General features: G+C 39.8%; 1 protein-coding gene across 3 annotated transcripts; it reads left to right on the forward strand.

The window, feature by feature from the left end:
* The first annotated feature begins 21,620 nt into the window (after window positions 1-21,620).
* Window positions 21,621-75,141, forward strand: LOC132824902 (ras association domain-containing protein 9-like). 3 transcript variants are annotated; one of them, XR_009645724.1, is made up of 3 exons: window positions 21,621-21,704; window positions 69,828-71,205; window positions 72,633-75,141. XR_009645724.1 is itself a non-coding variant. In XM_060839752.1 (2 exons), exon 2 carries the CDS (start codon window positions 69,871-69,873, stop codon window positions 71,098-71,100), a length of 1,230 nt encoding a protein of 409 aa, XP_060695735.1. In that variant the 5' UTR covers window positions 69,572-69,656; window positions 69,828-69,870; the 3' UTR covers window positions 71,101-71,878. The 3 variants fall into 3 exon arrangements, 1 of the variants encoding a protein (XP_060695735.1); XR_009645723.1 differs by lacking the exon at window positions 21,621-21,704 and adding an exon at window positions 69,572-69,656; XM_060839752.1 differs by lacking the exons at window positions 21,621-21,704; window positions 72,633-75,141 and adding an exon at window positions 69,572-69,656 and having other exon boundaries at window positions 69,828-71,878.
* Window positions 75,142-144,179: the final 69,038 nt, after the last annotated feature.

A 144,179-nucleotide genomic window follows, 5' to 3' on the forward strand; every position in this document is an offset into this window, starting at 1 on the left:
ATGTTGCAATGAAGGACTCATAGAGTCATACCTTTGGTCCAACTTGTCCAATGCTGACCAAGTTTCCCTTGAAGGAGAAGGTGGAAAGTACAGGAGGAGTTCTGCAGAAGGCCTTCTGGGCACACACTTAGAAAACAGTGGGAGCAGAGGGCCATAGGTGTCAATGCTAGGGGTCAAGCACCAAGGATCTGAATATAAAATTGCAAAAAGTCTAACAACCATATCAGTGGTCAAAGTCAAGAAATGTATAATTAAAATGCCAAATCCTACCAACTGTGTCGTTAGACTCAAATGCTGCTCAAATCATCACATCCCATATATATAATCTATTAGTCAGATCTCGTATATTACACTCAACATTTAAACCCAACCTCACGTGCATGATAAGGGACTGAAGGCAGCAAGGAATGGGTTCCATTGCCAAATCAGCCTTCAAAGTATTTGAATAAACATGTAGAATGAATGATTGGATGATAATGGCAGGCTTGCTTGAAAGCCATAACACAAGCAGCAGTGGAAGCTCAAGTTGCTGCTACCAATAACATCCTGGTTTGTGGCATGCAGACTCAGGCTGCTGCCATTGTGACTCACAATTTCAGTGCTCAAAAATGTTTCCAATTTCCCACAGTGGCCTGGCAACCTGAGGAAGGCAGAGGATGAGATTTTAGGGGTTCCTGCATTAATTTTTATATCAATTGGAGTGCCAGTGGACTGGAGGACAGCTAACGAAATATTATCATTCAGAATGGGTGGTAGGGGCAAGCCAAGAACCTAAAGGCCAGTAATCTAACATCATTGGTAGGGAAGCCATACTACAAACAATTCTGACAACAGACTTAACCTCCACTTGGAGAGGCATGGAGTAATCAAGAACAGTCAGCATGGCTTTTTCAGGAGAAGCTCGTGTCCAACAAATTTGATTGACTTTTTTGAGAGTGTGACTAGATAAAACATATTTAATCATGTCTTTTCAGTAAGGCTTTTAACAAGGTATCCAATGATAGACCAGTTAAGAAGCTAACCGCCCATAGGATCCAAGGAAATTTGCAAATTATATTCAAAACTGTCTTACTGGCAGGAAGTAGAGGGTGATGATTGAAATACGTTTTGTTATTGTAGGTCTGTGTCTGATGGTCCACCATGGGGTTCGGTGCTGGGTGTCTTGCTATTTGTTGTGTACATTAATAGTGATCTAGACATAATTGTAGAGATATGATCAGTAAGTTCACAGATGACACAAATAATTAGTGGTGTGATACACATTGAGGGGGGTGGCTTTAGACGACAGGATGATATAGATGGGCAGGTTAGATGAGATGAACAGTGTCAAATGAAATTTAATCCTGAAAAGTCTAAGGTGAACAAAAGTGTACAAAACAATTTTAATATATTAATTGAGAATTTCTTTCAAGATTAAGTCACCATCTGGCATAGGACTTGATAATTATAAAAGAGAGTATTTTGTCTTTAAATGCAATCAAGTGTAACAGATTGCAAATTAAGCTTGTTATTTCATTCTAATAATTTCTGAGATTTTCAAAACAATTCTTAATGCTTCATTGAATAAATCCAGTTGTGTTAGTCCTATCTGTGTATGACATTAATTGTAGCTTCTATTAAAGAGTTTTTGGGTGGATTGTTAAGCCTGGAACAATTTAATGTGAATCAGTGTCAAGCACTATCATCTGAATTGCAGTTAACTCAAATGTAAAATGGGAACTCTCAGTTAAAATTTCTATTCTCATTCTAAATAACCTATAATACCAATTTAATATTCCAAGGAGTCCATGCACCATGGGTGCCCAATTAAGTTTAGACATCATAGAGTCAGAGAGTCATAGAGCTGTAAAGCATGGAAACAAACCCTTCCGTCAGCTTGTCCACGATGACCAGCTATGATAAATTAATGTAGTCGCATTTGCCAGCATTTGGCCCATATCCTTCGAAATCATTCCTAATCATATACCCATCCAGGTGCCTTTTAAATTTTGTAATTGTACCAACCTCCACCTCTTCCTCTGGCAGCTCATTCCATACACTAACCACCCTCTGCCCCTTAAGCCCTTTTTAAATCTTTTCCCTCTCACCTTAAACGCCTTCTCTGCCTTCAGATTAATTTATGCTTAATTCGAAGTGTTCAATAGATGGTGTATGATTTGTGGAGGTATTGAAAATATAGTAGTCTTTAACAGCTTTAGAAGTGGTGAACAGCCAGAAAAGATAATATTTTCTGTTCTGTTTTGAAGAGTAGCTACTCGCATAGACCCGCTTACTGTTTTCAAATATCTTCCATATAAGCTGCAGTAGAGACTTCAGAAAAATAATCTATTTGTCCTGATGAAGACTTTCTTTTATTTTTCTGGGAAACATGCTGCTCATCCAGACAGAGAGAATGTAGTCATTAGTTAACAAGTGCCCAGACCTCTGCAGCAGTCTCAAGGTCCACTGCCAACACTGCACCACAAAGATTGACATCCTGGCCAACACCAAAGCCTCCTACAAAGCCTCCTACAAAGCCAACTGCATTGGATGAGTCACATTACCCAGATGGATGACAGTTGCTTATCAAGATCTGATTGTAGGGAGAGCTGACCACTTTTAAATGGAACAGAAGTGTCCGAAAGGAACACTTTGAAGATCCTCAGAAGAAGTTCTTCTCCATTAGCCACACCAGCCATTACAACTAGCAAGTGCAGTCCACGGTGTGGGTGGCACGGTGGCGCAGTGGTTAGCACTGCTGCCTCACAGCGCCAGAGACCTGGGTTCAATTCCCACCTCAGGCGACTGACTGTGTGGAGTTTGCATGTTCTCCCTGTGTTCTGTGTGGGTTTCCTCCGGGTGTTCCGGTTTCTTCCCACAGTCCAAAGATGTGCGGGTCAGGTGAATTGGCAATGCTAACTTGCCCATAGTGTTAGGTAAGGGGTAAATGTAGGGGTATGGGTGGGTTGCGCTTCGGCGGGTCGGTGTGGACTTGTTGGGCCGAAGGGCCTGTTTCCACATTGTAAGTCATCTAATCTAAAAATATATCATGATACCTGGATATGCAATATCTGTAATGCTGCAGACACCTTTCAGATTGACAATGAGCAAGCATCAAATGGAAAAGGAGGAGAAGAATAAATCTAATTGTACCCAGTGACTATCCTCCACTTCCACCTGTTGTGAGAGAATCCGTCAGCCACAGAATTGTCTGACTAACTAGCAGCTAGCCTAAAACCACCAAGTACAATCTTCCTAAAATCTTTTTCCACCAACCAGCACCAAGACAGAGTTGAGAGTGTGTTGCTGGAAAAGCACAGTAGGTCAGGCAGCATCCAAGGAGCAGGAAAATCGATGTTTCAGGCTAGAACCCTTCATCAGGAAGTCCATTTTGGGCTCCGGTCAAAAATGTGAATTTTCCTGCTCCTCGGATGTTGCCTGACTTATGGTGCTTTTCCAGCAACCCACTCTCAACTCTGATCTCCAGCATCTACAGACCTCACTGTCTCCAACACCAAGAGAGAGGCAATGTTTTTCATATATAGGAGTGCAACAAGTGTTAACTGGTTAAAAGTATATCATGCCAACACAGAACACTGGTAAGTTACTATTGTTTGTTAAGCCAAGGTCACTTGAACTTTCAGGTTCTGGGATTGCTAACTTACATTAAGAGTTCCATCACTCAGTGACTGTCCAAATTCCATCAATGAGCTATGCTGGTTCATTTAAAATATGCCAAAACAGGTTGGAGAATCATCCATAGCCTGATTCAGGTGTGTTGAATAACTTAATGATGCATGTCACTATTAAATATTTCTCAATGTAAAATGAATTCTTCTCAGTTTGCTCAGGATTGACTTGATTCCCACTCATCCGCTCCACCCTCCCTACTGATCTATCACAATTACCCCCCCAACCTGCATCCACCCATCACTTTTCCACCTACCTTTCTCCCACTCCCACTCTCACTCTCCTATTTATTTCTCAGCCCCCATCAACCCCCCAACATTCCTGATGAAGAGTTAATGTAGAAACATCGACTCTCCTGCTCCTCGGAATGCTGCCTGACCTGCTGGGTTTTTCCAGCACCAAGCTTTTTGATTCTAATTCCAACCATCTCTAGCCAAACAAACCTTGCAGCTAATGTAACATCCAGAGTTTCCTGTACTCCTCCCCTGTCTAATGTAGGTGATTAGTAGTTGGTCACCCCAGAAGAAGTAGGATAGCTGCTAGAAAGATTTATAAAAGTGGTGAGAAATCATTAAAATCACAGTTATGGTTAAAATTGAATCAGAATTCAGTCATCACAATACAGCACCCAAAACTCAAGAGGTACCATTGCCAAGTTAGTTGAAAGAAAAGGATCGTAATATTGTTACAATGAAACAAATGATTTATTTATTATATTGTTCTTTTGCTTATATTTTCATTATTCCTCTGTGACAGGTCTGGTCATCAAGTCACTTTAATTTAGATGCCAGTGAGTCTGGCCTTGTGGATAAAGTAAAAGCAAAGGCAGGTTTTATTCTCCACCAAGTAAATTGTAAGATGGCCAAATAATTCCAATACGTCGTTTCCTCCCACAGTCCAAAGATGTGCGGGTCAGGTGAATTGGCCAAGCTAAATTGCCCGTAGTGATAGGTAAGGGGTAAATGTAGGGGTATGGGTGGGTTGCGCTTCGGCGGGTCGGTGTGGACTTGTTGGGCCGAAGGGCCTGTTTCCACACTGTAAGTCTAAGTCTAAGTCTAAGTCTAAGTCTAAGTCTGAAGGGTTATTATTGTTCATTTTGAAATGCAGACTGGATTCATCATCAATTCAGTCAACAGGACGCATTTCAGAATAACACTATTCTAACTCTATGCATAATTCACTTTGAAACAAAACAATATCAATGATACAAAAAGGACATTTCAATTTGATGATTGGGTTGAACTTATTATTATTTCCAGGAAAACAAAATAGAAAATGTGACATTTAAGCACCGCTGGTAGAATTAAAGAGACAGAAATCAACAAGGTCTAAGACATGGAATACTCATTGTAACCCTACTGAAAATTATTATTTGAACATTATTTAATGTATTCACTGTTACAAATGTAGATTTAATCTTTAAAAACTCTGTGAGTTCAGCAGCTAATAATTCTCTAACAATTATGTTAATCTGCATATATTTTTGCTTTGTAATATAACTAAAGAAATTTGGTACTTCAGTTTGGATCTTGATTAAAAACTCAGGACTCTGTGACGTGGAATTACCAACAGTGAAATAAGATTGCAGGTTACCTTAGGTTCTCAAGTAGTCTGGCTGAAATTCAATTTCAGATAGATTAATAATCACAGATTCCCTATCTAAATTATACTCATGATACTCATAACATGAAAGCACCATATGTAAAGAAGTTTTCAATGATTGTAATGGTTTATAAGATAAGGCAATAGTTTATGTTTTGGTGTTTATGTTAAGTATTGACCAGTGTGACTCAAGAAGTCCTCATTAGAATACTGAAAAAGATAACAGTGGGCTAAGAAGGTGTACAATTTGTTGGCCTCAGTTTTTAGGCCCTTTTCTTGGTCAGCTGAGCTGTATGTTTTTGCTTGCCTCTTTCAATGCCCTTCAAAATCATCTGTTTCCAGAGTTCACAGCCAGCAGCGACTATCTCTCAGTTGTCAGCTCATATTTTCATATCTCACTTGGAAGTGTCCTTGTATCTAAGGTTTGGGCACCCGGGAGGGGTGTGTCTGAGAGACCACTTCATTGTACAGCAGGTTTTCAGCCTTCATTATTCTGATGAGCATGACTGCATGAGCCAACGCAGACATTGTTGACTTCACAATGAGTGTATGCTAAATTGGTGGCCTTGCCCTGCCAAGAGATGCCAAGGAATATGTCCGATTGGAATTTGTTCAGCCTATTCTCCTGCCTGGCATGTATGGCTAGCACTCATCACTGTAGAAGAGTTCACTAAGGATGCAAGTTTGGTAGACTTGCAGTTTGGTGTTTCCTCAGTCAGCTTGCTGTTGTTCTAAACTTGGACATAACAAGTTGCAGTTATTGTGACGTATGTGTTGATCTTACATCAAGTACAGATTGTTGGTGATTAGGAAGCCTAGATACGTGAAGTTATCAAAGGCCTCCAACTTCATGTTGTCAATGCTGATCCATGGTGATTTGGCACATTCTGCATTATGACATTTGGAGTCCTAATGCTGATGGTCAAACTCAGTCTCTATATAGGTGTGAGGGAATCTGTCCACTTGCCTCTGAAAATGCTCCTCCAATAATAAAATGCTAGTCTGACATAGTCAGCAGACAATAGCTCTCCTATGAGAACTTGACACACCTTTACTGTGGATCTTAGACAAGTAAGATTAAACAGCTTTCCATCAGCTCTGGTATGTAAATCGACACCCTCTGTAGATGAATTGAATACTTTCAAGAAACAGGTATTTACACACAAATGGGTGTGCCTGTTTCTCACTTCATAGGAGGCAGTAATTAAATACCATTTTTAAAAACTGCCCCCCTTTTAGAGAAGCATTGCACCCCAACCATCCTTACTAACTTGGATCTACCTGCCGATCTTTAGGCTTCTCTTAACCTTCCGATACTTGCACTTGGCTTCTTGGTGAAACAACCAGTCAACTCGGTATTCCACATGCTTTGTACTTTTGCCCCCAGCTCACATTAACTGTATCACCAGTCACTACGCAATTATTTTGTGGACCCCTGAAAAGTCTCTCCAGGATTGGGAATGACAGCCCTGGGGAACAGAGTATGAGAATATGAGATCTCCAGGGACAGAAACCTAAGGGATGAAAGTTTGGAATTTGCAACAATTGCAAAGCCTGCATATATAGAGCTCAACAGAAGAAATTGACTCATTAAAATAACAAAAGTGCTCAGCACACCACAATACTAAGTAGAAATGAAGAAGAGGGCTGCCCACAGAGATTTAGTGAGCTCTCTGGCGTCACTTTCGCAGAGTACAATATTAATTTCATTCTGGTGCCACCTGATATTCAGGAATAGGGAAATCATCAAACAGACTTAACAATCATTCAGCTTTAAAAATTCTCATAAATAACAAGCTAGGAAGTTAAAAAGCACCAATTCTAATTAACTTCTAACCATTTTACAGACAGCAAAATAAAGATTGGGAATTCACATGAGATCAATATAGAAACTCAAATATCATGAACAAACTTGAATCCATTGCTGTCACAGACCAATCCTGCCTGAAGCATTTTTTAAAGCTTTCAAATGTTTCTACAAGAACAAAATCTGATTTATCATGAACAATCTGATGTCAGGATTCTTCATTAAATATACCTTATGGATTTTTTTTGCTTAAGTCATTTTGACTTATAAATTACATGTTAAACTGAATGTGAATCATAATAGTTAACTGGAAAGCATCAAATCACAATTTGGTCTAAGTAGGACACACTTTGCGTGATAGGTACAAATTTTAGAATGTGTGTGTGTGGGATTTCATGCTTCAGGCAATGATGTGGTTACCTAACTAAATTAGCAAACCATTCAAATTATCTAATAGTTAAAGGGAGATTTCTTTAAAAATCTAGTCGATGCTGTTTTTTATCCCTCCAGTGATGGCAAAAAGTATTTTATACTTTCATGTTAGCAATTGCACAACAGAGTAAATTTTCAACCACATATTTTGATAACTTAATTAATATTGTCAGGTATGTCTATGGGATTCCAATCATTGTAATGAAATGAGCAGTTACATTTGAGGTTTTTTCTTAAATTAGATATATTCCTCAAATTCAGCATCATCGACCACTCTAATAAACATATCCCATTCTCTATGATGTGGAGAATCTCTTGAATGTGCCTCAACTTGTCCAATATCGAGGCAATGGTGCTGAATCACATGTCAAGCAGAGAATGTTCATCGCCGTAATCTAAATTATTGGACATGACATTTTAATTCATAGGGTTACCTAATTTTTGATCCATAGAAAAGTGAATGATTTTGGCAATAAGGCACATATGGAATTTATTGAATATTAAACAAAAACAATTAGCGGCATCAAAGACAAACAGTAAATTGCAAAACTGAATTGCCCCTGGAAGTATTAAAAGCAATAAAAATCAGTCCCTTTCTTTAGTTCGAATGACATTGTCTAGCATTGGGAAAAAAAAGCTGGTATGACAAATCTTGCTCACTCTTGGTGTTGAATGAACTTGCCAGTATCCTTTTATCCCTTTGTGCTCTGAAGAAGGATCACTGAACTTGAAATGCTTATTCTGATTTCTCATTACAGATGCTGCCAAACCTGATGAGCTTCTCCAGCAATTTTTGTCTTTATTTCAGATTTCCAGCATCTACAGTTCTGCTTTATTATCTCTTTTAAAAATCTACTCTGATAAGAAATCTGGTACTGCCAACCCTATTACTACAATCTTCCAATTCAGTCTGGATTTTCTGTTGTTACTTCATTGACTTTCTGTAGTCTATGTGGAATGTGGATGAACCATCAGGCTGAGGTGCTAACCCAACTGGGAAACTCAAGCTGCTTTGACTGGATTCAATTAGGTAGTTTTTAAACATGTATTGGGTTTCAGCTTCATTTGGTGATTTCATGTGGACCTGTGTCTCTAGACCTAAGCAATAAGGATGCTGCTTTATCTGAGAGGATTATTCTATGTCTGTACCATGTATTGGTAGATTGTACTGCCTACTTTGTCCCTTTAAATGTGATCAATAACCTTCTTCGGTTTCTTTTTATTCTTCATCTACTAAATGTGAAAACATGGTGTCTTATCTTCCAAACAGTTCAGTGTCACCTAACTGGATAATAGCTGGTTCAGTTTTGGAGTTAACTCATTTTTTTTACACCATCCTCAGTATAGCTTCAGCCTCCACTGCCTTTACTCCCTGACGCACCTGTATTGCTATCCTCCTCCCAACAGTGATAAAATGCTTCAACATATTGATGGGACAAAACCTATTGCTTTTCTGGCCATCCAGGTTATAAATTAGATAAGCTACCAATTCTTTTACTATGCCATGTGGAACATTGAATCATGCTTTAAATTGTTTAACTTGGAAAAGCAGTGATAAGAACACCTCAACCCAGTTGAAATATTTGGGATTTGGGGACACATTTGTATTGTTTCATGGTTGTTTGTGATGCTTGAGGGTGTGCTTGCACTCTGTTGCAGGCTTGTAAGAGCCACTCCTGGAATGCAGCTATATAGTTTAACATCAACAAATTGTCCTTCAATCCTAAAATAAAATTCTTTAATCAACCTCTGAAGTACTGTTATCTCATGATCATGATCATAAAACAAACTCAAAAAAACTAAAACATGTAGACTCTCTTGGGAAATCTTGTTTGTCAAACAAAGAAATTTAAGTCATTTGTCTCAGTCATGACAATATTCATGATTATATATGCAATCATTATTTTGAAAGTTGGATATTATGTTTCAAAAGTTTCTTGCGTCTGTTGGTTGTAAGCTGAAGACTTTAACTGTAATATACCCATAATTTCCTAAAAAGGTTTAGGCATTAAGTTAGATCATTGATCTGACTAGACCTATGTTGGCAATCCATTTGAATGAATAACTGAATTACCTTCTCTAGCACTAATTTAGTAGTGATTTTTCTTGAGGTTATGACCTCTGGAAATTGATTAGCATGTCTTTGATTGTAATGTCACATTGGTGCTCTGCTTTCATTTTGCTAAATTTCCACATAATCTATTAATACCCTACTAAAGGTTTCTCAAAAAAATGTGAGTTAAAGGTGCCTATTTGGTGCATGATGTAGTTTTCTCACAATCTGACACTGCCAATATAAAGGAATGATTTTGTACTCCGTGCACCGACCATTTGTTAAAGCTTTGGCATTCATAGCATCTCAGGAAGGAAAGTCATTATTTTCCCCAGCAAAAGAATTTGAGTGGCCTCTGTATCACCAAGTATGACTATAGGTTTCCTTGCCTCATTTAACAATAATTCCCTGTAACTCTCAGGCTTGCTTGCTTTCCCTGCATTCTCAACAGTATTTATACCTGCTCCCACAGCTGCAGTCAGAACAACTTGATCTGTTGTACTCTTAGGAGAAAATGAGGACTACAGATGCAGGAGATCAGAGCTGAAAAATGTGTTGCTGGAAAAGCGCAGCAGGTCGGGCAGCATCCAAGGAGCAGGAGAATCGACGTTTCAGGCATAAACCTTCTTCAGGAAGAAGGCTTATGCCTGAAACATCGATTCTCCTGCTCCTTGGATGCTGCCTGACCTGCTGCACTTTTCCAGCAACACATTTTTCAGCTCTGTTGTACTCTTAATCAGGGAACCTTGCTCTGCATGGATCTTATTTATCTTGATAAATCTTTCGGCAATCAGCACAAATATGTCCCACCTTGTGACAATGGAAACACTTAGGCCTTTGGACATAATTTCTACCCTTAATACGTTCTTTTCTGGCCTGAAGAAGAGATCCTGAGATATTCCCAATTCTCTCTTCTCATCCCTGGGTATTTACCTTCCTTTATTCTTTCCAGCTACCATCCTTCTAGGATTTGTGTTGGTGACAGAAATAAACATTGAATTTATAGGACAGCTCATAATTGTCAAACATCTCAGCTCTCCATCTTGTCATAATCTCTGGTTTTCTATGTGAGTTCTTACTAATGGAGGGAGTCATGGAAACCAAGAAAATGGAGGCAGGACTAGGCCATTCAGCCCTTTGAGCCTGCTCTGCCATTCAGTATTATTATGGCTGATCACCCACTTCAGTGCTCTGTTTCCACTTTCTCCCCATTACATTTGATCCCTTGATCCCTAAGAATTATATCTGTCAAGTTTTTAATTCTTACAACTGAATTATTTACTTAAATGTCTCATGCATAGTCAAATTCATTTTCCTATTTCTTTTCCTTTTCAAGCTGCTTCAACTACAATTCTGGTTCGTATTGTTCTTCTAACTTCAAATGTCATACTACCAACTCAATTATGTCTGCCTCCTCCCCTTTACTTCTAACTTTAATCCTAATCTACTGCCAATTGCATTGGTTAATCTTGATTACTCAGTGCAAATCATTCAGGGATGAATCTTCCATCCCCAGAACCATCTTAACACATGCCAAATCCATCTTGATATAATAATGCACAAGAACTCTGGTGTATTTCCTTTCATTTCTTTTTCAGTTATTAGTCCCTACTTTCAACTAAACAATGTACTTATTGGCTATACCGATTCAAGCCTTCACTTTAACATTCCGAATCCAGGCTGAAGGAATACCCTGTAGCTCTAATCCCATCAATCTGAGGGCCACAACAGAAAATAAAAGTAGTTTTTTTTCAGTTGGTGTTATGGCAATGTAAATACCATATCTATATCAAGGTTTAGGCAATAATATTTATCAGCCAGGTTTCTGAATACAGGTAAACAGTTGTTGGCTCATTTTTAAAAAATATCAATTTAATAAAGATGTAGTAACTGGTAATTGCATAGTATAGTATAAACATAATGTAAATGGGTCCAGCTCTAGACATCCCCAAATACATACATACTCACTTTTCAAGGTTAAAAATCACACAACACCAGGTTATCGTCCAATATGTTTACTTGGACGTACAAGCTTTCAGAGTGCCGTTCCTTCGTCAGGTGGAACTGCAGATGCTGGAGATCAGAGTCGAGAGTGTGGTGCTGAAAAAGTACAGCTGGTCAGGCAGCATCGGAGGAGCAGGAGAATCGACGTTTCGAGCATAAGCCCTTCATCAGGAATGAGGCTTCATTGCTAAAGAAGAGCTTATGCTCGAAACGTCGATTCTCTTGTTCCTCGGATGCTGCCTGGTCAGCTGTACTTTTCCAACACCATAAGCTCAACCATAATCCTATGTATCCCAACACAATCACTTTGTATTCTTAAATACTAGAGAATTCTTGTATTTAGGTTTATAGGTTTAACTCAACTGTTCCTTTCAATTCACTGTTTTGAGAGCCTGATAACCTCTTAGCATCTTACAGTCATGGAGATGTACAGTACAGAAACAGACCCTCTGATCCAACTCGTCCATGTCAACCACATATCCTAAATTAATCTAGTACCATTTCCAAGCTTTTGGTCCTTATGCCTCTAAACTCTTCCTATTTGCATACCCATCCAGATGCCTTTTAGATGTTATAATTGTACCAGCCTCCACCATTTCCTCATCCCATTCATGCACTACCCTCAGCGTGAAAAAATTTCCATTAGGTTACCTTTTAAATCTTTCCTCTTTCACCCTGAACCTTTGCCCTCTATTTTTGGACTCCCCACACCCAGTGAAAAGACCTTGTCTATTTACCTTATCCATGTCCCTCATGATTTTATGAAGTTTTACAAGTTCACCCTACAGCCTCCGACGCCCAAGCAAAAATAGCCCCAGCCTATTCAGCTTCTCCTTATAGCTCAAATCTTCCAAACTTGGCAACATCCTTATAAATCTTTTCTGAACCCTTTCAAGTTTCACAACATCCTTCCTACAGGAGGGAGACGAGAATTGTACGCAGTATTGCAAAAGTGGCCTAAACAATGTCCTGTACAGCCGCAACATCTTCTAACTCCTACTTTCAATGCTCTGACTAGTAAAGGCAAGCATACCAAATGCCTTCTTCATTATCCTATCTACCTGTGACTCCACTTTCAAGGAACTATGAACCTGCACTCCAAGGTCTCTTTGTTCATCAACATACCCCAGTACCTTACCATTAAGTGTAGAATCCTGCCCTGATTTGCCTTTCCAAAATGCAGCACTTCATGTTTATCTAAATTAAACTCCATCTGTTATTCCTTGGCCCATTGGCCCATCTGGTCAAGATCCCACTGTACTCTAAGGTAGCCTTCTTCACTATCCACTATACTTCTAATTTTGGTGTCATCTGCAAACCTACTAACCATACCTCCTGTGTTTACATCCAAATCATTTATATAAATGATGAAAAGTAGTGGACCCAGCACTGATCCTTGTGGCACCCATGTGGTTACAGGCCTCCAGTCTGAAAAGCAAACCTCTACCACCACTCTCTGTCTTCTACCTTTGAGCCAGTTCTGTATCCTAATGGTTGGTTCTCCCTGTATTCCATAAGACCATAAGACCATTAGACGTAGAGGCAGAAATTAGGCCATTTGGCCCATCATGTCTGCTCCACCATTCGATCATGGCTGTTAGGCTTTTCAATTCCATTTCCCACTTTCTCCCCGCAACCTTTAATCCCTTTGGCTATCAAGAACCTATCTATCTCTATTTTTAATATACTCAATGACCTGGCCTCCACAGCCTTCCATGACAATGAATTCCACAGATTCACCACTCTCTTGGTAAAGACATTTCTTCTTATCTCTGTGCTAAAGGGTCTTCTCTTTATTCTAAGGCTGTGCCCTCGGGTCTTCGTCTCTCCTGCAAATGGAAACATCTACCCAACGTCCACTCTGTTCAGTATTCTGTAAGTTTTAATCAGATCATCCTCTCATCTTTTCTAAACTCCATTGAGTATAGTCCCAGAGTCCTCAAATGTTCCTCATTTGTTAAGACTTACATTCCTGGGATCATTCTCGTGAACATCCTCTGGACCTGCTCCAGGGCCAGTACATCTTCCTGAGATACGGGTCCCAAAATTGCTCAGAATACTTTAAAGGTGACCTGACCAGAGCTTTATAAAGCCTCAGAATTACATCACTGCTTTTATATTCCAGTTCTCTCATGATGAATGACAACATTGTATTTGCCTTCCTAACTACTGACTCAATGTAAGTTTATCTTAAGAGAAACCTGGACTCCCAAGTCTCTTTGCACTTCAGATTTATGAATTTTCTCCTCATTTGGAAAACAGTCAAAGCATTTATTCTTCCTACCAAAGTACATGACCTCACACTTTCCTATGTTGCATTTCATCTGCTTCTTCTTTGCCCATTCTCCTAACCTGTCTAAGTCTTTCTCCAGCCTCCCCACCTCCTCAATACTACCTGCCTCTCCATCTATCTTTGTATCATCTGCAAACTTAGCCAAAATGCTCTCAGTATCTTCATCCATATCATTAATGTATAAAGTGCAAAGTTGTGATCCCAACACCAACTCTTGTGGAACACCACTAGTCAGGACTTCCATCCTGAGAAGGGGCCTTTTATTCCCACTCTCTGCCTTCTGTAATACCTGGCCTCTAATACGATAGGCTGTTATCTTACTCAGTAGCCTCCTGTGTGGCACCTTATTAAAAGCATTCTGGATGTCCAGATGGATCACATCCATTGGCTCTCCATGGTCTAACCTGCTTGTTACCTCATCAAAGAATTTTAACAGATTGTTAGGCATGGCCTTCCATGTTTTCTAACCTTGCTAACCAGTCTATCTTGAGGAACCTTGTTGAACGCTTTACTGAAGTCCAAATAGATCACATCCACCGCTCTGCCCTCATCAATCCTCTTTGTTACTTATTCAAAAAACTCAATTAAGTTAGTAAGACACAATTTCCTATGCACAAAATCACGTTGACTATCCCTAATCAATCTTTACCTTTCCAAATATATGTAAAACCTGTTCCTCAGGATTCTCTCCAAGAATTTGAACACCACTGACGTCAGACTCACTGGTCTACAGTTGCCTAGCCTTTCCTTACCACCTTTCTTAAATATTGGCACAATGTTAGCCAACCTCCAGTCTCTGGCTCCTTACCTGTGGCTATTGATGATACAAATGTCTTAGTAAGGACCCCAGCAATCACTTCCCTAGCTTTCCATAGAGGTCTGGGATACACCTGATCAGGTCCTGGGGATTTTAGCCACCTTTATGAGTTTTAAGATGTCCAGCATCTCCTCTTCTGTAATATGAACATTTCTCCAGATATATGTTATTTATTTCCCCATGTTCTTTATCTTCCACATCTTTTTCCAGTAAACGCTGATGCAAACTATTCATTTAGTGTCTCCCCCATCTCCTGCAGTTCCACACATAGGTGACTCTGCTGATCTTTAAGGGGCCCTATTTTCTCCCTAGTTATCCTTTTGTCCTTAATATATTTGTAGAATCCCTTTGGATTCTCCTGAACACTATTTGCCAAAGCTTTTTCATGTCCCCCTTTTGGCCTCCTGATTTCCCTCTTGAGTATACTCCTACTGCCTTTATACTCTTCTAGGGATTCACTTTGCTGTCTAGATCTAAAAATATACTTCTTTTTTTTCTTGAACAAAACATCAATTCTCTTGTCATCCAGCATTCCCTACATCTACCAGCCTTGCCCTTCACCCCAACAGGAACATATGGTCTCTGGACTCTTATAATCTCATTTTAAAGACTTCAGTTTCCAGCCGTCCCTTTACTTGCAAACATCTGCCCTCAATCAATCTTGAAAGTTCTTGCCTAATACTGTCAACCTTAGCCTTCGTCCAATTTAGAACTTCTACTGTTAGATCTGGTCTATCCTTTTCCATCACTATTTTAAAACTAATAGAATTATGTCACTGGCCCCAAATTGCTCCCCCACTGATACATCAGTCACTTGTCCTGCCTTATTTCCTTAGAATAGATCAAATTTTGCACCTTCTCCGATAGGTACATCCACATACTGAATCAGAAAGTTTCCTTGAACACACTTTACAAATTTCTCTCCATCCAAGCCCTTAACACTGTGTCAGTCCCAGTATATGTTTGGCAAGTTAAATTCCCCTACCATAACCACCCTATTATTCTATCAGATAAAAACTGAGATCTCCTAACAAAATTTGTCTCTCAATTTCCTGCTGAACATTGGTTTCCTTCATTATTCAAACAACTGATCTCAAACTTACTTAGCTTCAAGTAATCCCTTCAGGGATCTAATCAAACACTTCTGCTCTGGAATTTTCAAACTAATATATTTATGGCCAAGTTACCTGTGTCCTAACTGCTCTGAGCTGGTTCTTTTCTCCAGAAGAAATTCTTCTTTCAAATAACCCCATGCAGGTCTTCAGAGAACTGCTAAAAAGCTTTTCAATCTCTGTGTTTTCCCAAGCTAAAATCAACCCTTGATTATTCGAAAGTAAAAGTAAGCTAATGCTTTTCAATATTTGCTCTTCAATCATAAAACTCTGACAATACAAACAAACGCACATTTTCATTCAGGGGTGCCCTAGTCCCCGATCTCTGGCACATACTGCTTTAAACTTAAGGCCCCATGGAGATTGACAAATCCTTTTTGATCTTTTCATGCACACAGAGCAAATTCCACATGCCAGCAGTTCAAAATCACAAACTGTACATCACAGAACCAAATGAAATAGTCCTCTGTGCTGCTGCTGGGAGGGAATTTATGAATTTGAAATACATCTGAAACATGCATTTTAACACATTGCTGGTAGGAGAGAGCAGAATGCTGATTAATGGTGATGATTGGGAGAATAGACTGCTTCAATCACAAAAGATCAACACATTTCTGAAAAGTAACTTCACCCTTCATCCCTCTGAGATCTTTTCCTGTGTATATTGCATTTTGATAACAACTGAACTCTCCCGATTTAAAAGACTTACAGTCCTTCATTCAGTGGCTTGCTATTAAATTGATTTCCTTGCCTGAGCCTTTTATGAGGTAGTGGAAGATTTTCAGATGTTCCTACAGCTGACACTTTGTGGAAAAACAGCAATTCAGCAAGTTGAAATCTTCTCAGATATTGGCAGATAGCAACATTGTAGATAGCATTTTAATTCCAGCATCCAATTTTGGGCCAAGATCATACAGATCTTTCATGTTAGTTGTCGTAACAATGGATCAGAACCCCAAACAACATACAGTCATACTGGACTTATGGACAAGACAGTTCTGAATATATAAACAACACTTGGAAGACTCCTAGACAGTGATGATAAAACAGGTAGATAAACATGCCAGGGCTCAAATGTTTCTGCCAAGACATTACAGTTACTGTTCCTACCAATACCAGCTGAATCTTTAATAGTCTCGTGGAGAAGCCAAGAAACTCAAGGAAGTGAATAATTTAATTGATATGCCACATTGGAAGAGAAAGCAAAGACCATGATAACATGATAAAGCAATACTACCACTGTGAAGGGGGACAAGCAGATAACAGATTTATCCCATGGCCAGACCTAAAGGATTAGGTATCAGTGGGAGTGGCTTGGATGGAGATGGATTGAGGCTCACATTGAATACCCTAATAGCTGATTAACCAGTGCAGAAATGCCAACAGATGTAGATTCCTTATTGTAGTGATTGAAACCAGGTTGACTCATTGACTACGGGTTTGTTGCTTTGGATTGTTAACCTAGGCCAATCTGGAGAGCCCTGGCTGACCAATATAATCAGGAGATTAGAATCTCCTCAGAGAAAAAAACCAGGGGATTTAGAATCTCCTCAGTTGAGGACAGACTCCAAGCTGGCTGGTCGCACAGCCAGTGTACTGTGGGGGAAGAGAGTTTCCTTGTCTGTTTTCTTAAAAAAATAAAACCAAGAGATTTAGAATCTCCTCAGTTCAGGGGACTAATTCTGAGCTGGCTGGCCACAGCCAGTGTAATGTGCACAAGTAAATAAAGGGTGACTTGATGAGGGGACACTGGCATTGGTGCAATTATTTCACTTATTAACTCACCAACAGTGAACAGATTTGAAAAGACTACTCACTGCAGTAAAAGGCTTATGGTGAGACAAACCAAGCTGCAGCTTCCTAGCTCTACATAATGTGGCTATGGGAATGACCCCTTCATAAGGCAATATCCCTAGAAAGGCTTGATATGAGGTTAACTACATGTTGGGCCACTAACTGTTAGAGCCCAGCAGCAGGAGCTCCCAGTTATGTGTGTCCTCTGGTCAGACAACTTCAAAAGGATCTTCAATAAAGTTCAATGCAGTGACCAGAGCTGACTCCTACTTCACACCTGGGCTAGAAAATTGCAAAGGTTTTGTATTCAAAGCAGCCTATATTACTCAGATAGTTTTACTCAAGGGATATTGGTAGGTTTCCTTGACTGTCTGTGCAAAGGATATCTCCACCGACATAACTCTGGACAGGTTTTGTCATGTTTTGTTATGCCTTGTTTGGGCTCCAAGCTCCCCCAGCCAGTGTTCAACTGCTGATGAAGCAAACAGAGGCTGAATTATTTAGGTGTGTAGTGTGCCTTGCCAAGTCCCTAGTACACAGTGACACTGGGAAATCTACTTAGAGCAACTGGAAATTCTCCTTCAGTAAATACAGTCAGCTGACCTAATGGTCAGTCTTACTAAGGCCTCAGGTGATCCATCAAAGACACATGTTGGCTCAAAGATGAATATCGACCAGGGCTATGAAGGAAGAAACAAGAGTTTCCCATTCCCACAAGAAAACATGAAATCATGAATTTCAAGGAGTGTGTGAACTCTGTCAAAAATGGTCCCAAACTTCAACACAGTAGCCATGATCCTGACAGAAAAAAAGGCTCAGAATGCCAGGTATTCCATTGGAAATTGTTCCTTCAACCATACCATCTAAAAAAATCACCTACATTTCCAGGAAATCAAATCCAATTCCAGAACTTAAAGAGACCAAGTCAGAACTTAAAAGATGATATTGGCCAGGGTTATCAGAATTTATTTGCGTGTTTGTTGCTTTATATATTAAAATCTATTTCTGCATTAGTGATGAAATGAGAATGCACTGCAGATAAAGAGCAAATAGAAACATCGCTCTAAGTGCTGGAAGTTAGTCATCATCAAAACGTGAACAGGACAAATGAATTTCAGCTCATCTACAAAGTCAAGAACCTTAAAAATAACTACTTAATTACGAACGTCAATGTAACATCCAACATAACTGAACCATATTTATTTAAATTTAACCTTTTTTTAGCTCACTTCTCATTTCTAATATTTGTATACATGTGTTGCAACATTATTCATTCTTCTGTTTAGTAACTAATGAACTCACTTTTTATTTGACTCAATTGGCTTCTTTTGAAACATAAATTCATTAAGTCTGGAAGAAAGATATCCACAAGGGAAGGGAATTCTTTTATATTATTCTTGTTGTGACCAAGGGTGGAGGGTGAATAAAGAAGTGGAGCCAGTCATTCCTTCTGACTCAGATACATAACAATTTGTGGTATCCATCTGGAATGGTAAAAAAATTGGGGTATCTCACCCATTATGTCTAATGTTCTGCTGGCATCCATTCCTTTTTGGCAGGTTATTTAAGATCTATATCTGCATAATGCCTCCATTTCATGGCTTTAGAACAAAGAACAGATATGTCTCACTGCTTTGTTCAATTACCAAAGGCTCACTTCTACATTTGAATTTTACAGCATCCTTGTGCTCTGTATCTTGTCAATGTTATTTCCCCATTTACAATATCTGTACTCACGTTAGTATCTCTGGGTTGGTAGAGGGAGAAACCCAATGTGAATAGGCACTCACCAATACTGTGTCTGTTATTGCCTGATTACACATCTCTGAAGCACCTTGGGTTATTCTGCTATGCTAACGCTGATATATAAATGTAAGTTGTTATTATTAATAGGCATGTATTATTATGACTTCAGAGATTTGCACAATAAATCCTAACCTCTGTGCCCATCTACCAGGTCAGAGTCAAAATCAATAATTGCCATTGTTTTCTCTTCACCTGGTGTTAAATTTGGGATTCTTACATTCTCTACTCCTGATGCTGTGCTGTTTTCTTCTTTTGTTTGGGGTATGCATTGACTTAATTGGCTACTGCAGTGTCCAGATCCTGCAACCACAGAGAGTGAGAATTCGTGCAATGCCTGGGATGCAAAGCGTCAATATGTTAACATACCTTGTAGGATGTGAAACAACTAACATGAGTGCTGTCTCAGGACTGTGCTCCTCGGAAAATGGATATAGCATTATGTCATATCCTAAAGAATATTGATTGACCATCATTCATTTTAAAAATATCTATCTTTTCCTCATTTCATCATGTTATAGCTTTGATACATAAAATTATTCTCTTATGGGATTCTTAAGACCATTTTATGCATTACCATTTCATGAAGTAATTTTATTTCATGTATTTTGTGGAATTGCTGATAAACTAGGGGAAACCATCAAATACATATTTTGGTGTAATTGCTAACTAATTTTACTAGTGGAGATTCATATACATGCTTGATGAAACCACAAGATATTTGAATCCTACAATTAGTACGCATTGTCAAACCTAAGCTTTTTTGCCAGGTGTTTGAAGGAAAGAATCTGTGCAGTTTGTTTTGGCTGGAAGCTGTTCAATACAGACTATAAAGGCATTCAAACTACTGCCAAATGTTGGTCACTTTCATTGGGGTCGGTGCCCCTGGTCACTAGTGAATGGGTTATGACTCTGGAAGGAAGCGAGGTAAAGGTAATTAAGTGGGAGCAGGGTCATTTGTGTTGAGGAATCTTCCCTCTTAATTTGGAAGCTGGGGATATTTCAGGCATATTAGACATATTGTGCTTTTTTTATTTATTTAGCGCCAAAGTGTCAGAGATGTACAGCACAGAAGCAGACCCTTCAGTCCAACTCATCCATGCTGACCGGGGACATGAGCATCACTGAAAAGGCAGCATTCATTGCCATCCCTAGTTGCCCTTGAGAAGGTGCTGATGATCTGCCTTCTTGAACCGCTGCAGTCTACCCAAAATGCCATTAGGGAGGGAATGCCAGGATTTTGACCCAGGCGATAGAATAGTCCAGGTTTTGAAATAACTGGGCTGGGACCTCGATATAATGAAGATGTGGATTCTTCTTTGCCTCCCCCAACCCTGGCTGAGGCCATGTATCCTTCAGACGGTAGGCCCAGCTATGAACTTCTGCACTGTGGAGTAATGTGCTATCTGCAATTCCGCTTCCCAATTCTTCCTCTCTCCCCTACCAGAATTAAACAAGAGTCCTGATCTCAGGTGAAGGGCTTTTGCCCGAAACATCGATTTCGCTGCTCCTTGGATGCTGCCTGAACTGCTGTGCTCTTCCAGCACCACTGATCCAGAATGTACGTGGGAAACAGGCCAGGAATCTGACTGCCGGTTGCACATATCTATCTTGGCTGTTCTCACCCAAAAGGCACACACAGATTAACTCCAGCAGAGGCCACTAGAGTGAGACTGGGGAATACAAACTCACCGCTACCAACTCGCCTTTCAATTTGGTTACCAACAACAAACACACGAGATTCGCTTTCCACAAGCTGACTTTCACTGGCACCAGAGTTTTAAAAATACATACAAATCTATCGCGAGCAATTATACACACGCAGATTAGGGAAGTGCAATGGAGTGCAGTATAATGCGGTTAAAATCAAGTCTTCCTCAAACACTCCAGAGTCATTGCTAAACGCTGGCTTCTCACTTTTAAATCGGAATGTGAGATTAATGTCCTTTAAACTGACAACTACACGATTACATTTTTTTTTGTTTTCGTTTGCATGTGGTCAATATTTGGCTTCGCAACGTACATTTCCTGAATCGATAAGGCGATTTGAAATGATGGACTTTCCTGCCGGACTCCGAGGATTTCTGGCCAAAACGTGAATGTTGTTTTTGAAACAGGTGGGAGGTTTTTTAGCCGTGGCATTGTGCCAAGCCACTCACTCGGCATCTCCGGCATCCGCAGGGTCACAATTAATGAGTAAACCATCGGTGCAATGGAATTTTTTTTTTCATTTGTAAGAGACTTTCCGGGAATCTTGGTCGCAGAAGTCAAGCGTTCTCCGTTGAAAGGAGTAACTAAAATTGGCCGAAATTAACAGGGTAAGATTATCGTGTGCACTGACGGCCAATTTATGTATCTGTGAGGCTATAGAGGAGCAGTTAAGCAATGGACACCTTTATGTTCTATTTTAAATGTCCAAAATGTGCAGGTCAGGTGAATTGGCCATGATAAATTGCCCATAGTGTTAGGTGCATTAGTCAGAGGGAAATGGGTCTGGGTGGGTTACTCTTCGGAGGTCGGTGTGGACTGGTTGGGCCGAAGGGCCTGTTTCCACACTGTAAGGAATCTAAAAAAGGATCGAAATTTCAGCCATCCGCGTTAAACACAGGTTATGCAGTCTAATGTAAAGTAAGACTTCAGTCTAGCTTGCTGTTTGCAAAAGTGTCAACAATCCTTTCTGTAGTGAATAACAGAGCTTTTTGTACAGATTTATACTCGACCTCTTATAGCACTGATTTGAACCTGTGCCTCTGTTCCAGAAGTAGAGTCACTACCACGGCGCCTGGACATACTGCAGCTAATCTCAGTTTTAACGGCAATCTCTACTTCTTGCGAAATTGGTTTGATAAAATGAGTGCATAAACTCAGAAATTGCTGACAAAATAACAGTGCGCACTTTATACTTTTTTTAAAAAAAGGCAATTTAGAGATAAGGTAAACTCATACGTCACGAGTTCGGAATCCCCAGAACTTACTGGGCACAGTTTTGCCAGAGCTGACAGAATGACCACCCCCGGCCCCGCGGCCTTATACAGTGACTCACCAAAGTTTTGCATCTGTGTTGTCAATACAAATTCAGCTCAGTCATTTGGGGCTCGTCGCCCCATGTCAAAGAATGGTGTTCGTGATATGATTTATTGTCCTGGCAGGCCGACCAGTCTGGAGTAAATAATGAGGCCATGGAGACTTGATCGTACAAGTAGTAACTTGTTCCCTGAGGCATTTTCTTAAGGTTTGTTTTAAAGGCCTTAGTGTTATTTCTGCTTTTTGTGTCGTTCATAATCTATTCTCTCATTCTCCCTCTATCCAATTTGAATTTAACCTCATTTCACTTCCCTGTTCCTGATCCATCTATTCATGTTCGAATTTCATTGAGGCCATAAGTCATTAGACCTAACATTCAGAAGCTTCTAGATACCCTATTAACATGAAGTGGGGTAAGGGTAAAAATATCTAAATCATGCTGCTGGAAGCTGGAGCCAAGGGCTTTCATCATAAGATGCATTGTTACAAAGTTAGAGAAGTGAAGGTACTCACACGATGCAGATGCAGAGGTAAATGTTCAATTTACTGAAATTACCAATATAAAATTGCCATACTCTAAGTAGACCAGAGGACTGCTCTCTCATGAGAGAGAGATGACTAGTGACCATTTAACCTGAGGGGAGAGATTGAGGAAGAGAGTCCTTCATGATGACCTGATTTGATTTGATTTATTGTAGTCACGTCTACCTAAGTACAGTGAAAAGCTTTGTTTGCAGGTAGTACAGGCAGATCATAGTAAGCAACGACATACAGAGCGTGGGGCTTAGACAGAATGAGGCATGCAGATTACACTGAACAGTAGATGCATGAAACAAGATCGACATGAGCAAGACATGAACAAGATCAACATTATTTGAAGTTAGAGAGTCCATTCATTAGTCCAACAATGAGGTGGAGATGCCAGTGTTCGACTGGGGTGGACAAAATTAAAAATCACACAAGACCAGGTTAAAGTCCAACAGGTTTATTTGGAAATACAAGTTTTTGGAGCGTTGCACCTTCATCAGGTATCTAGTGGAGCAGGATCATAGGACACAGAATTTATAGCAAAAGATCATCATGTTATACACGTGATGCAATATATTGAACAAACCTAGTTTGCTGTTAAGTCGTTCATCTTTTAGAATGGATTGCAGGTTTTGATTTATTAATATATAAATCCCAGAACTTCTTTCAAATCACATTCCTGAGATAAGTTTCTATATAAAAAAGTGACATCTCAGCTCAGACAATGCATTAAAGGTGTGAGGTTAGAACTTGAGTCAGACAGGTTCTATTTCCAAAGTAGGAATTTATAAAATATCACATGGATTGTCTGCCTGCAGATTGTGTGCTTTTTGAACAAAATAAAATAGTAGTAATAGTAGTAGTAGCTTTTTATTTGTCATTTCTACCATGTACAACTGATACAGTAAAAATAAGACAGCATTCCTCCAGGACCGAGGGTACTACATGGACATTACAAGCTACAGAATAGCACATGGCATAAAGTGCATAAGAAGTGCAAAAGGGGCAAATTACAGGATAATAGAAGAATAATAAATAATAGACATTTTTCTAGCAGCAATTCAAAGTCGTGCAAAGAATTTCAGATGGGAAAGAGTCCGATCATACTGTGTTAAGGAGCCTGATGGCTTGGGGGGAGAAACTATTACACAGTCTGGCTGTGGGAGATTGAATGCTCTGGTATCTTCCGCCAGATGGCAGGATGGAGAAGAGTTTGAAAGAGGGTGTGTGGGGTCTTCCACAATGCTCTTAGCCTTTCAGATGCAGTGTGTGGTGTAAATGTCTGTAATGGAGGGACGAGGGACCCTGATGGTCTTCTCAGTGGTCCTCACTATCCGTTGTAGGATCTTATGATCCAAGGCGGTGCAATTCTTGAATCAGGCAGTGATGCAGCAGCTCAGGATACTCTCATTAAACCCTCTGTAGAATGTGGTGAGGATTGGGGAGGGGAGGGAAGCTGTTGGGAGATGGGCTTTCCTCAGCCTGCACAGAAAGTAGAGAAGCTGCTCGGCTTTCTTGACTATGGAGCTCTCAAGTGTTCCCCGATGGATGAATGTACATCGCACAACAATTGCCAGACCGGGTTGTTCCCTCCCAGTCAGGAAACACCTAAGTGGTCAGGGACATTTGGCCTTGGATCTTCAGGTGACCATCCTCCAAGGTGCACTTCAGGATACGCAGCAAAGCAGAGTGGCTGAGTGGAGGCTAACAGACAAGTTTAGTACCCATGAGGATTGCCTCAACCAGGACCTTGGGTTCATGTAACACTGCAGGTGATCCCAATACACTATACACTCTCACACACAAGCACACACACACACACACTCTTACATACTCACACACTCATGCAGACCCTCTCTGATACACACGCTATCTTTCAGGAACACATAGACACACATCCCCACACTCACAATCATGTGCATATCCTCTCACAGGCATTTACTCCATCACACTCACACACACACTCTCTCTCTCTCTTTCTCTCTCTCTCCCTCCCTCTTCTCCGCGCTGCCCACATACACATATAAGTCTATGGGGTGAATTTGCATTTGCACAATTATATTTGCAGATAACTCTATTTTGTTCAAAAAGCACACAGTCTGTAGGCAATCAATCTATGTGACAGTTCATGAATTCCTACTTTGGAAATAGAACCAGTCAGACTCAAGATTGGAATACATATAGACTATAACCTCACAGCTTTTATGCTTAGTCTGAGCTGAGATGTCACTTTTTTTAAATAAAACCTTGTTATCTTGGGAATGTGACTTGAAAGAAGTTCTGGCATTTACATATTAATGAATCGAAACCTGTAACCCATTCAAAAAGATGAAAGACTTAACAGCAATCTAAGTTTGTCAATATCGCATCAGTTGTTTGACACTTTGATCTTTTGCTATAAATTCTGTCTCCTATGATCCTACTCCACTAGCCACCTGATGAAGGAGCAGCGCTCTGAAAGCTAGCACTTCCAAATGAACCTATTGGACTATAACCTGGTGTTGTATGATTTTAAACTTAATCCAAAACCAGCAGTGAAGAAGCTATTCTCAAACCTGTTGGTGCATGTGTTCAAGCTTCTGGATCTTCTGCCTGACTGTTGTAGGAGAGCATTATGAGGGTCTTTGATGTTGGCCCCTTTTCCATGACAATGAGAAGTAAATGGAGTCCATGGATGGAAGGTTGGCTTCTGTGATAATCTGGGCTGTGCACACAACCTTCTCTAGTTTCTTATGGTCCTGGGTCAAGGAGTTGCCAAACCAGACCCAAATAGTATGCACCCAAATACAATGCTTCCTATGGTACATCTGTAAACATTGGTGAGGGTCCTTATAGACATGCTGGATTTCCTAAGCCACCTCAGGAAGGAGAGGTGTTGTGCCTCAGCTGGTTTGGGAATTGAACCTACTGTGTTGGTTACATTTAGCAATTATTTTTGCAAAACAATGTTGCTGCATGAATTACCGAGATATCTTTCGTGCAACAACATTTCTTTGCACAAAACTGCTGATCGTAAAATAAGTTTGGGAACTCCCAGAAGCCATCTAAGAAATAGACACATCAGAACAATAAAACATCCATGTGTCTTATCTATTAAGAAAAAGAAAAATGTGAATGTTTTATTCTAGATAGGCAAAACAATCCATGTGTGTACTTGCACAAAAACTAACCATTGTAAAATAATAGTTTATCTTTGCTAATCAACAGATCATATTAACACTTGCTTTTTTTTCCAACACACATCTGCCTAATAAATATTTGCGCAGTTTTAGGAAAGAGTATTGACTTTCATTTGCCATATTTGAACATGTATTGCTGTGTTTGACCCTCAACTTAAAGTATTGTAGAGTGAAATAAATAGCAACTTAGACATCTAATACATTCAGCTTTTTCCAATAAATCAGAGCCATGGCTCAGTGCTGGCATGCTTGCTTCTCTATAGGAAGGCTGTTAAGTTTGAGGTGTGCTCTACACATTGCAGCACAGATTGAAATGCTGCTCCTTCACTACATCACTGAAGGAATATTGCATTGTTGGAGGTGTAATTTTTCAATGAGATATTAGGCTAAGGTTTGTGTTAAAGTAAACACAGTGGATAACGTGACACTATTGTGAAGGAAAGCTTCTTTCAAGTAATAATTCTTCCAAGTTTCCAGCCAATATTTATTACTCAGTCAGCAGCAGTAAAACAGATTCTCTGCTCATTACCATTTGTGTGATGTTGTTTGACACAACTGGCAGCTGCATTTATTGTATTTTGACAGTGACTACAACTCAAAAATATTTCATTATTTGTATACCTGCATTAACATATTGAATTTGTGAAAAATACTGCACAATTGTAAGTTTGGTTATTTTAAACCGAGTAGCTGCTTATTGCAATTAGTATAACGTTTTATACCTCTGGCTTGTTGTTTTCGTTTTTATTTTTGTTTTAGTCAGTCCAGTTAAACAAGCTGACTTGAGTACTTTCAGTTAAGCAGCTACTCTGCTTTTATGTGTATGTGTTTGCTGTTTAACATTTTTATTTTGGATTTTCAGCATCATTGCATGTATTTCTTTTTATATCTACATTTTTTGTCATATTTATTAATTTTGGGGATTGATGGCTGCTTGGCAGCATGGATTAGAAATATGGCTAAAAGATAGGAAACAGACGGTTGATATTGATGGGTATTTCTCAGATTGGAGATGAGTTAAATGTGGTGTTCCCTGGGGATCAGTATTGCGACCCTTGCTTTTTCTATAAATTATTTGGATATGGATGCTGAGGGCAAAATCTCTAAATTTGTAGATGACACGAAGCTAGCAATAGTGAATTGTGCTCAGGGACTTGGGACATATTGGCCATGCAGAATTTCAATGTAGAGAAATGCAAGGCAATGCATTTTGATAGAATAAATACCTAGAGACAATGCAGGCTTTGAGAGAAAGACCAGTAAAGAGTGACTGATGCAGAATCACATGTATGATTCCCTGAAATAATTGCTAAGAAGGCTTGCAGAATCCTTGGCTTTATAAATGGATGCATAGAGTATAAAAACAAGGAAGTGCTGCTATACCTCCACAAATCAATGGTACCTCCACATTTGGAGTACAATGTTTAGTTCTGGGCACCTTCACTTAAAGCTTTAGAGAGAATTCAAAGAAGATTATACTGGACAGATACAGAATGAGGGATTTTGGGTGCAAGGAAAGATAAATTAAGCTTATTCTTCTTGGAGTGGAGAAGATTAGCAGGTGACGTTTATTGAGGAATTCGATGTTATACACACTTTTGACAGTGTAATGAAAGATATTATGCTTATACAGTTGGTATGTCAATTTCAAGATTGTCAGCAAGAGAGCTAGGAGTGAGATGAGGAGAAAAGTCTGCACTCAGAATTGTTTGGAGTTGGAATGTGCTGCCAGGGTGAGTAGTGGAAGTAGATTCCATAGGAGGTCTCAAAACAGACCTGGATATACATTGAAAGTAATGAATTTAAAGAGCTATGGAAATAGGGCAGAATAATTGGACTAGCTAGGTCTTCCTTTCAGGAGCAATGGGTTGAATGGTATCCTTGTACTGTGTAATTCTATGATTTTAAGAATTTCCACTGTTAAAAAATTATTATCTTTGAATTAATTACAAGATTTAAGGGGAGAAATTTAGCTGGACACTATTTCTGTGTTCAGAAACAGTTTGGGGCGTGTGGTGAAAGCCATTTTGAATCCATCTGAAGCCAGACACAAAATGTATAGACAAGCCAACCAAACCCATGCTGCTTCTCATGGCATCTGCACTGTTTGAAGATATGAATACCAAGGAACTTGTCATTGTTGCCAGTGACCTGAAGGCAAGTTTATTTTTCCTCCAAAAATACTGTTAATACATCACAAAACATTTGAACTTAAATGCAACAGAGTCTGCAATGATGTTCGAATTGTCTTCAGACAGCATGTTCCACACAATTTATTTTCAATTGCCTTACTATTGACAACATAGATTCCATGTCAGCTATATGGCCCAAAAGCAAGATATTTCAAATTCAAAATTACCAAAAATGGAGCAGAAGTAATTTTTTCTCCATACACCATGTTCCATTCTGAGTAACTTCAATACATTTTCGATTATCTTGATTTTTCATAATGTACATTCTTTGTAAGGCCCTGAGCAAGGTGTTATACAGTTTCCAGCCTCTTGATGTACAACTGCTGGAAGACCTTAGACTATGACCTTCCCGTTTGTGCTTCTGTGGCAACACCCTTGAATTTTAAAGCTTCCCTCAGGACCTAGTCCTGAGCCTTGGAATGGACCAGCCTGCAACATTCAACAGAAGACAACTCTTTGCATTGGAAGACCAGTAGATTTCAGGCATACCTACAAGTAATTTTCACAAAATTAGTTGCCCTCTGGGTGTAGTTGATGTTTGCCTGTGCATCCCTGGGAACAGACTGTGGACCACCTAGTCCCGCATCACAGAAGTGCTTGAGATGAACATTGCAAAAAGCGTTATATCTATCTCCACATCTTTTTGACAAAGATACCTGTTTTAGATGACCACCAAAAAGCCTGAAAAATAGGCTTTACAAAAACTGTAACAGAAAAAATACAGACACAGAATAGATATGCAACACTGTGACCTAAAATTAGTCCTTTTTGCCACATGAAACTTAGTGCAATGAACCAATTTTGCCATTTAATAGGTTATTAAAATGGTCAGTAAAAGTCTATAATTTGATAAGGAGATGTACAATAGAGTTGTGATGGGTGGAATAATAGAGTGACATTGTGTGATGGTGTGATATGGGTGTTGTGGATGAATGGAATTCACAGCAATGAATACTGATGTTAAAAAAAACGAATTACTAGTGTAAGCCACTAATCCAAATAAGTGGAGGAGGTCTGGGTGCTTGTTCCAATGATAGGCAACTAATTTTAGCAACTAAATCAAAAACGGATATTAGGCAGCTCTTTATATAAGTAACCACCAGTTCTAGGTGGCCAGCAGAATGTTTGCATTAAAAAAAATAGACACAGAACAAGTATACAACATTACATTCCAAAATTAGTCATTCTAGCCATGTGGAAAGTGGGTGCAACAAGATCAATTTCTATCTCTGAAATGACTAAAATAGCAGATGTAAAATATAAGCCTGAAGCAGTGGCTCACATGTATAGCTTAGATACCAGTAATAAAATGGCCACATGGAACTTAGTGCAATGAACCAATTTTTGCCATTTAATAGGTTATTAAAATGGTCTGTAAAAGTCTATAATTTGATGAGGAGATATGAACATATGCAAAACGAACTCTGATATTTTGGGTGGACATTCTTTGTTTAGAATTGATTAATATCCATCTGAAGTGGTAGCCTGTCTTTTCTGCTTTTAATGTTGGTAGATTGAGCATTTTTGGGCTTATATTTCAGTAAATAGGTTTTGTTTTTATTTTAACTGTATGCCGCTCTCTACTTTCTCTTCATTTTCTGATGAGAATGAGAAAGATTAGAAAATAGGGAATGCTGTAAGTTTTTTCTAAATAGAGTTATATGTGGATGGACAGTCATGAAGGTGGTAAGACTATCAGCGTAATGCTAGGACAAGTTTAGCAAGTACACTTAGCAATTGCGTGTTGGAAAATTAAAATCAGAACTGCTTAGTGCAGGAAGCCATTCAGTCCGTCAGATCTGCACCAGCTGTCTGGTCAACATGATGGTGCCATTCTGCTGCCCTTACCTGTGACACTTCATGTTATTTCTGTTGATTAATCATATGATGTCCTCTTGAATACCTTGATTGATCTCCTCTTCTAGAAAGTGCATTCTTGATCTGAACCACTGGCTATGTGAAAAAGTGTTTTTTCGCAACATGTTTACTTCTTTTGCAATTCACTTTAAATCTGTGCCAGCTCATTCTTGATCCATTCATGAGCTGGAACAGTTTCTCCATGTCTATTTCTGTCTAAGCCACTTCATAATTTTGAAAACTTCAACCCAATCTCTGTCAGCCCCTGCCTCTCCAAGGAAAATAGTCTCATCTTCTCCAGACTATCTTTTTAAATGAACTTTCTCATCTCTGGAACAACCCCTACAATCCATATATGTCCTTCCTAAAGTCAGGCACTCAGAAATGTACACAATACTGTTATTGTGTACGTTGCTGTCAAACTGTTATTTTATAAATTCAACTTAACCTCCCTGTCCCTCTATTCAATGACACTATTAATAAATCATAAGATATTAGTATTTTATTAACTGCTGTTTGCACCTGTTCTGCCACCTTAAATGCCTTATGCACCCAGATCTCCCTGCTCCTACACATTTTTAGAGTAGTACCCTTGACTTTGTACTCTATCTTCATGTTTGTGCTTCTGCCAAAATGTAATACCTCACACTTTTGCACATTGAACTTCATCTGCCATCTGTCTATTCACCCATTTCATCTGCTATCAATGTCCATTTGATGTTCTATACTATTCTCCTCACATATATTAACCTTCCAAGTTATTTTTAATCACCCACAAAACTTTGAAATTGTCCCTTGCACTCCAAGATCTAGATTATTAGATAAATCATGAAATATAAGAGTCCCAATACTGACTCTAAACGGACCTCGCTATAAAGTTTGCGGCAGCTTGAAAAATAGCCATTCAGCATTACACTGCTTTGGAAGTCAGTTTTCTAATCCACTTTTACCACAGTGCCTGTTATTCCATGGATGCTAACGTTTTTTCATCTGTTGTATCAAACACCTTTTGGACATCTATCTATGCTACATGAACAGCATTATCTAGATCAACCCTGTATGTTCCCTGTTCCAATAACTCCAGTAAGTTAGTGAAACATGATTTTCCACTGGCAAAATGCATACTGAAAATTCTTAATTATTCCCAATGACCCTCCCCTAAGTCCCTCTTCCCTACCTTTTATCTTAGCCTGCTTGGCACACCCTCCTCATTCCTGAAGAAGGGCTTATGCCCAAAACGTTGATTCTCCTGCTCCTTTGATGCTGCCTGACCTGCTGCGCTTTTCCAGCAACTCATGTTTAAGTTCTGATCTCCAGCATCTGCAATCCTCACATACTTCCTAATTAACCCAATTTTTCTCCTTTTATCGAAATATTATTAGGTCAGATTCCCTACGGTGTGGAAACAGGCCATTTGGTCCAACAAGTCCACACCGAACCTCCGAAGAGTAACCCACCCAGACACATTTCCCTCTGACTAATGCACCGAATGCTATGGGCAATTTAGCATGGCTAATCCATGTGACTCACACATCTTTGGATTGTGGGAGGAAACCGGAGCACCCAGAGGAAACCCATGCAGACACAGGGAGAATGAGCAAACTCCATACAGATAGTCACCCAAGGCTGGAATTGAACCTGGGTGCCTGGTACTGTGAGGCTGCAGTGCTAACCACTGAGCCACCATGCCACTTCCTGAGCCGTGCCACCCCCCTACCTCCCCCCTCCAGAAATTCATTAGTTCTGGAAGTATCTGCATTCCCAAAGTTAATCTGTATTGTTGAGTTTTTCTTTACAAACCTTTTTTGAACAAGAGTGCAATATTTGCAGTTCTCCAGTTCACTGGCATTGTCGCCTTGTCCAACAAAGACAGAAGGATTATGGTTAGTGTAGCTGCAATGTTTTCTCTCACTTCCTTCAATATCCCTGGATGCATGTTATATCATCCTGGTTCCTTGTCAACTCTAAGTTCCAAAAGCTTATGTAAAACCTCCTAATCAATTGTGAACCCTTCTCGTGGCTGTGTTTTATCCTGTCACTATGTTCTTAGTAACGGTTGCTTCCTTGGTAAAGACAAGAGTAAAATAAATAAATACCTCATCAACATCCCTTCTTAGATCCTCATTTGCTCTATCCCTTCTTTTTAATGGCTTTTTACTTGGTATATATGAGACAACAGTTTGGGATTCCTCGTTAAATTAGCTGCCAGTTATTTTCACATTTCCTCTTTGCTTCACTTATTTGCTTTTTCATTTCCCTTCTGAAAATTTTGTACTGAGTTTCATTCTCAGTTGTATTTTCTCCCTCAAACATAACATAAACACACTTTCTCATCTTTATTATCTGGACTAAAACAAAAATTACTGGAGAAGCTCAGCAAGTCTGGCAGCATCTATGGAGAGAAAGCTGAATTAACTTTTCAGGTCCAATGACCCTTCTTCAGAACTGAAACAGTTTTTTTCAGCAATTTCTCTTTTTGTTTGTAATTTCCATTTTTTTTATTATTTGAACTATCTTTTGTTTGAGAGTAGCTTATTGTTTACTAACCTTTGTCTTTCCACTAACCTTTATCTCTAGTCTATCCGGTTCAGCTCCTTCTTGCCCCATCGAAGTTGGTTGTCCCTCAGTTAATTGCGTTTTGTCTATTATCCTTTTCCACTATAATTGTACACCCTATAATATATACAATAAATATATTATATGTTCCTCCACTGACTCTTGATCTATTTGTCCTATTTTATTTCCAATGGCCAGTTGTAGAAGTGCCTCCTTTTTGTTGAACTGGACACCTATTGGTGAAGGAAACTTTACTGAACGTAACATCAGAATGCTTATCCCTCTCTGACCTTAGTACTTTGACTTTCTTAGTCATTTTCAGGTAATTAAAGTTCCTCATTTTAACTATTCAACAATGCTGGTACCTTACTATAATTTCCTTACAGATTTGTTTGTTGAATACACTCAATAATGTAATTACATCCTCCTTGTTCCTTAGCTTTAGCTAAATTGATTGTGTCCTTGAACCTTCTGAAACATACTTTTTTGTACAGTAATGGAACATTCTCCTCAAATATCTTCAATTTCTATCTTTCCCGCACATTCTGTAACCAGAAAAATGCAATATCCACTCCTGCCCTTCCTTCAACTAAGTCTATTATTGCCACATCATAATTCCATATGGAAATCTGTGCCTGTAATTCACCAGTTTTATTTATTATACTCTGTGTAGTAACTACACAGAGACCTATTACAAAAAGTGTAACCATGATTTAGAATGTTTTAATATCTCCAATCAGTTACTCCTGAGCCAGATATCTGTTCTCCATGCTTGTGCTACTTATCTGTCCCAGTATTTTGTGCACCTGGTTTTACTCACTCATGCAGAGAAAATTTATTAGGATGTTGTCAGGGTTGGTGAATTGCAGTTATGAGGAGAGATTGGAGATGTTGGGGTTGTTTTTCTTGAAACAGAGAAGAGTGAGGTTTGAAATGAGTGAGGTATACAAAATAACAAGTAGATATGGAGTAGACAGGAGGAGCCTGCTTCTTTTGGCAGTTAGTTCAAAAACCAGCAGTCACAGATTCAAGTGGCAGAAGGATTAGAGGGGACGTGAGGAAATACCTTTTTAAGTAAAGGATGGTGGCTATCTGGAATTCACTACCTAAGTTGGTTGTGGAGGCAGAGATTCTGAAACTGTATTTTTTTTTAAGTACCAGTAATTTGCATCTTTAAATGCTGTAAGCTGCAGGGCAATGGCCCATCTGAAGGAAGAAAGGACTAAAATGACACCTGGTTGTCTTTGTATTGGCATGGAGAAGATGGGCTAAATGGCCCCCTTCTGTTCTCTATCATTTCAATGGTTCCTTTGCAATCAATCTCTGCTGTTTATGTAAAGTTACTCTCCCCTCTTCCCCACCCCCCACCCCAATATTTTCTCCCAAAAAGATGCTTTGTTCGTCAAGTTTGTAAAGATACAATAATTTTCAATTGGAAATGTTTTGTATGGAAATTGCACTTAAAGTAAACTTTTCTCCATGTGCATGCTCTGTTCTGAATATGAATGCCAAATGCAAACCACTTTGAATTGTATATCATGCTAATTAATTGACCTCTATACAAGGGTCAGTACTTAGCGTATGAAGGGTATCTTATCCTTGCTGTGTATTACCAGGTTGGGTAAGGTGAGTTTTGATCATTTTAATTTGAAAACTTTGCTGTGGGCATCAGTTGAGAGTTTCCCTGGCTGCTTTCTCTGAGGCTATTCTAGTTTGTTTCCCAAATTAATTCTGTGGATCAATTTGATTAGTTGAACAGATTGGGAATTAATTTCATACTATGTTGGCAGTCTTCTGGTAACTCCAGGTAAAATATTACATACTGGTCATAAATCTTTTAACAAATCAAAAGCAGCAACAAAGCAGGATGCATATTTTTGAAATCTATAACCTTATTAATCTCTCACAGTGTTACATGACAGGAGTCAAAGCTTCAGTGAAGTCTTCTGTGGAGTTAAGGTACAGACTAGGTGATAAGAAAACTGTGTATGTGGAAGTTTGTTTAGTCAGGTGTCATCTGCTTATTTTATTCCATCATGTCACGTCCCATTCTGTGAAAGTGTGCTAATACTCCAGTCCACTACCTGGGACATTACAAAAGTTAGAGATTGATTCAAAGTACTCAATTCCTCCTTTTACCTGAGGGATGGACTAGGGTTAACTGAAAACGCTAACTAGGTATCTGTACTTAACAAGAATGTGCTATTTAGGAGATAGGGGAAGCACTAAATGAATATATTTTGTCAGTATACACACTGCAAAAAGACAGTGTTGTCAAGGAGAATACTGAGAAACAGACTACTAGACCAGATAGGTTGAGGTTCAAAGGAGGGGGCGTTAGAAATCCTGGAAAGTGTGAAAATAGATACATCCACTGGACCAGATGGGATTTATCCTAGGATTCTCTGGGAAAGCCTGGGGGGAGATTGCCAAGCTTTTGGCTTAGATCTTTGTCACCTTTGCTTACAGGAGTAGTACCAGAAGATGAGTGGATGGCAAATGTTGTTCCCTTGTTAAAGAAGGAGAGTAGAGAAAACCCTGGTAATTATAGAACAGTGAGCCTTACTTCGGTTTTGGGTAAAATGATGGAAAAGGTTATAAGAGAGAGGATTTATAATCATCTTGATGGAAATAAATTGATTAGGGATAGTCAACACAGTTTTGTGAAGAGTAGGTCATGCCTCACAAATGTTATTGAGTTCTTTGAGAAGGTGATCAAACAGGTGGATGAGGGTAGAGTGGTTGATGTGGCGTATATGGATTTCAGTAAGGCATTTGATAAGGTTCCCCATGATGGGCTATTATACAAAATACAGAGACATGGAACTGAGGGTTATTTAGTGATTTGGATCAGAAATTGGTTAGCTGAGAGAATACAGAGGGTGGTGTTTGATGGGAAATGTTCATCCTGGAGTTCAATTACTAGAGGTGTACTGCAAAGGTCATATTTGGGTCTCCGGCTGTTTATCATTTTTATAAACGACCTGGGATGAGGGCGTAGAAGGATGGGTTAGTAAATTTATGGAAGACACTAAGGTTGGTACAGTTGTGGATAGTGCCGAAGGATGTTGTAGGTTACAGAGGGACATATATAGGTTGCAGAGCTAGGCTGAGAGGTGCATATGGAGTTGAATGCAGAAAAGTGTGAGGTGATGCACTTTAGAAGGAGTAATAGGAATAGAGAGTACTGGGCAAATGGTAAGATTATTGGCAGAATAGATGAGCAGAGAGATCTCAGTGTCCATGTACATAGATCCCTGAAAGTTGCCACACAGTTTGATAGGGCTGTTAAGAAGGCATACAGTGTGTTAGTTTTTATTGGTAGAGGGACTGAGTTTTGGAACCATGAGGTCATGCTGCAACTGCACAAAACTCTGGTGCAGCTGCACTTAGAGAATTGCGTACAGCTCTGGTCACCGCATTATAGGAAGGATGTAGAAGTTTTGAAAAGGGTTCAGAGGAGATTTACTAGGATATTGCCTGGTATGGAGGCAAGGTCTTATGAGGAAAGTTTGAGGTGTTAGGTTCTTTTCCTGAGGTCTCACACACAATATGAGATTCATGCCCACCAATTTCTGCAAACAGTTAAAATTTATTAAAGCTTGTACAAGCCAGGTGACCCCCTTTGATCCTCTTCACAGGTGTGCAAAGTTGAGTCAAAGAGGCCCTGAACAAAGAAAACACATCCCCATTATGCAGGTCATTTGGTCATGCTTACAGATACTCTAGCCATTTCCCCACAGTCATTGAAGACAACTCCCAGTTACTCACAGGTATAACAGTAGGATGAGATCATCTTCTGAGATAATGCTAATGCCCTAATCCTGGGGAATTGTTATGCAGATGTTTTCCTGACTCAGTAATTCCCCAAGACAATGTAGGTATGACCTACCTAGCTTTGGGGGATCACTAGAAAGTGTTTCTAAATGGAAGAGATTGAACAATAGCTTGATTTGAAAATAGCAGGAGAGTAGTAGCAAATGACTGTCTAAATGGAGTGGGGAGTCACCCACATTCTTGCATGAGTGTTGTCTCCACCCAAAGACAGTGACGTTTAATCCTTTAATGTTACATTAATGTCCAGAGAGATATTCCCATTTAATCTTTTAACATTAGAGAGGAACTTGAGGCTATTTTCATTAGAGAGAAGAAGGTTAAAAGGTGACTTAATTGAGACACATAAGATAATCAGAGGGTTAGATCGGGTGGACAGTGAGTGCCTTGTTCCTAGGATGGTGATGGTTAGCATGAGGGGGCATATTTTCAAATTGAGAGGTAATAGAAATAAGACAAACATCAGAGATAATATCTTTACTCAGAGAGTAGTAGGGGCATGGAACGCCTTGCCTGAAACAGTTGTAGACTGCCAACTTTATGGGCATTTAAATAGTCATTGGATAAGCACATGGATGACAATGGAATAGTGTAGGTTAGGTGGGCTTCAGATTGGTTTCACAGGTTGGTACAACATTGAGGGCTGAAGGGCCTGTACTGTGCTGTAATGTTTTCTGTTCTATATTCTTTCCTGGTTCCCAAATGCCTGCAGAGTTAGTTTAGAGTCTCCCCAATAACACTAGCAAAGCGCCTTACAAGGAACTCAGTCTCTGTCCTGTTCAGGTGCAACCCATTGGCTTGTGCATTTGCTGTCTTTGCCTGAGCTAGGTACAGCATGCCAGGAATTTGATGCCTTCCTCCTGTACGATCTTTCCAGCCACTAACTCATCTGTCTTATCCTCCAATTTCCCTACTCACTTACACATGGCGCTGGAGTATTTCGGAGATTGCTACTTTTGAAGTGCTGCTTGCTAATTTTTTACATAGCTTCCTAAGTTTTATTGCAGGACCACATCGCCCAATCAGTGTACACTGTTGATATCAATGCGGACTGTGACCTAAGGATGATCACTCTTACCCCAAAAGAATGGCCGTTCTGTGACATCCTTGATCCTGCACCAGGCAGGCAACATACCATCCTTAAATTATTTTTGTGGCCTCAGAAATGCTTGTCTATTCTCCTAACTAATGAATCACCCATCACTACTCCTCTTTCACTCTTCCTCCTTCCCTCCTGGCCTACTTGTAGTCCCATGGTCCTGGCACTAGTTGCAGTCTTATGAAGAACTATCAACTGCAGCAGTAATCCAGGCAACTCCCAGCCTCCTGGATGCATCACAGTGATTCCAGCTACTGCTCAAGTTTATGCAGTCAGTAACACTTTCTGTACTTTAATTAGGTAGGAAATCAAGGGTTGTGGGGATAAGAGAGGAAGTTAGAGTCCAGGATTATCAAATCAGCCATTATCTCATTGAATAGTGAACCAGACTTGATAGGTTAAATGGCTTACTTCAGTCCCTCGATCCTATGGTCTGTCTTGTGGTCATCTCGGTTATGTGAAGTATCCACGATTCTCCAGGTGTCATAGGATTCAAATTCAACATGGCTGAGCTGCTCTGTTACAACTTAAGCTTACTTTAGCATTTTAAAATATAAACATATAACTAAAGATTAATGACCTTACAGTTCTCCCTTTATGTCATTGTTGATATTTTCTCTTATCAAATTTCACATGTAACTTTTCATAGCATGGTTTCCTGGAGGTTAACAAAGACAGAAAAAGCCAAAGTAAAAGATTACCTCCCTCCTTTTCTCACACTGAACACCTTGACTAACCCAGCTTTTCGTGATCCCATTGTCGGCAGAAGATTTACAGTCATATCTTTGGTCTGTGCTTCCCTCATAACCTGCTGTTTGGTGAACGTGAGGGATCATGATCTTTTCTTCAGAAACTAAGGTGTGGATCAGTTGGTCAAGTTGTGTTCTTACAGATCGATATATACATTTGTTCAGCAAATAATATTTGACATTTTCTTATCCAAATGTCAAAATCCTGCAAGTGAGATGATCAAGATTCAAATCAATCTTCCGCATCAATACACATTATGAAACAATAAAGGTTAATATTAATAGATATGAATGATTTATTCAGAATGGATTAGCTCCAGATTCTGCGTATGCTTTTGTAACCAAACTGCCTCAATGTAATTTCATGCTGTTAATAAAAGTGTGAAGTAATTTCTTATCCAGGTTACAGGTGAATGGGCATGAAGCCACAATTACTTCATATACTTTAGTGTTCCATTGAGTTCTATAATATTCCACTTTTTTTTGTATTCTTACATTCATTAGAAGCTCTCTAACACTCTGGTCAGACCACATTTAGAGTATTGTGTGCAGTTTTGGGCCTCATATCTCAGGAAAGATGCATTGTACCAGGAATGAACAGCTTTAACATTTGGGGAAAGTTGGAGGACTCTGTGCCTGTACTTCATGGAGTTTAGAAGGATGAAGGAGAATCTAACTGAAACTTACAGAATACTGAATGATCTGCACAGAGTGGACGTTGGGAAGAAATTTCCATTGATAGTAAAGACTAGGAACCGAGGGCACAGCTGTAGAGCAAAGGGAAGATCTTTTAGAACAGAGATAAGGAGAACTTCTTCAGCCAAAGAGTGGTTAGTCGATGGAATTTATTGCCACAGAGGGCTATAGAGGCCAGATCATTGAGCGTATTTAAGATTGAGACAGGTAAGTTCTTGATTGTCAATGGGATCAAGGGTGAAAATGGGAGAACGGGGTTGAGAAACCTATCAGTCATGATTGAAAGATAGAGCCAACTCAGTGGGTTGAATGGCCTAATTTCTGCTCCAATCTCTTATGGCTTTCTCATCCTAGAGTAAAAAGGACACCTAGCAAGTTTGGAATTGAATTACACTTGCAATTGGCACTCCAAATGCCAATGAAAAAACCTCCAAATGTAATTGCTTCTTGTGCATTAAAGTTTTGTTTCCATGCAGATGAATACAAATCACAGCATTTTCTGTCTTGTTTGTTTATCTGGAAAATTAAAACTTTTTCATTAAATACTCAAAACAGGAGCCTTTCAAAGATACAATGTCAGCTTAGCGCATTCCCCATGCTTGGAGCAAAAATTAATCGTGTTAAAACGAGAATTCTTATGTCAAAACAACGATCAAATATACAATAGGCTGAACATAAATTAATTGAATGTTGTTTGACTGTTTATTCAATATTGATGAAGAATGTGAAAACAATAGAACCAATCAATGAATTGCTTGTTTCTTTTTAAAAACTACCAATTGTGAAATGGCAAATAGCAATGTTAGAAGTACTTTAAAAATTTTGGCACATATCAAAACTGAAAAATACAAAGAGCAAGGACAGCAATTCATAGAATCATAGAATCCCTACAGTGCAAAATGAAGGCTATTCAGCCCATCAAGTTCACACCAGTACTCCAAAGAGCAGCCCAGTCAGACCAAGCCCCCATCCTATCCCTGTAATACCACATTTCTCATGGCTAATCCCCTAGACACTGTGGGCCATTTAGCATGGACAATCTACCTGACCTGCACATCTTTGGACGCTGGGAGGAAACTGGAGCACCCGTCTTAAACCCACACAGACACAGGGTGAACATGCAAATGTCACACAGACAGTCACCCAAGACTGGAATGGAACTCAGGTGCCTGGCGCTGTGAGTCAGCAGTGCTAAGAAGCACTGTGTCACTGTGCCACCCAAGTCCTCAGGACTCTTTTTGTTCCATCACCTGCTGCGAAGAAACTAGACATTGTCAATTCCCAAATGAAAGTCAGAGTCGTACCTAGTGACTTCAACTCACTGTTTGGTCCTCCAGGCTGTCAGCAGTAACAATGTCTTGAGGTATTTTCAAGAGCACCAGCTGAACGCCGGTATGGTATCTGACAACTACCAGCTTCACAGAACCCCCATGTCACCTCTCTGATTTACTTGCAGGATGCTTCTGTCTCTAAAGATGCACTTCAGGGCACAACAGTAGCTTACATGACAAACACACTGCATGTATTGCAAGCAAACGGCTGTCTCTCTGAGTCTAAAGTGACTGGTCCTCACTGAAGTACATGGAGGTATTCGTCAGTCAGGATGTTGCAACAGTTGATCAAAGACATCCTCAGAGATGAGTTCAGGGGCATTGCCATGCTCAGATTCCAGTCAGGGCCCTGTTGGTCCATGGATCCATGTGTCTGTAGTCTGTGGAGTGGATTGCAGTCAGTCCTGTGGCTCCTTAATGTCCAATCTGAGAGTTAAGATAAACAGGCATTTATCAAGTATGGGCACTTCCTGTACATGCTGTCCAGTTCCAACACTCAAGGAGGTGATCTGCAGTCAATTATTTCTCTGTCAAATAAAGGCAAGGGGTTCAGAAGAAAGGGGACTTCTGCGTTGGGAAGGAGAGTGGGTGACTGATTCATGGGGATTAGGGACCTTAGCTAGACAGCAGGAGGGATGACAATTTTAAAGAAGGGCAAATGTATACGCAAGGGGGTATGTTATGGTAAACCATGGATGAGAATGGGGTCATGCAGGAGGAGGAGAGATCTTATTCAAAGGTAAGGATTGCCTTGGATTCCAGGGATGACAGTCTATGACCAAATCTGGCATGGTCACCTCGTGTCCAAGAGTCTGAGAGAAACATAGGCAGCTGCAGGGTCCTATAGACAGATTGGGTAGAGCCCCTCGGGGATATGAAGCCAAAATGGGTTCATGGGAAGGAGACTTGGATGTTGGAGCCCTCACATAAAAGTGGAACCCCTGCAAATTACTTTCTGAGCAGGGCTTGCTTTCACCTTCCATTGTCTTGGAAATTGCAGCTACGCAATGGGAAACAAAATGGCTGCAACTGCACAATAAGCGGATGGGGTAGCTATCTTAACCTGTGAGGGAGAGGGCTATAAATTCCAGTAATATGAGGCCCTGCAAGGGACAACACTACAAACACATATTCATAGAAGAATCCCTAGTGTGCAAAGAGGCCATTCGGCCCATGGAGTCTGCACCAACTCTCCAGTGCATCCCACCCAGAACATGAACCTAATCTGTACATCTCTGGACTGTTGGAGGAAACAGGAGACACGGCGAATGTCTGTGTACAGTTTGCACGTTCACCCAAGACTGGAATCAAACCCGGGTCCCTAGCATTGTGCGGCAGCAGTACTGTCCACTGAGCCACCGTGCACCTTTGCTTATACAGGAGACACACCCGACCACCTGGAGATGCTTGTGCATTGCCTCACTGTGTTATACACCTCCCAGGCTCAAACATTGCTGTTGTGTCAAGTGATCAGCAACACATTCAAGGCAACTGAGACCACTGTTGCCATATTGAGACTTTTCTAAATGCAACCTTCACATTGCTGACATGTGATACAAGCTGATTTGTGAGAGTTATTTCTGAGGGGCCTGACCGTGATAACTCCTCTGATTGAATGGGCACAGGCAATGGCACTGAATTTGTCTCCTTGTGGGGATAGAGCACCTGGGGTGAGGTCAAGGTGACCCACCCCTTATGTCACCATTAACCTAAGGGTCAATGGCTAAGGCAATGAAGTGCAGACCTGTGCATGTATCCAGTAGACCCTGGTAATCTCTGCGGCAATCACAAAACTGTCCATGGAGGCAGCCAGATGATTGCATGCTTGCAGCAACTTGTTCCACATAGTGTAACTGTAGCCTCTGGGCTGTGAGGGCCATTGCCTCCCACAAACCTGTATGTTGTCTTATACATATGCATTGAGTCCCTGATTGCTATCGCTATGGGGTCCTCCTCCCTTAGCCTGAGTAGGTACCTAGTCCCCAGCAGTCCTTTGTCTGCCAGCAGCCAGTGGTATTCCTCCCTTGACCAGCTGCTGAGATATGCCGGCGATGTGCTCACCACTTGTGCTCCTGTCTCGAATCTGGCTAATGTACCCTCACAGTGTCAGCATCTGAGCTAGTGGGGCATAGAAGGCAGCCTCTCTGATGCTTCATCTGGGGTCTCTGAACTCTCTTCTTGAGAACTGGGGATTATTTGACCACCCAGATGGCCTGCTTGACCACCCAGACGTGGACATTCTACTTATACCTGCAAGTCACAGAAGAGAAAAGGCATCAGAGTCAAGAGTTTTTGTGTGTGATAAATGAGTGACCAATGAGGTTCACGTGAGAGTTGGTCCTGGTCTCCTGAGATGACTTGGATTTCCTCCACATGTTGGGCACCCCACCAACCACCTGGGTCTTCCTGCCCTATTGTGGGCTGTAATTTTCCTAGATTCAGAGAGAGTAGGGAATAAGTGAGATGGAAGTGGGTGGCACAGCCATTGGTTCGAGTGCATGGGGAAGAAAGTGTCCTGAATGTTTGAGAAGGCCAGGTTGAGGGCATTCGGGGTTAGTCTGGGAGGTTTGGTGGCAGTGATGTGGGTGAAGCAAATGAGGCTAGATGTCGCGTGCATCAGCAAGAGTGGTAGAACTTTGGTGGTGGATGGAGAGAATAGTGAAGACAGGACAGGTCTGTAGTACTAGAGAGAACATGGTGGTAATTGCCCTGGAGGAGTGGACAATGTAATGGACATTTTGACGGCACTGCTGGACTTTCCTTCTGACAATTCAGGTTGCAACCTCTGACCAGACTGCAGGGTCTTATGATGTGGCTCCCTCTGCTGGTCCTGCAAGAAGAGGACATCCTTCCTCTACACCACCCCATTGACCAGAACATCCAGGTCCCTGCCTGCAAAACACAATACCAATTTTCCTTTGTTTGATATGTCTGGGGAAAGTATTATGAATGATACAGGGTAGTTTCAGAATGCCAGTGCTAATTGGGGTACCCAAACAACATTTTAAATAACAGTTGGAGGCACCAGGGATGACAATCCATTTCATGATATACAGTTATGCTGGCTGTAACGACTGGGTAGAATTGGTGAGTATCAGACAAGATGGGCACTATAGGGGCATGCCAGGTAGTTAATAAGGCAAGTATGGGATGATGTGGTGAGAAGTCTTGCTCGGCCTCAAGGTGAACAAACCATGAAACACGACAAAATTGATACAGTCGAAATTTTGTAACATTCAGCCCATAATCACTGTGTTGGCCATGTCACTTATGTTTCCACAGGCAACTGACCTGACAAAGTCATTAGTGCCAGTCCACTTCTCTTGTCATCTACTAGTGCTGTGAGGGAGGAATGGAGTAAGCTACGTTCAAGGAAGTTCTGACCATTGTGCCCTTCCTGGATTTACAAGAGTGTTTTTGTGCAAATAAAGAAAATATAAAGATTACTCTGAATTGGCAGATACACAGGTGAAAAAACAAGTTAGGCAGGTCCATTGCTTGCCTGCGCATTTGTTGACCAATTATTCAATGGAGTCTCACTGCAAATAATGTGCCCTCAGTTAACTGACCAATTCTATCCTTAAACCTACCTGGAGTGACTTAGCAACTGCCTCCTCACCCCCTAAATTAAGTAGTATCATGAACAACTGTACAGGCATTTCTGCTTGACTCCCTCAGGCATAACATATGCTGATTGATATATTATGGTTACAAAAATATTATTTGCATGCACAAAATGAAAAATGTATAACATAGTATGTGTATATATTATACACACTATATATTTCCTTATATACCATTATGTCTTTTTTGTTCTCTGGATAAAGTTCTTCCCAACTTACAAAAAAATCAACAAATTCAAGACGTGACACAAAATCAAATTTTTTTTTAAAAATCATACCATCTAATCAACATTTTTTATACGGCTGGCCACAAGAAAAGTGGAACCTTTTCACATCCATAAAGTGTTTTTTTTAATTCATTCATGGGATGTAGGTGTTGCTGGCTGGGCCAGCATTTATTGCTCTTCCCCAATTGCCCTTGAGAAGGTGGTGATGAGCCACCTTCTTGAACTCTGACGGGGCATGTGTGTGCAGATGTCTTTCCAGGCAGGCAGAATGTAAGTTGTAGACTTCGATAGATCATGTTGATCTGATTTTTTAATTTGTTTTCCAAATTCTTATATTTTTCAATGTACAATGATGTATAAATGTGCAAGTGCTTTATGAAACACTACAAGTAACTTTTAGTCAGTGATACAGTGTGGTATTGTGTTTACAGCATTGTAAATTCCTGCAAATATTTTCCCAGAGAAGCCAGTTCCTCTGTTGGCTGGAGCTTCAGTCATTGAATTGGGCTTTGTTCACTTCACTTTTTATTTTCTGATAATGCTTTTGTTCCTCCCAACTGGCTACAGTCCATATAGATCTTGGTAAAATCCTTCCTTTCTCCTATTTGGGTCCACCCTAAGCTAAACTTTAATCAGTGTTCCCAGGCTGCACTGATATATCAAGAGTAATTCTCAGCTAGCTCTGACCCCACATGCACTGTACTGTAATCTACTCAATCTTTCAAAGCCAATTCAAATCCAACCTGAATTGTCTCCATCCTGATTGAAGGAGAAAGTGAGGACTGCAGATGCTGGAGATCAGAGCTGAAAAATGTGTTGCTGTAAAAGCGCAGCAGGTCAGGCAGCATCCAAAGAGCAGGAGAATTGACATTTCGGGCACTTTTCCAGCAACACATTTTTCAGCTCCATCCTGATTGATTCATGGCAGGTTCACCCTCCACTCTAATCATCTGATCACCCCATTATGGTTTCCTAAAGCCATTTTACTTGGCGTTTTCTCAAACTGGTTACAAAGTTTGATGCTTCTTCTATATTTGACAATGGTACTTATAATACTGGAAAATTAATCAGGCTTGCTGTGGGCAGCACTTGTGGCACAGTAGTTAGCACTGCTACCTCACAAGCGCCAGGGACCCGGATTCGATCACTGCCTCGGATGACTGTTTGTGTGGAGTTTGTAGATTCTCTGTATCTGTGTGAGTTTCCTCTGGGTGCTCCAATTTCCTCCCACAGTCCAAAGATGTGCAGGTTGGGTAGATTGGCCATGCTAAATTGCCAATATTGTCTAGGGATGTGTAAGTTAGGTGATTAGCCTTGAGAAATGCAGTGTAACAGTGAGACGGTAGGGATGGTGGGTCGGGGTGGGATGCTTTTCGGAGGGTCAGTGTGGAATCAATGGGCCGAATGGCCTGTTCCACAGTGTAGGAATTTCTGTGATTCTATGAAATAAGATAATGAGGACATGGCCAGAGAGAAGGCTGAGGTCGCACAATAGGTTTATGACATGGATTTGAAAGCAAGGGATTGTTGAGTAGAAATGGAGGGAATTATCTGTGAACAGGAATAAGAGGAAGAGTCAAGTAGTTTAATGAGGAACAGAAAAATATGTTCCAGCATCATTCAACTTATCTAAGGAGGCAAAATGTTGGGTATTTGTTGTTCAGGCTTCGCCCAAAAATGATTTTGAATAGTTAGATTATTTTGATGACTTTTCCATTCCTGACGATATCATACTAAGCAGCTCCAAAGAGATGAGAATTTTATTTTATTGAAATTGTTATGATCTGGAGTACACTGACTGAGTGTTGAAAACAGACTCAAAATAGTTGGAGCTGTCAAGAGGCAGTTGAAAGTGTATTCAAAAGAAATATTTTCATGGTTATGACCTCCTTCAGTGCTACAAGAAATGAGGGCTTACAATACATATTCTAACTTTGTTCAGAGCTGGCACAGATACAATGGGCCAAATGGCCTCCTTAAGAGCTATGATCTTCTTGGAGAAAAGATATCTGAAAATATATATAAAGAAAATATTTATTTCAAGGTTCAATTAGGTTCCGATGGTCACAACATTTTCAAAGACATGCTATGGTCACGTTTGGTCATATTCTGATTCCTCTAGCACATTGTTCACCATCTGGGAGCAGTTTCTTGGTTCTTTCAGCTCCACCTTTCTCAAGTATGGCTTTGCTTGTTCTAGGCTAATATTTGTTCTGTTCATTCATTTTTCCATTTATAAAACTGGGCTAATGATTGGCCCTGGGATTAAAAAATAGATCTTGCATTCTGTCGTGCAATTTCAGTTTTTCAGTTTGTGGGCGGCACGGTGGCACAGTGGTTAGCACTGCTGCCTCACAGCGCCTGAGACCCGGGTTCAATTCCCGACTCAGGCGACTGACTGTGTGGAGTTTGCACGTTCTCCCCGTGTCTGCGTGGGTTTCCTCCGGGTGCTCTGGTTTCCTCCCACAGTCCAAAGATGTGCGGGTCAGGTGAATTGGCCATGCTAAATTGCCCGTAGTGTTAGGTAAGGGGTAAATGTAGGGGTATGGGTGGGTTGCGCTTCGGCGGGTTGGTGTGGACTTGTTGGGCCGAAGGGCCTGTTTCCACACTGTAAGTAATCTAATCTAATCCCATAGACTGCTCAGTGGATCAAACTTTGTGCTCACCTTCACATGTTCCTGCACAAGACCAAGATACCATAATTTATTTTAATGAGCCTGTACTTGCTGTACTCCTACATTCCCTGTCTCACTCGAGTGTTCTTGCACCTATCTACAATGGTATTCCTAATATGTCCATGTCCAAATTCATCCTACTCCTCCCATATTATAATAGACTAATGTGTTCCCACTCTGCAGTGTTCCTCGCCCTCATTCTGCAGCTTTCACCTCTTGCTGAACTAAAATCTGTCCCTGGCTTTGCCTCTGTCTCAAACCCCCTACTGTTATCTGATACCTAGCTCCTTTCACTTGCTGTTTGAAACCATCCATGCTCCACTTCACTTACTACTCCAAAATAACTCAATCAGTCCACCCACTGCTCACCTTACATCCCAATGTCCATATGCACCAATATTCCTAAGCAAGATTTACCCATTTAATCCTATGCATCAATAATGGGAAAGATGGGAATTGTTAACAAGATCCTTTTTACAAATCCCATCTGTCAAATGTAGGCTTTGAACAACCACACTGAGAATGGTCTTTTCTAAACAAGTTTAGGAGTAGACAATATCCCTGCAAACCAAAGCTCCAGTCCTGGTTCCATAGTGCAAACCTCCCATGCACTTGTGGAGAGACATCAGTAATATTGCATATTTCTGAGAAGTGACTTCTCTACAAATTAGTTACCTAAACACAGCAAATATGGAGGTGATCATTTGGGCATTCACTAACTTTAAAAACAAATCCAACATAGGCAATACCATAAAACAAAACTGTGGTAGAAGCTGAACATATCCTTACATCTACCTCAATTAAAATGGCATTTGGAATAGTGAACAGAATAAGTGATTTTAGACTCTCCAACAAGCAAAAAAAATTATTCCCCCCAATAATCTCTCCCAACCACCAGCTGTAAAGCAATATATTTTTCATACAATCCATTGATGTGCTCCAAGTTTAAGTGATGAGCATTTTTATTTAGTTCAGGGACATGGGTTTCACTAGCTGGGCAGCATTTATAGCTTGTCACTAGTTGACCTTAAAGGTGGTGGTGAGCTGCCTCCTTGAGCCTTTGAAGTCCATGTGCCTCAGGTAGATACACAATGTAATTAAGGAGGGAGCTCCGGGACTTTGACCCAGTAACAGTGAAGGAACGGTGATGTATTTTCAAGTCAGAATGATGAGTGGCTCAGAAGGGAACTTTTAGATGGTGGTGTTCCCATTATTTACTCTCTTTGTTTTTCAAGATCGTAATGGTCATGGATTCAGATGGTGCTTTCCAAGGATCTTTGGTGAATCTTTGCAAGCATCTTGTAGAGGATACACACTGCTACTACTGAGCATCGGGATGGTGAAAGGATTAAATGTTTATGGATGTGGTGCCAATGAAGTAGGCTGCTTTATCCTAGATGGTGTCAAGCTTCAAGTATTGTTGGAGCAGCAGTCATCCAGGCAAGTAGGGAGTATTCCATCACACACCTGAGTTGTGCCTTGCAGAGAGTGGAAGGCTTTGGGGAGTTGGGAGGTGGGTTATTTACTGCAGGATTCCTCATTTTTGACCTCTTTGCAGCCACTGTATTTATATGGCTAGCAGTTCAACTTCTAGACCCCCAGTGTCGATAGTGGGGGATTCAGTTGTGGTTATGTCATTGAATGTCAATGGTCGATGGGAAGATTCTGTCTTTTGAGATGGTTATTGCATATCATTTATGTGATGTGAATGTTACTTACCACTTTCAGTCCAAGCCTGAATATTGTCGAGGTTTTGCTGCACATAAACATGCACTGCTTCAATATCTTATGAATCATGAAAGGCAATCATTGGTGGACACCCTCACTCTGACCTTATGATGGAAGGGAGGATACTGATGAAGCAGCTAAAGGTGGTTGGGCCCAGGACACCATCCTGAAGAACTTCCGTAGAATTGTTCTGAAGTCGAGATGACTGACCTTCATCAACAACAACCATCTTTCTTTGTGCCAGACATGATTCCATTGAACAGGGAGTTTCTCCCTGAATGCCGTTGACTCCAGTTTTGCAAGGGTTGCTCAATGCCACACACAATCAAATGCAGCTTTGATATCAAGGACTGTCCCTCCCTCTTTACTTCTGAAATTCAGCACTTTTGTCCATGCTTGAACCAGGGCTGTAATGAGGTCAGGAGCCAACCTGTGAGCAAGTGTTGCTTGATAGCACTTTTGAAATCACTTTCCATCACTTTGAGGATCAAGAATAGACTGATGAGGCAGTAATTGGCTGGGTTGGATTTGTCCTACTTTTTGTGTACGTGAAATCCCTGGGCAATTTTTTCCATTTTGCCAAGTACGTGCCAGTGTTATTGTTGTATTGGAACAGCTTCGCTAGGGATGTGGCACGTTTTGCAGCAAAATCTCCAGTACTGTTGCTGGAATGTTGTCAGGGCCCACAACCTTTGCAGTATCCAGTGTCTCCAATCATTTCTTGATGAACTGAATCAAATTGGCTGAAAACTGGTTTCTATGATGCTGGGGACTCTAGAGGAGCCAAGATGTATCATCTACTTGGCACTGCTGTCTGAAGATTGTTATGAATGCAAATTTTGAGAAGATTTGTAGTTCAGGTTGAGGTTCAGGTCATAAGTTTGCTCGCTGAGCTGGTAGGTTTGTTCTCAGACGTTTCATCACCATGCTAGTTAACATGATGAGTGAGCTTCCGTTGAAGCACTGGTGTTCTGTCCCGCTTTCTGTTTATGTGTGTTGGTCTGTTAAGGTGGGTGATATAATTTCCAGCTCTTTTTCTGAGAGGTTGGTAAATGGGGTCCAAATTGGTGTGTTTATTGATGGAGTTCTGGCTTGAATGCCAGGCTTCTAGGAATTCCCATGCAATCCTTGCAGGGTATTTTGAATGTAACAACAACAAATTCCCCTTCCTAGATGTCACAGTAGAATGAACAGTCAATGGAGAGCTACAGACCAGCATCTACAGGAAAGCAACACACACACAGACCAGATACTCAACTACAGGAGCAATCATCACAACACCCACAAATGAAGCAGCATCAGGACATTATATAAATGAGCCACAACACACTGTAGCATCCAAGAACTACGAATAGCAGAAGAAAAATACCTATACAGCGTATTCAAGAACAACGTGTACCTAATAAACACATTCCGCCAATTCTTCAACAACAAACCCAAACAAGAAAACACAACACGCCCAGAGACTCTAGCCATGTTACCATACATCAAAGACATCTCTGAGATGTCGACCAAACTACTCTGACCTCTTGGCATCATGGTAGCCCACAAACCTACCAACACACTGAAACAGCTCCTGATGAAACTAAAGGACCCTGCACCAACAATCAGTAAAACAAATGTCATTTACAAAATACCCTGCAAAGACTGCAACAAACACTACCTCAGACAAACAGGCAGAAAACGAGCCACCAGGATACATGAGCACCTATGAGCCATCAAAAGACATGACCTACTCTCACTAGTATCCTTGCACACAGATGAAGAAGGACACCACTCCAACTGGGACAATACATCCATCCTCGGACAGGCCAAACAGAGACATGCACAGGAATTCCTAGAGGTCTGACATTCAAACCGGAACTCCATCAATAAACAAATCAATTTTGACCCCATTTCCCAACCTCTAATAAAAAGAACCAGAAATGATATCACCCACCTTGACAGACCAAGACACACAAATAGAAAGTGGGTCAGAACACCAGCGCTTCAGCGGAGGCTCACTGATGATGTTCCCATGCTAGGTAACGAAACATCTGAGAACAAACCTACCAGCTCAGCAAGCAAACTTACAACCACTATTGTGAATGCTTTCAGCCTTATCTTTTGCATGGATGGGCTGAGCTCCTCCATCATTGAGGATGGAGTTATTTGTGAAGCTGCCACCTCCAGTGAGTTGTTTAATTGTCCACCATTCATAACTAGATAGCCTGTTCTGCAGAGCTTCGATCTGATCTTTTTGTTGTAGAGTCACTTAGCGCTGCCTTTCACTTGCTTCAAATGCTGTTTGGCAAGCAAGTACTCCTAACTTGTAAATTCACCAGGGCAACACTTCATTTCTAAGTGCATTTGTGTGTTGCTCCCGCCATGACGTCTACATTCCTTTTATGGCATAAACCATATGATCGCAGTGGCATTGGAAAAGGAGAAAAATAATGAAGAGGAAAAGTCAATTAAAAATGAGTTTTCAATCTAATGGACGTCACAGTGAGAAAGTTTTATGAAAGTTAGAGGAGAGCAAAGAGGATGCAAAAAAGTACTGGACATCCACTCCAAGCATGACATAAATAGAACTGGAGATTTGGAAACAAGCAGAGCTCAATTGTTGAATTAAATTAAAAATCACACTACACCAGATTATAGTCCGACAGCTTTATTTGGAAATACCAGCTGTCAGAGCGCTGTTCCTTCATCAGGTAATTAGTGGGACTGGATCATAAGATACAGAATTTGTAGCAAAAGATCACAGTGTCGTGCAATTAAAATATTCAGTATATCGTTTTAATTGCAAGACACTGTGATCGTCTGCTATAAGTTCTGAGTCTTACGAGCCTGCTCCATTAGTTACCTGACGGAGCAGCACTCTGAAAGCTCTGCTTCCAAACAAACCTGTTAGACTATAACCTTGTGATGTGTGATTTTTTAACTTTGTCCATCCCATCCACAACATTGTTGAATTAGGCCAAGAATTCAGGGTTAAAATTGATCATCATGTGGAGGGAAATTTCTGGACAGTTATTTCCTTCCTACTCCTCCCCAGAGTGAGTTGCACGTGACACAACCTGAGCCCATGTCTGCTTTGGAATTCAGGTTATTTATGTCAGCCAGAGGATTCCCCCAGTATTGTCCTGTAGAGGTCTCTGGAAGCAGGAATCGAAATATATACGATGATAATGGTGCCCAGCTGCAACTGGCTGTGGGAAAGAACAGAAGTCAAGAAGCCAGCCTGATTCTTGCTTGTAATTATGTAAAGGCTTACCTGCATCCTGCACTCAGGTCCTGCAAAATATACATGCCTATGCACAAGATTCTACCTGTTTTGAGGCAAGTAGCAAGATGTGACAGAGTCCCGTTTTAGCTGTTACATTGTACTTCCATTTTATGATATTCCTTAAGCTCCACTTCCATCCCACGAACAATAAAATCCAATATGTCAGATTATTTAGCTCTGCAGAACTAAACTTCACAGATTGCATGGCAAAAGAAAATCAATCTTTTATTTTGCTGATGTACATTTACACAGATTAGCAATAAGCTACAAACGTGCTACCTGACATTATGGTCATGTTATTCTGAATGTTTCAAATAATTGTGAGCTGTGGTAAAAGAGATCAGCAAATCTTTATAATGTTTTGGGATGATAATCTAGTCAGTACATTTGAAAGTGTAAAAGCTACACTTTTTTAAAAATTCTCATTTCTGACCCATAGGTGCATCTGACAATATGGAAATTTGCCTTCTTAAATAGCTATTACATTCTGATTGACGTCACAATATAGTTTAGATGCTTCCTCATAGGAAGTCCATGAACACATAAGTGTACAAAAAGGGAGGAAAAGGAAAGGGCACGGCTATGAACAAGAATTTCCAATGCTTTCTCCACCCCAGCCACTTAATTCCCCTGGAGAGGTGAAAATGAGAAGATTAAAGAAAAAGGTCTGGTTAATTTATGAAAAGTTCTGGAAATTACTCTGACTTCGTGAAAATGTTTCCCACTGCACTGCTAGTTGTACGGCATAAAACGTACTCTTTCATAAAATGCTTTTGTAGGTTTAAATGAAATTATGCTTAAATGTTGTTTGGAACAACCTGTTCACTATGAATACTTCCTCACACCAAATCTAATATTGTTGATGCATTTTATATGCAAGCTTTCTAATTAAAAAAAAAACACCCTCTATAATAACTTAGCACAATCTTTATCCTTTCTATTTATAAATGCCTCAAACAAGTCTTCATTGAATAGTTTCATACAACCTGTTCCTGCAATAAAACCGAAAATACCATTTTTTTTCTTTTAAAGCCTTTTATGATGCTAAGCAGCTGCTTCTCTGGAGATTTTCCAACCATATCCACAATTACACTGAGTTTTTATCTTATGATATGTTTATTTGAACAATGTACTAGATTCCAAACTTGCTATGCTTTACTCAATACAACAAGAAAAGAAGTTGAAGAAATGCTTCAAAGATTCAACAACTCATCTAAGTGCTATTTATATCTGGCTTCAAACAGTCTGTAATAATATCCCACTGGGTTTGGATCTACGAAAATTTTGTAGATGCTGGAAATGTCCCATCAACTGCCAATGTGAAAAAAAATACAGTTCAAGAAAGGAGATCAACAGCAAATAGCAAACTATAGGCTAGTCAGCCTAGTTAGTGCCATTAGGAAAATGCTTCAATTAATTTGAAAGGAAGTAGTACTTTCCAAACCCATGACCATGTCCATCTAGAACAAGGGCAGCAGATATTACCAAAATCCCCTCTAAGCCACTCAGATTTGGAAATATATCGTGGTTCCTTCACCTAGGTCAAAGTCCTGGAATTCCCTCCGTAATTTCATTGTGGATCAATCCACAGCAGGTGGACTGCAGTGTTTCAAGAAGGCAGCTTACCCACATCTTCCCAAGGGCAACTAGGGACAGGCAATAAATGCTGGCCAGCCAGCAATGCCCACATCCCACAAAATAGTTTTTTTTTAAAAGCAGAACATTTAGAAAATCATAATGCAACTCAGTAAAGCCAGTCTGATATTATGAATGGAAAATAATGTCTAATGAATTTATGAGAGTTCTTTGAGATTGTAAATGGAAAATGCACTGGCAGATAAGGAGAAATATGCAGATGTGCCACATTTGGATTTCTAAAAGCATTTGATAAAGACCCACAGCTCATTGTGTTGTGGGTAATTCGAATGGACAGAGGGATGGCTAACAAGAAATAGTGAGCCAGATAGTGGAGTGATGTAGTGCTGGGCTTCAACTATTCACAATCTATTTTAATAACTTGGGTAAAGGACTTGAACATACACATAAATAATTGGCAAGAGTAGGCCACTTGGCCCTTCAAACCTGCTCTGCCATTCTGTAAAATCATGACTGACCTGATTATTAACCCCAACTCTAGCTTCTGATATTGCTCATCCCTGATAGGTTTTTAATTACCAAGGAAATGAGAAATCTATCAACCTCTTCCTTAAAAATATTTAAAGATTCTGCATCTACTGCCTTTTGGAGAGGGCAAATCCAAAAGCACTCAATCCTCTGACAGAATAAATGTTTCCTCATTTCGGCTCTAAATGGACGATCTCTTATTTTTAAACTATGACCCAAGTGCTAGTATATTATAGCCTTCTTTCCATCATTCTTTCATAGAATGTGGGCACTATTGGCAAAGCCAGAATTCATTGCCCATCCCTAAATGTATTTGAACAAAGTGCTTTGCTGGGCCATAGAGAGCAGTTAAGAGTCAATCATTTTGCTCTGTCTGGGTTAGACTAGCATGTGGCCAGATCAAGAAAGATCGGCAGATTTCCACTTCTAAAGGACATTAATGAAGCATTTGATTTTTAAAAACACACAGCGATAATTTTGTGGTCACCATTTTAATGACAAGCTTTCAATTCAAATTATTAATTGAATTTAGATTCCATCAGCTGCCATAATTCCATATCCACAGAATATTAGCCACGGCTTCTGGATTACTAGTTTGGTGATATTACCATTACACCACCTTAGATTCTCCCAATTTTGCTTACAATACAAACATGGGTAGAAAAGGAGAACACACATGGAATCTACAAAGGAATAACGACAGGATTAATAAAATGGCCTAGTGATATTATCACTAGACTATTTAGAGATTCTGGGAGCCAGTTTCAAATCCTGCCATGGCAGCTGGTGGAATTTGAATCCAATAAATATTTGGAATTAGGAGTCTAATGATGACCATGTTGTGTAGTGATGACTGTTGATGATTGTCAGGAAAAAACCCATCTGATTCATTAATGTCTTTTAGGGAAGAAAATTGCCATCCTTACCTGGTCTGGCCTACATGTGACTCCAGACGCACAGCGAAGTGGTTGACACTTCACTGTGCTCTAGGTAATTAACAATGGGTAATAAATGCTGGTTTGGTCAATGACACCCATAACCCACGAATGATTAAAAAAAATAAGTGGGAAGACATTGGCAGATCAAGTATAATATGAGAAAATATTAGGTTATCCACTTCAGTTGGAAAACTAGCAAAGTGGGATATTTAAATGGAAAGACACTGCCAAATGGTGCACAATAAATGAGTCTAAGGGATTCTTGTATGTGAATCAATAAAACATTAATATTCAGGTATAGAAAGTAGTTGGGAAGTAAAATGGAATTTTGGCCTTTATTGCTAGGTGAAAGGAGTATAAAAATTAGGAAGCCTTTTGTAGTAATTGGAACCGTGCCCAGGTGGATTGGCCCAGGTTAACAATCCCAATCAGGGAGCTCTGGCTGGCAGATATAAACAAGAGATTCAGAATGTCTCATCAGTCTAGGGATTGGCTTTGTGCTGGCTGCTCAGAGCCCAAGTACTGTACACATGTAAATAAAGTGTGACTTAGTGATGGGGTACTGGTCTCTGCAGTTATTTCAACTTTTTAATCTGTAAAGGGTATTGGTGAGACAATTGTATCTCCTTACTTAATTTCATTGAACCACAATTCAGGAAAGGTTCTCTCGATTTATTACTAAATTAAGGGGTTATCTTATGATGAAAGGTTGAGCAAGTAACGCCTATATTCATTGAAATTTGGAAGAATGAGAGATGATCTTACTGAAGCATATAAGATTCTGAGGGGAATTAACAGTTCAGATGCTGAGAGGACATTTCCCTAATAGGGGAATCTAGAACCAAGCTTAATAGTTTCACAATAGTCTTTTCTTTAATATGGAGATGCAAAAGGATTTCTTCTTTCAAAGTAAGAAGTGCAGGCCAAATCATTGATCATATTCAAGGTTGAACGATAGAAATATTTCAGCAAACAGGGAGTCAATGGTAATGGGCGGGGGGGGGGGTGAAAAGACAGGATATTAGAGTTAGAGCCGCAATCAGATCTGTAAGGTCTTCTTAAATGAGAGAACATGTTCCAGGGGTCACATTGTCTATTCATGCTCCTATTTCTTTAGTTCCTACTCGCGTCCAAATAATGTGAGAAGGCATCTCATTGAACCTTGCATCACTTGATTTGTGTGAACTTGGAACTCAGATCAGGATCCATGTGAAATGTAATATCTCTTTTTCATCATTGCAAATTGAAACCACTTCACTTTGACAGGAAAATAGTAAGAAAGCTGAAACTTTATTTACATATTTACACCAGGTTTCTCTTGGAGAGATTACTGATAAATCTCTTAGGATTATTTTGAGGTGGTAACAAGCAAGTTAGACAAAGGAAAGCCAGTGGATGTGAACAATTTGGATTTCTAGAAGACTTTTGACAGTTGAGAAAGCTGCTAAATAAGATAAGAGCCAATAGTGTTTTGGACAAGTTAGTGGCATGGATTGAGGACTGGATCAGTGGTGCTGGAAGAGCACAGCAGTTCAGGCAGCATCCAAAGTGCAGCGAAATCGACGTTTCAGGCAAAAGCCCTTCATCAGGAATAAAGGCCGTGAGTCTGAAGCATGGAGAGATAAGCTAGAGGAGGGTGGGGGTGGGGAGAAAGTAGCATAGAGGAAATGACCTGAGAGTTGCAGTGGGAGAGGGACTCCCTGAGATTCTTGTAGAGAGAGGAGGAAAACTTCTTCAAGGCAGGCATCCTTGCAAGAGGATTCATAGTAGGATAAAGGACTGGCTAAGTGGCAGAAGGCAGAGAGTAAGGATAAGGGTTTTTTTCTCAGAATGGTAGTTGGTGACTAGTGGAGTTCCACAGGGGTCCATCTTGGGACTACAACTATTCACGTTATATATAAATGAACTGAATGAAGGAACATTGTTGCTAAATTTACAGACAATACAATGTTAGGTGGAGGCATAGGTAGTTTTGAAGAAAAAGAGAGGCTACACAAGGACTTGGACAGGATAGAATGGCAAAAGTAGCAGTAGATAGAACACAATGTGGGAAAAGTATGAGGTTATGCAATTTGGTAGGGACTATAGTGGTGTAGACCATTTTCTAAATGGAGAAAGGCTTTAGAAATCTGAAGTCTTAGTTCAGGAGTCTCTTAAGATTAACATGCAGGTTCAATTATCAGTTACGAAGCAAATGCAGTGCAAGCATTCATTTTACAAGGGCTAGAATGAACTGTAGAGATGTACTGCTGGAGCTGTATGAGGCTCTGGTCAGACTGCATTTGGAATAACATGAGCAGTCTTAGGCTACACATCTAAGGAAGGATCTGCTGGAGTTGGAAGGGGTTCAGAGGTTTACAAGAATGATCCTGTGGATGAAAGGCTTGTCCTATGAGGAACAGTTAAGGACTCTGGGTCTGCACTCAATGGGGTTTGGAAGGATGAGGGTGGATATGATTGAAACTTACACAATAATAGGAGACCTGGATACAGTGGAGGTGGAGAAGATGTTTCCACTAGTAGAAAAGACTAGGACCTGAGGGCACAGCCTCAGAGTTTAGGGATGCCCTTTGGAATTGAGATGAGGAAGAAATTCTTCAGCTGGACAATGGTTCATCTAAGGAATTCACTGTCACAGATACTGTGGAGGCCAAGTTACTTAATGTATTTAAGAAGAGCAGAGGTTCTTGATTGGTAAGGGAATCAAAGGTTATGAGAAGGCAGAAGAATGGAGTTGAAAAACTTATCAGTCATGATTAAATGGTAGAGCAGACTTGATGGGCGAAATGACCTAATGTGTTATGATCTAATAGTCTTAACACAGGAATAAGAACAGAAGAACATTGGACCATTTAGCCCGTTGAGCCTAATCTACCAGTTCGATCATTATTCACATGTAACTTGACAAGAGCAGCACTGGCTTATTCTGCACATCTGCAACTCTGTGAACAATATCTTATATTTCTGATTCTGGTTTAACAAATTAAATTTTATTGCTCATTAAGAGTGAAGTGGAATTTAAAATGCAGATGCTTTGTTATTGTTGGGTACTGTATTGGTGAGGTTACATGTGGACTACTGTGCAGAGTTTTGGTCTCCTTCTTTAAGAAAATAGAATATACATCAGAGGTAGGTCAGCGAAGGTTCACATGACTGATACCTAGAATAGGGAAGCTCAGTTATGAGTAACGGTTGACAATTTGGAAATTTAGAAGAATGAGAGGTAGACATATTGAAACAGTATTTTGAGGGGATTTGACATAGTGGATGTAGAAAGAATATTTCCTTTATCAAGGAACCTAGAATGAGGGAACAGTTTATAAATAAGGGATAAACCATCTAACACAGATGAACAGAATGCTTTTCTCTTGGAGGATTTAGAGTCTTTGAAACTTTCTTCCCCAGAGTGATGGAGGCAGCATCGTTAAATATTTTTAAGGCAGAGTTAGATAAATTCTTCACAAGCAAGGGAATGAAAGATGATAGAGAAGGTAGGAAAATTAAGGGGTCATGACAAATGCAGCCATGATCTTATTAAGTGGTGCAACATGCTCAAAGGGGACAAATCAATTTTGTATTTTTTTCAAGTTTATTAATTTTATGCAAATATGTTCCTGTAACATATTGCTAAATTGTCAAAATTACTTACATCTGACTATTGTAAAATACCTGCATCTAATCTTCTCTGTATTATTCATACAAATGGAATGCAAACTGGTTTCTTGGAGCTTCTGTTCAAGAGTTAAAGCTTCAGGTTGTGAAATTGTTCTTTCTTTTTATCTCTCTCCAATATACCAAGACACTTTTGAAGGTAGGTTGACCAAAGTAAGACAATATTTTAAATGTGAATTTATTAATTCATTATACAGTCTTAACAGTCCAAATAATCCATTCCTTCGAGATCAAAGTATCTGAGTGATGTTATTGATAACAAAGTTGTATTCCCAATTCTATCTCAGTCTTCTACTCCATCACAGGCATAGCTAGCATGAAAGTAATGAGCAATAAGCTGTTGGAGTGCTCTCTTGAAGAGCATAAATTCTTCTTTTAATTTTATCCATTTAATAACTTGATGCCTGACACAAAATCAGCTTAGAATTTCACTCGTCGCTTCAGGTTACTTGTAAAGCATACTTTGAAGCAAATAAGTAAACACATTTTCTTTGAGCTGTGAAGTTAAACTCAACAAATAGATTTCAAAACCTTCATCTAATTTTCTTCCACTAATTTTAATATTCATTTTAAGAGCTAAGGTCAAACATAGCAGCACATTGCAAACTGTCATTTTTATTTATAGATCCATTCAAATAATAACATGGCATTCTCGATTTTCTAAGATCCATTGTTCTAATCTAATCTGTTGAAAAGTAATTTTGAAGGTTTGGAATGTACTCTATCCAAATCAGGATTGCATTTAATAAATAATAAAAAAAACTCCATAGTAAATGCTGAAAATACTGGGAATGCATTTTTCTTCAAGACTTAATCTATCAAAGTAAATATATTCATAAATAATCATCAGATTTTTAAAACATTTCTAAGTACCCTAGTATGTTTTATCTAAGTTTCAAAGGGAAAGGTTAAATCTGTATGCTGAAACCCCAAACGTACACATTAATTTACCTGAAGGATGTAGTATGGAATGTTAAACAACATGCTTTGTAAAATATATTGCATTCATCACAACAAAGCAAAGTCTATAATTATAAGTCAGGTAGGCACATTTTTAACAGATATTTATGCATATTTAAGGATGATATACCATACAGTATAATGAATTGTTTTGTGATTCACCATATAAAATAACCTGAAATTCTGATTGTATATTTTGTGGAACAAATATTCATAATGATGTCAAGGTCACATTTAAACAAGTGGGCATTGAGAAGCCCCAGCAAAACTGGAGTCGGTGGGAATTGAGGGGAAAGGTCTGCATTGGCTGGAACCATGTCTCACACAAAGGAGGATGCTTGTGGTTGTTGATCAGTCATCTCCATTCTAGGACACTCCTGCAGGTGTTTGTCAGGGCTGTGCCCTAGGCTCAGCCATCTATAGCTGCTTCAACAATGACCATCTTTCCATCATAGGCTCAGAAACATGAATGTTCACTGATGATTGCATAATATTCAGCACCAGCCATGATAACGAAGCAGTCCATGTGCAAATGTAGCAGAACCTGGACAGCTACCATTTATGCCACACAAGTGCCTGGCAGTGCCCAACAAGAGAATCTAACCATTGCCCATTGACATTTAATTGCATTACCGTCACTGAACTCCCAGAATTAACATCCTGGTAGATGCCATTAATGAGAAACTGAACTGGATCAGCCATATAAGTAGAGTGGATGCAAGAGCAAATGAGAGGTTAGGAATCCTGCAGCGAATAACTTACCTCCTGACTACCACCATCTGTACGACACAAGTCAAGAGTGTGTTGAAATACTCCCCATTTGTCTGGATGAGTGTTGTTCCAACAACATTCCAGAAGTTTCACACCATCCAGGACAAAGCAGCCAGCTTTATTGGCACTATGTCTACCTCTTCCACCATCAACACTCAGCAAGAGCAGTATATACCATCTACAAGATGCACTGTAGAACTTCACTAAGGCTCCTTAGACACCACCTTCCAAACCACTACCATCTAGAAGGACAAGAACAATACAGCACAGGAACAGGTTTCTCAGCCCACCAAGACTGCATGATATATGACGCCTTTCTAAAGACATTTTGCCTCTAAGTGGTCCATATCCTCTAATTCCTGCCTATTCATATATCTATCAAAATGTCTCTTATACAATAACAATGTTTCCTCCGCCACCACCTCTTCTGGCAACACATTTCAAGCACTTAACACTCTCTGTGTAAAAACAACTTGCCTTTCACATCACCTTTAAACTTTACTTTAAATCTATGCCCTCCAGTAATTGACATTTCAACCCTGGGAAAAAGACTCTAGCTATCCATGCCTTTCATAATTTTATAAACTTCTATCAGGTCATCCCCCTACCCTTTGACATTCAAATGAAAACAAACTATGTTGGTTCAATCTCTCCTCCAAACCAGGCAACATCCTGGGAAACCATTTCTGTATCCTTTCCAAAGCTTCCAAATCCTTCTAGTTGTGTGACGACTAGAACTACACACAATATTCCAAACTAACTAAAGTTCTCTACAGCTGCACCATGACTTGCCAATTTTTCTACTCTATGCACCGACTGATGAAGTCTAATATTCCATATTCCTTCTTGACCATCTTAACTTATTGTTTAGCCACTTTCAGGGACCGATGGATCTGTGCATCCAGATACGTCTGTGTGCTGATGCTACTCAGGGTTCTGTCATTTAGTGTATACTTCCTTCTTGGGGAAATACATCACCTCACATTTGTCCATATTAAAATACACTTGCCACTTCTTTGCCCAAATTTCCAGCCTAACTATATCCTGTTGTATCCTCTGGCAATCTTCCTTCTTTTCACAGCTTCTCCAATCTCTGTGCCATCTGCAAATTGCTAATCATGCCAACTACATTCTCCTCCAAATCATTGATATATATTACAAACAGCAAGAGTCCCAGCACTGATCCCTGCCGAACACCACTCATCACAGATCTCCAGTCAGAAAAACACTCTATTGAAAGTCTGTTTTCTATAACAAAGCCAGTTCTGTATCCATCTTACCAGCTTGCTGCGGATCCCATGTGACTTCAGTTTTTATATCAGCCTGCCATGAGGTACCTTGTCAAATGCCTTATTAAAGTCTATGTCGACAACATCCACTGCCCTTCCCTAATCAATTATTTTCGTCACTTTCTCAAAAACCTTAGATCCATGACTTTACCTGCTCAAAGCCATGCTACCAATTGCTAATTCGATTCTTTTCCAAATGTGAGTAAATTCTACCTCCAAGAATCTTCTCCAATAATTTCCCTACCACTGATGTAAGGCTCACCGACTTGTAATTTCCCAGGTGATCCTTTTGTAAGGCTCACCGACCTGTAATTTCCCAGGTGATCCTTACTGTCCTTCTTAAACAAAGGAACAGCATTGACTATTCTGTAGTCATCTGGGACCTTTCCTGTGATTAAAGAGGATTTCATACAAGGCTCCAGCAATCCTTACCTGCCTCCCTCAACATTCTGCAATAGATCCTAACAAGTCCTGGGAACTTGTCTATTTTAATCCTTTTCAAAATATCCAACACCTCTTTTAATTTTATAATGACATACCCTAGAATATCAACATACCCTTCCCGAGAGTCACCATCCACCATGTCCTTCTGCTTTGTGAATATTGCTGCAGAGTATTTGTTAAGGACCTCACCCAAGTCTGCTGGCTCCATGAATAAATTCCCTCCTTTGTCCTTGAGATTATCAATTCTTTCCCTAGCTACCTTCTAGCTCCTGATAGACATATAAACCACCTTGGGAATTTTCTTAATCCAGCTTGCCAAAGACATTTCGTGGCCTACTTTAGCCCTCTTAATTCCTTGTTTGAATTCTTTCCAGCTACCGTTGTATTTTTGAGGGGTCTGTCTGTTTTCAGTTTCCTAAACTTTATGTATGCCATTTTTTGACTCAGTTCTCAATTTCTCTTGTCATCCAAGTTTCCTGAATCTTGTCATCCTAATCTTTCATTTTCACAGGAACATGCTGAATCAGAACTTTATCAACTAGCCTTTAAAAGAATCCCAGATGCGGATTTACCCTCAGTGTTGCCAATTTACATTCCCCTGTCCCAGCCTAATATTGTCTTAGTTAGCCTTCCCCCAATTTAGTACTTTCATCTGATAATCACTCTTATTCTTATCCATAACAAAACTTACGAGGATTATGGTCACTGTTCCCAAAAAAATGCTCCCCCACTGATACTTTGATCACCTAGCTGGACTCATTCTCCAAAATCAGGTTTAGTAGGCCCCTTACCTTGTTAGATAATTTACATTTTTTTTAAAAAAAAACTGTCCTGGACACACCTAACAATTTTCCCCAGTCCATTCAAGTCCCTGGTACCAAGCCAGTCCCAGTCAATGTCAGGGAAATTAAAATCACCCACCACAACCTGATGGTTTTACTCTTTTTCCATAATCTGTACAAATCTCTGCTCCTCTGTTGGCTGTTGGGAGGCGTATAGTATAATCCCACCAAAATGATTGCCCCTTTCCTATTCTTGAGCTGTACACATATGGTCTTGCTGGATAAGTCCTCTCCACCCCTCCCTTGTAAAGCTGTGCTGTTTTCCCTAATCAGTAACATAATTCCCCCACCTCTTTTACATCCCTCTCTATCTCATCTCGAACATCTACATACCAGAGTGTTAAGTAGCCAATCTTGTGCCTTTGACAAACAGGTCTCTGTAATAGCTATGACATGTTACATGAATTGATTCAAGTTCTAAGTTCATCTGCCAAACCTGTTCCACTACGCTCATTAAAACAAATACATCTCAGACTGCCATTCCTGCTATTATCTCTCCCTATCTGTTCTTCCTTTTAGTCTTACTGACTTTAGTTACTTTACTTGCTGACTTATTCCTCTGGTTCCTGCATCTCCCGCAGCCCCACCAGAATAGTTGCAATCCTCCTGAGTGACAATAGCAAACCTTCACGACATGATATTGGTGTCGCTCCAGTTTAGGTGCAACCTTCCTCCTTGTACAGGTGCTATCTGCCCCAGAAGATATCCCAATGATCCACATACCTGAAGCCCTTCCTCCTACACCAGCTCTCTGACCATGTATTTAGCTGTACTATCTTCTTATTCCTATCCTCACTAATGTGACACAGGATGTAATGTCGAGATTACAATCCTACAGGGTCTTCTTTTCAAAATTACCTAATTGCCTGAAGGGTCTTTGCAGGACCTCATTTCCCATTGTTAGTACAAATATGGATGACAATCTCTGGATTCTTACCCTGCCCCTTCAGAATATCCTGTGCTTGCTTGGTAACATCCTTGACCCTGGCACCAGGGAGACAACACATCATCCTGAATACTTGCCTGCAGCCGCAGAAACAACTATATCCCTGACGATAGAGTCCTCTATCACTACTTCTCACCTGCATGTTGCCCTCTGCGCTGTACAACACTGACAGTTGTGATGCCACAGATCTGGCTTATGCTGCTGTTTTCCCTTAACTGTACGCCTGTTTGGGAGGGGAACGCTGCAGAGGATTCCTGCACTGCCTGCCCACGTTTGCTGGTCTTGCTTGTGGTCCCCCAACTCATCTCTAAGTAGCCCCAATTGGTGGTGTGACCAGCTCACCAAATGCCCTGACCACAACATTCTCCATAGCAAGTTCATCCACAGCTCCAGGCACTCCATGCTGCAGCAGCAGCTGGATACGCTTCCTGTATACGTAGACACCACAGATACTGGAAGTGTCCCTGATTTCCCACATATTGCAAGAGGAGCATTCCATGGAGCTAAGTTCTCCGGCTATTTTGAACCTTATCAACTTCATCAATTACAGACATTAATCCAGGAACTGATTACACATTTTTACCCACTAATCACCAAAGTCAGGTTTCTCATTCCCACTCTTTATTCCTGGCAGACTACAAAAAATTAAGTACTTTACCTTTCTCCAGACACTACTCAGACTGCAAATCTCATTCCCAAGCAGCCTTGCTCTCTCATTTTGAGTGAATGACATCATCTCCATAGTTTTACCCCTGGGTTCAGCTCCAGGTTTGCTCTGACTGACCCTGCTCTTCGGGTATTTCTCCTGTTGCCACTATTTTTCCGCAGATCCGCTCTCCTTTGTTTTGTTGCTGCTACTGTTAAAACTCAGACTGAGCTTAGTCCAGGCCACACTCCTCAGGTATTTATCCTGATGCCATCATTGCTGTTCATTCTCCTTCCCTGTTTCTGAAGTCATCTTTCAGACTTGGTTTCAGGGTTTATTGCCAGATGTAGCCTGTTACTTGTTGGATTCATGTTTATCAATTAAAACACTGAGGACACATTTTCAATCTACTTACAAGGCTGCAGAAACATGGAAAAACCATTGCCTGCAAGTTTCTGTCCAAACCACTTACCATCCTGACTTGGAAATATGTTGCCTTTCCTTCAGTGTTGCTTGGTGAATTTCCTCTTTAAAGGCATTGTGGGATACCCACAGCATATGGACAACAGCAGTAACTCCTTCTCAAGGGCAATTAGGGATGATTAAGAAATGCTGACCCAATTAGAGATGTCATGTCCCACTGAATGATTTAAAAAGATTGACTTTCTTATATCCACATTGGCATAATGTCACCACTTTATATTTTGTGAGATCTTGCATCACAAAAAAGTTACTTTAAGTAGAATTGAGATGTTGATCTATCCAAAAAGGCAGTCAGCATAATCACCTCTGAATATAACTGTAGTAAACTCTTTTTCTATTCAGCAACCTAGGTCAGAGTTTTAAACTGCACAGGTATAGAGAAAGATCAATGCAAGATATGCACATCATGTTCAAAATGTTATGTATGGAGGAAAAGGAAGCAATTTAATGGGTTTCAGGGTTCATTGCCAGATGTTACTTTTTGGGTTCATGTTTGGCAATTAAAACACTGTTGATGACACATTTTAATCCACTTGCAAGCAGCGAAATAAAATTCCTCAATTAAAAATCGAAAGAACTGTGGATGCTGTAAATCAGAGACAAAAACAAATTGCTGGAAAAGCTCAGCAGGTCAGGCAGCACCTGTGGAGAGAAATCAGATTTAACATTTCAGGTTGAGTGACCTTCCTCAGAAGGTTTCGGGTCACTCGCTCAACCAGAAACGTTAACACTGATTTCTTTCCATAGATGCTGCCAGACTGCTGAGCTTTTCCAGCAATTTCATTTTTGGTTCTGATTTACAGCATTCACAGTTATTTTGGTTTTTATATAGTAGTTAACTCACTGTCACAACTCTTCCAGGCATGCACACCTTGAAGTTCTACTCCTCTCTCAAGCAAAAATCCTTATTTTAATTCTTTTGATATAGAAACATAGAAACTGGGAGCAGAAACGGGCCATTTGGCCTTTTGAGCCTGCTCTGCCATTCAAATTATATGGTTGATCCTCAATTTCAATGCCATATTCTCTTTAAAATCTGAAACAAAAACTTATCTCTTTGCAGGTTTTGTGAGCATATATTGTCCACTAGGGAAGGTAGTGAAAAACATCTTCCTTTTATATTCCAACTCTTCAGGTACTGAAAGTACTCTGACAGTGCCATGAGTAGTAATTTCGAGGAGTTTGTCCCAGCAATGTGCCGTTGATCTATGCTGTTAACCCCATTAGCAAATCCATAATTACAACGAAGGTCAGTTGATTCTAATATCTTTATGGGAAGAGAAACCAATATTGACTATCTTGGATGCCCAGTATATAAGGGAAGGAAAATCATGTAGTGGGCCACCATCCTAAATCTCTGAATACAATGAACAATGTTTATAAGATGAGTGATGTATTGAAAAGAAGCACCAGTCACAAAACTTTGAGAACATCGTGCAAGTCTGGAGATTTCAAGGTGGAGAGGACTCATTAGTGCCCCTCATGGACCTTTATATCTGCATCTTTCCAGCATCCTCTCACTATGCATAAAGATAATAAGTGAACTTTATTAGTTAATGCCATCCTGGCCGCCTTGCGAATGTAAACATTATACTTTCACCTGCTCCAAGTAAAACTGTAGGTGTTCCTTAGGAAGGAGATCCCACACTTCCAGGACACATTCAGTTTCCCCACCCCCAAACTGTGCTTCTTCATTCAATTTAGAATTAGATCAAATCCTTTTTTAAATTCTAGAGAAAATAGGGACTGGCAATGACAAAGACATTGGTTGGACATTTATATTTGAATTAGTTGTTTCTCTGCAAAACTGAAGGTTTGACTGTGACAATCACATAGTCATATAATTCAGTTGTGTACCATACACATGCTCTGTGGTTAGCACTGCTGCGTCACAGCTCCAAAGATCGGTGTTCGATTCCAGCCTCAGGTGACTGCCTCTGTGGAATTTGCATATCCTCCCAGTGTCCATGCAGGTTTCTGCTGGGTTCTCTGGTTTCCTCCCATAGTCCAAAGATGTGCAGGTTAGATGGATTGGTCAAGCTAAATTGACCACAGTGTGCAGGCTAGGTGGGTTAGCCGTGTGGAATGCATGAAATACAGGGTAGGGGATGGGTCTGGGTGGGATGCTCTTAAAAGATCAGTGTGGACTCGATAGGCCAAATGACCTGCTTTCACACTGTAAGGATTCCATGAAACCCACCATTCTGTGAATCTTGCTGAATCTATGGAAAGCAATAATTTGCATTTAAATTGTACCTTTAAGGTGTGCCATAAAGCAGAAATGGACAAAGCTAAATGAGAATTTAGGACAGATGAGCAAAGATGAAATTAACAAATTTAACCTATAACTTGAAAGAGTTAGGAAAGTGGAGAGGTTTGGTAAGAGTATTCCAGAGTTTAGAACCTCAGTGGCTGAAGATATGGCTGCCAATGTTGGGCCAAGTAATCTAATTCAAGGAATATTAAATTCCAGATTATGTTTTTAGAGACAACTAAAATAGTGAAAATGGAAATAAAAAAGAATACTTGGCCAGGGATTTCTGTAATTTTAATTGGTAAATATAACTCCGCATAGTGATAGAGGAAAAGAAACCTTTAAAGCATTTCTATTCTTAGTGTATCCAGTAGCCTATGCTAAAATTGATCCTGTACAGTTTGAATGCTTGACCTTTGAGTAAAAGAGAGAGGGTAGTCATGAAGGGTTTTTCTGGACTGGAAGCCAGTGACCAGAAGCCAGTGACCAGTGGTGTCTCGCAAGGATTGGTGCTGGGTCAATTGTCCTTGACATTTTTATGATTGATTTGTATTTATGAATATAGGAGGTATGGTTAGTAAGTTTGCAGATTACACCAAAATTGGTGGTGTAGTGGCCAGCAAAGATGATTATCTCAGACTACATTGGGATCTAAATCAAATGGGCCAAGGAGTAGCAGATGGAGTTTAATTTAGATAAATGGGTGCTGCTTTTTAGTAGGGCAAATCAGGCAGCACTTATACACTTAATGGTAAGGTCCTGGGTAGTATTAGATAAACTGCTGTGCTTTCCCAGCACCACTAATTCAGAACCTGGGGAGTATTGCCAAACAAAGAGACATTTGAAGTCCAGGTTCATAAAAGTGGTGTCGTAGATAGACGAGGAAGTGAAGACAGCGTTTTGTACACTTGCCTTTATTGGTCAGTGCAGAGTATAGGAATGGGGCGGTCATGTTGCGGCTGTACAGGACTCTGGTTAGGCTGCTTTTGGATGACTGTGTTCAATTCTAGTCTCCCTGCTATAGGGAAGATGTTGTGAAACTTGAAATGTTTAAGAAGAAAAGTACAAGGATGTTGCCAGGGTGAAGGGTGCAGCTACAGGGAGAGGCTGAATAGAATGGGGCTATTTTCAATTAGATTAAATTCGCTACAGTATGGAAGCAGGCCCTTTGGCCCAACAAGTCCTGGAGGATAGGATGCTGAGGGGTGACCTAACATAAGTTTATAAAATCATGAAGGACATGGATAGGGTGAATAGTCAAGGCTTTTTTTCCCCCAGGATAGAGGAGTCTAACATTAAATGGCATAGGTTTAAGGTGAGAGGGGAAAGGTTTAAAAGATACCTGGGGGGGCAACTTTTCACACACTGGGTAGTGCATGTATGGAATGAACTGCCAAAGGTGGTGGTGAAGGTTAGTACAACTACAACATTTAAAAGGCATCTGGGTGGATATAGGAATAGGAAGGACTCAGAAAGATATGGTCCAAATGCTGGCAAATGGGGCTAGATTAATGTAGAATATCTATTCAGCATGGACGAGTTGGATCAAATAGTTTGTTTCCATGCTGTACATTTCTATTACTGTTGATCTGTAGAGCTCACTGCCAATGTTTATGTGACAATAACGCCAATTCAACTCAATTAAATTAATTCAATTCACACCTAACAGTGACCATGCCTGTAAAATATCATTATATTGGGAATGGGATCTTAAAATGCAAGAAGTATTTTAAAAAAAACAGAAACGTTCAGTAATTTTAAACTACTATAAACCATGGAAATGTTCAAAAGATTTAAAAACACTCAGACAGTATTTGTTGTGTTATTGCTATTTTAATTAAATACAATTAATTCAAACGAAGACAGTTACATTTTAGATTTGGGTGCAGAAACAACGATCTTCACCGGTGTACTAACGTTTTTTTTTGTCTTTGGTTGATAAAGTAGGTCTACAGCGTAACAGACGAACACAGTTTTAAGAAGCTATTAACTAACTTGTAACGCTTAGCAGCCAAGCGCTGGCAAAAAAAACTACCAAGTGACAGGAACGTGCAAGACTTAAGTTGTTTAGAGGTTGAGGCGTTTTGGGTTTTTTCTCAACTTTCAAAAGCACGTAAATATTCCGAACGTGTGGAAATAACGTTGCGTGCGGGCAACATGCAGAGGGAGATATCTGGGGGCAAACAAGTTAATGGGGAAACCCTGCTGTAATATATCTATCACTTGATGAGGTGGAGCTAATGAAGATATTGTTTGGGTTGAAGAGGCAATATCGTCAGAGAGCAATGCAGACTTGGGACAGGGAGGGAAGTTTTCATCCTGCAGGGAGTTGGTGAGTTTTTAAAAACTTTCTTTTTTAAAAAAGAAGCTTCCACATGATTTCATCTCGCTTCAGGTTTGTATTTGTGTTTTGGGAGAGCGGTGGGAATGGGGCTCGGTTATATATTATTTTCACTGATGAGTGGCTCCTAACAAAAGTGTCCGTGGCTGGTTTTTTTTGTAGATCTCACCACCACCAAACCCCACTGTAAGTGTGAAGCCGGGCGATGGGTTCCCCGGAGGGTGCCGAACTCTCGGTGTGGGTATGCCAGGAGGAGAAGGTGGTGTGCGGCCTGACCAAGAGGACCAGCTGCGCCCAGGTGGTGAGAGCGCTGCTGCGGGATCACCTCGCCCACGCCGGGGACACCAGGCTGCTGCACGCCCCGCCCCGGGATTACTGCCTGGCCGAGAAGTGGAGGGGCTTCGAGAGGCTGCTGCCGCCCGCCACCAAGCTGCTCAGGCTCTGGCTGGCCTGGGGCCCGGAGCGGCGCAACGTGCGCTTCGTCCTGGTCAAGTGGGACGCCCGGCTGCCGCTGCCGGGCCTCCGCAGCGCCGAGGCCAAGGTGGTGCCCAGCAGCAACGGCCAGCCGGCAGAGAGGCGCCCGGCCGCCCGCTCCGTGCGGGACCTGCCGCGGGACAAGCAGAGGAGGATGGTGAGGAAGGCCTTCAGGAAGCTGGCCAAGATGAAGCGGCTGAGGCAGGGCCGGGAGCGCATAGAGACCCTGGCGCACCTGATCGTCTCGCAGGACCACACCATCCGCCAGCAGCTGAGCCGGCTGCGGGAGCTGGACGGCGACATCGAGCGGTTCGAGGGCCGCCTGCACTCGGAGCGGGTGCAGAGCGACGGCCAGAACTACGTGCAGGAGACCTACCTGGTGGAGGGCGGGCAGCTCCAGGAGTACCTCGAGAGGAGCGAGGCGGTTGGCCGGCTCGAGGAGGAGCTCGAGCGGCGCCGCGACACCGTCCAGAGGCTGAGCGAGGAGCTCGAGCTCGAGCAACTGTGGCACGCCGACAGCGGCCCCGAGCGGCCGGAGGAGGAGGAGGGCGGCGGCGAGGACGACGCCGACGACCTCAGGCTGCAGGGCGAGTTGGAGAGGAGCGCGTGGCGCGCGCGGCAGCTCGGCCGGAGTCTCGCGGACGTGCAGCAGAGGCTGCAGCAGCAAGAAGCTGAGCTGCGCGAGAAGGCGGAGGAATACGAGCGCCTCGCGCGGCAGCTGGAGCGCCTGAGCCTCGAGGAGGAGGAGGCGGCGGCAGTTGTGGCGGAGGATAGCGGCGGTGAAGCGCCCGGGCTGTGCCAGGGCTCAGCCGAGGGACTCGTCAAATGTCCGCCTGGGAGCGGCTTCGCCTCTTCGGAGGTGAACGACACCGACTCGGACACGGGGATCAGCTCCACCCACAGCCAGGACTCCGAACCGCCCTGTGTCGGAGTGTTTCCCACCCCGCAAAACTATCTCTGAATTGTCCTGTGGTTAGATTCTGTTACCTCATGAATGCACCTGGAGGGACAGTAATACTCCTGGGACACGACGCGTGAAAGCTCCTGCATATCCTTTAGATATTAGGTGCGTCTTTTCAGAAGAAATGCCGAGAGTATGTGACTTAAACTAAACGCAGTCCAGAAATTTGTACCGTTCTGTTTTGATGGGATGAGAGACTTGTCCAACTGCAAACCGTTAATAGTATTCTGAAACAAACATTGCTGAGAAAGTATTCTGAAACCCTGTTGTTAAGTTGGTATAGTTAATAAAGTACAAGCTTTCTGGTTCCACACGCTGTCCCCAGAGATTAGAGAAGATTCCTAAACACTGGACAATTCCTGAACAAATTCTTCCCACCTTTTTACGTTCAAAACAAAAATCCACTGCTAGTAAAAGTTTCGCATGTAAAGAACACAACACATTCTGTTATCAAAGTAATTAGCCAACACCATTGCAGAGTTAGTGCATAAAACCCCCTGTAGTTATCCCCATTCAGATCGTCTGACATACAACAGACTGGGAAGATTGCTCTCTGAACGCACCTTTTCTTAATTGTGTAAGATGTCGCAAATGCAAATCAGGGAATCTCTGATTGTTTAGGATGATAATAGTTTGAAGATTAATCTACAAACAGTACACCGTTCCTAACTGCAGTTTCTTCTGACACACTTTATCTTGGGCAAACACATTCAGAGGATAATGAAAGTTCACTAGTACAGTACAAAATACTTTACAGTATATCAGCTAACTAATATTGCAGCCCACTTCTGATTTTTGTCAGAATAAACTAAGTGATTTATATTAACATGCTGACTTATTTTTGGCTAGGCACCAAAAATAAACAATAAGTTGCTAAGACTCATTTTGTTGAACAATTTAACAAATTGGCATTTATTAAAGTGGAACAAGGTAATAGTTTTGCTATTATGCTATTACTACATGTAAGGACTGCAATATGTGTTAACAGGATTTTCCAGAACAAAATATAAATGAACAATGGATTTCTGTACAAACATGGATTTTATGTCCACGTCAGACAGTGAAATAGTGTGTAGAACATATAATAACACACCAATAATAATTTTATTGGTTTAAATGAGGCTATTTTCCATTTTTATAGTATTAATATCCAAAGTAACTGCTGCATTTTTACCACCTGAGCACAAAGAACCAGTTGAGCTGAGAGAAGAAAGCAAAAGTAGGCAAAACTGCATGCTAGTAAGAATCTAGGACAGCTTTCCTCCAGTTGGAATCAGTTTACCTCAAATCCTTTATTCCTGTAAATATCATGCAATTGTGTCAACCAGACGTTCCTTTGCTCATACCACCCAGGTGATGTTTAATAGGCTATTGAAGATGAAACGAGAGATTTCTGTCTTAATTGATTTCAGAAGTAATTTTTTAAAATGTCCCAATTGTGACGATATCAATTGTATGCTATTATGATCTTAGGTATGTAGCCATTTGTAGGCTCAAGTAGTTTCATTCCTTCTGAACACCTATCTTCACAGTACCTTTTCCTGGATGAGCTGCAACCAACATTAAAGAGCCCCACTAATCTTTCAAGAATGCAGAGGAGCAGCCACACAATGGACTCAAGTATTCTGCTGGACATCTAACCTGTTTTCGGGTTCCAGTCAGCAAGGTTGTCTGAGGTGGAGCATAAACCCAAGACTGTGACTGATAGACAACAACACTGCCACTGCAGCAGTGAATCTGGATGATAGTGTTGCAATTGAAGTCAGCATTTTATTTGGATGTCATGTTCTAGTCTCCACTGGCCAGGCTTGAATTGAATAGCAGTCAAATCTTTCAGTTTTACTTTGGAACCATGCTTCTGTTAGTCAAAGACTCAATTCTCCAAATTGTGAGTAATTATTCAGATTTTCTATATATACTGATATAAAAGTGATCATATGTTTTAGATGTCAGCATTGCTGTTAAAAAAACAGCATTTATTTCCCATCCTTAATTGCCTATGAACGAAAGTGGTACTGAGCCACTTTCTTGACAATGACGTACCAGGTCATTTTAAAGGACAATGAAGAACCAAACATCCTGCAGTGGTATTGGGTCACATGTAGACCATACCAAGAATGAAGAGTAGATTTCCTAAAATACATTAATGAGCCATGGGTTGCTATGCTAATCCAATTATTTTCAGGTGCTATCTTATCCTAAGTTTATTTAATTGCGTTTAAATCCCCAGCTGTATATTTGGCTGCAAAAAATTAGCCTGACAGTTTGTTTGAAGTTGATCAATCTTCTGATATGTTTAACGATACTAGTTCCCTGGCCCTTAAGAGCTCAGTAGAAAGATTGATGGTTCAACAATGCTAAGTTAGGTATTTAATGTCCTTCAGTACATGTGTAAGGGTGTGTTTTGCAGATTTAGCTTAAAATGTAGTTAACAACATAAATTAAGCAAATGAAATTTGTTTCATTTGCCTTACTTTGTGCAATCTACAGCCTGTGAAAGTTGAAGTTCAGTATCATATAATGGTTAAAAACAAAATACTAGGGATGCTGGACGTCTGAAATAAAAACAGAGAATGCCAAAGGCACTTAGCAGGCATGGCATCACATGGAGAGAGAAATGGTGTACATTTTGAGTCCAAAGACTCCTCTTCCATTCCAGAGGAGAATCTTTGAACTCAAAATGTTGGCTCTGTTTCTCTCTCCACAGACGCTGCCAGACCTGCTGAGTTTCTTGATCATTTTGTATTTACTTCACATGAAGATTACTTGCATTATACTTATGCTTTCAGTGTTGCACTGTTTGGCCTTCACTTACATGTCTCAATTTAACAAAAAAAAACTACACCAGCAACCTTTGTGACTGATATTACTGCACTAAAAGTCACCTTATTATTAATTGTCAAAAATATAGAGCTCACATTATGAATCAGATCAATACAGGTCTCCTTTGTCAATGGCTGATTGACATTTATCTTAACAACCTAATTTCACCAACTATTTTCAGGAAACAGCATGTTGTAAGTATGGTGTTAGAAAATGCAAGGAGAACATAAACTAGCAAATTACAGTAAATGCGATTTTAAAAATGTTGTCAGTTTTCATAACTGCATTAACTGAACCGTTAAGTTACTCCCCATCTGTATTGTACAATAGGAAGAATGCATTGTTTATTTTTCATTGGCCTCCTGGTTTACTTCCAAATAATTGTGCATGAGATGTGCCAAATAATTTAAAGGAAGGTTCTGTTGAATCAGTGGTGATGCAACAGTCAAGTCTACAGAGTGTTTTCCACATTGGAGATGATAAATCATATATTCAACCATACACTTGAGTTCTTTTTTATGATCTCTTTCTACTCGAGATGAAATTTTGTCATACTTAATAATTGTGGTTTATGAAAATTTTCAGCGCAACAATTAACATAGATGGCCAGTGTGTTCTGGTATGTCTCAACTTATTTGGTCTTGATTGTCAATAAATCATTTTCGAGAATAACATGGCAAAAATCCAACGTGGCAAAAATCCAATGTGACAACATAAGGTTTAAATAAGCTTCATATGCAATGGACTTCAAAGAGATGGAATGTGCATTGTACGTGTCAAATAGGTTTTTCAGTCATGTCACAAAGAACAAACGATAGCAAATTCCAGAATGTCTATTGTACTAGCTTGTTACTAGTGCTTGTTCTTCCAGTTGACATGAAACTTGCACTTCAAATGCATATTTGAATTTTGAATTTTTCTATAATGTACAGCTGGGTAAGCCTGAATTTTGATCAAATTATTGTGCATTAAACTTAAAATGATAATTATCTTTTTTCAAAATCAAAAGTTTATTACCCCAACCCTAAAGTTTCTTTAACAAATTTCTGTTTCATCTTAACAACTTCCTGCACTTAATATATTTGCTCATTGATATGTTGCAGAAAAAGTAATAAGAAATTGATCATCTAGCTTCATACTCTGTTGGCACAGAATAAGATAACAAATAATAAAAGATAATAAAATGGAACGGTCATTAATGATGTTCACAATATATTTTTTGAAAGCTTCCTTAGAGTGTTTTCATGTTCCACCCTGTGAAGAAATCAATTTGTAATTAGTATGACTTTGTTTTAAAAGTTAATCAAACTTTTTGTATTCTGTCATTTCATGGAAATGTTACTTCCTTTTATACTTTTGTGATCAGTTTATTGAGATTTTCTTTGTACACTTCTTGTGTAATTGTCGTGTTGACTAAACAAAAATAAACACGTTCAAACAGATAAAGCATGATTATCAGCTGTCTTTTCAATAATGTACAATTTAATGGTTCTATTATAATCTTTCATTGATTTATACCTTTATTAGAAAGATAATTGTTCACATCCATTTGTTCTAAACTGTGAAATGGCAGCTGAGTAAATCATCACTTATTGAAACATTCATTTTGTTATCCTGCTCCTAAAGAACAAAGCACAGTTCAGCATAGGAACAGGCTCTTCGGCCCACAAAGCCTATGCCAACTCATGACATCTTTCTAAATTGTGTTTCACAGAAATTCTGCATAACAAGAAAATGAAATAACCAGGAAATATATTTGAGAAGAAAACAAATTGCTGATTGAACTTTGTTCCTTTTGCAACATTATTGTTCACAACTACATGTCTAAAATTAAAAATTTAATAATATGGTCATCTACTATGGTCTGTTGAGTCATACATACAAACTGGCTGCCATATTTTGTGCATTAGCACAATGACTTATTGTAGGCAAAATCAATCACAAAACCATTAATTCGAAGCATATTTTTGAATTGATTGGAATTAAAAGGTGCTTCATTGTTTTATTTAAACAATTTCTAACATTGTTTATATTTTTAAAATAAACAAAACACTTCTTGTCCCCACATTTTTTAAAGCACATTGATTTCAATAATGCAATATCAAGAATTATGTGGAAACATGACTCTGTCATCACAAAATATGATTTATTTGGGATTTGTGAAATGATTGATTTTTAGTCACATAGAAACTTATTAAAGGACTTCATAGCACAGCAATTTCAAAATGTGGGTGTTTTTATAGTTGTGCATGTAACAACTAGAAGCAAAATAACTCAAAAGATGTGGAATATATTTTTGATTAGCTTTCTATTGTGTTTAAAAAACGTGATTGACGGAAAATGAGCAATATATTTGTTTTATATTGCAAACAATTTTCAATCTTGCATGTGGATATCATTGATTATTAGTGCCTTAACACGAAACCGATTCATGCAATTATTTATCATATAGATTATAAATAAACTTGTACGTAAACAAAAAATAAGATTGTTAATTTAACTTGTTGGTCTTATTTTTCAATATTCAATTGTCATCCAAAATTGGAAATGCACAACTAGAATTATGAAGTGTGGCGCATCATGATGTTTCATTTGTGTCACACCTCAAATTTTGCTTTGATCCATGTGAGGAACTGGGTGGATGGAAGTGTTCTCTAATTTAAATATAAGGAAGCCATTGACTTTGGTTCTCAATATAAAATCCTACACTAACTACTGAAATCACTGCTCTCCCAACAGCTACATAAGTTGAACCAAACTGTTCACAAGCTTGATGTATTTGATACAGAGATGAGCTTCCAATCATATTTCCTCACCAACCGCAGAATGCCTGACCCCTAATATGATCATCCAACTCTGCTGCTGTTGCAACTCATCTTCTGATTACCTGTGGCTCCACTATTAGAATGCAGTTCTGAAAGGCATCCCACATTCTTCTTATCATTAACTTGAACTAATCAAAACTCTGCTGCTTTTGTCTTCATTCATATGGAGTCCTGTTAAACCATTACTAATGTGTTTGTTGCTTACACTGGCTTCTGGTTAAAAAAAAACTTCTCAGTTATCAAATTCATATCGTCAAACCCACCCATGGTCTTGCCCTCACCATCTCTGAAGCCTTTTCCAATCCTACAATCCTCCAAGATATATGTACTCCAACCTCTTCAGAAACAACAAAATTTATTACTTCATTGTTGGTGACAACGCTTTTACCTGTCTTGACACTACTGGAATTATTTCCTTCAGCCTCTCCACTTTGGTTCCTCTTTATATTCTTTTTGGAGATTACTTATATCTACCCCTAGACCAATTTTGCAGAAGTGGGTTTGGTGGACAAAAGGTCCACCAGCCTACAGAAGGTAGATAACTAATGAGGCTCACTGGAAATTTATTTGAGGTCAATTAAGGGAGGTTGACTGAAGTTTTCCAGTCAGCATTTAGGAAATTCCCCTATATTTAGGAAATGAAGCCATGCAGTGGAATTAAACATTTGGATGACTTCCAACTTTTTAAATGATTTTTGAAAGAACTTTTTTTATCTATCTATCAAACTTCAGTCAGCATTCAGGTTCATATTGGTGAGAGTCCCAAGTGACCATATTTCTAAAGATTCCAATGCAAATGTAGAAATTTCTCTGTTACAGTATAGTATTTCTTTTGCTGATAACTTGTAATCAACTATTACATTTTTATGTTATCTAGATTAGATTCCATACAGTATGGAAACAGGCCCTTCGGCCCAACAAGTCCACACCAACCCTCCGAAGAGCAACTCATCCAGACCCATTCCCCTACATTTACCCCTGACTAATGCGCCTAACACTGCAATTTAGCATAGCCAATTCACCTAAGCTACACATCTTTGGACTGTGGGAGGAAACCGGAGCACCCAGAGGAAACCCACGCAGATACAGGGAGACTGTGCAAACTCCAAACAGACAGTTGCCCGAGGCAGGAATTGAACCAAGGTCCCTGGTGCTGTGAGGCAGCAGTGCTAACCACTGAGCCGCCATTATTTTTCAGCAAAACTATTCTTTAAACAAAATATGCTTTCAAATACCTAATTTAACAGCTTGCACATTAGAGATGGGCTGAGTGATTACAACAGCCATTCATGTTGCATCTCCAATGCTTTCATTGTCAATTTAGCTGCATTGATTTCCAACGTAAGAAAGACACCCATTGCTGATTTAAAAAAAAATGCCTAATCAAGGCTTAAATTACGTTTAAAACTTCTCTGCTTTTCAATTGCCTCCCATTTGAAATTACCTTGTGTTCTTTTTCCTTTGGCCTTATTAATATGTATCATTAATTTTGTGCTCAGAGTTGGTACTATTCTGTTCTTTGTTTATTCTCTTTCTCACTCACTAATAAACATGCATAATTGTAATACACAAAACCTTGCAATGCTAGTTCCATTTCAAAACATATCTTGAGGGCAACAATGTAATACTTGTTCCTTTTTTGCCATTGTAGGCCTGAAGAAGAGGAAGGCTGCCAGCAATGTTCTGTGCCAAGAGCAAGCCAACCCTTCACAGTGTTCTCTAAGCACCAGCACAGCTACACACATACCACAGGAGCTAAAGCAGTAGTGCCATGAGTTACAGTGCATACATTAGAAGGAACAAATAACAGAAAGAGTGGTCTGACAATCAGAAAACCACAGGTTGGCTATTGACAATCACTGCTTTAGGAAATGAAGCCATGCAGTGGAATTAAACATTTGGATGACTTCCAACTTTTTTTTAATGATTTTTGAAAGAACTTTTTTATCTATCTGCAAAACAGGTTCTTGCTGATTTATAAGCTTGCAACAAAATCACTTTCTCAACATATAACTTCCATAATTTCATTTTTTTGCCCCCAAGCGGAGTGGTGTGCATGCTGTTTAATCTCATGAGAGTAAGAGACAGCCATTCTAATTGAAATGAGTGACCATCCTTACACAATGGAAGATTAATAAGTATTCATTCACAATCATCTTCCATATATTGAGTTTAATTTTTTTTGTCCAGGGCGGGACAGGCAAGTTGGAAATCATTATTTTTTGTGCTGACCAATCCTTAAATAAAGAGTTGTGTGACTTCCCCAGATAGCTGTTAATGTTCACATTTAATGAAGTGTTTGTTTGTGACTCAAGACTGAAGCTCAAGATGCTAAAATTTGCAAGATTTGACACCACTTTAATAGTTTGTGTCCAACTTTTAAAATATTGACTACACATTCATAATATACAATACTGAGACTTGGCAAATATTCATTGCTCATAACCTGATGTTTAAGTCACAACTTTTGAGGTGCACTTTTAAAGTCAATACGTATAATTTTTTCAGCCTGTTAAAGTGAAATGATATTAATATTCAGAACTTATTCAGTCCTGAAGAATGGTCATTGGCCTCAAACGTTAGCTCTGCTTTCTTTCCACAGATGCTGTCTGACCTACTGAGGTTTTCCAGCAATTTCTGATTTTGTTTCTGTTTACCAGCATCTGCTGTTCTTTTGGTCTTTTATTCCACATTTTTATTGGAAAAATTCTACATCGACCACGCCAATCATGCTGTATTTATGAGTCTCTCACCACGAAAGCACTGTTTCACTAGTTTCTCCATGTTTAACATGTTCTGCATTGCTTGTTCTCTAACACATTGATTGGGTTACACTTTTTTTTTATTAGCTCCACTTTAAATAGCTGCTTTTTTACAACAGCTATTTTTGACTACACATTAAATTTTATTCTTTATCTCAAGTTTAATACCCATGTTATTGTAATTTAACAGGTGTTCTAAGATGTATCTTCATTTTTATTTGGCAAGTTCATAAGAATACAACTTTTCAATACTGTACAAATTTTGATGCTCCAAATTTCATAATATATTAAGTGCTGTATTTCATACGTATGTTCTCTGTGTTACATCTTCTTCCTGTAATGCTCTTCTCATTGCATTTTCCTTGTTGCATCTTATAGGTCTGTGAATAAAAGTAAATGTATCCTGTCACATTAAATTAGTCACCTAGGGATCATGTATCCTGTGCAACATAGCATAGTACTCTCATTGTTATAAAATATCTTCCAGGTTAACATAAGCAATTTATCAAAGATCAGAACCATGTTTGGCTTTGCATCAGCTAGTTTAATAAATGTGTGATTTTGTAGACCAAAGTTTTTCCTAATTATATTAACTTACCACATACTGATAAATATTTTACATCCCAACTTGATTATTTTTCTGTCTCACTTAATTATGGTTTCTGTCAGTAGTAAATAATTAGTTTAATAATTGAAGAATGCAGTCGCCACTGAGAAGTGAAGATGATGCATATCTTAAACAAACTTTCTATATGAATAGATCATTAAAAATGCACAAGAGCATTTTTTGTTCTGTCTGCTTCAGCAAGATTGAAGGTTTTGTTTTTAATAAATAATCAGTTTAGCAATGAATCTAGGTGTGACTGTGTTTGTGACAGCATTCCAGCATCTGAGTCAAAAGATGAGAGTTCTTAGTTACACTTGAAACTGCATATACAGATGACTTACGAAGACGTTATCCAGTAAGAGACATTGTATCTTGGTACATGCAACAATAATAATAATTAATAATAAGAAGAACAACAAATGTGGAACATAGCCCTGTCTCTGAGTCAGAAGCTCTGAGTTCGATCCCATTCCAGGAATTGATATCCAAGGATGATTCTGAACGTCTGATTATCAACCAGCAAATCCTTGTAGCAGATACTAACTGCAGCTGATTAAAACAGGAGAGCCAGTTAACCATGTGATGATTGGTTAGACAGATGCTGATGATGTATTATCCTTTAACAAAGCACTGAATTTATGTTATGATCTCAATAGAGACCATTTTTTTTTAAAGTAGACAAAAGGTGAGATCCAAGGTGGATATTAAGAGAATGAAGCTACAAAACTCCATGTTTTTGAACAAACAAGGGTTTACAATGATAGTATAGTAATGCAGTGTACTATACATGTATATGTACAACTTATTTCTTGCATCCAGAATTAATATTATCCAGTATGAATAATTTACCATGACTAAACACCCTGATGATAAAGTCACCATCGTCCTACCTGATCATAGGCCTGCTGTCTCATTAGAGAGAGATAACTGGTGATTGTTTAACTCGAGAGTCACAATTCCTAAGACAGGAGGAAGGTTGACAGCCTACATCAAACAGCAAATGCTATCACATGGATCACAGCAGATCAGTGTAACATAGAGATTCTGTCTCTATCTCTTCTCTAATTCACTATAACTCCAAACTGCTTTACCATCACTGCTGAACTATCCTCAGTGTCCAATTGAAATCTTGGCAATATGCCCTGCCCCTGTCACTGGGTGGAATTGAATGTTGCCTCCTAATTATTCTTGGAACTCCATAAATGTTACATTCTGTCAGAATGCTGGAAATAGATTTCCTCATTAGCTGTATTGAAACGGCTTGACTAGAGTCATGACTTATTCTGGAGCCTTGAGTCCTATTAGTTCAATGTTGGCAGGACCCATAGCTTTTGAGGTATTTGGAGTGTTCAACAACTTCATGATGTCATGTGCAGTGAATCCAACTGATTGAAGACTGTCATTTGTGATGCTGGGGAGTTCAGGAGTAGGCTGATGTAGATCATCCACTCAGCACTTCTATCTGAATATGCATACAAATTATTCAGCCTTGTTGGAATATTTCAATTGGAGTGGGAAGGTACAAGGACGTGTTAATGCAAATAAGTGTGATGATACTATGCCTTTAAGAGGTATATTTTGTCCTTTATTTTAAGAGATGTTTTGAGCCATAGGTGAAGAGCTATCTATTCAATGCCAATAAAGTAAACAGCTTCTGAGGCCTTGGGTTTTTTTTCAAAGTTGAAATAGTAGAAGTAGCATAAATGGGTGGAATTAGAATTCCACTGAACCAAGATTTTAGTTTAGCTTTCAGTGTTGGGGTTTGGAAGTTGGCTGTGGAAGCTGTCTCTTTCCCCCTACTACAACTAAAAGGCTCGATTCTCTCTCTCTGCCAGAATCTCATGTGAGACAATCTATTTTACTGAATTTGCCTTTGCCAAAAGGATGTTTATGGGATGTTACTGTATTAGAACATTTGTATTTCGTAATTAAATAATCTATTATTCTGTTAAGTTTTCCAATAAAGTTCAAGTTACATCAATTCTTCTTTCTTTTGTTTGCATTTTACCTGAGGGTAAGAATAAAATGTGTTTTGCTTAAAGCTGAGTGGTGTGACCAATTGAATTACATCTCAAACATCGCACCTTGCACATGCCTTTAAATCAGATAAAAGTCAGGGTCGAAGCTACCTCCTTGATATATTTGCAGGTAGGGTTTGGTCAGGTCCATAACATAAGGTGAAGGTATTAGATGTTTTAATGGGCAAAATGGTGCATAACTCCCCAGGGCCTGTTGAGATGTATCTCAGGCTACTATGGGAGGCAATGAAGGAGATTGTTGGGACCCTGGCAGAGATATTTAATACATCACTAGCCACAGGCAAAGCACTAGATGACTGGAGGAGAACTAATATGGTTACTTTGTTCAATAAAGGCAGTTGTGATAGGCCTAGTAATTACAGACCAGTTAGTTTGACTTTAGTAAGAGAGAAATTACTGGAAAGAAATGAGGGAGAATTTTAGACTTGAATTTGAAACTTGGAAAGGCAGAGATTTATCAAAGATAATCAGCACTGACTTGCTAGAGGGAGACCCTGTCTGACTAATTTATTTTAGTCTTTTGATGGGGGTTGTGCAGTTAACATGGACTTCAGTCATGCTTTTCACAAGGTTCCACATGAAAAGCTGGTCCAAAATGTAAGAGTCTATGGGATCCAAAGCAAGTTGTCAAACTGAATCTAAATTTGGTTTGGCAATAGGAGCCAACGAATGATGGAGGAGATTGTTTCTATCATTGAAAACCTGTGACTAGTGGTGTATCAAGGGGTAGGGGTTTGGATCTTTGCTGCTTTGTTATTTACATTAATGAATTGGATGTAAATTTAAAAGGTATAACTAATAAGTTTTCAAATGTCACTAAAATTGGTGGTGTTGTTAATAGTGAGAAGGATGATCTCAGGGTACAGTCTCATATTGATTAGCTGGTAAATTGGGCAGAGCAATAGCAGATGGAATTTAATCCTGTAAGTGAATGGTTTGTCCCTAGGCAGCACTGAGGAACACAGGGACCTTGGTTTACAAGTTCATTGATTCCTGAAGGTGTCAACACAGCTAGACACGGTATGAAGAAGGCCTATTGGATGCTTGCCTGCATTACTCAGGGCATAGAATATAAGAGCAAGGAAGTATTGTTACAACTTTATAAAACATTGGTTAGGCCAAAGATGGAATATTGTTCAGGTATGATTAACACACTATCAGGAGGATAGCGATTGCACTAGCGAGTATGCCGAGAAGATTCACTGGGATGTTGCCTGAGATGAAAATTCCTGATGAAGGGCTCTGGCCCAAAATGTTGATTCTCCTGCTCCTCAGATGCTGCTTGACCTGCTGTGCTTTTCCAGCACACACTCTCGACCTGGGATGATAAGTCTCAGTTACGAGGAGACACTGGGTAGGCTGGATTTGTTTTCTTGGAGCAGAGGAGGCTGAGGGGGTGTCTTAATGAGGCATACAAAAGAATGAGAGGCATAGACAGAGTAGATTGTGAGAATCTTTTGCTCCCATGGCAGATGTGTCTAAGACCAGGGGGCATAAGTTTAAAGTGAGGTGTAAGTGGATTAGAGGAAATCTGAGAGAAAAATAATCATCCTGAGGGTGGTAGAAATATGGAACATGCTGCCTGAATGGGTGGTGGAGGCAGGTACTTTCGCAACATTTAAGAAGCATCTGGTTGAGTACTTAAAATGCCAGGACATAGTAGGCTATGAACCAAATGTGGAAAATTGGGATTATTGTAATTTGGTATTAGCTGGTCAGCAAAGACATGGTGGGTGAAAGGACCTGGTTCTATGGTGTATGACTCTATGACTAAGACTTGTCTTTTGCATTAATGTGCTCAGCATGCTTATCATTGAGGATAGGAATGGTTGTGGAGTGCCCTGCTGTTAGTTGTATCATTCCCCGCTTCTATTTGTGACTCAGTGTGGCAGGTTTTCTGGGCTTAGACCTGATCTCTTTGTTGTGGGATTGCTTGGCCCCAACAATTGATTACTGCTTCCACTGATTGACATTCATGTAATTCTGGAATGTAGCATTGCCAGATTGACATCTCATATATAGTTATATCAGATGCTGTCTTGGAATGCAGCCTCCTACATTTTTTTATGAACAAGTGTTGATCTACTGGCTTAATGGTGTTACAGCTAGTCCTGAAGTGAGATTAAAAAGTGAGGTCTGCAGATGCTGGAGATCAGAGCTGAAAATGTGTTGCTGGTTAAAGCACAGCAGGTTAGGCAGCATCCAAGGAACAGGAAATTTGACGTTTCGGGCCAGAGCCCTTCATCAGGAATGAGGAGAGGGTGCCAGGCAGGCTCAGATAAAAGGTAGGGGGGAGGGACTTGGGGGAGGGGCGATGGAGATGTGATAGGTGGAAGGAGGTCAAGGTGAGGGTGATAGGCCGGAGAGGGGGTGGGGGCGGAGAGGTCAGGAAGGAGATTGCAGGTTAGAAGGGTGGTGCTGAGTCCAAGGGAATCGAGTGAGACAAGGTGGGGGGAGGGGAAATGAGGAAACTGGAGAAATCCGAGTTCATCCCTTGTGGCTGGAGGGTTCCCAGGCGGAAGATGAGGCGCTCTTCCTCCAACCGTCGTGTTGTTATGTTCCTTGGATGCTGCCTAACCTGCTGTGCTTTAACCAGCAAATCATTTCCAGCTCTGAAGTGAGATTACCCAATTCATTATGATTCCAAATGGGATACCCTAAATCGTTAAGCTCTAGCATAAGGAGAAAGAAATTAGCTTCATTCTTTTCACTCATACCCTCAGTTGGTCACAAGAAGATGCATTTTTTAATAAAAACCTTTCCTAGTGGATAGCACTCTCCCAAACTAAATGAATTTATGTTTACAAAATCATCAACTTACCAATGGACTGAGATTATTAGTTGCAAAACATGAGAAGAAATCCTAACACAGCAGTTATATTCGGAGTAGGAAGTGAGTTCGCAAAGCTACAATGTTTAAAAAAAAATTGGATCAGTTTCTGAGTTGCTTGTGAAGTGTAAGTAGTTGAACAGCTGTTAAAGTAAGTGTTATCTGTATTGTTGACATTGGTAGTTAAGCAGTCAATCTCACAATTCTTTGGTATACAAGTTGATGAAATTCCTTTGCCCTGATTCCTTTTATCACTGACAGTCTGGAAACATCCAAAGTTTGTCACTTTTTTCCTTTTTTTTTACCTGCAGTGCATGGCTTTTTAATGGCTGTTCTCAAAGCTGTGAAATTCACAACACACTAGGACATCAGGGCACTAAACAGGAGAGGGGAAGGCCTAGGGGTATTATCTCTGGACTGTTTATCCAGAAATTCAGATAACATTCAGGGGACTTAGGTTCAAATCCCACCACCGCAGAAAGTGGAACTTGAATTAAATAAATATCTGGAATTAAGAATCTAATGATGACCAATTATTGGGAAAAACCCACCTGGTTCATTAATGCCCTTGAGGGAAGAAAACTACCATCCTTACCTGGTCTGGCCAACATCTGACTCCAAATCCACAGTAATGTGGTTGACTCCTAACTGCCCTCTGGGCAATAAATGCTACTTAGCCAGCAATGCCCACATCCTGTGATTGAATAAAGAACTAAAAAAGAACACAATTGCAGCTTGGTTTTAATGCCAGTGTGTATTGTTCATGTCTGGTGGGTGAAACTCTAACATAAGTGGAGGAGATGGTGATCTACTGTGAATGGGTTGGATAGTCAGCTTCTCAGTCCTCTTCCTCTTTAGTATTTCTGTTTGAAGCTTTCCTGACTCTACAAGTGTGACATTCTATTGTTCCACTCAGAACTCTGCCAGTTATTTGCTGAATTTACAACTGCAGTAATTATTTTGGCTGAAGCAATTGTCTTTTAAAATACGGATGTTGGAATTAAAAATTCAATATGTCCACAGATGAATGGGGTTATGATCTGTGATCATGACAATGGGAACAGTAGAGTTGGGGATATACTGGGCCATGAAGTTACAGATAGTGATAGAGTACAATTCTGCTGCTTGTGATGGCTCACAGTGCCTCATGAGTGTCCAGTTTGAGTTCCTGGATCTGTTTAAGGTTTATCTCATCTAGCATGGTAGTAGTGTCTCACAGCATGGAGGAGGACATCACCTATGTGAAGATGGGGGTACATATATAATGACATTGCAGTGGAAGTTTTTAGAACATTTGTAACTTTTAGCATTGAATAGAACAGCTGAGAAGTAAACACACAGTCATCCACTCATATTATAGGGATAAAGATAAAAAGAAAATAGCTAAATAAAAAAAGCTTACATCCTACATATATTAGAACAAAAATAAAGTGCACTGACAGTTTCAATGGTGAATGTGTTAAACAGTTCTTAAGACTAAGCATAGGAATAAGAAGTTCAAGCAGAAAAAGTTCAGATTATTTAAACATTTCAACTGCTGAATTTGTGACCCAAAAGCTTTAACCCACAAACATGGGGTTGTAGATATGTTATAACTATCTTGGCCAATGTTGAAGGCTGAAAATTGCTTCAGACTATTACATATGAAAATAGTTTGTGAAACTGGAAAACCAACTGTTGTGGAGCAGAGAAGATTTATTGCATTGTGTTGAAATTTACTAAATACACCCACAGTCATTTGATGTTCAGCCAAAAAAACATTCAACCTGACAGAGTTTGAAATTCCAACCCAACAAGTAGCTGTAAGGATCATTATCAACTTCATACAATAAATGTTTCTTTACAATGTTACAACAAATTTCAATTCATTGCAATAAAAATGATAAAGATTTACTAAATGTGATGCCACAGTGGGTCACGCATTCGCTGTGTTTCAGAACAGCAATTAATTGTGGCTTTCCAATCTTGTAGTATTGAGCATGATGAAGGAGGGTAAGCAAATAGCAAGGCAGGCTTAAGAAATGACTAAGGTGATTAATTCATGCATATATGCATCCACTAAATTAGTAGGACTTTGCTTGTAGTTGAACTGCAGTGTAATGAGCACAGAAGGTGTTGTGGTTTGCCTCCAGCTTGAAGCAGATCTGCAGATCAAAGAGATCCATCCAAGGTAGCCAAAAAATATCTGTTGTGGGGATACTTGGAACAGATGAGGCTTCCAGGATCTCACAAGGAAAGTTACAGCTTTTCCTCCCAGCAAGCCAGAAGGCAACCTAGGTCTGCCCATCCTTTCCCTATTGGATGATGCTGCAGTCCACAATGGGTGCGAAATAGGTGGCAGTCCAGAGATAGATTCCAGGCATTAAAATACCTATATCTGTAGATTAACAAGTGTTTTGCACTCTCACCCTTCTGTCCATTTTATCTGAAAACTGTTTATGATTTGAAATATATCCACCAGCTCCAGGAAGGGGATAACTCTGCCTTTGGAGATTATTCAACATTGCTCTTTGTCCAGAATATAACATTATATGAAACTACATAAACTTATGCAGTGCCATATTTCTATCTTGTAAATCAACATTGAAATGACCCAAATAAAAGTGATAAGTAACTGTCCCTGAGATTGTACTATGCCATTCCTTGCCCATCTCCATCTCTGGGAGAAAGTAAGGACTGCAGATGCTGGAGATCAGAGCTGAAAATGTGTTGCTGGAAAAGCGCAGCAGGTCAGGCAGCATCCAAGGAGCAGGAGAATCGACGTTTCGGGCATGAGCCCTTCTTCAGGATTCCTGAAGAAGGGCTCATGCCTGAAATGTCGATTCTCCTGCTCCTTGGATGCTGCCTGACCTGCTACGCTTTTCCAGCAACACATCTCCATCTCTGTACAGGCTTTCACATGTTTGACCAATTCATTCTTGTCTGTCCTGCTTAGTGAGCCTGGTCTTGTTTGTTCTATTCTTACTTATCCAATCATAGCCAGCAATGGCTTATCCTCCCACTCCTATCATTCTGTATCAGGAGTCACCATTCTCTTGTATCGACAGACATGCTGCCCTTTAGTGAGAAGGCATCAAACACCAAATCCACATTGACAAAAGTCAGCTGTACTTTTTTTTATTTAACCTGTTCAAAGATGTTATTACACACCACTGGAGCAGTGAGACTTGAACAGGCCCACTCAGTCCAGGGGTAGAGACACTATTGTTTCGCCACAAGAGGACCCAGCAGTAATTTCCTATTTCTCCCATTTTTGCCCCGACAACTTCAATGTTTCTCTTGATTTTTTCATTTTTATTCCAACCCTTCTAATCGTGGACTTAAATTGAGACTAATTGTTTGTAAACCTAGTATTCTATTTAACCCTGATTTAATCTTAATCTCACATCGTGTCATCAGAAAAACCAATTATTTTGCATCAGCAATAAGGCTCATCACCTCCCTGACTTTAGCCCATCCATTATGAAAACCAGCATTCACATATATGTAGAATGTAAGCTTTTTTGATTTAGCTATTTTATTTTTATTTTTATCCCTATAATATGAGTGGATAACTGTATGTTTACTTTTCAGCTGTTCTCTTCAATGCTAAAATTTACAAAAGTTCTAAAGACCTCCACTGCAATGTCATTGTGGAGACATAGCCCCATCTTCACATGGGGGCCCTGGGACCCTGAAGCTAGGAGGCAGTAGTGCTAACCACTGAGCCACCTTTGCTGTCATGTTATCTGAGAATACTGTCTGCCGTCAGACAGGGAGGTACCAGTGATGCAGTCAGATAGGGAGGGTGTGTGGGAGAGCTTTGCTGCAAGGGCAGATGAGAGAGACTTTGGGAGTTGGGGATAATAGGAGACTTCAAAGAAGAGGGAACAGTTTATACCTGTCAACAAAGATATATTCAAATAACTGGGAGCCAGGATAACTTGAAGTCATTGAGGTGATCAATTCCCTACAAACGAATGTGGGATCTTCAGCATTGCATACATTCAGAAGCTGCTATATGGAGAAAATGTAATAACGCTCTTGTCATGATCACAGAGTCGATTGTTAAAATTCAATATTAGGATTTGAGGTGCAGTAAAAGGCTGGTAACTGCTTTGTTTATATCTGCCAGAAAGCAAATATTTAAGAAACAAAGCTTTCTTATGCTTTTAACTTTAATGTTGGATTGATAATTACTCTATATATTGATGAATTCCTCTAATTACTACTCTTGTATGAGTCAATCAAAATATGAGAGGTTATGTTACCACATGGCTGCACCACCTAACAACTGAGTTGGTGAGTTTAAAACAGGAATGATGAAAATCAAGAGGTAGCCCCTGAAAATTAAAATCTCCCCAGAAAATCTCAAGAACAGCCTTGAGAACAGCCTCCCCACTACTCTTAACCCACCTCAAATTGCTTGTCGGACCAACCAATCCAAGTCAAATGCCATATCACTTGCCCTTCACTCCTCACTGGAACATCTTGACACCAGGAACAGCTACGTAAGAATCCTACTCATTGACTACAGTTCAGCCTTCAACACTATTATCCCCTCGAGCCTGATTACTAAACTTAGTGATATCGGACTAAGCCCCACTTTCTGCAACTGGATCCTTAGTTTCCTGACCCACAACCACAATCAGTGAAAACCGGTGACAATATTTCATCCTCACTAACACTGGAGCTCCCCAGGGGTGCGTACTTAAACCCCTACTGTAATCATTGTATACCCATGACTGCGTCGTTAAATATCAGACTAATGCCATTTACAAGTGGGTGGCATGGTGGCACAGTGGTTAGCACTGCTGCCTCACAGCGCCAGAGACCCGGGTTAAATTCCCGCCTCAGGCTACTGACTGTGTGGAGTTTGCACATTCTCTCCGTGTCTGTGTGGGTTTCCTCCGGGTGCTCCGGTTTCCTCCCACAGTCCAAAAATGTGCAGGTTAGGTGAATTGGCCATGTTAAATTGCCCATAGTGTTTGGTGAAGGGATAAATGTAGGGGAATGGGTCTGGGTGGGTTGTGCTTCGGCGGGTCAGTGTGGACTTGTTGGGCCAAAGGGCCTGTTTCCACACTGTAAGTAATCTAATCTGTAAGTTCACTGATGACACCACCATAGTCGGTCGAATTTCAGATGGCAGCAAAACAGACTACAGACAGAAGGTGGAAGATCTGGAAAAATGGTGCACTGAGAACAACCTAGCTCTCAATGCCAGCAAAACCAAGGAACTCACTACTGACTTTCGGCGGTTGTTGCTCATGCACCCCCCCACCCCCCCCCACCCCCCCCCCCCCCCCCCCCCACACACACACACACACACACACACACACACATTACAGCACAGAGGTGGAACGGGTGGAGAATGTCAAGGTCCTGGAAGTGGTCATCCACAACAAGCTTTCTTGGATTCTTCATGTGGATTCTTCATGTGGATACACTGGTTACATCTCTTCTTCCTCAGGCAGCTGAGGAAATTTATAATGATGACGAATACCCTTGCCAACTTTTATAGGTGTGCCACCAAGAGCATTCTGCCTGGATGTATGTTACCTGTTATGGCAACTGTACCATTCAAGATCAGAGATGGTTACAGACAGTGGTGAACTCGGCCCGGACAATCACAAAGGTCAACCTCTCATCTTTAGAATCCATCTTCCAGGCGTGCTGTCAAGGAAAGGCCACCAGCATTCTTAAAAATTCATCCCACCTGACAATGTTTTTCTACAACCTCTACCATTGGGGAGAAGGTACAGAAGCCTGAACACACACACCAGCCAGTTTCAAAACCGTTTCCACCCTACTGTTGTTAGAATAGTGAATGGACTCACAAACTCTTAACATTCACCTGTACCTGTGTTTTTGTTTTTGTTGCTGTTTACCTATTATTTACTTATCTATGCTACTTAACTCTGTAATCTTCCTGTATTGTTCACAAGAAAACGCTTTTCACTGTGCCTCGGTACACGTGACAATAAATTCAATTCAACGCAATTCAGTTGAAGAAAAATACGTTGCATCCTGACCTCATTATTTCCTCACCCACCAACTCAGGGTAATCTGTACTTTCTACAACTCATCTCACACTGATGCCTGACTTGACATTTTGTGTCTAATTCAATAATGTTTTTGCCAATTATGGTGATTCCATGCAGCTAATTTAACTTATTTTGCTAATGCAACAGAAATATAAGAGCTGTTGTCCATCCTTTCATTACTTATCCTATGGTTACCTTGCTGAAATAGCAATATTCCCCAAAAAAGAGTGTATAATGCCTAGGATTGTTCTCTCCATGAAAAGATGTGGGACAGTTTGACATTTGACCCAAATGACAGTATTTCCAGGAATCCAACATTCCCTTCAAAATGTCGTGCCAGCCAAATGTATGTGTTCAGGTCCTGGACTGGATTTGTATAAACGATCTTTTCTGACTAATGTCTCAATCAATACTCTATCTCCTGGAAATTCCATCTTATACCCATAATTTCATGCTATTTATTGTAAGCAATACTTATTAGTATAATCCAGACTTCAACCTTCACAAAATAATACATTTTACCTTCCCAAAATTTGACTTAAATTGCCCAAATTAGTCATAGGATCACTTTAAGGAGCAAAGTTAAAGCTTTCAAGAATTTATTCTGTTCAGAAAAGTAATAAACCAACTAATTTATTTGATTGCTTTTACACAAAATAATTTATTTTTCTTTCTTCATTTCCTCTCTCAAGTGTCAATTACTGGGGTGCTATTAGTGGGAGACTGTCACAAACTTTGAACCATTCACATCGTCATTATTCATTCAAGTCTTGATGGTGAATATTAGCAGGCTAACCAAACATTTTGGGACATCACAAGCAAGTCTGGCTCTGTCCTTACCAAATCTGAAAATATACATATTTCCAGCAGAAGCATGTAGATAATAAGCAGGAATCCTGGCTGATTCTCTGAAGCTCTCCTGAAGCCAATTACAGTGACTCATAGCTGCCTCCATGCAATTGTAACTAATTCACGAGTATGCCAGGTATCGAACTGGGACTTTCCTTGTTTATGTGGTTAAGCTGTTTACTGGCTAAGCTTAAAAATGTTGTAACCCTTTGGTAAATTGTGGAAGAGAGAAGAAAAGACCTATGAGACAAGGGTGTTCGTTTCTTCCACATCAAAGATCACAATTCCGAAATTTCAACTTATGGCTCCACATAGGGTCCCAGTGCTCACTTTTGAAGTTCTTTCCCGAGTCATTTGGGTAGCAAATCTACCTGAATATCCTTAATCTGCATCTTTTATACTCCGAGATTTAATGCAACAACGTAATTGCATGGCAGCACATTGAGCTGTTCCAAAAAAAAAGACGCACACCTTCAGCCAGCTTGAACTTTGCTGTTAATCCAGGAGACCCAGCAAACCAGACCTGTACCACAGTAAACTACTCCTCAACTGGCAGAGTGGTTTCCTGGAATACTGTGAGTCCCAGGTCAATCAGAAGTCTTGGCATCAGTTGTTTATAATGAACAAGAAGTTTTCTATCTTGACTTGGAGATGCCGGTTCAGACTGGGATGTACAAAGTTACAAATCACACAACACCAGGTTATAGTCCAACAGGTTTAATTGGAAGCACACTAGCTTTTGGAGTGCCGCTCCTTCCAACCACCTGATGAAGGTGCGGTGCTCTGAAAGCTAGTGCTTCCAATTAAACCTGTTGGGCTATAACCTGGTGTTGTGTGATTTGTAACTTTGTACTTCCCTCTTGACCGTATTCTCAGGGGAGAAAGTGAGGTCTGCAAATGCTGGAGATCAGAACTGAAAATGTGTTGCTGGAAAAGCGCAGCAGGTCAAGCAGCATCCAAGGAACAGGAAATTCGACGTTTCAGAAGGGCTTATGCACGAAACGTCAAATTTCCTGTTCCTTGGATGCTGCCTGATCTGCTGCGCTTTTCCAGCAACACATTTTCAGCCGTATTCTCAGGGGGGCTTACTAGCAAGGGAAATCCAACTCAAGGATTTCCATGTAGAAAATAAAACTGATGTTTCTACAATAAAAACAACACAAAGTGATAATGATCACTATGCTTTATACACATAGAGCTGGAGCCAGTTCCTGTTGATGTTGTGGCCTATGACTAAAGTCGACAAAATAACCACCTAAGGCTTTTTAGCTAACACAAGGTGGCTGAATGGGTTGGCAGTGACATATAGCAAATATTCACAGCCACACTTGTCATCTCTGTACAGAGTTACTGGATAGGATAATGAAAGGTCTTGTGGGGTGGGGGGGTCATAAAAGGGTCCTGGGGAGAAGAAACATTGGGGAATTCACTTGGGTTTCTAAAAACAGGCAGTTCTAAGTACTGGCACATAAGCATTTTAATAAGGGCATTTCCTCATTGCTGATGAAGGGCTCCTGCCCAAGATGCAATTCTCCTGCTCCTCAGATGCTGCCAGACCTGCTGTACTTTTCCAGCACCTTTCTAATCTTGTCTCAGATCTCCAGCATCTGCAGTCCTCACTTTCGTCCTCACATTTGTGAAAGGCCTAGTTAAGCCACAGTCCCAAGATTGTTATTCAGTAAAAAGTAGAAAAAAAGTCTGATCCTACTGTATTCTGAACTTTCTAAGCAATTGTAAATTAGAAATGCAAATAGCAAATTGGTGTGAAAGGATCTGTTGCATTTCTTGAGCAAATATTCATAGATAGTAAAAGTGGTCCACTGCATCAAGAGAAAAGATAAAGTACTATCTCTAAAATACCACTAGCACATAAAGAGGGCAAAGAAAGTTTGTAAAAAGAGAGGTCAGGACTGGAGAGAGATAAACAATTGAAGCTTAATTGTAGATGTTGATATTTTGAACAAATTCTTACGTGCAAAGATCAAGGGAAGAGTGACATAGACATATTACAAAATATAGACTGAAGATATGGTTATGTCCCCTAGTTATTTGTGGAATCTAAACACAGTTCATTTAGTGGGTAGAAAGTGAGGGTTGCAGATGCTGGAGATCAGAGTCGAGAGTGTGGTGCTGGAAAAGCACAGGTCAGGCAGCGTCCGATGAGCTGGAGAATTGACATTTCAAGCATAAGTCCTTCATCCTGAAATGATGAAGGCTTCCTGATGAAGGGCTTATGCCAAAACGTTGATTTCTCTGCTCCTCGGATGCTGCCTGACATGCTGTACTTTTCCAGCACCACAGTCTCAACATTTCATTTAATGATTTGGTAAAGTTGTAAAGTGATTGAATATGTTAAATTCAAACTTGATTTGGAGTTTGGGTTTTTGGGCGTATAATTTAAACTGATTGGCCTAATTTGAATTTGTTTTTGTCTCCAGGCAACCAGCTAATCTAGCTTTCAACCAAGTGTTACATTGTTACCTTATTCAGAACACTTGGAGCTGTGTCAGGTAGTTCTGCTAGCTTTTAACTCTCTTAAAGGTACAGTACACCCACATCTTTATAACAAGGAAAATGAAGCTGAGAATGTGCTCTCAAAGGGCAATGACTTACTGAAATGATTGATCATGGATTACCACTTGGTAATGACAACATAAAGCTTCAATTTATACATCACAAGGTAAAGACAGTCATGGGCTCAAATAAAAGTGAAATACTGGAAATCTAAAAAAAACACTGAAAGTGCTAAAGTAACTCAGCAGGTTTGGCAGCATCTGTGGTGAGAGAAATTGAGTTCCCTAAAGTTTCCAAGAATAGTCTTATTGGATTTGAAATGTTAATTCTCTTTCTCTCTCCACAGATGCTGCCAAACTTGGTGATTTTCTTCAGTGATTGCTGTGTTTACTTTGGGATAGTCTCATTTTGATCAAAACCTTGATGAGCAAAAGCAAACAAATTTAAAAGAAAACAGCTGTTTGATATTTTCACCCAGTATATTAAAGAGTCTGTTGTTTTACTGGTGGTAGCTAATAATGAAAAATAAACATGGTATTTTTGGCAGTGTGGAAAAAAAAGCTCAATTGTGTATAAGAGCATTTCTAGATATCAAATGAAAAAAGAAATCAACAAGGTTGTTGGATTTAAGTGACTATGTTGGGTAATTTCTGAGTCAGTTCTGTTGGCAGGAAACTCCACCTACAGTGTAAAGCAGAAATTTGGACTCAAGCTGCCAACCACTTAAATGAAAGACTGGATTATCATGTGCCACATATTCCCAGATTTCCAAATTGTGCTTCTTGTAGCTAAGGAGTTCCACTGCCAGTATCAGCAAGGGACGTTTTACTCTAAAGCTCACGTTCAAATGTAAATCATTCTCAAATGGTTTGTTGGCTGATCTATGGAATTCCTTGGGTCGTCGGGTATTATGGCTAGTGCACACAAGAAGGAGACACCCAAATGGTGGATGTCCAATGGCTGAAAGGTAAAATGAAAATAAAAGTTGGAAGTGTGGTGCTGGAAAAGCACAGCAGGTCGGGCAGCATCCAAGGAGCAGGAGAATCAACATTTCGGGCATAAGCCTTTCATCAGGAATGGCCAAAACATCGATTTTGCTGCTCCTCAGATGCTGCATGGCCTGCTGTACTTTTCCAGCACCACATTCTCAACTCTAATCTCCAGCATCTGCAGCCCTCACTTTCTTCAAAATGGAAACAAGGTCATGCAGTGGATGGGGTTTCCACAATTTATATAGAGAGATGTACTTTCTTTGGAAGTCTTAATTGATTTGTTATTTCCTCCTTCCCTGGTGGTGTGCTGATAATAGTCTAGATTATAAGTGTAAAACAATGATGTTTTGAAACAGAGATAAATATACTTTAAATGTGTGTTTGGTATTTAGGAAAGGCACTGGGGGGATTTATCAGAAGGCCACCAGGAATGAGACTTCAGTTATGTGTTGAGACTAGAAAAGTTGAGGTTTTTCTCCTCTGACCAGACAATATTAAGGGGCATTGTGTTTAAAATTATGATATGTTTTACTAGAATAGATGTGTAGGAATAGGCAGGACGGTTGGTAACCACAGATACAGATTTTTAAAAATGACAAAGCAACCACAGTGTAGGTGAGTCTTTTTTTCCACTGAGTCACCATGATGTTGATTGGCTGGTGGAAACAGTTTCAATAATAGCTTTAGAAAAAGAAATATATACTTGAAAATAGGGATGGTGGGTAGAGGAGGGTAAGTAGAGCAATGAGTAAACAGAATGAGAGTGGAACTACATTACTAGCATTCAAAGAGCTGGCACAGGTTTGTGGACTGAATGGCCTTCTATGAATGGAAGCTGTAAGAAAGGATTTAATTCAGAACTATACGATTCAAATATATTTCTCTATGTAGCCTTAAAATATGTTACGCAAAATGATGCATATAAATGTCTGAAAATCAAGTTAAATTTTATGAGGCATAAAAGTAAAGTTTACGGTATTTATCTTTATTTATTTTCAAATGCAAAATGGTGTGTTTTGTTCATCTTAAGAGTCTCATAGACATTTCTTCATGATTCTTCGCAGCAAAACCTCAACCCTTTTAACTCTATCTTTGCTACTTTCAAAAGAACAAGCGTTATTGGATTTTACAGAACACTTAATTCATATGCTTTACATGAATGCAGCAACTGCAAATTCTGCCAATTATTTTGCCCCTGCCTCAGTATGCTTCCAAGCATTGTGGTGGGTTTATGAACCAGCTGCTGCGGTGTATGTACACCAAAGTCACACCCTCTTTATTGAATGAGAGCTGAGAATATTTACAATGGTAAGTGTCAAAATAAACCGGCAATATTGATTCAGGAACTTAATGGATAGTAGGCCCATTTCTTTGTGTCTCATTTTTATGTGTACAATAGGGCACAGACAGGATAATTGTGGGAAAATGAAGCTTCAGCATAATGGCCATAAATCATCGTAGAAACCTCTTTGAAGTATAGGTAGTACAGGATTTTTACAAGAGTTGTAAACTGAAGCATGCCAAAGTAGGGCCTGAACAGTGCAAGTCTGTAATTGTTATTGTGCTCATTGTGGTCTACATTACACTAGGGAGACAAAACGCAGACTAACTGACTGCTTTGCAGAACACCAATGATCTGTCTGCAAAAAAGACCCTGAGCTTTCAGTTGCCTACCATTTCAACACGCCACCATGTTCCCTGGTCAAAATCTCTGTGTCATACTTGCTTCAGTGCTCCAGAAAAGTTCAACGCAAGCTGGAAGAACAACATCTCATTTCTGCTTGGGAACCCTGTAGCCTTCAGTACTCAATATCATACTCAATAATTTTATAACCTCAGCACTTTGTCCCATATCTTTCCTGCAACATTCACATACCAAGTTCTGTCATTACTGGATAAAAGCAAATTACTGCGGATGATGGAATCTGAAACCAAAAGAGAAAATGCTGGACCATTTCAGCAGATCTGGCAGCATCTGCAAGGAGAGTACCTAGCATAAATACCTCTCTTTTTTTTTTAGCTTCGACAAAGGGTCAGTTAGACTCGTAACGTCAGCTCTTTTCTCTCCTTACAGATGCTGCCAGACCTGCTGAGATTGTCGGGCATTTTCTCTTTTGGTTTTAAGTTCTGACATCACATGGGCTGCTTGCACAACCAACACATTTTCAGTCACTAATGGTCCCCATTAGTAGCTATTCATTGTCCCAGGCTGACCTATATCCACTCCATTGTCTGCCCAACTGTTGTTCTGTCTCTCTCTCTCTCTCTCTCTGGGTTCCATTTCCACTTAGTGTTGACTTCTACACCCTCCTTCACCCAGTCTTCAGCATACATACCAACTTTTTCCAAGCTGAAATCAACTCTGAAGAAAGGTCAATGGACACAAAACCTTAATTCTACTTTCTCTCCACAGATGCTGCTAGACCTGCTGAGCTTTCCTAGCTATTTCTGCTTTTGTTTCTGTTATTGTGGTGCTTGTGCTATATTACGAATCCCAGTTGCTTTTTCGGCTGTTCAACAATTTTTCATGATGATCCTTTTTTAGGCTTTTTCCTCCTCATTGCCTCAGGTTCCCAGATAATTTGTGTGATACCAATTGCGCTGATCCAAGAAAGCCAATGCACTTTTCAGACAGTGAGATGACATGATTACATATAATCTTACAGTGTATACGTTACTTGCTTCATCTTTAGTGGTCACAGTGCAATGGAATCAAAGCAAAGTGCCATCAGTCAGTCAGCCATATGTAGTGTTGCACTCATAAAATGTACAATAAGCTTAGAACACAGACTACACTTAAGTTTGAAATAATGTAATAGTTGTAAGTCATTAGTGTTGTTTAGAAACTTCAAGCCATATGTCTCAACAAGAACATGGACTTCATGGTATATGTTACATAGGCTTATATGTAAGGAAACACTCAGACTGGCAAAGAGTACTTGAACCAAGAAACCAAGTCCAATGTATTGCCTATTCATTTCCTGCCCAAAAACTTCTGCCCAGAAGGAGAGGTTATCTTATGTTGATTTGGAGATGCCGGTGTTGGACTGGGGTGTACAAAGTTAAAAATCACAACACCGGGTTATAGTCCAACAGGTTTATTTGGAAGCACTAGTGTTTGGAGAGCTGCTCCTTCATCAGGTGGTTGTGGAGAATAAGATTGTAAGACACAGAATTTATAGCAAAAGTTTAGTGTTGATGTAACTGAAATCATATATTGAAAAAGACCTGAATTGTTTGGTAAGTCTCTCATCTTTTAGAATAGGCATGTTGGTTTCAGTTCTTTCATATGTAAACCGCAAAACTCTTTTTAAAAGTTACATCTTCAAGTGAACTTTAAAATTGGTGATATGTCAGCCCAGATATCTGCCCAGAATGTAACACTTTTAAAAGAGTTTTGCGATTTGCATATGAAAGAACTGGAACCAACATGGTCATTCTAAAAAATGAGAGACTTATAGAGCCATAGAGATGTACAGCATGGAAACAGATCCTTCGGTCCAACCCATCCATGCTGACCAGATATCCCAACCCAATCTAGTCCCACCTGCTAGCACCCAGCCCATATCCCTCCAAACCCTTCCTATTCATATACCCATCCAAATGCCTCTTAAATGTTGCAATTGTACCAGCCTCCACCACTTCCTCTGGCAGCTCATGCCATAACGTACCACCCTCTGAGTGAAAACGTTGCCCCATAGGTCTCTTTTATATCTTTCCCCTCTCATCCTAAACCTATGTCCTCAATTCTGGACTCCCCGACCCCAGGGAAAAGACTTTGCCTATTTACCTTTTTTGATACATAATTTCAGTTACATCACACTGTAAATTTTTGTTATAAGTTCTGTGTCTTACAATCTTATTCTCCACAACCACCTGATGAATGAGCAGCGCTCTGAAAGCTAATGCTTGCAAATAAACTTGTTGGACTATAATCTGGTGTTGTGTGATTTTTAGCGTTATCTTTTGGGGAAAGGTTGGGCCGGTATGCGTTGGAATTGAGGTCCTAAGGGACTTGACTTGATGACTGCTAAGAAGATGTTTCCCTTGTGGGGAGACTAGCACTAGGGTACAGTTGAACAATAAGGAGACCTGAGGCTGAGATGAGAACCTTTTTTTCTGTGAGGTCAAACTTACTGAATATTGTTAAGGCTGGGTTAGAGAGGTTGTTGATTGGCAGGTTAAGTGAGAGGCCAAAACTTGGTGCATTGAGTCTAATATGGGAAAACAACAGGTTAAGAAATTTGACTGTAAGCATAGAAAGGTGAATATTATTTAAATTGGGAAAATTGCAGAAAGCTGTAGCACAGAGAGATTTGGGAATCTCTATGCGTAAATCACAAAAAAGCTCGCAACCAAATTAATTTGGTAATAGGGAAGGCTAACGAACTGTTGGCTTTTATTTCAAAGGGAATTGAAAACATAAAACAAGGAGTCCCTGCTAAAAATATATGTAGAGCATGAGGTACACCAGATCTAGAATACTGTGGACAGTCCCGATCTTATCCAAGAAGGATATATTGACATTGGAGGCATTCCAGGAAAGGTTCACTAGGTTGATTCATGAATTGGAGGAATTTCCTTATGCAGTGAGGTTGATTGAACTGAACTTGTACTCATTGAAGTTTAGAAGATTGAGAGGAAACCTTATTGAAATATACAAGATTCTTAGCAGGCTTGAGAGTGTAAATGCAGAGAGGTTGTTTCCCCTTGTGGGAAAATCGAAGACCAAGGGAATAATTTCAGTAAGAGATCACTCATTTAAGATAGAAATGAAAAGGCCTTCTTTTCAATCATGGCGAACCTGTGGCATTCTGCACCACTGAACACCACTGAGGCTGAGTGGTTTAGAATATTTAGGATTGAAATAGGCAGATGTTAAATCAGCAAGAGAATCAAGGATTATTGGGAAAAGGCAGGAAAGTGGAGTTGAGAATTATCAGATCAATCAAGATCTCATTGAATGACAGAGCGGACTTGATGGGCTGAATGGCCTACTTCTGCTCTTATGGTACAGCCCCCAATTTCTATGTTTGTGCTGTGATCTATGACTGAGTTCCCTATTTGCTCTAGCATCACACAAAGCTCTGCACCGGCAATGCTAAATGGCAACATTTACCCCATTCAATCCTTATTTGATACTTCTAATGAATGATTCATTCTTATTCATATATACTAACCACATTCATTAGGATAAAAGCAAATTACTGCGGATGTTGGAATCTGAAACCAAAAGAGAAAATGCTGGAAAATCTCAGCAGGTCTGGCAGCATCTGTAAGGAGACAAAAGAGCTGACGTTTCGAGTCAAAATGACTCTTTGTCATTAGGATATCGGTTTAGAGCTAGGCGTACGGCGTAGTGCTATTTCATTGAGCCCTTGCTCTTCTTTTCACTGGAATGCAAAATTAGTGAATTTAACCTGTTACGCTAAATGCTTATTCAAATGTAATGTACATTTTAAATGAGTTTATTGTTAAAACGAAATTAAATTATTTCAGCTAGCCACTGATTTATTAGGTTTACTATTTTCACCTTAAGCATGTGACCAATAAGCGTTGAGTTGGAGTACAGAGGAACAAGCAACTTAAACAAAATAACTAGAATAACAACTTTTGATTTCTGACTAAAGGGTTTAGAAAATGATCAGAAAGCATAATAAATATGTTGACATACTGTCAGTTCACAGAAAATCAAACGGAATTGGAATGATGAATCTATGTTTCATCTTGGCACCTGTATGTGATAGTGTACTCTGTCTGACGGCTATGCGAATTACCTTATGAAGGATTCAAATGACTGGGTAACTTGAAAAAAATGTGCGCCAAAAGGAATGAAAATGACTATCCCTTTTCAGCCATTAAACTGGAAACTTTCACATTACCTGACAAACACAACGACCAACATTTTGCAATAGTAACTAAATTCTGTGTTACCAAGGTATTATTTAAAAGTGCACACTTCCAAAAAGTGAACTTTTTTAATGCTTAAAAATACTTGAAGCTACTTACATTCAAAATATATGAATAAATTCAGATGCAGAGAAAAAAAAATCATTATGCAACTAATAACACACCGAGTTTTTGTTTCCAAAATGGTGTTAATTTCAATTCACAACATCCATGCTACATGTTGGAATACTTTGTGTGGTATTCATAAAACTTTATTGAAGAATAAATAAAGCTGTTTGCTTGGTAAGCAGGAAATTGCTGTATAAAAATGTTTTCCATAACTATTAAAGCTGAATTCATTTTCCACTGAAAGACCATTTTCCATACTCTGGTAATTAGGCTGCTGTCAATCATGCATTGATGTACAAATGGAAGGATTAAAACTGCAGGTGCACCAAGACATTTATTTCTTGTTTTATTGCAAAAACAAGACAAACTTAAACAGTGTTTTGAATTTAACTAAGTGCACCCATAAAACTCAACCCTATAATTTTGTGAAAAAATATGACTCTTTATTTAATCTAGTTTTGGCTACAGTATGAAGAAGTTTGACTTGATGTTAATTTAAAAAGCATATGAAAGTTATATAACAGAAATCTGTAAAAAGCTTTGTGCTCCACCTGTCATAATTTCATCAGTGGCTTGATAGAACCCTCAAGGGAAGCCTGGAGACTAAGGGTTTTCTCATTTCCTTCTGTCCAAACCTCACAAAGTAAATGATGGACAGGGCCAGGTTCTAAAATATATTTTCATCCATCTTTTCCAGCATTTCCCATGTTTTAGTCCTTTCAGTACGGTTTTCACTTTATCCACAGTATTGGTGGTTAAAGTTACCCATGACACTTTGAATGAATCTGACTATTGCACAGTTTTCTTTCTGTAGCATTTGCCATGGCCCTCTATTTTTACTCATTCCTTTACATTTCCTTCATGATTAAGTTGGCAGATGGTAGAATTTGAATTCAATAAAAATCTGGAATAAAAAGTCGAATGCTTACCATGAATCCATTGCCAATTTTTGGAAAACCTCAAGGGTTCGTTAATGTCCTTCAGGAATGGGAACTTCAATGCTTACCTAGTCTGGCCTACATGTGATTCCATACCCACAGCAATATGGTTGACTCTTTACTGCCCTCTGTGCAATTAGGAATGGCAATTAGTGTTGCTCAGGGTGAGATACCTCCATCCCACGAATGAATAAAAAATAGTTAATTGTTTATAATTCCATTCTTGGTTGTGCAATGTAAGCTGCATAGTATCTGCTTCAAATGGTTTATTTTCACTCTTAAAAATCACACAACACCAGGTTATAGTCCAACAGGTTTAATTGGAAGCACTAGCTTCGGAGCGCTGCTCCTTCATCAGGTGGGTGTGGAGTTCACAATTGTAAGACACAGAACTTATAGCAAAAGTCTACAGTGTGATGTAACTGAAATTATCCATTGAAAAATACCTTGATTGTTTGTTTGTTTGTTGAGGCTTTCATCAGTTAGAACGACCATGGTAGTTTCACTTCTTTAATATGTAAATCACAAAATGTTTTTTAAAAGGTTACATTCTCAGGTTAACTGTAACAATTGGTGTCAGCCAGATAATATGTTGACGGTGTTAGCCTCCTGTGTTCCCTATTTGTGCCATAATGTTTAGACTGATTCATGCAATTTTGAGCAAAGTACAATGCAACTCTGCAAGTACAAATTTACCCCACAAACACATATGTATATGTGTGCATGGGGACTTTTGTGTGTGTTTGTGTGTGTGTGTGTGTGTCTGAGGTGGGGGGCTGTGAGTGTGAGAGAGACTGTATATGTGTGTGTATGTAAGTGTTAGGTGTCTAAGTCTGTTAGAGGGTGCATGTGTGAGTGTGGGAGTGTGTGTCTGTAGGAGTGTGTGTGTGTCTGTGTGCGTGTCTGTGTATACATGTGTATGTGTTTGTATAGGAGTGTGTGTGTGTATAGGAGTGTCTATGTGTGTGTATAGTGCAATGGTGGTCACCTGTAGTGTGTGACATGAACCCAAGGTCCCGGTTGTGTATGAATCCATTTCAGACTCTGTTAATTCACCCCACTACCCCACCCACCCCATTCTTCCACTATCAATGGCAAACCCTAAATTTATGCTTTCAGTGCACACTAGAATTTATAGCCTCTGGAAACATCTCAATCATACTCACTACCTTAATGTCTAAATTACTAATTAATACCATGAACCACAAATGAACCAATGCAGAGCCTTGAGAAACACCTCCAGAATAGTCTCCTAATTTTAAAAAAACTCATCACCCATAGTCTTTTGCTTTAAGCTATATTTGGATCCAACTTGCTACTTTCCGTTAGATCCCATGCTTTTATTTTTCTGACTAGTCTGACATGTGAGACCATGTCAAAAGTCAATTGGATTGAATCAAACAAATTAGTCAGGTAAGTTACTTGAAGAAGTTTTCTTTTCAGGTGGAAACCTATTTCACTTAAGTGGCTATTTTAATGTCCAAAAGTAGGGTTTTGTGACATGCATCAAACACGCAATTTTGAGGTACACGAACTGTACATGTCACACGGGGGGGGGGGGGCGCTCACCCTGTAGTCATTTAACAGCCAACTGGCCATTAGATGAGTTACAACAGGACTTCTGCAATGTCCTGCATTAGCTATCTGCCATTGGCCTCTGATTTGCCCAAGTAAAGAAGCGCTACTAAGTTTAATTGCCCGACACCTACCACAATGAAAGCTGCCAGGCTGGATGATTGGCACAGCCTTTCTCAGCTCTGGTTAAATCCCAAAGGTGACAGGATAAAGCACTTAACTTTTCAAAATGGTAGATTTTATCAAAAACATAAAGGAAGGAAGAGATCGTAAGCTTTCGGGATGGGATCCTACAGATAAGGCAACTGAAGGTATAGCGACAAGAATTAGAAAAATTCAAATTGGAGCCCTCAAGATAATATAATTAGAGGAATACAAATGTCATTGGAGTCTCGCAGGGTTGAAGAACTTTACAGAAACAGAGAGAGGCATTGTCTTGAATGGACTTTAACACAAGGTGGCATTTCCACAACTGAGGCATTGCTTAACTAGGAGTCAATGCGGATCAATAAACAAAGTGACAAGGGATAAATAGAACTTGTTGCGAATTAGGACCTGGGCAGCATAAGTTTGAAGTTTATGGAGGGTAGAAAATTAAGCTCGATCAGAATTGTATTGAACATAAGAGGCTGAACTTAAATGCTAAGAGATCCTTGTTGAGGAACATCATTGACCTCTGGAATAAATTGTGAGCATGCAACTCAGTGCCGAATGTCCGAAATGAATGACAAGTGTGTCTGCATATAGAGGTTAGGTAGATTACCAATGGTTGTGTTATCAGTAAATGTTAACCCTTGAATATTCTGTGTTTTATCTTTGGTTTCTAAGATACAATTTTGAAATAATCTACCCTAAATACCTTCTATGTTTCTTTTGTGTGTAAGATTGTGTAGCTGTATGGGAGGTATTGGTGGAGAGATGTGAGAAAAGATGTGATCTTTTCCTGCCATTTATATTGCTTCTCTCTCACGCAATCAGAAAATATGGGCTTACATGGCAAGTTTCCAAAGTGAACAGGTAAGAGGGAAGCCAGCATATGTTTCTGCTGGTGTCTCCTATCTTTGCTTAAGAATAAGCAAACACTTTTGGCGTTCTCTCTTGGAAATAGGCAGATGGAGATTAAAATTTTAAATACAGCACAGAGATTCAAAGTTGGCAATTATAAAGAAGGATTGAAGTGTTGTGCAAATGATAAGATTTGCATATGAGAGTTTGTGTCTCAAATCAAATTATGCAGCAAGGGCCAGGCAATCTTTTTTGTACTGGACAGGAAAACAAAGACTAAACAGCTCAAGCTGCACTCTCTGTTGAATCTAAACTCGCAACAGATTGCCATCTTTCTCAAGAGGTGTTTAATGAACATCTTTTGACAAGCGCACAGGGAAATTTCAATTCTGGTTGCACTTTATCCCACATTTGTTTTTGATTTCTTTCAATTCCTTTGCACAAATAACAACTGCATTTGCTGAAGAATTAAATCTTGATGTGGAACTCATTTTGCATTATTTATTAGGAGCTTCACTTGTTTCCAAAAGCTGCTTGAATGAAATGCCTGTTGGATACTGTGTTCTATTTCATTCAGTTAGGTCTGGATCGCTGTCCCAAATACTGTTGTTCTTATTTGCCCTTCCTTATACAAATAGCATTTTCAATTCATACAGAAATTTGTCTGTTTGGATAATTTAATACTTAATCTCATGCAGTCTCATGGAAGTTGTTAGGCAGCTTGAAGATTGTCAAAGTATTAATTTAAATAGTAAGACAATGTTTCGTTGAAGTCTCCAGCCCTTAATCTGTAGAAAATGAGGAAAGGTTTAAACTTGTTTTAGGGAACCATACCACTTCCATAAACAGACATTCATTTGATCTGGTGAACTTGTGTATCAGTACATGATTGAACAGTGTTCTGCTGTAGTATGTGGTTACATAACTTGCAGTTTCCTTGTAGAAACTCTTGAGCCAAGTTTCAAAACTATATGTGTACGAATCTTTATTAAATCATATATCACTTTAATTGAACCAAAGTATACACAGTATGAAACAAGTTTCTAATTGTAGGGACTTAAATGAAATGTGTAATTCATTCATTTCCTTGAGAGCTATTGATTCTGTATGGAGAAATTACAATTGAGATTATGGGGTGGGATCTTTCTCAAATTAAAGTTCACAATGAAGTTCTCCCAAGTAGAATTTGAACATTTCTCTGCCCTAATCCAAAGGTACAGAAGTTCAAACCTGCATTTCCACAATATCTTGTCTTATTATCAAGATATATCAAAGCACTTTTCAATTATTCCATTACTTTTGCTAGACTAATAATCCAGAAACCCCAGGTAATGTTCTGGGGACCCAGGTTTGAATTCTGTTATGGCAGATGGTGGAATTTGAATTCAATAAAAATGTGGAATCAAGAATCTAATGATGATCATAAAACCATTGTCAATTGTCAGAGGGAAAGAAAACTTATACGTTAATGTCCTTTAGTGAAGGAACAGCTGACCTTATCTGATCTGGAGATTCAAATCAAAACAATGCAGTTGACTCTTACCTGCTCTATGGACAATTAGGCATGAGTCCAGCCAGCAATGCCCACATTGCATGAATGAATAAAGAAAAGCAGCTTTAATCATGAGTTCCCCACCCTCTCCTTATCCTGCAACTTCACATGCACCACAGTTAAAAGCTGCTGGTACAGGTTGACCTGTCAATGATGCCACTTGATGACAGGCCCTTGTAGAGCTGTGGATCCCAGTAGCTAAAAGTCACAGAGATAGGAGAAGGTTTCAGAGTGAAGGCAGGTATTCATTAGCCACATACCTGCAGCTAAGGCCTTTAAATTGTTCTTAACTTACCACTTAAGGATCTCAATTGGCAGTGGGGTAACAGGGTCCTTTCCACTGAGTACCTAATCCCAACTATCCCACACCTCCAACTTTGCCCCCTTCAGAAGCAGAATGTTCCACCAATGGAGTTGAATGAAAAAGCACTTTGAGAAAATTTATCTTCCATATTGTATTATGCTTTGACAATGTTTATGTGTACTTATCCATATACTAGTCTAACTCTGGGGTCACCTTCAATATACCAATCTCTCGTCTTCTTTTCCTTGTACTTCCATCTTCACTTCCACCACCAAATGCAAGGATCTTATTGTTTCCAAGATTAGAACCATCATGCAGCTGTTCAGGCTACAAAATCTCTTCCCGCTTTCCTGTCACAATCTTCCTTTTCTCTCATTCCTGTTTTCCTTGTTAGCGAATTCTTCAAGTTCATCCCTGCTACAAAACCATTTGCTATCTCCATCCTCTGCCCACCCAACTGCAGGCTGCCAAATTCCTCTCCTGACACCATTGCTTACTGCCATTATTTAGTGTTTTACACTGTTATTATCTGTCCTTCTTTTAAGAAAGGGAGTCATCATCATCATCATCTTCCTTTCCTTGCAAAGGTAATCTGGTCTAATTTTGCATTTATTGGTTCTCCAGCAATTTACCACCAACAAAAAGAGATTTTTCTTTCAAAATGAGTACTGAATTCAAGAACTTTTTAATTGTTTCAGTACAAGAATAAATTCTGCAATGGTTGAAAGTTTTTGATAAACTAATAAACATGTAATTCCACAATTTAGTTTCATGGAAAAGTATAATGATAGATATAATATGCCATGACATGGAGATGTGAAGGAGCAATGCTCCGAAAGCTTGTAGTTTCAAATAAATCTGTTGGACTATAACCTAGGGTTGTGTAATTTTTAACATATAATATAGGTTATCTAACCAAGCATTATATTTTATAAAATATTGTGGGTATACCAATATTCATCCCTGTCAGGTATTTTGTTTCTAAAATGCCCATTTATTCCTCCATGAAATACATTCAACTTTTAAGTGTGCAAAGTCAGATCAATTTATCACAGTGATGATTAAAATATGTTGGTTTTAGTATTAAAATATAACATTTCTGTTTTTTTTATCGAAGCTAACATGTTTATGAAATTCCATCTGTAATTTATGAACTAGTTGCACAATACTTGCTCTATATGATCTCTGGCAATTTTCCACAAGAACCCAATATCTTGTGTGTAATTTTGCAAAACCTTTTACAAAAACGCAATGTAATAGTGATTGTGAAATGGTGATGCCCATATGTGTTCACCTATTTGTGTTTTTTTTAATGTCAGACTAAATGGGTGTAATGCTATCTTTTGGAACTCTACATACCACTAGACTGCAGTAGAGGAGAGAACATGATGCTTCCTGTAGTCTTTTTTGTCAGGGAGTGTAGGAATATCACATTACAGAATCAAACAACAAACTAATGATTCAGTGATTTAGACCTACACCTTAAACTTGGGAATTGGTAAAGTTGTTTTTGCATTTATCTTTCTGCCTTTTTTCACAATTTTTAAGTCCCTGATTTGCTAGAGTAGGCTTACATTGCTATCAACACCCTCTGGTGCATTTATGAAATGGCCATTCTTCATGAGTAAGGCCAGATGATGAATAGTGGGCTGATAATTAGACCAAAATCAATTTGAATCCTGTCTTCAGTCAATGTCTGATTTTGCTTTTCAGCAATGTTGCTGGTTACATGTCAGGAATGGGGAATCCAAGCTGTTTATTTTTTCAAATGTTCTAGATCAAGGGGTCTTAGCTCCCTTTGCCACATAGTGACAGCTTGTGTATCCCACACTGGGAATTGAATCTACATGATTTACTGTTAGTTGTGGCTGATGCCATTGCCTATATAGTCTTGGGACCCTGCCACTACATTTACCTAATCCTCTCTCTCTATCCCTTTTGAACTACTCCATTTATATTGATGAAGTGTGCTGGAAAACCTGGAGCTGTAATCGCAGAGGACAAGCAAACAAAAGGACATAGAAAATCCAAAGACTTTGTAGATCTGGAGTGTGAATATCTAGAAGTACTCAAATAAATCTTAATTTACCTTAACTTTGGGGACATCTGTAGGGATGAATAGTTTATGCAATTTGTGAATGTGACCTGTGTCTGAATAGTTCTGAACTTTTAACTCAATCAATTCAATTTCCATAGTTTATGCAACAAGTACATTTAAAAATTGAGGTTTAAAAACATGATATTCAATTATCACCTGCATGACCATTATTTAACAACTATATCCTTGCCTGAAGCAGAGTTCAAATCAAGTACATTTAATGGTGCATTCAGGCAAACAAAGTGTAATAGGAGAACCTCCAGGCTTATGAATGAATGTGCCACTGAATTGTACTATTGTTCATTGTTCATTATAATTACAAATATGTGTAGCCAACAGTGTAATGGCCTCAAAAATCAATAAAGATTGCAGAAATCCACACCGGGATGCCACCTAGGAAAAGGTTTCTCGTCCTATGAGATTGCAAGTGGCTTAATTAAACTGAGGCTGACTGATTTGTAAGACACATAAAAAGATCAGAGTAGAACTGTTATCTGTACTGTCAAAATCACAGAACTACTTTCTTTTTAACATAGGAATGCTTTCACTTCCCAGGTGAATAGTGCATGCAACGTCTGAATTTTTTATTTGACTATTGTTTTGACATGGGTGATATTTAACTAGATGGCACAGTGGCTAGCACTGCTGCCTCAGCACCAGGGTCCCAGGTTCATTACCACCCTCAGGTAACTGTCTGTGTGGAGTTGGCACTTTCTCCTCATATCTATGTGTGTTTCACATGATGAGCGATAGGACCCTGGATATACCAATGATCAGAGGGTTACCAGTCTCTTAAAATATCAAACAAATGAATAACGTAGTTAAGGAGGCATATGGTATACTTAGTGAAAGTGAGGACTGCAGATGCTGGAAATTAGAGTCGAGAGTGTGATGCTGGAAATGCATAGCAGGTCAGGCAGCATCTGAGGAGCAGGAAAATCACAAGGTTTCGAAGGGTTGTGAGGTCTTTTTGTTCACCCAGAGGGTGGTAGGAATCTGGAACTCCCTGCCTATAAGGGTGGTAGACGCAGAAACCATCAAAACATTTTAGTCATTTTTAAGATGTGCACTTGCGATGCCAAAGCATACAAGGCTATAGTTCAAGATTAGAGTGTTGCTGGAAATGCACAGCAGGTCAAACAGCATCCGAAAGCAGGAAAATCGATGTTTTAGGCAGGAGTCCTTCACGTCGATTTTCCTGCTCCTCGGATGCTGCCTGACCTGCTATGCATTTCCAGCACCACTCTAATCTTGACTCTAATCTCCAGCATCTGGAGTCCTCACTTTCACATACAAGGCTATGGGTCAAGTGCTGGATATGTGATTTGAATAGTTAGGTGGCTGTTTTGACTGGCATAGACTCGAATGGCCAAAGGGCTTTTATCTGTGCTGTAGATGTATATGACTTTGACTCTTATGATTATCAGATCAGCCATGGTGCAGCATGGTGGCTCAGTGGTTACCACTGATACTTCACAGCACCAGGGACCCAGGTTCAATTCCAGCCTCAGGCGACTGTCAGTGTGGAGTATGCATATTCTTTCTATGTCTGTGTTGGTTTCCTCCCACAATCCAAAGAGGTGCAGATTAGATGGATTGGCTATGGGAAATTGCCTGCAGTGTTCGGGGATGTGTTAGGAGCATATTTTTAAAGGCCAGTAATCTGTCACTTAAAACAACCATCATGTCAATAACAATTTCAATTAACAATAATTGAAAGACGGGTGCAGAAGAATTGGAGCCAAAGGGTTATGCACAGACGAAATGTAACAAGAATTTGATTGGTTTGTGGACTAGTGGGGTAGGTCTGAGAGGCATGCTGTTCAGAAGGTCAGTGTTAACTCGATAGGTAGGATGGCCTGCTTCCAGACTGTAAGGATTCTATGATTCTGTAATTATGAGGGATGAATAGAGAGCAGTCATTCCCTTTGGTTGATAGGGTCAATAACAAGGGGGCATAGTTTTATGGCAAGGGGCATGAGATTCAGAGGGGATTTGAGAAAAAAAACATTTTCACTCAGAGTTTGTTGGGAATCTGGAATGTGCTGCTTGGGAAAGTGATGAAGGTCAGAGTCCTTACAACTTTTGAAAAACATTTGGATGACCTCTTGAAATATCATAACATTTAAGTATATGGGACAAGTGCAGGAAGTTGGGATTAGTACGCCTTGATTGGTAGTTATGTCGATGCAGGCTCAGTGAGCCGAAAGGGCTTTACTGCACTCTATAATTGTATGACTGTATGACTGAGGAAGTTGGACAGGGGATGGCCAGTTCAGCTGTTCTCATCTTGTCCTTACAGTTCTGACAACATGATTGCTGAATAAAGAGAGGTTAGTTGGAGGCAGTTGCACATTCTCTGAATCCTGTGCATACAATTGAATATTGTAATCGGGCTGTGTCAATTTTTGAAGGAAACACAATAAAAAACATTTACTGCTCTGGTTATCCTTTGTCCAAGTTTTAGTGTAGACATCACCCAAAATTATTGAAAGCATCAAAAAGGATGTAACAGCTATTGGTCACGAGCATGTTAGTCTTGAATTGATCATATCCGTGAGTTCAGCTGTGCCTAATTATTACTAATACTGTAAATGAAACATGAGGTGGTGCTATATCAGGGAGAAAGTGAGGACTGCAGATGCTGGAGTGCTGAAAATGTGTTGCTGGGAAAGCGCAGCAGGTCAGGCAGCACCCAAGGAGCAGGAGAATCGACGTTTCGGGCATGAGCCCTTCTTCAGGAATTCCTGAAGAAGGGCTCATGCCCGAAATGTCGATTCTCCTGCTCCTTGGATGCTGCCTGACCTGCTGCGCTTTTCCAGCAACACATCTTCAGCTCTGGTGCTATATCAGTTTATTGCCATATTTCAATAGGACTGAATAGTTTAAAATTGAGCTTGACAGCAGCTATCACTTCCATTTTTGAAATGTATTATAGCCATCTTGTATGGTTATTGTGTGAAGAGAATCAGTACATATCACATGTCATTTTATCAAGTGATATGATTACAATTATCCTAAATATTGGTTTCAAAGCACACATGCATTAAGTGTTAAACTAAAATCAAGGGGTTGACATATAATATGTGTTAGCATATAATGTACATGCAGAGAATTAATTATCAGCAAATTGTGAAAAATATAGGCAACTGAGCTTTTGCTTCCAACAATATGTCAGATACAATGATAGGACTATTGATTCATATGATATTTTTAGAAACTTCAACAGTACTTCTAGGAAACTTAATACAGAGAAGAGACCAATTGTGAGACTTCAAACAACCCACAGTGAATTTACTCAACTGCCACCTATATAGAGGAATTCCTCCACAAATAGGTAATTGAAATATTGGCATTTATTTTGAAGAGACTGGAGTTGAGAAGGGACAGAAGTCCTAGCTCTGGAGGCAGTCCAGAGAAGGTATATTAGGCTGATATCAGGCATAGACGGATTATCACCTCCAACCACCCCAATTTCTCAGACGTCCTTTACAGAGGATGTTGTTTTTTGTAGATATTGTTGTTCATCCATTACCTTATCAGAAAGACTCTTAATCTCTGAATCTCCTTCCTGGAAGACAATTAGTCTATTGAAATAAATACTTTCTGCCTTGGAGTAACCTGGATTTCTAGGTCAGGTAACTGGCTTTGAAATGAAAAAGGTAGTCTCTTTGAGCAGTATGCTACATCAATCTGTTTCCTCTTCTTGAACATATTCAATGTCTGCAGATGTTAGTCTGGATCCCAAGGTATTATTTACCTCAGTGAGTTATTTGGTTGGAGAAGTAAACTTTGTCACACTCTGAACCTTATTACTGGAAGATTGCTATTAATTCAGCACTATCTCTGTCACTGGCATTGATTGTTATTTTTGAGAAGACAGTGAATTTAACATTCCCACCAGTTCTTTGCAATATGCAACTTCCTTTATGTTGACAAGAGTGGACAGATTTCCAGTGACAAGGATTTCATTTGATTCTTTCTGTTGTTTGGGTTCTACCACGAGTCTGGGAAGCCCAAAGAAGTTTTTTACTTGTTCCCTCCTGATTATTGATCAACCAATGTTTTGTGCCTGGACCAATATTTGTACAGTGGTTAAGTTGTTCTCTAAGAGGTTCTAAATCTTGTCTAACTGTTTTGATGAAGTTGAGGATGAGACACACATGCACGTTATAAAGTGAAATTGGTTGACTGTGAAGAAACATCCAATTTTTCAACCCTCATATGTTTCCTATAGTGGTGTAACTTATGATATTCTTTTGCTTCTGATAGTTATCCAATCTGTGTCATGTAGTTGCCTCTTTGCAAACTGCAGCTTCTGCTTCTTTGGTCATGGTATCTGGTATAATAGGACAGTGATACTTGAACATAGAACGTAGAATATGACAGCACAGTACTAGCCCTTTGGCCCTCGATGTTGTGCTGACCCTTGAAAACAATCTGAAACCCATCTATCCTACACTAGTTCAATTTCGTCCATGTGTCTATCCAATGATCATTTAAATGCCCTGAAAGGTGGAGAGTCTATTACTGCTGCAGGCGGTGCATTTCACGCCCTTTCTATTCTCTGAGTAAAGAAACTACCTCTGATATCTGTCCTATACCAATCACCCCTCAATTTAATGCTCTGTCCCCTCATGCTAGCCATCACCGTCCGAGGAAAAAGGCTCTCACTGCCCACCCTATGTAACCCTTATCTTTTATATCTCAAGTCACATTTCAAACTTCTTCTCTCCAATGAAAACAGTCTCAAGTCCCTCAGCCTTTCCTTGTATGACCGTCTCTGCATACCAGGCAACATCCCAATAAATCTCCTCTGAACCCTTTCCAAAGCTTCCACATCTTTCCTATAATGCAGTAACCAGAACTGTACGAAATACACCAAGTGCAGTCACACCAAAGGTTGGTACAGCTGTAACATGACCTCATGGCTTTAAAACTCAATCCCTCTACTAATTAAAACTAACACACCGTATGCCTTCTTAACAACCCCATCAACCTTTGTGGCAACTTTCAGGGATCTATGTACATGGACACCACGATACCTCTGTTCATCTACACTACCAAGAATCATACCATTAGTCCAGTAGTCTGCATTCCTGTTACTCCTTCCAAAGTGAATCACCTCACACTTTACCACATTAAACTCCATTTGCCACCTCTCAGTCCAGCTCTGCAATTTATCTATGTCCCTCTTTAACCTACAATATCCTTCAGCACTATTCACAACTCTACCGACCTTACTGTCATCCACAAATTTACCAACCTACCCTTTTACGTTTTCATCCAGGTCGTTTATAAAAATGACAAACAGCAGTGGACCCAAAACAGATCCTTGCAGTACACCACGAGTAACTGAACTCCAGATGAACATTTCCCATCAATCACCATCCTCTATCTTTCAGCTAGCCAATTTCTGATCCAAACCACTAAATCATCCTCAATCCTATGCCTCCACATTTTGTGCAATAACCTACCATGGGAAACTTTATCAAAGACCTTACTGAAATCCATATCCACCACATCAACCACTTTAACCCTCATCCACCTGTTTGGTCACCTTCTCAAAGAACTCAATGAGGTTTGTGAGGCATGATCTACCCTTCACAAAACCGTGTTGACTATCCCTAATCAACTTATTCTTTCCTAGATGATTATAAAGATAGATCTCTTATCTCTTATAACCTTTTCCAACACTTTACCCACAACTGAAGTAAGGCTCACTGGTCTATAAGTTGTCTCTACTCCCCTTCTTGAAAAAGGGAATAACATTTGCTATCCTCCTGTCTTCTGGCACTATTCCTGTAGACAATGATGACATGAAGATAAAAGTCAAAAGCTCTGCAACTTCCTCCCTGGGATACCAGAGAATCCTGGGATAAATCCCATCTGGCCCAGGGGTCTTAACTATTTTTACATTTTCCAGAATTTCTAACAACTCTTCCTTGTGAACCTCAAATTCATGTAGTCCTGTAGCCTATATCTCAGTATTCTCCTCACCAACATTACCTTTTTCTAGTGTGAATTCTACAAAACATATTCATTTAACACTTCTCCTATCTCCTCTGACTCCATGCACAACTTCCCACCATTATCCTTGATCGGCCCTAATCTTTCTCTAGTCATTCTTTTATTTCTGATACACCTATAGAAGATCAGGAATACTTGCTTCTGTATCAACCACAAAATCAATAGAATGTCTACTTGAGAATATAAGTTGTCTCTTTTCTGGCTTATCTGAATTAGTTAGTTCCCTTAGGAATGCCTTGGGCATCTTCTGTATATCTCTGCATGACTCACTGTCAATACTTCCACAGTTCTAAAGCAGTGTCTTACTTTTGTGCATTTTCTGTAAGCACAAATTCATACATTATTTTCCTTAGTGATGTCTGGATATCATCGATGATTCTGACCCCTTGTTGTCCTGCACCACTGATGCTGACATTTTGCATTAAGCATTTGGTTTGTTCTCTCTGTAGGCTTGTCACGTATATCATTAAAGGGCCCAAGCTTCATAAAATGAGTAGACTCTGTTGCCCTTTGGACATGGGTATTGTTGTTTACTCTCTGGATCTGTCTTTTTAATTTCTGCTTCCAACACAATTTGAAAAGCTTTCTCCAGAGAAATCTACAAAGTTCCATCAAGAATTTCAGCAACAATTCTGCCCTTATGAATTTTGATTTAAAAGCTCAATATTCAGTTTCCACTGATCAGTAAACTGTCATAAATGAAATTGTTTAAGGATTTTCATGGATGCTGAAGTTGAACTTGTTTTATCTGTGGTTCTTTTAAACCCATTCTTGTGTCCACCAATCATGTCTGAAGTTGAATGATTGCATAGTTTTCTGGAATCTTACCACAACAATGTAGTCGATGTTCACTCTTATTGTTTCCCACTGTTGCCACAGCAGCAACTTCCGAGATCAGAACTCTATGCATCTGCATGCCAACCAGTAAGTAAAGACCCTCCAAGCTGCTGGATGGCTGTGAAACTTAACAGGAACATTGAATGTTTCAGCAATTCCTTTAATTTGCCAGTCTTTTTAACTCTTTCTGTAAAACTGTGTTGAACTCTTCAAAGAATATGACAGGCTGTTGTGCACTCATGCATTTAGTCTTTTTCACTCTGTTCCTTTGTAATACTACTTATTTCTATTTGTTACTCTGTTTTCCCTAATTCTCAGGGTTCTTCTGCCTTTATAACAATCAAAATGCTGGCTACCTACTTTTAATAGCATTCCCTGCCTTTGACAGCCAAGATGGAATGTTCTCACTCTTCCTGAGTACAATGTACATTTTCCTGCCTTTCACTGTTGAAAACCAAACATTACATCTGCAAAAATTTTTAAAAGTAATTCTCTGGCTGCCTCTTTACAAGCCAACCCATTAAAAGCATGGCTTATTAATCAAATTTAACACCTTTTAAATATTTTCCTCTGACTCTTGTTCTGAGAGTGCTTTGCTAGATTTCTTTAATTTTATTACTTCAGTTTTCATTTTCAGCTTAAATGGATTCTAAGGTATTCCCTATACTGTAGCCTGGTCTTCATCTCTTTTCTGGCCCTTCCACTGTTCCTTCAAGCTGCACCTCATGGAGCCTAATGGTGACAGTGCTCCTTGGGAAGGATGTGAATTCTGTTTGACACTCCCTTGCCTTCCATTTCTGGTTTTCCACTGTTTCTTTTCATATATTATTTCTCTTTCCCCTTGTGGATTTCTAACTTTACCTCTTGGAGCGTTCACTACTTCTGGAACCTCTTTTCCTAAAGTCTGTTTATTTAAAAGCATGGCAGATTTTTCTCTCTCTTTCAAAAATGTATGCTTGTCCTTGCACTTGTTACCAGCTTCTGTATGAAATTTTGACTTTTGAATTGTAAAAATTGAACTTGCGTTTTTGCTGTTCTCATGAGTGCTACTGGCTCTCTCTGTTGGAAATCACGTTTCAACTGCAAACAGACTATGTCTTTTTAAAATACTAAATTCACCTATTTGATTTTTTTCTCATTATTCTTCGAGATTCCTTCTCTGTGTGGTGGGAATCAGACTTGCATTGCTGCCAACTTCTATTTTTGGGCCTATCAGGTGGTTAGAAGTCAGGATATACCAGAGACCGTTCCCTCTGTGACTACCTGGTCAGGTCCACGATCCCCTACAACCCACCCTCCCATTCTGGCACCTTCCCCTGCCACTGCAGGAACTGTAAAACCTCCACCCATGCCTCCTCCCTCACCTCTATCCAAGGCCCTAAAGGAGCCTTCCACATCCATCAAAGTTTTACTTGCACATCCACTAATATCATTTATTGTATCCGTTGCTCCCGATGCGGTCTCCTCTACATTGGGGAGACTGGGCGCCGCTGAAAATGTGTTGCTGGTCAAAGCACAGCAGGCCAGGCAGCATCTCAGGAATAGAGAATTCGACGTTTCGAGCATAAGCCCTTCATCAGGAATGAGAGAGAGTAGCCAAGCAGGCTAAGATAAAAGGTAGGGAGGAGGGACTTGGGGGAGGAGTGATGGAGGTGGGATAGGTGGAAGGAGGTCAAGGTGAGGGTGATAGGCCGGAGTGGGGTGGGGGCGGAGAGGTAACGTGGCTGAAGAGTTTCTGTGCAGAGGAGATGACCTGGGGGGTGCAGTGAGAGAGAGACTCACTGAAATCCTTGTAGAGGGAGGAAGAGAGCTTCTTCAAGGAAGGCATCCTTGTAAGAGGATTCGCAGTAGGTTAAAATCTTCGAGTAAAAAAATGAGGTCTGCAGATGCTGGAGATCACAGCTGAAAATGTGTTGTTGGCTCCTAGCAGAGCACTTTAGGGAACATCTCCGGGACATCTGCACCAATCAACCACATCGCCCCGTGGTCCAACATTTCAATTCCCCCTCCATGCCAAGGACATGGAGGTCCTGGGCCTCATCACCGCCGCTCCCTCACCATCAGACGCCTGGAGGAAGAACGCCTCATCTTCCACCTCGGAACACTTCAACCCCAGGGCATCAATGTGGACTTCAACAGTTTCCTCATTTACCCTTCCCCCGCCTCACCCTAACTTCCAGCTCAGCACTGTCTCCATGATTTGTCCGGACTTGTCCTACCTGCCTATCTCCTTTTCCACCTATCCACTACACCCTCTCCTCCCTGACCTATCGCCTTCATCCCCTCCCCCACTCACCTATTGTATTCTATGCTACTTTCTCCCACCCCCACCCTCTGCTAGCTTATCTCTCCACGCTTCAGGCTCTCTGCCCTTATTCCTGATGAAGGGCTTTTGCTCGAAATGTCGATTTCGCTGCTCCTTGGATGCTGCCCGAACTGCTGTGCTCTGCCAGCCCCACTAATTCAGGATATACCAGAATACAACTACAGTTAAGGCAGTGTAATTGATTGACAGGCAGGTTTGTTGCTGGATAACAATAAGTCTGACTACATTTGATTAGGTATAATAACTAGAATCTTAGGGTAGATAAAATACAGTTGCTCCTTGCAAAATTTAAAGTAGAACTCCTTACCTATTCTTAAAAATTGAGCGAGACATCAGTAGAGTGGGTGGAGTCTATACGACATGAACGTTAACCCCTTCAGAATGATTAATTTATACAACACTTAACTCCTCTATTTTCATTTTGGCACTGGCCTTTTAAATAATTGACATCACACATTTGTGATCTGTTTATGTGTATCATATCCTCATCATGGTTTCAAGACACGCAATCTGGAAGGGGCAACTTGCCAAAATTTTCTTCCTTAGTTTCATGCATTTAATCCCCACTCCCCACCACCAACCCACCCACTACCCCCACCACCCCCTCCCCCCCACCCCAACCTTGCTTGAGCATTGGGATCATTGAATTCAAACATGGAGCAGAATTTCCCTATTACATTTGTTTTTTTTTACTGTTGAACTGAAATACAGAAGATTTCTACTTGTGTGTAGAACCCATGCAAAACATTCTTTGAACTCCTTCTTTAAGTCTTCATTTATCAAGTCCACAAATACAAGGCATGATAATAATGGAATTTGTTTATGCTGTGTAGGATGGATTTGAATGGTTTCTTTTATACACTAAATCACAGCTAGTTAAGAATACTTTTATTGAATCTCATCTTGTTCACCATTTATATTTAGTGGACATTGACATATGACTTTGGAGTAACCCAGTTACCTAAATCCTTATCACAGGGTGTGTAATTTATGTTGAAACTACGAGGTCTCCGTCTTTGATCATTTCAGATTGCTACTGACCATTTAAATGCAAGGTTAGCACGTTGACATGTTTGTGTACTCCTAACAATATTTGATTGATTGATGTGTTGTTATGAAACTTTAACAGCTTTGTTTCCTTGCCTGCAATGTTCAGATTACAAAATCTATAAATTTACACTGTCATCTGAACTTCAAAGTTCTTTGTTTCCTGGTTTCAATTGTGCTGATTTAATAATAAATGAACTGAATATTGCTGCATTTAATAAGCAGGAGTTTCTGTCCATGCAGATTTGCCTTCTCAATGGTTTTGTCAGATATTATTTATGTTTTTCAGTCTTAGGTGGTGAGAAAAATAAGCCCAACCTTTAACAACCTTGCCTGTGACCATTGGGAAATGATATATATGCAGTCCCCAGTTAATGTTGCCACACTTTATGCTGTTCTGCTTTAATGGCACTTACTTAATGGGGCCTGTATTTTCATTTGGTGCATAAGTATTCTTTTAACCAGTTTTTGACCAGTGTGATGTAGAGTTGCATGACCTGATCAGTGCCATTTCAGAACAGTCTTTTCGACTCCCTAATGCAGTCTCTTCTCCCACTCCCTAACCCTGCCCCTGGCTGTCACCCCTCTGGTGTTCAAACTCACCATTTCCAAAATCATCCTCCTGCCAATGACCCATCCTCAACTCTCCCACTTTCTTCTCCTGAACTTGAGTTTCAATTCAAAGAAGATCTTGGATGTACAGGGAAGGAAATCTGCCATCTTTACCTGGTAGGGCCTACATATGACACCAGAATGACAGCAATCAGGTTGACTCTCAATTGCCTGCTGAAATGACGTAGCTAGCTAGCGATTCAATTGGATCATCTGCTATGGACTTTCAACAAATGAAACTGAATGAGCCACCTGGCATTGACCTAGGTCCCAGAAACAACAACATCAGAAAGAGCCCTGTCAATCCTGCAAATTCTTCTCACCAATATCTGGGGCTTGTACCAAAATTGGGAGATCTGTCTCACAGTCTAGTCAAGTAACAGCCTGACATTGTCCATGAGCCTGACTACGTCCCAGACATTACCATCCCTGGATATGTCCTATTCCAGTAGCAGGACAGAGCCTGCAGAGGTGGTGGCACAGTGGTATAGTAGGGAGGGGGTTGCCCTGCGAGTCCTCAACATTGACTCTAGACCCCATGAAGTGTCATGTCTTCAGGTTAAACACGGGCAAGGATGTAGATTTAGTCAGAAGTAGGGATGTTCGTTGATAATTGTATGATGTTCAGCACCAATCGGTAATCCTCAGATACAGAATGCAATGAGATCTGGACAATTTCCAGGCTCAGGCTTGGAACAAGTAACAATCATGCCACACATAGGCAAGGCAATAACATGGTCATTAACAGACAATCAAACTACCATATTTGACATTCAATGTTGTTACTATCATTGAAGCCCTCACTATCAACATTCTGAGGATTATCATTGATCAGAAACTCAACTGGACTTGCTATATAAACACACAGGTCAGAGACTAGGAATACTGCAATGAATAACTCACCTTCTGACTCCATAAATACTATCCACCATCTGCTAGGCACAAGTCAGGAGTGTGATGGAATACTCTTCACTTGTCTGGATGCATGCAGCTCCAGCAATATTCAGGAAACTTAACACCACACAGGACAAAGCAACTTGCTTGATTGACATGATATCCACAAGCATTCATTCTCTTCACCACTGATATTCAGTAGCAGCAATGTGCTACCTACAAGATGCACAGCAGCAATTCACCAAAACTCCCTAGACAGCACCTTCCAATCTGATGACCAAAATAAGGACATGGTATAGAAGGACAAGAAAAGCAGATACATGGGAACACCATGACCTGCAAGTGCCCTTTCAAGTCACTCATCATTCTGACTTGGAAATATATCACCGTAACTTAACTGTCGCTGGGTCAAAATCCTGGAAATGCCTCCCAACAATATTGAGAGACAATCTGCAGCACATAGACTGCAGCAGTTCAAGAAGGCAGCTCACCACTGCCTTCTCAAGAGCAACTAGGGATGGAGTTAGTCAATAAATGTTTGTCAATGACACTTATCTCACGAGTAAATAAATGGCAATTTTAAAAATATTTTTGTCATCTTTTCATGTCAAGTTATTGTATAATCTGATCTAGATATAAAACAGAGGGAACAGACCAAAACTGTGGAGCAGCATTTCAGACAGTGAAAGACTAGATTGAGACTGATGAATAGAGTGAAGCTTAAAACAATGAGAGAGATGAGTGAGATGGCTGTTGTTTCTCAAGAATAAGATATAAAATCAATTTGGGCCGAGATAAGAAATAACAATGATAAGTAGTCATTTGTGGGCGTACTTAATTGGCCTCTTAACTAGTTATATTGTAAAATTATATATATGAGAAATGATAAATTTTTCAGAAAGGTGGGTAATAATCATGGGGAAATTTTAATATAGACGTAGATGGGATAGATAAGATCAGCACAATATGTCCAGCAGACCAGTTCAATGATTGTTTTTGGGAAAAGTTCTTGCAACACAGCAGCACAATCCGGAGAAAATCAGAAGTGGACTATTCTCAACTTGGTAGCATGTATTGTGGCAGGCTTAAACAAAGACCTCATAGTATGGATGTCAGGTAACAGTGATCATAAGATAATTGAATATTGTATGCAGCTTGGGAAATGTGTGTCTAAAGTTAGTATTTTGAACTTTAATAGCCCATTACAATGGTTTTAGGGAAGATCTGGCTAAAGTCAACTGGGAAATTCAGATAAGGTTAAGGTCAGGAGCAATGCAATAATAGACATTCAATGAGATATTTCATAATGCTCAGCAAGGATACATTTCAATGAGAAAAAAAGATTATAAGAAAATGATGTACATATGTGTGGTTAACTAACGTAGTTAACATCAGAACAATTTAAATCAAACGGGATGTACTTAGCAGAGATTAGCAGTAGGTGAGAAGATTGGACAGAATTTAAAAGCCAGAAGAGAATAATTCTTCTAAAAAAAAGCAGTAGAAAGCTAGCTAGAAATATAAAAACAGACAGTAAGCATTTATTCAAGTATTGAAAAAGTGAAATAATAATACAAGTGAGCAACGATCCTGCAAAATAAAGAGAATTGGTGCTGTGAATATATGTACTCATACATGCATGCTCTTGTGATAATATGTACTTGTACATGCACGCTACTGTGAATATATACATTTGTACATGTATGCTACTGTGAATGTATGTACTTGCACATGCATGCTGCTGTGAATATATGTACCAGTATATGCATGCTCTCACCTGGAGTTGGGGATTGTGATGGTCGCAGTTTCAATTTGCTTTAGTTACATGGCCAACCAGAAATGGCCAACTCCCTCACTCATGTCCCCCTCCATCCTGGATGGATTTACAGGTTGAAACTCAACTTGCTTGGTTACACCCTTAGTTATCAGTAGAATTCTGGCTGTACAGGACATTGGTTAGGCCACTGTTGGAATATTGTGTGCAATTCTGGTTTCCTTCCTATCAGAAAGATACTGTGAAACTTGAAATGGTTCAGAAAAGATTTACAAGGATGTTGCCAAGGTTGGAAGATTTGAGCAATAGGGAGAGACTGTACAGGCTGGGGCTGTTTTCCTGGAGCATCAGAGGCTTAGGGGTGACCTTACAGAGGTTTACAAAATCTTGAGCGGCATGGACAGGATAAATAGACAAAATCTTTTCGCTGGGATGGGGGAGTCCAGAACCAGAGGACATAGGTTTAGGGTGAGAGGGGAAAGATATAAAAGAGACCTAAGGGGCAACTTTTTCACACAGAGGATGATACGTGTTTGGAATGAGCTGCCAGAGGAAGTGGTGGAGGCTAGTACAATTGCAAAATTTAAAAGGCATCTGGATAGATATTTGAAAGGAGAGGTTTGGAGGGGTATGGATGGGTGCTAGCAGGTGGGATTAGATTGGGTTGGGATATCTGGTCAGTATGGACGAGTTGGACACGAAGGGTCTGTTTCCATGCTATACATGCCTATGACTCTATGACTCTATGATGATGAGAACAAAAGAATTGGGGTATAGAATGTACAGGGAGCATTAATAAAGGAAGTTGGGGAGCAAAGAGAAAGCATGAAAAAACAGTGGAAGGCAAGATTAGGGATAATCCCATGATATTTTACTAGTATATCAAGGGAAAGAATAGGGCCCATTCGGGATCAAGTGGAAAAATGCCTATGTGGAGCCAGAGGACATTGGTAGAGTGTTAAATTAATACTTCACATCTGTCTTCACTTGGGGAGGAGGATGATATGGGTACAGAATTCAGGAAGGTGGACTGTGAGTTTCTTGAGCAGATTGGACCATTCCACCCACTCCAACCTATACCCATAACCCCACATTCACCAAGGCTAACCCACTTAGCCTACACATCCCTGCACACTACAGGACATTTTTGCATGGCCAATCCACCCAACCTGCACACTATTTTTAAATGAGAGGAAACCGAATCATCCAATGGAAACCCACACGGACACGGGGAGAATGTACAAACTCCACACAGTCAGCAAAGATTCAAACTCAGATTGCTGGCACCGTGAGGCAGCAGTGTTAACCAATGCGCCATCATGCTGCCCTAAAAGCAGAGGTGACTAAAATGGACTTGCAAATTCAAATAAAGAATAGGTTAATAAAGATGCAGTGTGGATATTTCAGGTATACCTTAGAATATACAGAATAGATAAATTCCAATGAGTAAATAAAATTCCAAGTGTTGGACCTAACATCCACTGAAATATTAATGATAGTATCAAACTCAAAGAAAAAATATAACTGTACAATGAAAGTTGGCAGGTCAGAAGATTGGACATAATATGCCAGTCAGAAGCATATGACCAGATATTCAGAAATATACTTTTCGTTAAGAAGAAAAGGGTTAATTAAGTTAGTGTTGATGTTTTTCGAACCTGTTATTAAAGAATTATGCCAGGGCACTTGAATAAATGCAGGGTGATCAGGCACACTTGAGATGTTTTTGTGAAAGGAAATTCTATTTGACCAATCTATTGGTGTTCCTTGAGAAGGTAACACATACTGCAGATTAAAGGAAATCATTGCACCACATGGAGGTCTTTTGGAGCAAGTGGTAAAATGAAGTTCCCTGAAACACACACGTCAAGAATTCTCAATGTCTAGCTTGTTTGGTGTGAACATTAATGAGGCAAACTGCAGCATTAATGAATTATTCAACAAGCTACAATCCCCCTCAATTTCAACCAACCACTGCCTGGCAGGAAACTCACCTCGCCACTTGGCAAATACATAAAAGATGCAGCAAGTTGCTATCGATGTCAAGATAGGTCTCGCTGGACTTCTCATGAGTGTTTGCCACAGGTGTGAGCAACATAGACAATATGTTTTCACACAGAGTCAGCATTTCAAGTTGTGTACAACTCTTCTTCAGCATTATGAAATAAGTGCTTGCATTCTGTAACACCTGATTAATTTCTTTTGGTTAACGTGTCAAGTGAGGTGAAGGGCAAAATCAAACTGGGAACAAGGGAAAGCTTTGGGGTTAAGTTTGTACTTCTAGAGACCAAGGTTGATTGTTTGATATGTCGCAGCACATGGCATTGAGCCAGGATCTCAGGATAAGAAATGACAGCACAATACTGTAGCTTAATACAGTAAGGAGCATAAGCAGCACGTTGTCAGAGTGAAGTGTTCATGCAGTTGATGTTTTAATTTGTTCATTCACAGGATGTGGGCATCACTGGACAGGCCAGAATTTATTGCACAGAGTCCAAAAGTATGGTGCTAGAAAAGCACAGCCAGTCAGGCAGCATCCGAGGAACAGGAGAGTTGACATTTCGGGCATAAGCCCTTCATCAGGAATGCACCGAGGACAATTGAGAGTCAACATTGCATAGGTCAGACCAGGAAAGGACATTAAAAACAGAAGTAGCTGGAGAAACTCAGCAAGTCTGACAACATTAAGAAGAGAAAGCAGTGTTAACATTTCAGGTCCAGTGATCCTTATTCAGAACAGACAGCAATTTTCTTCCTTAAAGAACATTAGTGAACCAGATAGGTTTCTCTGACAATCAACAACAGTTTCATTGCTATCATTAGCCTCACAATTCCAGACTTATATTAAATTCAAATTCCACCATCTACCATGGTGGCATTAGAACTCAGATCTCCAGAACATTACCTGATCTTTGTATTACACATCATGTGACAATACCATGAGGCCATCACCTCTCTGTAATCAGGACAAAACTCTGTGAGCCTGCTATGGCTACAATTAAAAGGAGGAAGAGACTATGTGAACATTCCCATCCTCAATGATTGGGATGTTCAGCACATCAGTACAAAAGACAAGGCTCAAGCATTTGTAATTATTCTCAGCTGGAAGTTTTAAATGGATAATTCTTCCTCTCACGTTGAAGTCAGCTTGCAGCCAGTTCAATTTATTTGAAGAGACAGCAACAAAATGGCTTGGTGCACTGGTTATTGAAAATGGGATATCTACCAAAAATATCTTGTTTGAGGTGTGAAACACTTGTTCTCCAGAAAAGGCCACACCCTTTGCTGAGTGTTTTCAGTTGCTCCATGTAGAGAAGGTGAAAAATTGCCCAGTAAATCTTGTCTACGAAAAGCAGCACAAATTCAATTTGGACAATTGCTGCCCCAAACTACGTCAATCATCAACAAAATGATGGAAGATGTTGTCAAGTGTTACATAACATGTTAAGGAATGTAAAGTTGTGGTTCTGAGTGACTGCCCTTAACAGCAAACCAATATTTAACAGACTGTGGGATTGAGACATTAAAACAAAATTGATAACACTGGGAATTGGAATCATCTCAAGCACAAAGGAAGATAGTTGTGCCTATTGGAGGCCAATCAACTCAGTCTCAAGCCATTGTTCAAGGTTCCTTTGGGTAGTGTCATAGACCAAATGATCATCAGCTACATCAATGACTTTTATTAAGTCATGTCAGGGCTTTTGCCTAAAACATCGAATCTCCTGCTCCTCGGATGCTGCCTGACCTGCTGTGCTTTTCCAGCACCACACTCTTGACATTAAGTTATATCAGGAACGGGGATTTTTTTTACCAAATGGTGACCCCTGGACTAATGTGGTAATTATGGAGTTCTTAAATTTTCACTATTCCTCAGAAGAAATCTATGCCAGATTTAAGTAAATTCTGGCCAGTATTCTGATTGGGATGAAAAATGGCGAGTAAGATTTGTGCTACACAAGTGCCAAACAAGGGAAAATCTAATCACCTTCTCCTGAAACAGGCTTTACCACTAAAGTTTCCTCAGTAGTAAAATAACCTAGGGGTCATCATTGACCAGAAAAAGGACCAGCCACAGAACTACTCACATGGAGCCACTCACATCTCCAAGTTCCCCAACATAATGCATACCATCCTGACTTGTATATATATAAAATTGTGGTTCGTTCATCATCATTGTATCAAAATCCTAAAACTATCTCCCCAACTCATGAAGGGTGTATCTTCACCACAGGAACTGTGAGACTAAAAAGTGGATCATCACTACCTTCGCATGGACAACTATGGATGGGAAATTAGTGCTTTTCAGTGACTTCTATATCTTAAGAATTTTTTTTAAAAATGTCAACAGTAAAGCTTGAAGAATTATCCTCTTCATCATGTTGGATCATTGAGCCCCATCACAAATCCTAACTAAAATCAATTAATTCAGGAATTGAACCTGGAGCTATTTTGGTCTTTGTAGCACAGCCATTACTGACTAAATCACTGCAGATATGAAATATCTGTGTTACTGAACCCATTTCAGAACACATTTAAATTTTACTTGTGTGGCAAATGTATGTGCCAGCAATTTCTGGAGGGGTTCTTCAAACTGCTGTGATTGCTTTCATTCAGCAGAAGAGTGGTGGTTACCCTGGAGAAGTTACTTTTACTGTTGCTCTAGGGTTTCCACTTAACCTCCACTGAATTTCCGGCAGCTGATCACGGAGCCCACATAGAAATTCTATCACATGTAAAGTATTATGCTTGCCTCTGAGGGCTTGTGAATGTCTTGGTACATAAATAAAATTCTTCTCAGACCTTTCAGTTCCCTTAATAAGACAATGAAAGACCACTTAATATTCAGCACATTGTATAAAATTTGTTTGTCCAACATTGACACATTTATAAAAATAAATTAACATTCAGCAGATGGAAGAATGTCTTATTAATGCATGAAATGTTCATGAAATCAATGCCAGTAATTTTTTGGCTGATTTATTTAATCAGTCTTCGATGTTTTACATCGTTGGTTTCTGTATTAATAGGATCTTGTGAGCAAGGATAACTTTTTTTGCTGGTGTTCATCAATTATGTCCCACCTTTTTGTACCTAAGTATTGTAGGCAGCATTATAATAACTAAAAAGACCCTGATCACCAAAGCACAATTCCTTTTCTTGATACAAGCTAAATGGGCAAAAAAAATCTACAGTTTGAGATGTTCTTTGTATGTTTCAATTACTCTTGGAAATAATATTGCATAATTGTCTTGGTTTGAAAACTAGCTTAATTAAGCAAACTAGATGAGAAATGGTTTTCAATTATTGTTCTAAAATTTAAGTATACAAAAGTGCTGAAATGCGCAAATGTTTAGAGTGGAAAATTTCAATCAGTTAGATAACATATCATTTGGGTTGTTCACAGATCTGCCACATTTTCAAATTACAAGGACCTTTCATCTATCAAAAGCACTAGCTATTGTCAAGTGCATAAAAATGTCAATATTAAGGAAGTTCAGATTTTTGCGATAAAGTTAGTAAATGTTTAATCAGATCCCACAGTAAGGAAGATAAGCACAATGCAGAAATGACAATTAATCTTAAAATCCAAAAATAAAACAGCAAGCAGTCTTTGCCACTAGTCACAGTCCTACTAATGGCTCTCAATCAATTTTGAAAATTTTCATGTCACAATTAGTCTCAATTTTCTCAGGAATCAAAATCAGAATAAAAAACATAACTCATTTTTGAAGTAACTTTCTTTAGCAAGTGATTCAAGCGCAATTGTAGCAATGTTGGTGTCTTTGAATTGGGTAGGAAACAAATTTTTGTCACTTTTTCTGCTGTGGAAGAACATTTCCAAAAGAAAATATGTATCAAAATCTAAGTAACAGTTTTGCAAGTTTTATCTGGCAAGTTAATCCCAAGAAGAAATATTTAGGATTAGCATACCAAATATCAGATTTTGCTCTTTAAATTTTAAAATGATGAGCAAATGAACAGAGTTCAGTGTCAAAATAAATCCCAGGGTCTGAAAATCCAATAGTCAAATAAAATGGTTGAATACCAAATGTCAAATAAACAAATCTCTTGGATACTTTGCATGAATCCTAATCAGTTTAGCTGTCCAGGATTGAAAGTTTCAAGAATAAAGTATTCAAGACAGATCACTGTGAGAAATGCTGGAAGGCATTTTCTGTGTGTATTGAAAGAACCCTGCTATTTTGGTTATGAAGATGATGCATATGTTCTTCATATTACTTATAGAAATAAGAATACTGACATTTTAAATTACACGGTTGGACCAAGATTCATGCGTTAAGACAGATGCGATGGTGCACCATGTGGCCGGGATACAGCCAAATTTTAAAATGGGCCTAAAATATTAACTATTCTCAGAAAATGTCTGATATAATAAAATGCAGGTGGACTTCATGGTGCATAGTTATTTTGAGCATTAAGCACAACAAATGTTCTGTCAAGCATCAAACTGAAGAGTTTACTTTTCCACCTGGGTCTCTGTATCCTAAGTACAAGTCAAAGTCCTGGAGGCACAGGATATATTTAAGCAAATGTGGCTGTAGTACTGGAACTAACATTCAAATCCACATGACTTAACTATATTGAACAGGTCAGGCTGCAACTGAGCTTTAATCATCTCAGTGTGGTTTTCTCAAAGAGCAGATTTTTTTCTTCAGTTTCTTGATAAACGCCATCAGATAAAAGGCTTTGGAGTTCTGCCAGGTTTCCAACACACTATTGACTTTGTTTGAGCATTTTTAATGGTTTGGATATGAATCTAGTGGCTAGGGGGCTGCTAAGTTCAAACAGACTTAAAAATTCAAACTAATACCACTTCAGTTGCACTTAGGCTGTAGCGGTGATGCTGCATCTCTATCATTGAATGTGTCTGAAACAACAAGGATTAATTGATTATTATGAAGACAACAATTGCTAACGGAATAATTTTTATGACTCACTCCTTCTCCTTGAAGTTGTGCTGCTTTTGATTTCAATGTTTAAAACCTCTACGAAATGATTTCAGGACCTAGAAATTGATTTTTGTTGCCACCTCAAATTGGAGACACCAAAGGGCAGAATTAAGGCACATCGGATATTAGATTTCAGGTCTGATCTACATGAAGTCTACATGCATCCAGTGAAAAGGATTTCGATTTCAAATCATTGATTGCTGGCAGTGTCCACAGTGGTTAGTGGAGGGAGGAAAGTAATTCAGAGGGTGATTGAAAGTGAAAGTAGAATATGATCTGAAGAGCATCAAAAAATGGAGGACTAGTCTTTGTGGAACTGTATGCAGCCTGGAGAAATAGTCTTCAACGTCCCAGCTGTATCCTCACTAAGATTTTATTTTAATTTACATTTTTGTGGCAGCATACAATGGTTCCTTTAAAGACCACTGTTCAGACTTCTTGAAGACAATGAATGTAGTGAGATGCCTTCAAGGTAAACTAAACTTAGAAAGGGGGCTTCTAAAAGCCATTAGTTCCCCGATTTAATAGAACAAAATAAATATATGGCTTGAGAGATAATGGTAAGCACGTATGTGAAAGCTGGACCGAATTTCTGCGCCCGTGCCAGGTTTTGAAAATATTATATCCATGTCAGGTGGCCATAAATTTATGGAGAAGAGAGATATGTTAGTTTTAAATCAAAGCATCAAATGGGACAAACTTACCTTGTCAAGGTGGACTCTGGAGGTCAAGGTGACTGTTTGTGTTTTCTGCACAAACAAGGACTGACCCACTCTTACGATAGGGTTAGAGTTGGGGTTAGAAATTCTTTAGGAATTCATTAAAATGTAAACAGTTTTTGCAGACATTCCATTTAAGAGACAGAAGAATCCAATAAATCAGTTGTGGAGTTAACCATTACTATTATCTAAATACCTACAGAACCTAATATACAATAGTTACCCAGAATTAGATTCATAGAATCCCTACAGTGTGGAAGCAGGCCAATTTGTCCTTCGAGTACATACTGACCCTCTGCAGAGCATCCCACCAAGAACCATTCTCCCTCCCCTATCCTTGTAGCCCAGCATTTCCCATAGCTAATGCAATTACCCTGCACACCCCTAGATGCTATGGGCAATTTAGTATGACCAATCCACCTAATCTGCACATCTTTGGACTGTGGGAGGAAACTAGAGCACCTGGAGGAAACCCACACAGATATGGGGAAAATGTGCAAACTCCATACAGACAGTCGCCAGAGGGTGGAATTGAACTGGGTCCCTGGCGCTGTGAGGCAGCACTGGGTCACTATGCTTCTCCAACTTGGTTTGGCAAATTAAAATTACACAGAATAGTATGTGAAGGTCACAAGAAAGTGAAAATGACCAAATTAATTTTCCGTTGTGTCAAAATTGCCATGCAACTGAACCATTTATGCGGACAATCGAAACACTCATACTGTGACTATATGGCAGAAATTAGCTTATGGTCAGAATCACTTCATTGACTCAAATCTTCACTAACCTAGCAGATAGTCATGGACCAAGGCCACAGAGAGGTAAGACATCTTGCTCAGGGAAAGGAAAAACCCTGCTGAGCGATTTACCTGTAGATTATATCTTCACTGTGAAACCAAAATTTCAACTAGAAAGCCAGAAATCAATGTGGAATAAGCCCTATGTATTCAACAGCAGAAACCTCCAACACCCTCTCTTTCAGGGATTCAAGAGAAGATCCTCAGATTCATAACATTTCCAGCTACAATATCAAGAGTTGAAGGTAACACTGACTTTTTGACCCTTTTGTAAATTTAAGTGAAAGCTAGATCTTTTGTAATTGTGTGTGTGTGTGTGTGTGTGTTGTTTGACTCAGCTGCTATTGGATATTGTTACATTTATATTTTGGGTGCTGAGCAAAATAAACATTTTCATCCTAACCTACAAGACCATAAGATAAGAAAGCATTGATTATCTCTGATTTAGAGTCAGAGAGCTATGCAGCATTGAACAGACCCTTTGGTCCAACTTGTCCATGCCAACCAAGTATCCAAAATTAATCTCGTTCCATTTGCCAGTATTTGGTCATATCTCTCGAAAACCTACCTATTCATATGACCATCCAGATGCCTTTTAAATATTGTAAATATATCAGCCTCCAACACTTCCACTGGCAGCTCATTCCATACATGTACCACCCTCTGCATGAAAAAAGTTGTCCCTTAGGTCCCTTTGAAATCTTTCCCCTCTCACCCTAAACCTACGCCCTCTAGTTTTGGATTCCTCCACTCCAGGGAAAAGATCTTGTCTATTCACCCTATCCACGTCTGTCATGATTTTACAAATCTCTATAAGGTCACCCCTCAGCCTCTGACACTCCATGTAAAATAGCCCCAGCCTATTCAGCCTTTTCCGAAAGTTCAAACCTCCAACCCTGGCAACATCCTTGTAAATCTTTTCTGAACTCTTTCAAGTTTCACAGCATTGTTCCTATAGCAGGGAGACCAGAATTGCAAACAGTATTCCAAATGTGGCCTAACCAACGTCCTGTACAGCTGCAACATGACCTCCCAACTCCTATATTCAATGCACTGACTAATAAAGTAAAGCATATCAAATGTCTTCCTCACTGTCATGTCTGCCTGTGACTCCACTTGCAAGGAACTATGATTCTTAAATGTAACAGCACTTAAGGGGTTAAACGGCTTCTTGAAAATCTATTTTGCTGCAGTCAGAAAGAGGCAATTTGAGCTCACATATCACTACTGTCAATAACAATGGATAAGCAACAATATGAGTTAGAAGCACACCTGCTTCGGTATTAAAGATTAGAATATCTGAACTCCCAGAGAATGGTGGAAGGTTATGCAGCTATTTAACTGCTGGAATTGTTCTGTTAGAATTACAGAATTGATGAGATGCAAATTTAAAGCAGGGCAGGATAAGCTTTCCTTATAGGTCCAGGAGAAGAATGTTTATTCTCAGAGGGAAGTAAAATAAAAATAATGCAAATTTCCCTGTCAAGTCCCATTGTACATTAGATCTGAATGATGCTAAGCACACCAGTAGAGGTGAAACTTATTCGGTGACATGGAAGCGGGAGAAAATTAGAAACTGTCAGCCTTTTGCACCTCCGTGATTAATAGCTCAGACAATTTTAACTGCCTAATCACCTGGTTTCTGCTGAATAGGTAAAGCTGAATTCACAATCCCTGCCAAATCCCAGCTTCCCTTTCCACGTCTGCAGATCACGACACTCACTGCCAACATGAAGACAGGATAAAATGGAGCAACAAAGATAGATTACAAATCTAAAGCCCATGTGTACAAATAAGCAACACAGGAATCTGTAACATTATCTGTGTCAAGGCATGGAAGTCTAATGGTTCATGAACATAAATTTTTAAATATAACAAGTTAAAACTTGCTGGCAGTTTAATCTTGTATTGTGAAATGTATACATAACCCTTTATCATTGTTACCAGTGTAGCAGCTATAGCAATTGCAAAGTGATTTAGCATCTTAGTAATAAATGTCTTATACATAATTTAAGAAATTAATATAACAAATTAATTATATCCAACTTATTTTTCTCACAGTGAGATGAGCTTGCAATAATTAATTATTGGATTGATTAAATATCCTATTCTCCTTCCAGTGAAATTTCTCCTAGATTTAGATGCACATCAATACACTGAAATTGCGGCTATCAGTAACCTCAAAGTCATGGTATTGTTTGCAGGTTTGGATAAAGAAAGGGACATTCTGACGTTAAGGTACAGAGAGACTACTGGCAATAATGTAGGTGAAATTAAAGGGAAAATAGCAAACAGCTAAAATTAAATACATTTTTATCTTTATTTGCTTTATACTTTCATGAGATTTAGAATCACTGGAAAGGCCAGCATTTGTTCCCAGTTTCCTTGAATTGAATGGGGCTAAGCCATGTCAGAGGATAGTTAACAGCCACCACATTATTCTGACTCTGGAGCCACAAGTAAGCCTGACGGTAAGGACAACGGATTTCTTTTCCTGATGAGTGTTTATAAAAGCTTATTATAATTTCATGGTCACAATTACCAATTTCCCAAGTGCGGTTAAGTGACCAGGGGCCCAACATTGGACATCTTAAATTAAAGATATCATGGCTTCCATTAAGATGCAGTGAAGATTCAGGGAAGACTTGAACCAAGATACATAGCAGAAGATTGCAGCGACCCAAAAAGACCCAGGAAAAGATCTGCCCTGACCTGAAAGACCCACCTTCATGGCAGAGAGCTAGCCCGATGTCAGGGGTCCATGGCCCAGTTCAAATATTTGAATCATTGGCGGTAATATCCTTTCAAAGTTGCATAGAGAGTAAATATTGCTGGAATTTGTTTTAATAAGGTCTTTGTTGTTAATAAAACAGAGTTGAATCACAAACCGAATTTGGTGTCCCCTTGTCTCCCTTATCGATAAGGGATCTTGGATAACATGTTTTTAATACATTAACTAGTTGATGTGTCCAAAGCATGGACAACATTAGGGAGTATGATCAGTTATATGTATGAAAAGGAAATGTTCCTCCATGTAATCTAAAGTATAACTTGTTGAAAAACAAAATTCAGTCAGCCATACTTCTGGCCATTTTTAAATGTAAAAGTTTAAAATCTGAAATCTTGCCATGTTCTTTATCTTTTGCAAATAATTGGAAGTTTAAATCTCTTTTAAAAGTTATAAATCTTAACAGAGGTTATAACAATAAGAACACAGCAAAGGACAGAAAATCTTTGACAGAATAATTTCTCGACACTGTAGCAGCTGTTATATTTCCTCTCAGAGTATTACTCAAAGAATAAGACAAATGTGTGACAAAAGTATAGCGACAGTCATGGGGATTTTAATCTTCATACAGACTGGACACACTATTGGAAAAATAGTTTGTAGGGGGCCTTTATGAAATACATTCAAGGCAGTTTACTGGAACAATACATTATGAAACCGACCAGGGAAGATGTTATTTTAGATCTTGTTTTGTATGACATCATGGTAAGGGATCCTCTGGGAAAGAGAGTGATTCTAATATGATAGACTCTCATGTTGACTTTGAGGTGATGCACTTAATTCGGAAACTAGAGCATTAATTTTAAAGCCATATGAATATATATGAGAAGTAACTGACAACGGTACATTGCAAATTAGATTGTGTTATAATGATAAAATGAGCAATAAGAAAAAAATTAAAGAAATATTTCATAGTTGTAAATATGAATACATTCTGTTAAGAAGTAAAAGCCCTGATTTCCATGGAGTAAACACAAGAACAGTGATCTTTAAAAATGGTGGCTGGAACCAATTTCCAGGATTTCTGCCATGTTTCTGTTTCTGAAAAAAGAAGTTTCCTGCTTGGAAAAGAGATATGGGTAATTAGCCTACACACAGCACTTTCATCCTTGCTGGCTCCATTGTTGGGCCTGACAATTCAAACTCCTTGCAGTTTTGATGGAGCTGGTCAGATTTGGTGGTAGACCTTGTCCACTGTAAAAGTGTCATGAAACCTCAGGGAACTCTTGGCACAATTCAAAAGCAAAACAAAATAAAACAGCCATTTAATATTCCCTTTTGGAGAAAAACATTATTCCTCTTACATTGTCATAAAGCTGTCAATCAATCATAGATAGTGAGAACCCCATTTAGTAAGTTTTCAATGCACATTTACCCCTGAATCTCATTTAAATAAATACGCAGGCATTGAAAAACCTCTTCAAAGAACAATTAGTTTATTGCAATTTGATTAATATTTTAAGAATGACACAAAAAGCATTCTAGATAATCTGTGGTGACTGATTCACTACCGGTTCTCCAGTAACTATCTATATCGAAAAAGCAGAAGTCAGGAGTGTGATGGATTACTCTCTACTTACCTGGATTAGTGTAGCTCCAACAGCACTCAAGAAGTTCTACACCTTACAAGGCAAAGTTTGATTGGTATCTCATTCACCATCTTCAGCATTCACTAACTTTACAACTGACACATAGCAGCAGCAGTGTATGTTATCTATAGGACATTCAGAGGAACCTCGATTATCCGAATATCAATTATCTGAATATCGGATTATCCGAAAGGGATCTCAAGGTCCCAGTAGAAACATATGTCAAAGAGCTATTTCAACCCTAATCACATCTTTTGAATTCAGCTCACTGAAATGTTGCCAACAACAGTCCTGGACAGTCCAGGCATTGTCTCTAAATGACTGACCTCTCTCTCTCTCTCTCTCTCTCTCTCTCCCCCTCCCTTCCCCCCTCCCCCCCCAGCCATGGAGTTCTAAACAGGGGTGAACCCTAAACCCTCTTCCACAGATAATTTCTCCAACATTGTCCATTATAGGGCAAAGTGGAGTGTGTGTGTGTGTGTGTGTGTGTGTGTGTGTGTGTGTGTGTGTGTGTGTGTGTGTGCGCGCGCGCTATTTAGAGACTTACTCCACAAAGGCTGGATTAGTGGTGCTGGAAGAGCACAGCAGTTCAGGCAGCATCCAAGGAGCACTAAAATCGATGTTTCGGGCAAAAGCCCTTCATCAGGAATAAAGGCAGAGAGCCTGAAGCATGGAGAGATAAGCTAGAGGAGGTTGTACACCTGTTGGTGTACAGTCCAGCTACCCCGAAGGAGGGTTGTGAATGGGGTCAAGAACGCATATGGGGGTTGGAGGGTGGGTGGTGGTGGATGGGTGTGCAGGGTTGGGGAGTGGAGTTGGGGGCAGGCGGGGTGGTGTTGGATGGGATTGGGGTCGGGCGGAGGCAGAGTGGAGTGGACGGCGTTGAGGGTGGATGGGGGGTGGGGTGGGGGTGGACGAGGTTGGGGCAGGTGGGGAAACAGGGTTGGGGGTGGACAGGGTTAGAGCTGGCGGGGGCAGGATGAGGGCACAGTTTGGGGGTGGACGGGGTTCGTGGGCAGGTTGGAAGCGGATGGGGTTGGGGCGGGAGGGGGGACAGGGTGGTGGTGGATGGGTGGGTGCAGGCAGGAGAGAGTGGGGGTGGATGGGTGGGTGTGGGCAGGGGTGGGGTGGGGGTGGATGGGGTTGAGGGCGGGCAGGACTCTTCGGATGGAAGCGGATGGAATTGGGGGGGTGTGGGTGGGCATGGATGGGGTTGGGGTGGGCAGGTGGGTGAGGTAGAAGTGGACGGGGTTGGGGATGGATGGGGTTGAAGCATATGGGGTTGGGGGTGGGCCGGGGTGCAGGGTGGGGCAGACGGTGTTGGGGCGTGGACAGTGTTGGGGGGCGGAAGAGGTTTGGAGGGAGGAGTGGGGGCTGACGGGTTGAGTGGGGGGCAGAGTCTCGTGCTGAGTGTGCTGCTGCCTCATCTCCTTAACGGGGAGCAGACTCCAAACCCCAGAAGAAATCAATTAACCGAATAATCAATTATCCGATCAAAATAGTGTCCACCCACTTCGTTTGGACAATTGAGTTTCCTCTATATTGGACTGAAATATGTAGCACTCGGCAGAGCTTTAAGAGGATTAAGTGGTCAATAATTTCTATATGAGTCAAGGAGAAATTTCTCCACTTATAATTGTGAATCCTTTAGAATTCTTTACTCCACAGGTTTATAGTTTATCTGTTGTTGAATACATTTCATGACTGAGTTTGAGAGATTAGATTAGACTTACAGTGTGGAAACAGGCCCTTCGGCCCAACAAGTCCACACCGACCCGCCGAAGCGCAACCCACCCATACCCCTACATTTACCCCTTACCTAACACTATGGGCAATTTAGCATGGCCAATTCACCTGACCCGCACATCTTTGTGACTGTGGGAGGAAACCGGAGCACCCGGAGGAAACCCACACAGACACGGGGAGAACGTGCAAACTCCACACAGTCAGTCGCCTGAGTCGGGAATTGAACCCGGGTCTACAGGCGCTGTGAGGCAGCAGTGCTAACCACTGTGCCACCGTGCCGCCCCCAAAGTTGGGCTCTAAGAGAATGAAGGAATGTCGGAATTCCATGAGAAAGTGAATTGAAGTTGATGATGAGCCATGATTTTGTTGAATGGATGAGCAGATCTGAAGACCTGTATGGCATGGCCTTCTCCTATACTAAACATTTTTATTCCTCTAACTCATTTTCTCTGTTAAAGACACACATAAATGTTAGTTTATCAAAGGAAATAATCTCAAGAGGAAAATTTGAGATATTTCTTTTAATCAACATTTTATTCCCCCTTTTACACAATGTAATATCCAGTCATCAGACCTGTGCAATGTTATGGAACATCTTATTATAAGACTTGTGGATCTTATTTCTGTTCTATTTTGTCAGTATTCATTTACTGCAATATCTCTGTTCTCTTAAATTCATGCCAACATTTTTCTACAATATGTTTCTATAGTGACTCCTAACTCTATGGACAACATCTCATTCAGGATAGTCATGCTAGGGTTCACATCATTGCAGATTTAATTATTCAACATTTCAGTAATAATGCTTTAGCACCATTGAATGGTTAAGGCATAGACTCAATGATTTTTTAGTCCTAGGACTTTTTACACACCTTTATAAAAAATTCTTCACATCAGCATATTCCAGTTGTGTAAATTGATTATAACAGAATGCACTAAGCGTTGTCAGAAAATGATGGGCATGTTAACGTGTTTAACATTGTTTTTGGAGTTAGAATTCACTTCTTACAGTTTAATTTAAATTATGTTGCATTATCCAGTCAACTAGTAGACAATTTTATCGTGTGCTTTTTCGCAAACACTGCTACACCTAGATACTGGTCCTTAGTATCCTTGGGCTGTATGTGTTTGGAATTCATTGTCCCCAAGGCCATTGGCACTTGACGTCCAAGTCTCCATCGTCCCATAGGGCTGCTGTCTAGTTAAAGAGGCAACTGGTGTTGGTTTAGATATTTCAAAATCAGCCATGTTAAGGGTGCTATGACCACCTCTAGAGTGGGTGGGATTTGAACCGTATCCTTCAGATCGAGAGGTCACTACACCTCAGGTGAGGGGAGATGTTGTGAAGCAGATTCCTTCCTGGTCATCTCAGCTGGTATGAGAATTAAACCCATGTTGCGAGAATTAAACCCATGCTGCTAGCATCACTCTGCATTGTTGGCTGGTTTGTAATGCAAATTGATGCCAACAATGTGGGTTCAATTCAAACACCAGCTGAAGCTACAATGAAGGACTCTCCTCCTCAACCTGTGGAGGCTGTCATTGGGTGTACTTAAGACACAGATAGATAAGATCTTGTTTGGTAAGAGGATCAAGGGTTGTGGGGAGAAGGCAGGAGAGTTGGGGGGTTGAGAAACATATCAACCATGATCAAATGGCAGAGCAAACACAAAGCCCAAATTCTGCTCCTATTTCTTATGATCAGCTTCTCCCCTCATCTGAGACATGATGACCCTCAGGTTAAAGACCCTCAGGTTATCTCTCTCTAATAAGAGACCATCTCTATCGTCTGGTCAAACTATGACAACTTTACCTCTATGAAAGACTCTTCCACTCTTGATGTAGTGTGCACTCTTTCATATGCCCCTGGACATTAGAGGTTGCTCATTACAACTGTTCAGTACAGTGTTTATAAACTGTCTCTTTACATGCTACCTCTAGTTTAATTTCTTCTCAACAATCCTCTTACTTTCTGACATCAGATGTTATATCATCATTTGCATGTGTGATTATTTGACCTCACCCTGAAAGTTTCTCTCTGCTTGGTCTACACTATTCCAATAATTGACTTTGTAGTCAAATATGTGTATGACTGTCTCACAGTGTTTGATCATCATAATCAATCTCACTTCTTCACTTGAGTGGGATTAATGCCTTCCTGTTTCTCCTCTGGCATTCTGACATTATAAGATCTGGGTTGATCTTTTTTCTCTGATCAGCATGATTTCTGACTTCCTATCCCTTAACCAGATTTTCTGTCCTAATTTTAACATTGAAGGAGTTTATAGTCTGTGTCTAGTTTGTGACCTCTGCTTTGTGCTGTGTCATTTTCCCATTTGTTTTACCTTCTCATGGTTCTTGAGAGGTTATATTTATCTCTCCGACCTCTGAAGTATTATAATAGATTGAGATGTTTACAAGCATATTTACTTAATAACACAGTATTCGTCAGTACCTATTAGGACAGCAGATGAAATGTTTTGAACATTTTCCTTGTAGTTTGATTTCGATTTATGTGGAAATTCATTTCTTAAAGATGTTTTGCTTTGTTTTTGAGGAGATGAAGGTGTGGCTAATTTTCGGTATCACCCAGCTGACCACACTTCTAGCAATCATTGCCACCGATTGGGCTTGTGGCTCTGTTTTGCACCTCGTACAACTTAATTTAACTGATAATTGTGATTCCCACCTTTTCAGCACTTTGAGGACAGACAGAATTAACTTGATTTGTATTTTCTTAAGTTGAAAAATAATTGATGGGTAGCATAAACTAGCTTGTAAAAATGATGCCAAATGAAAGCCTACCAATCCAACCATGTCACTCATCCAATCCTGATGTCTCCTCAGAGTTCTGCCAGGTTTTCAGCCTTGACTTCTACTGGTATAGCAAATTGGATCAGCTGTTCAAATATTAAATTCTCCTTAGATTAAAGAAAGTCTGAGAACTTCTATTGCACGGTTTTTAATTCTGTTGTCTTTCAAACCTCTAAAGCCACAACATCCTGCTAGATGATATGAATTGCCTTAAAAATACTTGTATTGATTGTAATTGACTGCTACAGACACTACATTGGACAAGCAGGCAGAAAACTAGCCACCAGGATACATGAACACCAACTAGCCGCAAAGCCACATGACCCTCTCTCACTAGTATCCTTACATACAGATAAGGAAGGACACCACTTCGATTGGGACAACACATCCATCTTAGGACAAGCTAAACAGAGACACGCACGAGAATTACTAGAAGCATGGCATTCCAACCGGAACGCTATCAACAAACACATCGAGTTAGACTCCATCTACCACCCTCTGAGAAAAAGAACAGGAAATGACATCACCAACTAAAAGAACCCTAAACATAGAAGGCAGGAATCATGTACAGTTCTTCCCCATGAGGCCCACTGAAGATGTTACCTAGTAACATCTGGAAATTAACTTTCCAGCTCAGTGAGCAAACCTACATCCAGAACCTCAACCTGAGCTATAAATCTTCTCAAAACTCCCTTGTATTGATTATTCCAAAGACTGAGATTGCTGATTATATCTTGCCCATTTCATAACTATATTTCTTTTGGGACTAAAGTACATTTTTAATGTTTTATTCAATACATCTTCCTCTGAAGTATTTTTGTTGATGCTTTATTTTATCAGAATACCATTAATTTTTAAGATCTACAGGATAGAACAATGTACCGACTTGATGGTACTGCTCTTTCACTGGAAACACTGAACAGTTTTATTGGGGATCTGTAGCACTGAACTGCTCCTTCCAGGGCACCCACTTCTGGCAACACTTTGGGCTCTCCGTGTTATTGAATAACTGTAGTAATGGTAACATGTCTGTTGGAGCTACCATCCCTATGGACTACTGTGAATTACTCACCTAGGTAAGCACTTGTGTTTTCCCTTCTTATGATTGAAAGGGTTTGCTCTCTGGGAATTTGCTCTCCATAGTGTTGCTGGTTCCTGACTTGACTTCAAAGTTGTCATGGGTAATTCCTCCAAACCTTCAGAGTGTTTCCACTCTGCATGATCTGTTCCAAAGCATTCTGAGAGTTTTTTCCCTGGTCTTCAGAGACTCCCCTTCTACTGTTCTTTTTTGCCATTTTCTGAGCTACTGCTCTGCTCAGGAGTCTTTCCTTTTCAGTTGTATCTCCAGCTGCCACCATACTGTATTCTACGTTTGAAGGTAATACCCCTACTCGCACACCCAGATACTGAGTTTTATTATCCATGAGCTGTGGATATGTGCATATACACAGTCCCTAAGGTTGTTGGCTTCTTACCTCTAAGTCAGGTTCTTCCATTCCTGATGAACTATAACACTTTTTATTTATTCTTCTACTTTGCAGCTTATTAAATACAACTGTCTCTCATTGCATCTAAGATCTCTCTCATGATATGCTTCTTCTAGTCTGATATCTTTGCTTAATCCCTTTTAATAATATCAAAGTCACATCAGCATTATTTATATGTATCATTCTAGTATAAATATGAATGAGTAGCTATGGCTAGATTGCATGTTCAACGCACTGTGGAATTATGAATGGACATTCGAAAAATGTGCAGAAATCTCCCTGCCATTTCTGCTCCTTAATTAGAACTGGCTTCAATACAACCAATAAAACAGCTGAACAGTATGTTTGGAAGCAGGTATGCACCATCTTCATCACAAAAGTGCTTTTGACAATGGAGTTAAATGATTATTGACACGAGTATATCGTGAATATATTATGTAAAATGATTTTCATTTTAAATAGTGGTGTTATTTTTGAGTAATTGCAATTTATAATCCAAAACAGATGCTGATGGATGAATATTGTGTTTCACAGTCCCACATTTTTAACAGATATACATTTCATGAGGAAATGTTCGGCACAGGAATCTTCTGTCAAGATGAAGCTATGGAAACCTATTGAGAATGTATTTAAATACATTACAGATTCACTGAAATGAAGTAGTTGAAATTCCAACTCAGCTTTACAGCGATTTTCACATACAATACTTGCAGCAACTAAAGATGTCACAAACACACAAACCATTTTTGAGTTACAACGTGCTGTTACAGGATGTGATATTAATACAGGAAATTAACATCATGGATAAGGCTTCTGTATTTATTTTTGTTGCTAGAATAAAGTTTATAATCATTAATGTTGTGAACTACGAACATGGATTGTCAACACTCCAGATTTCGTCCCTTGTTTCAATTGTGTGGGAGTGACTTTGGCTTGGACTTTAACTCCCAGTCATTAAGCCTGTCAGCCATTGAATCACATAGGTGGGATATTAGTCAACAGGGATGTAAAATTGTGTGGCTGAAAAGTTATCTTCCCACAGCTAGTAAGTGGCAGAGCAGGTTACTGGCTTGTGATCATGATCACAATAATCACTATTATGTCAGCTAGCAGGGCAGGTGTGTGGCTATTAAGGGATGAACTTCCCTTGAAGGGCCTAGACAAGCACTCAAGAAAATTTAAAGGTGCAAATGAAAGAAAACTAAAGTATGAAACAAAGAACTGCAAATGCTGGAAATCTGAAAGAAAAATAGAAATTGCTGGAGAAACTCAGCAGGTCTGGTAGCATCTGTGGAGGGAAAGCAGAGTTCATGTTTCAAGTCTAGTGAAAGGTCGCAGTGGTTAGCACTGCTGCCTCACAGTGTCAGGAACCTGGGTTCATTTTCAGCTTTGAGTGACTGCCTTGGTAGAGTTTGCATGTTATCTGTGCGTCTGTGTGGGTTTCCTCTGGGTGCAACAGTATCCTCTCACAGTCCAAATATGTGCAGATTAAGACGTTTGGCAATATTTAATTGCCCCATGCTATTCATGGCGGGTGAGTTCACTATGGTAAATGTAAAGTTCTGGGGACAGCGGGAGATACTCTTTGGAAGGTCAGTGCAGACTCAGTGGGCCGAATAGCCTCTATTTGCACTTTAGGGATTGTATGACCCAATCCTTTTCGCTAATCGTTTGGCCTGACTGAAAACTCAATGCCATTCTTTTCTCAGACTGCCTGGTTTAAATAAAATTAGGTCCAGATATTGTCACTGAGATCTAACATGCATTTCTTAAAATTGACCTTACTGGCTGTGGGTGAGTGGCATTTCAGCTTCTCCAGGAGAGTAGGTCCATATCAAAACCTGTCAGTTGTATGCAGCTCAAGATGAAAAGTAACCTGGGCCATTTTAATTGGCACTTCGAAGCTGAGGTTAAAATTAATATCTTACCTTTTCACTTTTCTTTTTCACTTTAATTAACAAATTACCCTTCCTGCCAATCTCTCTAAAAGCCATGGCCTTAAAAGATGTTGAGGGACACTGGTGGGTTAACATTTTTGCTAAAAATAGTGGGTAAGAAATTTAAACAGGTTCATTAAGTGTTTAGGCACTAAAATTCCATATTATGGGCAACACGAATAACCTTCAAATCATTTTATCTGAGTAACTTTCCTCTCATCTTGGCCGGATTTTGTGGTTGTAAAATTACTGCTTCCATCACTGACCTCGTGGAATGCACACAATGATCTAGACATCTGGGTGGCATAATATTGCCCTTTCTTGACAGGAGTTTCAACCTGGCACCAAGTCAAGGAAATGTCTTGACATGCAACAGCAGTGGTGTCAACAAGCAGTGTAATCAGCCAATCGCAGTAATCACAGACAGTAAGTTAAACGCATTTGATATCCTTCACAATTAATTTCAGATTTTAGATAGCAAAATAAATTATTGACTGGATTATGAAAGAAGTCAAGTATAAGCAAACTTCATGTTAAAAATAAATTTGAAATTTGAAGTCTTTGTTACACAATAGAGAAATTTGATGATTAGCAAATCTATAATTATCTTCTTGGCCCAGTGTGGATGTTTAACAATAATTGAAGTTAGCATGCTATTAAAACCTCAGCTACTTCACTCAACAAGGGACAACTTTTCACGGACTTTAACAGCAAGATAATCAGCCAAAAAGCACAAGCTTTGGGTCCTCCAGCACAGTGATGGGATTCCCTGCCTCTGGGCCAGAAGTCCAGGCTCGATTCCCAACTGCCCTGGGACTGTGTCATACTGTGTTCATACAGGTTGGTTAAAATATCTAAATGTAGGAACTTGCAACAATTCAGTTGTTTTCACTTGGATTTCAGACTGGAATGGATGCACAGAGACCCAGGTAATGTTCAAGGGACCTGGGTTCA

Source organism: Hemiscyllium ocellatum, chromosome 19 (assembly GCF_020745735.1).
Source record: "Hemiscyllium ocellatum isolate sHemOce1 chromosome 19, sHemOce1.pat.X.cur, whole genome shotgun sequence".
Classification (NCBI taxonomy): Eukaryota; Metazoa; Chordata; class Chondrichthyes; order Orectolobiformes; family Hemiscylliidae; genus Hemiscyllium; species Hemiscyllium ocellatum.

Bases quoted from the DNA above. Each gene is read 5' to 3' on its own strand.
- LOC132824902 (XM_060839752.1), top strand. From the start codon at position 69,871: ATGGGTTCCCCGGAGGGTGCCGAACTCTCGGTGTGGGTATGCCAGGAG.